The 144,179-nt window shown below is 34.0% G+C and overlaps 13 protein-coding genes, 1 long non-coding RNA gene and 2 other non-coding genes across 20 annotated transcripts in view; 8 read left to right on the top strand and 8 right to left on the bottom strand.

Moving 5' to 3' along the window:
- LOC108198283 (uncharacterized) overlaps positions 1-338 on the top strand; it is a 2,604-nt gene extending 2,266 nt beyond the window's left edge. Inside the window, exon 1 of the mRNA XM_017366044.1 lies at positions 1-338. This exon is cut by the window's left edge and continues 2,266 nt beyond it. Within this exon, the coding sequence (XP_017221533.1) occupies positions 1-338 (338 nt within the window).
- Positions 339-14,463: 14,125 nt separating this feature from the next.
- Positions 14,464-17,017, bottom strand: LOC108199348 (F-box protein At5g46170). 2 transcript variants are annotated; one of them, XR_001802393.2, is made up of 3 exons: positions 15,532-16,995; positions 14,805-14,856; positions 14,464-14,712 (listed from the first exon to the last, which is right to left on the bottom strand). XR_001802393.2 is itself a non-coding variant. In XM_017367128.2 (2 exons), the coding sequence occupies exon 1, from the start codon at positions 16,710-16,712 to the stop codon at positions 15,555-15,557; it is 1,158 nt and encodes a 385-aa protein (XP_017222617.2). In that variant the 5' UTR covers positions 16,713-17,017; the 3' UTR covers positions 14,464-14,856; positions 15,532-15,554. The 2 variants fall into 2 exon arrangements, 1 of the variants encoding a protein (XP_017222617.2); XM_017367128.2 differs by having other exon boundaries at positions 14,464-14,856; positions 15,532-17,017.
- On the bottom strand, positions 14,464-20,640 carry LOC108199349 (F-box protein At5g46170). 3 transcript variants are annotated; one of them, XR_001802394.2, is made up of 3 exons: positions 19,168-20,613; positions 14,805-14,856; positions 14,464-14,712 (listed from the first exon to the last, which is right to left on the bottom strand). XR_001802394.2 is itself a non-coding variant. In XM_017367129.2 (2 exons), the coding sequence occupies exon 1, from the start codon at positions 20,346-20,348 to the stop codon at positions 19,191-19,193; it is 1,158 nt and encodes a 385-aa protein (XP_017222618.1). In that variant the 5' UTR covers positions 20,349-20,613; the 3' UTR covers positions 14,464-14,856; positions 19,168-19,190. The 3 variants fall into 3 exon arrangements, 2 of the variants coding, with proteins under 2 accessions (XP_017222618.1, XP_017222619.1); XM_017367129.2 differs by having other exon boundaries at positions 14,464-14,856; XM_017367130.2 differs by lacking the exons at positions 14,464-14,712; positions 14,805-14,856 and adding an exon at positions 17,799-18,495 and having other exon boundaries at positions 19,168-20,640.
- A 32,620-nt stretch (positions 20,641-53,260) lies between these two features.
- On the top strand, positions 53,261-53,827 carry LOC108198282 (uncharacterized). The gene has a single exon (XM_017366043.1). It carries the CDS (start codon positions 53,261-53,263, stop codon positions 53,825-53,827), a length of 567 nt encoding a protein of 188 aa, XP_017221532.1.
- A 1,628-nt stretch (positions 53,828-55,455) lies between these two features.
- LOC108198281 (uncharacterized) lies at positions 55,456-58,639 on the bottom strand. Its single transcript, XM_017366042.2, has 5 exons — positions 58,292-58,639; positions 58,096-58,213; positions 56,374-56,466; positions 55,920-56,120; positions 55,456-55,839 (listed from the first exon to the last, which is right to left on the bottom strand). The coding sequence occupies exons 1-5, from the start codon at positions 58,591-58,593 to the stop codon at positions 55,633-55,635; spliced, it is 921 nt and encodes a 306-aa protein (XP_017221531.2). The 5' UTR covers positions 58,594-58,639; the 3' UTR covers positions 55,456-55,632.
- Positions 58,640-63,052: 4,413 nt separating this feature from the next.
- Positions 63,053-67,193, bottom strand: LOC108198907 (uncharacterized). The gene is made up of 5 exons (XM_017366677.2): positions 66,741-67,193; positions 66,533-66,647; positions 64,236-64,328; positions 63,876-64,076; positions 63,053-63,492 (listed from the first exon to the last, which is right to left on the bottom strand). Exons 1-5 carry the CDS (start codon positions 67,040-67,042, stop codon positions 63,295-63,297), a joined length of 909 nt encoding a protein of 302 aa, XP_017222166.2. The 5' UTR covers positions 67,043-67,193; the 3' UTR covers positions 63,053-63,294.
- Positions 67,194-68,938: 1,745 nt separating this feature from the next.
- Positions 68,939-71,429, bottom strand: LOC108198897 (uncharacterized). The gene is made up of 5 exons (XM_017366669.2): positions 71,040-71,429; positions 70,828-70,942; positions 70,036-70,128; positions 69,676-69,876; positions 68,939-69,519 (listed from the first exon to the last, which is right to left on the bottom strand). Exons 1-5 carry the CDS (start codon positions 71,351-71,353, stop codon positions 69,322-69,324), a joined length of 921 nt encoding a protein of 306 aa, XP_017222158.1. The 5' UTR covers positions 71,354-71,429; the 3' UTR covers positions 68,939-69,321.
- A 686-nt stretch (positions 71,430-72,115) lies between these two features.
- On the top strand, positions 72,116-73,898 carry LOC135148405 (uncharacterized). The gene is made up of 3 exons (XR_010286576.1): positions 72,116-72,495; positions 73,232-73,285; positions 73,797-73,898. It is a non-coding gene; the product is annotated as an uncharacterized LOC135148405 (long non-coding RNA).
- A 7,361-nt stretch (positions 73,899-81,259) lies between these two features.
- LOC108198628 (9-cis-epoxycarotenoid dioxygenase NCED2, chloroplastic) lies at positions 81,260-83,530 on the bottom strand. Its single transcript, XM_017366396.2, has one exon. It carries the CDS (start codon positions 83,433-83,435, stop codon positions 81,693-81,695), a length of 1,743 nt encoding a protein of 580 aa, XP_017221885.1. The 5' UTR covers positions 83,436-83,530; the 3' UTR covers positions 81,260-81,692.
- Positions 83,531-93,066: 9,536 nt separating this feature from the next.
- TRNAS-AGA (transfer RNA serine (anticodon AGA)) lies at positions 93,067-93,147 on the top strand. Its single transcript has one exon. It is a non-coding gene; the product is annotated as a tRNA-Ser (tRNA).
- A 3,230-nt stretch (positions 93,148-96,377) lies between these two features.
- On the top strand, positions 96,378-96,458 carry TRNAS-AGA (transfer RNA serine (anticodon AGA)). The gene has a single exon. It is a non-coding gene; the product is annotated as a tRNA-Ser (tRNA).
- A 3,295-nt stretch (positions 96,459-99,753) lies between these two features.
- On the top strand, positions 99,754-101,120 carry LOC108198706 (outer envelope membrane protein 7). 2 transcript variants are annotated; one of them, XM_017366482.2, is made up of 2 exons: positions 99,754-100,091; positions 100,978-101,120. In XM_017366482.2, exon 1 carries the CDS (start codon positions 99,823-99,825, stop codon positions 100,051-100,053), a length of 231 nt encoding a protein of 76 aa, XP_017221971.1. In that variant the 5' UTR covers positions 99,754-99,822; the 3' UTR covers positions 100,054-100,091; positions 100,978-101,120. The 2 variants fall into 2 exon arrangements, with proteins under 2 accessions (XP_017221971.1, XP_063939372.1); XM_064083302.1 differs by lacking the exon at positions 100,978-101,120 and adding an exon at positions 100,932-100,948.
- Positions 101,121-104,548: 3,428 nt separating this feature from the next.
- Positions 104,549-106,697, top strand: LOC108197525 (glucan endo-1,3-beta-glucosidase 14). Its single transcript, XM_064083301.1, has 4 exons — positions 104,549-104,868; positions 104,978-106,017; positions 106,237-106,334; positions 106,447-106,697. Exons 1-3 carry the CDS (start codon positions 104,796-104,798, stop codon positions 106,321-106,323), a joined length of 1,200 nt encoding a protein of 399 aa, XP_063939371.1. The 5' UTR covers positions 104,549-104,795; the 3' UTR covers positions 106,324-106,334; positions 106,447-106,697.
- A 2,027-nt stretch (positions 106,698-108,724) lies between these two features.
- LOC108197819 (gibberellin 2-beta-dioxygenase) lies at positions 108,725-110,752 on the bottom strand. Its single transcript, XM_017365526.2, has 3 exons — positions 110,275-110,752; positions 109,626-109,953; positions 108,725-109,038 (listed from the first exon to the last, which is right to left on the bottom strand). The coding sequence occupies exons 1-3, from the start codon at positions 110,655-110,657 to the stop codon at positions 108,793-108,795; spliced, it is 957 nt and encodes a 318-aa protein (XP_017221015.1). The 5' UTR covers positions 110,658-110,752; the 3' UTR covers positions 108,725-108,792.
- A 6,112-nt stretch (positions 110,753-116,864) lies between these two features.
- LOC108199016 (gibberellin 2-beta-dioxygenase) lies at positions 116,865-118,631 on the bottom strand. The gene is made up of 3 exons (XM_017366782.1): positions 118,202-118,631; positions 117,669-117,996; positions 116,865-117,329 (listed from the first exon to the last, which is right to left on the bottom strand). Exons 1-3 carry the CDS (start codon positions 118,579-118,581, stop codon positions 117,081-117,083), a joined length of 957 nt encoding a protein of 318 aa, XP_017222271.1. The 5' UTR covers positions 118,582-118,631; the 3' UTR covers positions 116,865-117,080.
- Positions 118,632-137,925: 19,294 nt separating this feature from the next.
- Positions 137,926-140,471, top strand: LOC108198842 (alkaline ceramidase TOD1). Its single transcript, XM_017366622.2, has 4 exons — positions 137,926-138,196; positions 138,309-138,512; positions 138,929-139,489; positions 140,119-140,471. The coding sequence occupies exons 1-4, from the start codon at positions 137,938-137,940 to the stop codon at positions 140,460-140,462; spliced, it is 1,368 nt and encodes a 455-aa protein (XP_017222111.1). The 5' UTR covers positions 137,926-137,937; the 3' UTR covers positions 140,463-140,471.
- Positions 140,472-144,179: the final 3,708 nt, after the last annotated feature.

Raw genomic sequence — 144,179 nt, 5'->3', positions numbered from 1 at the left:
GAAGAGACTACTTTGAAAAAGTAGACAACGACGCCAACCAGAGACTATACTTGGACATGATCGAGGAAATCAGAGCTACGTCACAGATTCGGCTAGCCGCTTATCAGCAAAGGACGGCAAAGTACTACAATAATAAAGTGAAGGCCCATCCGTTCCAGGTTGGAGATCTCGTTCTCAGGAAGGTTGTACTCAACAACAGAAACCCTCAACATGGAGTCTTCGGTGCCAACTGGGAAGGCCCTTACAGGGTAAAGGTCATACTATGGAAGGGAACATACAGGTTGGAAGATCTAGAGGGAAAGCCTGTTCCCCGCGACCTTGGAACGCGGAACATCTGAAGAAATACTACCAGTAGCCAAAGGCTGCATAGACTAGCAATGACATCAATGTCATCCCTAGTCTAGGGGAGTAGTAGGGTATATATGCTCTCTCCTAGCTAAAGGTTTTGCTAGTCTTTTTATGTCCTCTTGGGGTTGACAGCTCCTTGGGACGGGTGCGGTTTCGTACTCGAGAGCATTATTTCTAGAGTATTTAGGTATGGGCCAAAGGCCATGTTGTGTTTCAACCATCTGAATAAAGGCCTAGAGCCACTCTATTTTCCACAAAAGGATGTGTTGAATGTTTATTTTCAAGTAAGGCGATTAAAATAACTCCTGAGCCACGCCCTTACTGTTAACACAGGGACATAAGCCCTTAAAATATGCCAAGGCAGATGAAAGGCGCGCCCCCAATAAGACGGAGGCCGCGCCCTCACGAGAACTTACAAGTAGGAGTACAGATTCAAAGTAATAAATATAAAGCTATGGCTTAAAAAACATCTTATTTATGGTACAGCATAAGGGCGCGCCCTTTGTTCAAAGATCACATAATTTAGTGATAAAAGATCAAACGACCAATAAGCAGTTATAGCACAAATGAGCGTTATCACTAATTAAAGATACTAATGGCAAGAGGCCGCGCCCCGAAGGGCCCTTGTGTGTTGAGCATGACATTTATAAGAAATGAACGCCAGAAAGTATCTTCTTCCATGTGATTATAATTGGTTGTAATGATTCAATAACAGCGTAAGCAAAATAGAAACAAAAGGATGTAAATTAAAAGCCGGACGGCGCGCCCCCGGGCAAGTTAAGTAAGTTAAGCAGGATGATTAAAATAAATACAACTTGCGAGGCATCAAATGAGGGCCCGCTCCTCGAAGTATGTTTAGAACAAGTAAGAGAGTTAAGAAGCCTGATTAAGGGAAGCGTCTTCAGAAACATGGTCTTGAGGGCGCGCCTGTTCCTCAGCCGCCTGTCTAATGGAGGCCTCTTTGGCCAGGGTCTCCTCAATCTCAGCCTTCTTAGTGGCAATAAGTTCTGGCTGCTCAGCTTTAAACTCCTCCACCCACTGGGCCATTTCAGAACCGAAGTGAGAAGCCTAGTCGAAGGAGGGCGCGCCGGCCACGAATGTGGCAACATAACTATTGACCCCATCATCGAAGGCCGCGCCCTCGATCTTCGCCTTTTCCGCGGCTGTAAGTGAGGCTTGGTTCTCCTTCAGCTATTGGTTGGCAGAAGCTAAGTCTTCATTAGACTTCTTCAAGCTCTCGACTTCTCTCTGTAGGGGCTCAAGGCGCGCCTTTTCCTCTTTGAGAAGCTTCTGGCAGCTTCTCTAACCTTCTTGTGCCTTTTTCAAGTCCTCTCTCTGAGATCTGAAGTCCTCCTTCAGCTTGGATAGGCTCTCCTCATCTTTTTTCAGAGAAGCTGCGTCCTCCAAGCGACGCTCCTCTCTGTCGTGGCGATGGACCAAGAACTCGGTCGCGCCCTTCAAAAGGGAAGAGTCTTTCTCTTCCTGAGGCTTGGCCCTCCACTTATCAAGCTCCCCATCATCGACATAGGTATCACCCATGTCAGCAAAATGGCGCGCCGATTTGCTCATCTAGGGCGCTTCCTTCCTCAATTGCCTCTTTCTCTTGCCAGGTTGATGTTCAGCAAGGGGAGCCTCGGGAGCGTCAGCAACGGTCCGGGCAAGAACTGAGGACGCGGCTTTTTCCTGAGGCTGCTTAGAGCCCAAGGGCGCGGCCTTGTCTGGTTGCTGAGCAACTGGCCCTTTCTTGCCGAGGAAGCTGGGGCGAGGCATACCTACACAAACAAAACAGAAAACAAGTTAGAACCTATAAAAGCAATGAAAGTCGCGCCCTTGTGGGATAAGGCATACAACTTATGTAAAGTAGATGAGGAGTATGAGAGGAATATAAGTTAGAATGCAGCATGACAACATTACACTAATAAGCAATTTTGTGTTGAAGGCGCGCCCTCAAAATCAAAAGGCAAGGGCGCGACCTTGACTCACCATTCTCACTATCACTTTCAGAGTCACTGGACTCGGACCTCTTTCTCTTGGTCCCTTTCAGTTTCTCGCCAACAGGGCGCCCATCTATGAATTTCTTCCACCCAACTTTCGTCCCTACTTCCTCGGGGAGCAGCTTGACCTTTATGAGGTTACCTTCCGTTACCACAGAAGGAATGTTCCTTTCTGTGGCTGGGAGTTCAAATACTTTGGCAACCCGGGCAGCTTCCTTCGCGGAAAGAGAGATCTTGTCGTGATAAACTAAGGGAAAAAGAAGGTGTGTAAGAACCCAAGTACAATGAGTAAAGGGGGCGCGCCCTCCGTAATATCAAAAAGGCACGCCCATTTGTGATAAGGGATATACCTGGGTTAGGGTTAAATTGAGTGGTGACCCGAGTGGTGTTGTATACGTAAAAGAAGGTATATTTCCACTTCTTTATGTGAGTATTCCTTCCTTCAGAAAGACCTTTCTTATTGTGCTCATGCTGCACTACAAGATAAAAGTATCCAGGTTGACTTTGGGCAAGCCTAAAGAAATGGCTCACCTCTCGCATGGAGGGCGCGCCCAAGCCTACTTTGTCAAAAAGAATGTAGAGCCCCGCCGCTAGCATATAGGAGTTAGGGGAAAGTTGGATGGGCGCGACCTTGAACCAGTCGCACAAGTCAATGTAGTACTGGGGCAAGGGCGCGGTCACGCCCAAGGGCACATGCCTGAGAGTAGTGACCATCCTAGGGATCCTGATGTTTTCCCGGTCGAACCTATGAGGACGCATGCCCTCCTTGGGAACTACAGATTTCCCCTCCATATTGTAATAGCTTTGGATCCATTCGAGCTCGTCCCATGAGATATAAGATTCCTGATCTACACAAGACATCTTGCCAGCTCTCTTCTTGACGGCCTCCACAGCTCTGGGAGACAGAGTTTCATTGTCAGAAAGGGCATCCCAGTTAATATCTTCTTCCCACGATTCAATTTTGGGATGCTCATATGGCTCTGGAGAGCTATCAGGAGAGGTGATAATGAAGTCACTATGTCCCTTCTCGGGCGCGCCCTCGGATTGAGACGAGCATTCTTGACGAGGAGGGGAATTGGAAGGGGAGTAAGGAGAATCTTCAGTCATTATCTTCTTTCCTTTATCAGGCTTGGAAGGCGCGGCCTCTTGGTGGTCAGCCGTCGAGGGCGCGGCCTCGGTCGCCTTATTGGCATTATGAGGAGCGGCATCTCCATCCTCGAACCATGATTCTATCTCCGAATCATAGTCGGTTGGGCGCGTCCATTGGCTGGATGGCCGTGTGTGTTGCCTGCCATGAAGTCGAGGAGAGGTTGAATCCATATTTGAACAAAGGGTGCCCTCGGCCAATTGCTTGTTAATCTTATCTAAAAGCTCTTGAGGAACTCTCTGTGGGCTTCTTGGGGGAGAAGGGGAAAAAACCTCGGGATGAGAAACCGAAATCCCGATGCGGCTCAAAAACTCTCGAAATGGATGAAAAGGGGGAGACGCGCCCTTGTCTGCCTGCTGAAAATAAAAATGAAGAAAGCTGTAAGGGCGCCCCCCCTAAAAGGGAAAGAAACGCTTAAATGGAAAGAAGAAAGTAAGGGAAGGGTAAGCGATGATTGAGTAGACGAGGGCACGTTTTTAGGTCAAAGGCGCGCCCTCGGTTTAGGCACATATGAGTCCTGTAAGAGGTGCTATGTGAATTTAAAGAAGCATGTGAAAAGTATAGAGGAGTAGGAGGTCGCGCCCATTGCTGAGGGCGCGCCCTTAACCGGATAACGACTGCGGCCAGAAACAGTTTAACTAGGGCGTGGGGGGAGCGTTTTGGATCAAACGTGCATAAAATATATGTGTATATGCATGTATATATATATTATTCAAGAACACGAAGAACAATGGGGAAACTGAAGAGACATATTGATGGATCTAACTAATTGATCGATGAAATCTTGCATAAAAGTAACGAAAATGTACCTTAAGAGTTGGAGAGTTGATTCGCCGGAACGAAGTTGTCAAACGGGCTCGGAAAAAGCTGTGGTGGCCGGAAAAGCTCGGAGTCGCCGCTGGAAGAGAGAGAGTAACGGTAAATGGTGGAAACGAAGAAATGGGGGAGTATTTATAGTGGAGGTATTTTCGATGACAGCTGTCCCTTAATAACGGTTACAACTTTTCAAATTCTTCTGAAGGTTGATGTCGCGCCGTTCGAGGTGAGGGCGCGCCCTTGTGTGGAACTCAAGTTTGGAGACAGGAAAGCGAAGATTTGCACTGAGAAGATTTCACAGACATCTACAATATTTATAAAATCTGGGTAGTACTTGTTGTGGCCAAATTTGAGCGTATGATGATCAGGGAGGGCGCGCCCTTCACGGGGTCTGCCCGGAGGGCGCGGCCCTTGTCTGAAAGAAGGTATGGTCTTTGCTGATGAGGAGGCAAGATAATGAAGGCAAAGGGCGCGCCCTCCATGGTCGCGCCCACAGGTAAACTTGTTGTGTGAAAGGATGAGTGAGTCTCAATGATGACCCTTCCGAGGGATACGAAGACCTACCCTTCCGAGGGATATGAAGACTAGTGCCAGGCTCATTTGGAAGTTATCAGGCTCATCTGGTAGTTCCCGGGTTACGACTGGGCGTGATCTGTAATCCCCAATCCTGCTATCTGCCGGGTCGTCCTCGTGCGGGGGCTTGGGGTGATCATGATTGTAGAAGGCCCTCGGGGGTGACATGAAGGCCGATCATATGTCTGGGTCCTGTATTTTGGTGAGTTAGCCCTCATTGGGGGACTGAGACGATCGTGTAATTTGGCTCCTCAATGGTCTTACCTCTTAGTGAGAACCTTCACTAGGGGGTAAGGACACGTCCCTACACCTCAAGGAAGTGGTCACGGCTCTATCCGATGTCTCCTCCATGCTACGAAAAGTAGCGGTTAGTGTCATCTCTCGTAGTGGAGATGATGCCGTATCCGTGATGTACTTGGACTAGGAGTCTAGGGTAGTTGTCTCAATGCTTACTTCTAACTGGAGTAGAACTCTAAGTGATAAGTCATCGGCCCAAGGTTGGTCTTATCCCCAAGAGGCCTAGTTCTGATCAAACTAGGAGTCTTGGTTCAATGGAACTACGTACGGCTTGATCCCCTATATAAAGGTGTATGTAGGCACATCAAGGGGATATATCGAGAGTTGTGAGAACGAGTGCAGAAATATATTCCCTTGATCTCAGCCACCCTCAAACACCTAAAATCACCGCCCACGACGGATTTACGTCATATAACCACCGTGAAACACCTAAGTCCGACAACGAACCTCACGTTTGTTGATTCACCAAATTCCTCTATCAACATCGTGCTTATGGACGAATTGACATACATAACTGATGTTCAAGATATAATACATAGCTGGTGTTTAAAATATAAACTGAGGAAATACAAGTTTTCGATAATCGAGACACAAAATGTGTGTTGGTCAATATAACAAGTTAATCGTGGGTATTATGTTAATTCGATTGATCTTTGATTAATTTACATAACGATTCTCTCGTATTTTGAACTTGCACACTAAAATGTCATTCTTTCTCAGTTGCTTAACTTCTATTCTATGTCCCCTCCCTTCTTTTTGTTAGAAAGATTCGGCACATTTTATTATTTCAAAACACTTAACTATATAACTTATTTTGAGTTTTTTATTCTGAATACAAATCAAATGTTTATATTTTTACAAAAAAATTAACATAAGTTATAGATTACAATTTATATATATCTTAAAATATGTGTTAAACCCGGAACGAAAACAGTAAAAAAAAAATGAGAATCACGAAAATAGTATATCGCGCGTCTACGGGCCAATTGCCTACCTTGCTCCAAACACTAATTTTGTGTTTGGTTGGGCAAATTGAAATAAAATGGAATGTAATTAGTAAGATGACTTGAAATTGTTAAAAAGTATGTGGGGAGTTTTGAAAGAAAATTGAGCGAATGCAAATCCGATATGACAAGATTTGAGAAGAAACTTGGGATAGAAGAGAATGGAGAATTCCATCTCAAAGAAGTAAAAAAATTTCTTATCGATGATATAGTTATTTTTAATTTCATTCCTCCTGGTATCATTAGTCACCCAACTATGCATAAAATAACATCATAAACTTTGAGTGAGAGTACAATTTATAATGAGAGCATCATGGCCTGTCTGACTCAATTTTTGAACAAAATTGGAATCAGAGATTAGGTTTTAAAAATTGAAAAATTATAATCATAATTGAATTATCAATTTCTACAGTTAGATTTCTAACGATTCAATTTCATTTAAAAAATCAGATGAAATAAAAGTGAGAATGATAAATATGATTTACTTAAAAATGTAATATTAATGCATAATATTACCGTATGAACAAGTGACATATATATATATGTTTATATAGACACGTGTAAATAAGGATAAGTTTGACACACTTGTTTATGTATATAGTATATCGGTTGGATTTTAAATTCAACCTATAATCCTTTAAGACATGTCAGTTGGGATAAGTAGTTGCTCGCATTTTTTTGATGGAAAAAACTGACGTGACTGTTCAAATATTGAACTTGTATATAAACCAATTTTGGTCTCTACTAGAACACAATATATATTCTCATAAAGTATTTGTCCCATCAATATACAAGTACAGGAGAAACTAAGGATGGATCTAGGAGAAGATACAAAATGCATTCAAGCATTACCAAGATAGGTTAGTATATTACTTCATATTGATCTATAAATTATTGTCAATATGTATTAAGTGGACACTACATTCTTACAAAAAAGGCGTACTTAATTATGGGAAATGTTATATCCAGAGCAAAATTTTATATCCAGAGCTAAAGAAGTATGAAAAGACGAAATTACCCTCACATTGTTTTTTTCATTTGTTGTTATTGTGTATGCACGGGTCAGTTTTGTCTTTTTATCCTTATTTGCTCTAGAAATTAAAAGTTTGCTATGGATATAACATTTTCCATGATTAATTAGAAGTCATGTGTTTTATGTTTCAAATATACACAAACAAAGTTTAACCGTAATTTGTTCAATAGCACTTTTTTAATGACAGGAAACAAGAAATAGCACTTTTTTAATGACAGGAAACAAGAAAAAACACACAAAACTGAAGGCAATAAAAGATAGTGGTCCACTGTCCAGACTCCATATAAAAGATGGTCATCAGCAATTGCAAACAAGATAAAATATGGTCCAACAGAACCTATTAATCACAACTAATTGAGTCGGGCATACTGAAATGTAATAGAATTGTTGGAGGCCCGTCATAGGGTGCCCAAGTAGTTGGGCCGATCGAGTAAAGACCGTTTAAATAAACCCCAAACCATTGGGCATGCACACATTCAGCCTGTATAATAGTAATAGTCAATAACAAATTAACAATATTGGCAGCCATAACCGTCCTCGGGTGAGCAAAAAAAACCGGAAAACCGAAACCGAGCCGAAAAATTGAAAAACCAAACCGAAAAAAATCGTAACCGACAAAAACCGAAAAAAACCGTAACCGAACCGAACCGATATAACGGTTTGGTAACGGTTACGGTTTTACCCCTAAAACCGAACCGAAAAACCTAACCGTTTATATAATATATAATAAAAATATAACATTTATTATTATATTTAACATATTATATATATATGTGCTACAATATATTAATTATATATTTTAGCAAAAGAAATTGATATAATAAGTATATAAATATTTTTTTAAAATTAATAAAGTATTAAATTTGTATAGTAGTTTGAACTAAAAAACCAAACCGTTTATATAATATATAATAAAAATACAACATTTATTATATATTATTATATATAACATATTATATATATATATATGTGTGCAACAATATATTAATTATATATTTTAGTAAGAGAAATTGATATAATAAGAATATAAATATTTTTCTAAAGTTAATAAAAGTATTAAATTTGTATAGTAGTTTCTAATCATATAAAAACCGGAAAAAAACCGAAACCGACCAACGATTAACCGAACCGAAAAAACTGTTTGAAACGGTTCGGTTACGGTTTCTACCTAAAAACCGAACCGAACCGAAATACACGGTTCGACAACGGTTTTAGATAGAAACCGAGCCGAACCGACCCGTGCACACCCCTACCGTCCTCGACCTCTCGACCATCGAATGAAGAAGCGGAGAGGTTTAGAATATAGGCAATTGGGACAGGTTCATTTCAATGCATTCACAATTTTTAGTACACCTTCTGTACCGGTTACTCATCATCATTCCAATATAAAATACATTCATCAAGCATAATTTAAAAACATTTATAATAATATATATTTCCTACTATATAAATAAATATTAAAAAAATACAATCACATACACAAAACACTAGTTGATATTTTTCTAATTAATATTAAATTTCAAATTGTTTTTTTAATAATTCTAACTTACAAACAAAATATATTTTCATATTTTATTTTATTAAAAATTATAGTTTATTATTGATAAATAATTTTTAATCATATTAAATATATTAGATATAAAATTCTATAAAATAGTTGAAAAGGCCCCGTGCATTGCACAGCCTACATAAAAAAAAAAAAAGAAAAACCAAATATGTCATTGAAATTTCGTTAGATTATTAACTATTATTTTCACAATATAATTAATGATTATATACTTATTTTGTGGCATCACATCGGTCAGCTAAAATAATAGTGATTTTAGAATATAATGATTTTACTTTAAAATTTAACAAAATATTTGAATATAATTAATTAATTAAAATAATTTATTGATGATTAGTATAGGTAATTGAATAATTATTAGTTAATTAATTTTGAACTAATTTCTTGAAATTAGATCAAATTTTTAAATGATAATACGATTAACTTAATTAGTGGAGTAGTATCAAAATTAATAATTAATTTAAATAAGAATTAAGAAAATCGTTTATTTATGTTTCTTGTCTTTGTCGACCATCTGTGAAGCTCTAGAGTTTATGTTTGCAAATATATTCCTTTTGAGATTTCAATTAGTTGCGATTTTCTTTAATCTTCACGTATTGAACGATCTAAATCAATGAAGTTGCTTTTTTTCTTCCGGAATGAAGAAATAACAGCTTCTAACAGTATTTTTAAGTCATGATCCAATTCATTTGAATTTATTCAATGATAAATTGTCTAAAAAGGAGTTCCGTTTGAGGTTCGAGAATACTTGGTTGAAGGAACCAAACTTTAGAGGTGATGTCCAAATGCAATGGGACAGTTTTCCTCGTATGTAGCTGCTGCCTAAGCTGCTTTCTGTTTCTTCTTTCATAGCAAAGTGGGGTAGAAATTTTTTCCACAAATTCAGGGAGAAACTTGCTAAGCAAAAAAGTATCGTTAACACTTTGGCGGATAAATCTGATTCAGAGAGCATTCATAATTATTTTCTGGAGAGAGATAAGTTGCATGAGTTGCTCTATTTAGAGGAAAGCTATTGGAAACAACGTGCCAAAACGTTTTGGCTAGCCGATGGGAATGCAAATACCAAGTTCTTTCATGCATATGCTTCCTCAAGAAGAAAGTCGAATTTTATCTCTAAACTTCGAACCGATGAAGGGGATATAGCCACGAATGAGGAGGATATGCGCAGAGTAGCCATTGATTATTTCCAAAATGTTTTTGGTAATCATAGACCTAGTCAGCAAATGGTTGATGCCAATGCAATCAATGTTGTGACTGAAGATTAGAATGAGATGTTGGTGTCAGATTTAATTTTTGAAGAATTTACAAAAGCTGTGAAGCAAATGCATCCTGACAAAGCGTCAGGCCCCGATGGTCTAAACCTGGCTTCTTTTCAAAATTTCTGGCTTAATTTGGGTCGAGAAGTGTTTGAAAGCTGTAAGGAGTGGCTCACACATGGCATTTTTCCCGATGATTTAAATGACACAAATGTGGTTCTTATTCCCAAAAAAGATGATGCAGATCGTATGTCTGACTTGCGCCCTATTGTCCTATGTAACGTGCTTTATAAAATCCTCGCAAAGGTTCTAGCTAACAGACTCAAAGTGATATTGGATGGTATCATCTCCGAGAATCAGTCAGCCTTTGTGCCGGGGAGGAATATTTCTGACAACGTTCTTGTGCTTTCGAAATTATTCATCATATGAAAAGAAAACATGCTGGCAATGTAGGAGAGGTTGCGCTCAAGCTGGATATCAGCAAAGCGTATGATAGGGTTGATTGGAATTATCTGTTCACAACGATGCAGCAAATGGGTTTCTGCACTAAGTGGGTTCACTGGATTAAAATGTGTGTTTCTACGGTGAAGTACTCGATCTGCTTTAATGGTACTAATATTGGTCCTATTGTGCGTAAAAGGGGACTACGCCAAGGGGATCCCATTTCTCCGTACCTATTCTTATTATGTGTGGAGGGGTTATCTCGAGCTATTCAAAGTGCAGAATCACAGAATGCAATCCATGGTTGTAAAGTTAGTCGCTCTGCCCCTGCTATTACTCATCTTTTATTTGCGGACGATAGTTTCTTATTCTTTAGAGCTGAGCATGTTGAAACTGCTGTTGTTAAAGAGATCCTTAACAATTATGAGCTCTTGTCTGGCCAAGCTGTTAACTACCATAAGTCGGGGATTTTTTTTAGTTCTAACGTTCGTCGAGATAAACAACAGGAGCTATCAAACATTCTTGGTGTGACTAATGACCTTTCTACAAATAATTATCTGGGTTTACCATCCTTAGTGGGAAGTTCGAAATACTCGGTCTTCAAGTTTCTAAAAGATAGAATCTGGAAGCGCATTCATGGGTGGAATGCAAAGTTGTTGTCAAAGGCTGGTAAGGCTGTTCTTTTAAAAAACGTGGCTACAGCTATTCCTTCGTATTGTATGAGTTGTTTTCTGCTTCCAAAGAAGTTATGTCAGGAGATCGAGCGCATTCTCAATGATTTTTGGTGGAGTTCTTCATCCTCAAGTACTGGTGGGATACGATGGATGTCTTGGGATAAACTGAGTGATTCAAAAAACAAAGGGGGGCTGGGTTTTCGAAGTTTACATGGTTATAATTTAGCTATATATGTTGGGAAAACATGTGTGGAACTTTGTTCATAAACCGCTTTCACTAGTCTCTCGAGTTTTCAAAGCTAAGTATTATCCTAATTCACACATTCTTAATGCTAGTAGTAATGGAGGGGCCAGTTTCATTTGGTCTGGGATATTCAAAGCTAAAGAGGAACTGAAGAAAGGATTCAAGTGGATATTGGGGAATGGTCAAGATATTTCGGTAAGTTCAGATCCTCGGCTTCGAGGGAAAGAAGATTTTATGATTGACAATGGGGATGAGTTTGATGTGAACATGGAAGTTCATCAGTTGTTTTGGCACAATTCTGCAGAGTGGGACAGAGAGAAAATTTGTGACATGTTCAATGAGAGGGATGCCAATGCCATTCTTAATATGAGAATTCCTGGCTTAAACCCACCTGATAGGATAGCGTGGATGTATAGCACTGATGGTCTTTACACTGCTAAATCGGGGTACAACTGGTGGCAAGATAGAAATAGACAACAAGTTTCTACTGAGAACTCCTTAGGATGGAAGAGAATCTGGAAATTGCATGTGCCTTCCAAAGTTAAGTTCTTCCTGTGGCGTTTTTGTAAAAACAACATTCATGTCCGTTCAGTTTTAATGAGGAGATGTACAGGAATTCCACTGACGTGTCCCATGTGTAACACAAACGTTGAACACCTCCCCCATATTTTCTTTGACTGCTCTTTTGCCTCTCAATGCTGGCAACTCATGACGCTGAATTTTGATATGTGGGAAGTCGAGGACGCAACAGTTTGGCTGATAGATAAACTGGCTTTTGGGAGATATGAGCAGCTAATCAAGATTGCTATGACTTTGTGGACCATCTGGTTTTTCCGAAATAAAAAGGTGTGGGATAACAAGGCTGTGACTCCGAGATTTGCTGTCGACTGGAGCTTGAAACAACTTCAGGATTGGAGGTCTGCTGTAGCTAAGGTGAGTAACCCTCAGTCCTCAGATGTTAATCAGGGTGGTAGTGTGAGTTCGAAGTGGAAAAAACCAGCTGAGTGTAAGTTGAAGCTTAATGTTGACGCAGCCATCAACCAAGGGTCCTCCTGTTTCACTATCAGAATGCTGCTGCGGGATCATTCTGGTGCTTTTCTTGAGGGTCGAACAATGAAATTCAGCAGAATAGCTTCAGTAATGAAAGCTGAGGCAACTGGTATTGAAGAAGCTCTGCTTTGGTTAGTGTCGAAAGGTGCTACAGATGTGTGTATCGAGTCTGACTCTTTGCTAGCAGTCCAAGCTGTGGATGATAGTGCTCAATTTCAGTTAGAAGTTGGCCACATTATTGATCTGTTTAGGTCAATTTTAGCTAGTAGAGCTGATGTTAGTGTGCAACATGTTAAGAGATTAGCCAATAGGGTGGTCCATTGTATGGCTCGTATCCCTTGTCCGCTAAATTCTGTTGTTCCGATTATGAGTCCTCCACGTAATGTGTTGGATTCGGTGATGTATGATGCAAGTTCTGAGTAATAAAATTCCTACCTTTATTAAAAAAAAACAGTATTTTTAAGCCATTGGACGAAGACAGTCCAACAATTAAAATATGTTGAACATGTTTAAATAAATATTATAATATTATAATTATGGTTACTAGATATTCATCCACCAGTCCTAAAATAATAGGCATTTAGCTCCCCACCAATTCACAGTAATACAATTACAAAACCTTCAATGAACATAAAAACTTATTTTTGTCAGCGAAATTATTATTAAATTAATTACAAAATGGATATACAAAATAACCTCATCATTTAAACATTGATTAATCCCATCACCTGACTTATTTGTGTGAAGGAGAGAGCAAGTACTTGGAAGCAGCATGAAATGTAATTAAAAGAATAGGCGAACTCTTGTGGGAGAATCAGTAGCTCAATTCTACTAGTGCATCCATAAGTTGCCCATAAATTGAGAAGAAATGTTCTAGAAAATCATTTAAGCGGTCTTTAATGGAATGAGATATGCAACGAAAATAAGAGGCATATAAATAGAGGGAGAAAAGAAGGCTGTAAGCCAGCGGAGCTAACCACAGAGAGATGAAAAACACTTAAAATGGCTAGGGAAACATCTAGATACTTTTTCTATACTTAATAATTGTGTACACCAAAATAGAAAATAAGCACAAAACAATGTCCCCAAATTCTCCACGGTATCGATTTGTGAATGATGCATAAAACAAATTTTTCAAAAAAGATGAGCAGCTTGATATGTCAAATGGTACAGAGGCTTCCACTTAAACTCATGGAAAAAGAGATCTATCGAAAACACATAGATTGATAGGCTTTTCACACTATATTGTTGTGTTTTTTTACCAATAAATCTTCTCGTACCAGAAGGAATAGAGATTCAGCTTAAACTCATGAAAAGCAGAGATGGATTTATCGAACACAGATATATGAGAATAGCACTAGGATGTCCCTTATATTTACCAGAGACTTTGAACTAAAGAAGATGATTAATGGGGAATATTTAAAAGAAAAATTGGGCAGCTTTCATTATCAAAGGAAGATAAATGGACAGCAAGAAACAGCAGAAATGGAAGTTAAACAACAAAATGCTGCACTCCAAACTTGTTTAACATATTTATCAGGACAATCTTTGAACTAATTACAATGTGTAAGGTTTGGTAGCATAGCTTTCAATACCACTATATTTAAAGATTTCAATACACCACTATATTCAAAGATTTTTTTTAAGCACCTTAGTTGCAGAAATTATTAAAAAAGAATCAAATATTTCAATGCTCTACCTGCAGGTAGCTTACAATCATGGAAATTTGTCTAGCTCATGTATCATACTCTGTCCTACACTTTTAAGATTGGTATTACCTGAATACCAGATGCTGGTTTGCAGCAACTATTGAGCTGATGACAAAACAATCTCAGTATAAAAAACAAAGTGAAAACATTACAAAGATAAACAAGAGTAACCGACATAAAGATAGCACCGGCAGGAAATCCAACACTTCCAAGTTTCAATAAAAACATTGCAGAGTATCAGTAAATTAGCCCTAAACAGGAAAGCGTTTATCGTGAAGTATATCAGTAATTGAAGCTTATTGGTGCATCATAGAGGCAAACATATTCATAACTACTTATATACAGGGATACTAAGAAATGTAAACAACTGGCTACAAATTTAAAGTCAGGAAAGCTAGTACAATGTCAATCTAGATGCATTTTGTGCATTGCACATGCCTTAAATAAAAAAAGAAGCAGATGCATATCATCATCATTCAGACCTTCACCAGTTAAGGGGCAGATGTCAGCAGGCTAAGGAATGGCATTTAGATAAGAGAAAGATGATAGGTTTGGCTGGCTGCATCCAGATAGGAGAAGAAAGATAGCATTTGGCATTGACGAACACCCCCTCAAATAAAGCAAGATATAGAGCAAAATTGTGTATATTACCTGCCTGCCCACAAACATATATTGTTCGTATCATCTCAAGAATATACTTTCCCTGCCCAATGCATTACATAAGAGTATTAAGATCATGCAAGTTAATTAAACACATTAAAAACTTAGCAAACACTAATCACATGAACGGAAAACAAAGTCTAGACTTTGCAAAATAGGTCATCAAGCTTACATTTCTAACCATGACAACAGAAAAAAAAAACTAATTGCTCAATCTTTAGCATCGGGTGCGCATTCTTACTGGTGTATAGTTTATGACACTCAAAAGATTATCAGGTTCAAATCTGAGTGCTGCCTGCCAGACTAATATTCCTTCACGGTGCATTACATTTTGGTTACAAGTAATTTTTTACTACACCACTAAGAGCTCATTACAAAAAAGGAATGTGTCTGGCATACTGATTGATCATCATCAACGGTAAGTACATTTACAGACATACGTTAATCAGATTATAAAAAATAAAGACAACAAAAAAGTGAAATTTTAACACACAAGTACCAAGCATGAATGGGTCATCAGAAAAAACAGGGCAAAGGAAAATTCACAGACAGTGTCGGAGATCTAAAATCCACATTAATCTGCATACCTACGAGCCAAAGTTGACAAGAATTGACCTTGATGTCTATTGGATACAGATAATAAGCCTAAAATTCATTCATAAGTTCAAAAAATGATAACTTAATACGGTCAATCAAAGAATAATGTGAAAGGATTTACCTCATTGAAACTTCAGAGTGCTATCAAAAAGAATTCATCTCAAGGCAATAAGTCCTCCTTTTAATCAACATCTTTGCAGCTGTTCCATAAGGCTCCTCAAACGCAGAAGACACCCAAGACCCATCAGCCACCTCTTTCTTCACCACTGATTGTTCACTTGGTCTAATAGCAACCAAAGTTGCCCCCTTCAACACAGTCCCATCCGGCAACTCCAATTGTGGCGCATACCACAACCTCATATTCAGAGCCGGCACAAGGGTCCTCTTAGAAGCACTAGAAGCCGACAAAGGCTTCACTCGCAACTCCTCCAACTGCTCCCTATTCATACACAACACCCCTTGTCCATCACCATCCGTCAACACCAAACTATCTAAAGTCTTATGCTCGGATATAATTGGTTGAAGCAAATAATGCCTAGCAGAAGCAGCAATCAACGAACTGATCGTCCAAACAACTCTCAATTTCAATCCACCATTCGTATAAAACGATTCAGGTATACTTCCATTATCATCCTCATTAATCAAATTAACACCATTTCCATCCAAACCCTTACTAGGCATCACCGAAGACGCTCCAAGAATCACACAATTATCAAGAGTTGACCCGAAATCAGCCCTCCATTTCAACAATACCCCGTCATCAACTCCAAGCTCACCGCTCGGAAGCTCAATCCTTAATATCTTAATTTCATTAAAATTCTTCAAAACCTGAGTAGGTGAATGATGGGTAACACCCCCTTGATCCAATTCATCATAATCCTCCCCATTAACCGATAACGACGACGAAGAAGCAGCAAACCCAGTCCCATTAACCGATCTCTTAAACTGCAAAAACTGTGTAAGCGATTGCAAAGGCTTCACAATCCCACCAAACACGAATCGAAACAACGACGAAAAGGGTGTGTGAGATTTCGACACAGAGCTTGAAGACGAAGAACCCCCCGATGAATCATCATCAGAAATCACACAATCAACACGAACAAGAATATTATCAACCTGAGGAACCAGAAAATGAAACCTTTTCGAAACGAGACAACACCTACCCAGAGCTTTAACATCAGCGATCTGATTGAAAATGAGGAGCAAAATAGAGTCAGGCAATGAATCAAAATGGTCTATATCATCATTTAATATATTACAAGGCTCTGGGAAGATTTTGTGAGCGAGATCTGATCCGGACATGATTAAAAAAAATTGAGATCTGGGTTTTGTAGATCTGTGAATTTGGGGATCTGGGTAAAGAAGTAGATGAAGATATGGGGGATTGAGAATGGGGGAAGGAGATGAATACACGGATTGTGTTTGTGTGTGGGAAGAGTGTGAGAGAGAAAGTAAATGAAAGAAGAAAGGGAAATCGAGAGAAGAGTAATAGATTTGAATGGAGAGAAATGGAGTCGCTCTTTGTTATTTTCTATCTTCTTCTTACCAGAATAATATTGTGCTTTTTGTTACTGTTAGCTGATTGGTGCTAGATTCTAGTAGGCTCGGACTTAAAAAAAAACTTTTTCCCTGCTCGGTAAAAAATTTTAAATGCTAATAATGTTGTCTGTATGACTGATAGCTATACTGATCTCTGTTTGATGAATTGTGATATGACTGATAGCTATACTGATTTTTGTTACTGTTAGCTGATTGGTGCTAGATTCTAGTAGGCTCGGACAAGAAAATCCTGTTTCCCTGCTCAAAAATTCAATCGAGACTTGGCAAAATAATCAAATATTCAATTTTAATAAAATTTTAAACATCTTTTTGGAATGTGAACATGATAAGAACGTTTTTACCGAGTGTTTTAGTGAACTGGTGTCTAAATATAATACACTAGAAAATAGTTTATTTGATAATTATAAGAATAATTACGATCATGAAAGAAGTTTTATCTAAAAATGAGTTTAAATATCGGAAGAAAAAAAACTATTTTTTATTTTTATCTATAATTTTAACCGATGAATGACTATATTGGTCGAATTACTATATTTTTGTGCCAAATATCATGTGATCCATTATCATATTAAAACAAAATTTATAAATCCTTAAAATTATAATAACATGTTGTATTTAAAATATATTCAATCAATATAAGATATACCATCGAAACAAAATGTATTATATGTTCAACAAATTTTACATAATATCTTAAAAATCCAATTTAGTCAACTTCATTGGAGATTATCTAAGAGGTTAATTCCCCATTTTCTAAAAATAATAAATTAGTTTTCCAAGTTCTACACACTCATATTTAACCGTCAATTAAGCAATTAACCACCAAGATTAAAAAATTTGCACGCTTTATAATATAGCTTATAAAAGTATATAGAGGTATGTTCGATAATTTTGATATGAGAAGCATTGGTTGGACACCCTATAGACGTATCTATCGGAGGCATGATCATCATTTTCACCGAACTCGAATTGCAGGTATTGCCCATGTACCGCTTATCTTCTTTGAGAATATAGAGTATCGACTCCGGAGAGGGTTACAAGGCAATTCAATATGCCATTATGTATACCCCAACCTCCCTCTTAAAACATGGAAGAAATGAGGTTCAAGAATAAAAATTCATTCATGATATTGCATCCTCGCTAATATCTTGTGTATGTTAATAGTGGAATGCCTTCGTCGAGGATGGAGTTGGTATAATGGCACCATTAAAGAATTCTACTACGCTTGAAGAATATATGGATTACTGGATTAGTAGTAAAACATCACAAAACGGAAGCTTGTGCCACTATCAAGGGCTGCAAAAGATCCAGAATTGTACCAACCCCCCCAAGACGAGTGTGATGTTTTTAGGCGATGGATTTGGTACATTTTTGGCTGGCTGCATCCAGATAGGATAAGAAAGCTAGCATTTGCCATTGACGAACACCCCTCAAATATTTAGCAAGATATAGAACAAAAGTGTGTATATTACCAGCCTGCCCAAAAACACGTACTGTATCGTATCATCTCAAGAATATACTTTCCCTGTCCAATGCATTACATAAGAGTATTAAGATCATGCAAGTTAATTAAACACATTAAAAACTTAGCAAACATTAATTGCATGAATGGAAAACAAAGTCTAGACTTTGCAAAATTAGGTCATCAACCTTATCATATCTAAGGATGTCAATAGAATAAAAAACTAATTGCTCAATCTTTAGCATCGGTTGCACGTTCTTACTGGTGTATAGTTTGACACTCAAAAGAGTATCAGGTTCAAATCTTACGAGTGCTGCTTGCCAGATTAATATTCCTTCACGGTGCATTACATTTTTGGTTACAAGTAATTCTTGACCACACACCATCTAAGAGGTGTGTCTGGCATACTGATTGACCATCATCAACGGTAAGTACATTTACAGACATACGTTGATCAGATTATATAAAAAATAAAGACAACAAAAAAGTGAAATTTTAACACACTAGTACCAAGCATGAATGGGTCATCAGAAAAAACAGGGCAAAGGCAAATTCACAGACAGTGTCGGAGGTCTAAGATCCACATTAATCTGCAGATACCTAAGAGCCAAAGTTAACAAGAATTGACCTTGATGTCTATTGGATAAGATAATAAGCCTAAAATTCATTTATAAGTTCAAAAAAAAAAATGATAACTCAATATGGTCAATCAAAGAATAATGTCTAAAGATTTACCTCACTGAAACATCAGAGTGCTATCAAAAAGAATTCATCTCAAGGCAATAAGTCCTCCTTTTAATCAACATCTTTGCAGCTGTTCCATAAGGCTCCTCAAACGCAGAAGACACCCAAGACCCATCAGCCACCTCTTTCTTCACCACTGATTGTTCACTTGGTCTAATAGCAACCAAAGTTGCCCCCTTCAACACAGTCCCATCCGGCAACTCCAAATGTGGCGCATACCACAACCTCATATTCAGAGCCGGCACAAGGGTCCTCTTAGAAGCACTAGAAGCCGACAAAGGCTTCACCCGCAACTCCTCCAACTGCTCCCTATTCATACACAACACCCCTTGTCCATCACCATCGGTCAACACCAAACTATCTAATGTCTTATGCTCGGATATAATTGGTTGAAGCAAATAATGCCTAGCAGAAGCAGCAATCAACGAACTGATTGTCCAAACAACTCTAAGTTTCAATCCACCATTCGTATAAAACGATTCAGGTATACTTCCATTATCATCCTCATTAATTAAATTAACACCATTTCCATCCAAACCCTTACTAGGCATCACCGAAGACGCTCCAAGAATCACACAATTATCAAGAGTTGACCCAAAATCAGCCCTCCATTTCAACAATACCCCATCATCAACTCCAAGCTCACCGCTCGGAAGCTCAATCCTTAATATCTTAATTTCATTAAAATTCTTCAAAACCTGAGTAGGTGAATGATGGGTAACACCCCCTTGATCCAATTCATCATAATCCTCCCCATTAACCGATAACGACGACGAAGAAGCAGCAAACCCAGTCCCATTAACCGATCTCTTAAACTGCAAAAACTGTGTAAGCGATTGCAAGGGCTTCACAATCCCACCAAACACGAATCGAAACAACGACGAAAAGGGTGTGTGAGATTTCGACACAGAGCTCGAAGACGAAGAACCCCCAGATGAATCATCATCAGAAATCACACAATCAACACGAACAAGAATATTATCAACCTGAGGAACCAGAAAATGAAACCTTTTCGAAACGAGACAACACCTACCCAGAGCTTTAACATCAGCGATCTGATTGAAAATGAGGAGCAAAATAGAGTCAGGCAATGAATCAAAATGGTCTATATCATCACTTAATATATTACAAGGCTCTGGGAAGATTTTGTGAGCGAGATCTGATCTGGACATGATTAAAAAAATTGAGATCTGGGTTTTGTAGATCAGTGAATTTGGGGATCTGGGTAGGAAGTAGATGATGAAGATATGGGGGATTAAGAATGGGGGGAGGAGATGAATACACGGATTGTGTTTGTGTGTGAGGAGTGTGTGAGAGAGAAAGTAAAAGAAAGAAGAAATGGGGATGAAGGGAGAGAAGAGTAATAAATTTGTATGGAGAGAAATAGAGGCGCTCTGTGTAGAGTATTTTCTATCTTCTTCTTACCAGAATAATACTTGTGCTTTTGGTTACTGTTAAACTGATCGGTGCTAGATTCTAATGTTAACGTTTTTACGAGTGTTTTAGTGTACTAGTGTCTAAATGTAATATGTTAAAAGAGATTTTATATGATATGTCCAAGAGTACACAATATTTATTAATTTTTATGAAAATTATAAATTTTGATTGGGAGATTTAATTTACATTTATCATTTTTTTCCTAAAAAAAATTTAATTTTATGGGCCCCAGCATTCACACCAATTTCATCGGTATATAAATCATTTTCATTATAATTATAGTATCTCCAACCATGAAGAGATCTTAGCTAAAAACTTAATTTGCCTACCATAAATAAAAGTTATAGCCAATTTTTTCGAAAATTAACACTCCAACCACACTGATCCCTTATCTATAATTATAGCCAACCTCTTATGGAAGACTATATTTGTCAAACTCTACATATCTGTAAGAAAATTACAAATCATTTATTACTATATTAAACTTATATATTCTATTTATAACAAATTAAATATTAATAACATACTATTTTTAAATTATAGCCAACTAATATAGTGAATATCATCGAAGCACAATATCTTACAGGTTCAACAGATTTTACATAATGTCTTGCAGGTTCAATTTAGCCAACGATTATAGTCAACGCCATTGAAGATTCCATTAGTGCTTTTTGTGTGTCCTTAGGCACACTTTAGAGATACCGTACACTAATATATACTACCTCCGTCCCCGGGTTGTATACGCTAAAGGAGCGGCACTCACTTTAATGCTTGTCTAAAGTATAGAATACTCTCTTCGTCCCAGCAGGTTGTTTACGTTCACTCTTTGCATGTATTTTGAGACTTTTATAAAATATAGCTCCATAATGTTTTCTTGAATTTTCCGTTTTTGAATAAAAATTTAAAAGTCAAACTTTTATTCAAGAAAAAACGTTTTAAAAATATATTATGGAACTATACTTTATAGGAGTCCCAAAATGCATGATAAAAACTAACGTAAATAACCTGCTGGGACAAAGGGAATAACTTATTTTTAGAATTTTATTTTGAATGAAAATTTAACTATTAAATCTTTATTCAGAAAAAAAAATCTTAAGAATAGGTTACAAAATCATATTTATGGAAACATTAAAATGCGTACCAAATAGGGAAAGCATGGAATCTAGAGGGACGGGGGAGTAGTTAATTTGATAATTATAAGAGAAATTTCAATCATGAAATTTTTTTATCTAAAAAATGAGTTAATATATCAGGAAAAAGTATACATAAAATATATGTTTCAATTATAATTTATTTTTTTCCTATAACTTTAGCTGATGGTTGGTTATATTTGTTAAATTATTACACATCTCTAGCAAATACATGTCATTTGTTATCATATTAAAACAATATTTATAATAACTTAAAATTATAATACCATGTTAGTATTTACAATATAGTCAATCCGTCGAAACAAAATGTGTCCATCAACGGATGAAGTAAATTGTAAAAAGTTGTGCAATTTTTTATTCAGTTATTATGAATAAGTTGATCTGCTGATATAGTTGTGTTCTATCAATAACTATGTAATTAGTATGACAAATTTTAAATATTCTAAGTCATGTAAATTGCTTAAGTGAAATGAAAATCGATGGCTTTATCAAAGCTATCAACGGAGATGAAGAATGATAGTTCATCATCAATTGTTATCAAGCCTCTTCAACGACTGAAGAATGTACTATTAACTGATAAGTATGAAAGCTATCAACAGCTAGTCAAAGAGCTATCAACGATTACTCAAATAACTTATCAACAGCTGATTTGAAGCTTATCAGTTGATAGCCATATCACGGTGAATAAGAAAAAAATCACATGGGGTTTAATCTTGGATTCCAAGCTTATTTGGTTGACTTGGTTTTATGTTTAAGTACTTGAAGCTTTCAATTTTTAGGTAAACAAATGTTAATTATTTAAAAATACAAGAAGTCACAAGAAAATTATTTTAAAAAAATTTGAAGATAAAGGAATGAGCATGGGAGCAGTCATTACTAGTTATAGAAAACTAGAAACTGTTATTTTCTAGTATTGATTCCAAACTTGGAATGTATAAACAAGTAGAATTTTTATTGTAATTGTTTCGGAGTTGAAGAGAATTTACTTAGAACTTTTTGAAAAAATTCTTGTTAAGTAGATTCTCAACTTCTTTGTATGCAGCTATGTTTTTAATATAAAGAGTTTTTCACATATATAAAAATATCTCATGTGAAAAGACGAACCTACCTGAAATTTTTCATGGACTTGCCCTTATAAATTTCATTACTCTATTTTTTGGTAAATTTGAAGAAGGGGCGGAAAAGTTGTCTAGGTTTTATTCAACCCCCTTCTATAATCTAGATTGCTAGGTTGATTTTAATGAACACAAATGTTGCATGATAACCTTTATCACTTAGTTGACGGATAGTTAGTAGAGTCTACCTACATGATGCATCTTTCCATACAAATACTGTAATATTTTGCACGTCCTTCCCACTCCTGCTGCATTGTTATTATCATTTCAGGCAAGTAACGTAAATTCATATCGAAGGGGTAGTAGAAGGCATTGTCGCACCACCAAATTCTACCCACAACTCTAAATATATAGCCAGGTGTATAATTGATTATTTTTATATGCAGAATAACCGATACATTACCTTGCACCCATATATATATAGTTCAAAGTCTATGGAAAATATTGGAGTATTGGATCGGAGTCCAAAATTGGATAAAGTATAAACAAGTCATTTTAATTTAATTTTTTTTGTTTTTCAATATTTTCAGACATCCAACAACCTGTAGATTATGTTCAACAACATAATCCTTCTATTCATGAAATAGATAAATTATTTTTATAAATTGTCGGGCGTTATATTTTACAATATAACCCATAAGTAGAACAACGATTCTGATAATTGTTAAAATTGAAAGATGTTAATAATTAATTGATAATTATGTTGAAAACTACTTATAAAAGATATATTATATATTGTTAGGTCCTATAAACTCACTATATAATATGATATAGTGATCACAATCTGTAACACAGTAAGACAATATGAGAAATTTGAATCAATAAACTCTTATATTCACAAAGCTTTTATGGTTACAAAAACTCTCTCCGTGATTTATATTGTATCACTAAGAGCTGCTAGGGTTCTTCACAATGTACTCGATAACTCAACTCCTATAGAGTAACCCTAATCTGTGTTTATATAGACACAGTTACAAAATCAATCTCTGATTTGATATCCTATAAATCAGCTAATAAATCTATCAATCAAAGATTGCTCCAGTTTTCTGTTTAGTTTCCATAGTCAGCAAATCACTCCTCAGCTTCTATCCTTCCTTGAAGTATATCCGCTTCTGAGCTCTTTCCACGTGTAAACTCTGACGAGTCTTGACTATGTAAACTCTGATCAGACTTTATCAAACTCTGTCAGACTTTATCAAACTCTGTCAGACTTTATCAAACTCTGATCAGCTTCCAGCTTAAACTCTGATGATTCCTGTTCTAAAACAAACTTTAAGAACATTAGTAATCATCAATTATATCTAACAATCTCCCCCAACTTGTGCATAAATATGTTATGTGCAAGTTAACAGATAATTGATGATGTCAAAACAGTTAAGTCAAATGCAACAGAGTTTAACTATATAACAGAAAACTTTTAAAACTTACAGAAACTTTACTCCCTAACTTCATAGACACCATGAGCAGTCTTTAAGTATCCTCTGAGGAGTTCTTTTTCTGCTTCTTCAAGAGCTGCTATCATCTGTCTCTTTACATCTCTTAGTTCTGGATTTGAAACTCCAGTTTGATAAATTGCAGCTCTGAGATCATAGATTTTGTTCTTCTTCATTAAGTCCTTATTCAGCATAATGTGGCCTTTGTCAGATTCTTCATTGAAACTCAGAGCACTGACTCCAGCTAATGTCTCTATTTTGGCTGAATTTTTCTTCATCTCAACCAGCTGTCCTTGACTGTTGAAGTATTTTGGAATAAAAGGTCCAGCATTTTTGTTTCCTGTAATACCCATCTTTCTTTTGATTTGATCTTTAAGCAGGTTGGAGATGTGTTGGCATGACTTGTTTTTCACTTGAAATATGTGTGATACATATCTCAATTCCTCCCAGTGTTTAGCATAGAGATCTGCTTCAAGTACTCTAAACACTGTTCCATCAGACATGAAGTAGATAAGAATATTATCTCCTCTGTCATTCTTCACCAACTGGACTGAATCAAGTTTGTCCATTTTGTCTTGCAATACTCCAGTCTTGGGAGCACAGAGAGATGAGGGGTCATCTGGTCTTGATCCTATACTCTGATCAAATTTTTCATATTTGGATCCCAGCCCTCCTTTATCTCTTCCTGCCTTACGATGAGAGATTGGTTGAATTGAGCCCTTTTCAAAGCTTATCTCAGTCATCAGAGTAGGCTTTGCAAATCCAGCTAGTGGAGTAGTTGTTGGTTTGAACACAGCTTGAGCTTTGTCAGAGGTTGTGTCCTTCTTTGCATCCTTATTAACATGAGCTATGTCAGAGGTTAATCTTTCTTTTTGAGATTCTGCAACATGAGCTTTGTCAGAGATTGCAGCTTCTGTCTTCTTTTCCTTTACAACTTGATCCTTGTCAGAGGTTGTAGACTGCTTCTTATCCCAGCCTTTCTCCAGATGTTCATCTACTTTGCTTTTGCCCTTGGAAGTATATTCATCTTCAGAGTATACCTTTTTGACTGGTAAACTCTGATCAGCAACAGTAGCTTCCTTGATCAATATCCCTTTTTCTTTTGGCTTGGTAGATGACTTTGCAGGCTTTTGGATCTTTCCAGAGTTTATGGCTTCAATATGTTCCGTTTTCAGCTCAGCTTCCTCTGCAGCAATCAACTCCAAATCCAATTTGGCTTCTGGATTTTCTTGTTCAAAAACCAATCTAGCAAGCTCTTCATCAGTCAATGGTTTATCTGATCCAGCCACTGGTCTGTGCTTTGATCCAGATGTGACATTATGTGTTGGAGCAGACTTTGTGCTTTGCTTTGATTGTTTTTGACTGTCAGAGTTTAAAACTCTTCCACCAGTCCCTGCTTGAAATCTCTTGTGCTTTGTGAAATCATCAGCATCATCATCATCATCCTTCTTCTTTCTCTTCAGAGTTTGAGTAGTAGACTTGCATTTGACTTGAGCTACTCTCTCCCCCTTTTTGACATCATCCTCATCAGGAATCAGAATTGATGTGATCAGAGAAAGTGAAGATTGAATGGCTTCAAGCTGCTTGGACATCTTTTCTTGATTTGATTCAATCATGGTCATCCGCTTGTCCAGAGATTCATTGGCAGTCACCAGCTTCTGTACATTTTCTTTCAGAGGTAGCATGGTCCTTTTCTTTTCCAGTTCATTTGTCTCCTTGATATTTGCCACCTCTGTTCTTAGACTATCTATTGATTTAGATGTCTGAGCATGAGCAGGATGAAATGTCTTCAGATAGAGAATTGTGCCTTTGAGGCTTGACATAACATCAGAGTTTGAAATTTTATTCTCTGCCATAGAGAGAAAATCTTCAGCTTTTGCTGGCTCCAGAGAATGTTGGTGGCTCAACCAGAGTTTATCCCAGACTTCATTTGGTGGATCAACCTGAAGATCCCTGGGAAGTGGCTCAGAGTCTGTATTCAGAGTTTGTAGCCTTGCATTGTACTGGCTAGTAGACTCCCACTTTTGTTGTGTCAGAGGGACTCCATCATCTTCATCCTTGTCAGTATCTGAACTGTCATCATCATCAGTGTCAGCATCAGAGTTTGCTTTGTCAGTTTCAGGAACAGGATCAGCAACTTTCTCCACAGTATCTTGAGCAGATTTTTCTTGAGCTTCAGACTGTGATTTGATAGGCTCTTCACCAGTCTGAGCAAGAGACTGTAGAGCTTCCACAGCTACTTTGTCAGATTCATCAACTACATCAGACCTGTAGTTTTCTGGAGCTGTATCATGAACAATGGCATTCTCAGGAATTTTCATTGGAGAATGAGGAATTTGAGTAGAGGGGCCATGATCAGATAATGGAGTTTGAGGATCAGACATTGTTGCTCCAGCTTCAGCTGTAGCTTGCTCCTTGCAAACAATTTCTTCATCTACTTCAGATGAAGTAGAAGATGCTGTAGGAGATGTGAGAGGAACAGCTTGGATAGGAAGCACCATCAGAGCTTGAGAAATTTCAGCAACTGGAGTTGATGGTGTTTGCTCTTCCTCAATTGTGAAGTCTGTTATTTCAGTGATTGGTACTTTTGCCCTTGCAGGTTTTTGAGCCCTTCTTTTGAACCTGGCTTGCTTTTGAGGACTGGCTTGAACAGGTTCAGAGGCTGTTGTAGGAATAGATTCAGAGTTTACAGCATGTGCAGGGTCAAGATCATCATAATCATAGGCTGCAACCAGTCTTCTTCTTTTCTGCTTTTGAGGAGAAGCAGCTTCAGTGTTTACTGGAATATCAGAGTTTGCTTGAGGGTCAGAGTTTAAATGAGCCTCAGAGTTTACTGGCTCATCAGTGTTTGTCTGCTCATCAGTGTTTGGTTTCAGAACATGTGTAGCAACAGAGGTTCTTGTTCTTTTGGCAGTAGAAGGGGCTGCATCAGACTTTGCAGCCCTTTTGGACTTGGATGCAGAAGTTCTGGGTGCTTGAGAAGAGACTGGAGATTGTTGATTTGCTGGAGGCATGTTCAGTCTATCTCTAATTTGAGCTGGAACTTGTAACGGCCTGAGAACTGGCCTCTTTTCATCTTTAGAGATGAGATCTTTGAAAGCCCTTTTATGCAGCTTAAAAGATTTGATCTCATCATCAAAAGCTACCTCTCCAACAGATGCATTGAATAATAGTTGGCAAAAGCGAGAAAAATAGACAACTTTACGATTTTCATGCATTCTTTCACCAATATTTCTAATGACTAATCTACCATAATCGAAATTAGTAGAGTAGATCAGAGAATACCCAATTTGTAGCATGTCCATGGGTATTGCATCCCAGTTGGTAGATTTCTTCTGGAAAGCCCTGGTTATGCAATCAAAGAAGAAACTCCACTCCTTCCTTAGTCCAGGACGCTTCAGTTGGCCCAATTTGTCCAGAGAGTCATAGTAGCCCAAGTCAGTCATCATGACTCTTAGATTTGCATCGCCATTTGTGATGTAATTTGAATGTGCAGGTAGGTTAAGAGCTTGACGAACTGTGGCTGGAGTGACAGCATACTCCTCTCCTTCGTAAGAGAATACAATGGATGGAGATCCATTGGTACCACCATTATCATAATGACCCGTCCTCCAAAAATTTATAATCTGACTTCCAGAGAGTCTGGCAGGAGCTGTAAGGGCTGTGGCCAGAGCACTCTGTGCCAAGAAGCGCTGGAAGGGATGATAATCTCTTGGGGCTTCAGTAGTGTCAAGAATGGCTGCGTAGTTATTGGGGACAAAGTCCACACCTGCATGGGTAAATGTAGTAGTTGCCATTATATCAGAGATTGTGAGTAGAGAGATGTGTTTGAGAAAATGTGTGTGAGAAGATTTGAATTTCAGAGAGAAGAGAGTAAGAGTTTGTGTGTAAAGATTAAGTGTAGAAGTGAAGAAAAAGCAATAAAATCTGATGATAAACTCTTCAGATTTTGTTTAGCTGTACACGCTTGGGCTCTTTGTTCACTTGGACACCTGTCAGATTTTAACTGGTAGTTGAATGTTAGTGGGATGGAGAAAAGAGAGTAATAATCATGAGCGCAGTAAAACATGTGCAGTAATAAATGCTGATTACACGTTCTCCTATTAAAATGTTTTTCATGTAAACCCACTAACAATACATCCGTTTGAAATACTCCCTTCATATTCTCTGAATTTTTGTACTCCTGAAATGTACAAGATTTAAAAATCAAGATTAAATCTCTCGAATTTTAAACTCTGAGATTTACATTAAAGAAAATAAATTTCTAAGTACCTCAGAATAAAGACATAATTTTCAGAATATTTATCAATAAATCAGAGTTTGTCATAGAATCCATAGCTCAATAATGTGCTTGTGACATTATGTGTGTGATTTAACATATTAAATCAGAGACTAGAGAATTTCACAATTTCGTAATTATAAGGTAGACAAGAATAATTTATTTAAACTCTCAAGACATAGACAAAAGATATACTCTGATGGAGAAATATATAAAATAAACTAACCCTTTTTTTTTTTTTTGATGGAGGACGCTTTTCAGTGTAAATGAATCACGACCTTTAAATATTATTTTGCAACAGTATTTCTCCAGTAATCAGAGATTGTGACTGGTCACCATAGATTATAAAATCTTGGCAATTACTTAATACCAGTAAGTGTTTGGGTCTTTCCAGTCACTCTCATATAGACATCTAAGATCTCAAAGGAGTACTATGCTTGTTTGCAGGGGTATTTATATAGCATCAGAGTTTATAATCACTGTCTAATTTACTGAGAGAAAATGCAAATTAGTCAGTCTCACTTATAATTAGGATATGTGAAGTAATAGAGTCTCAATGATATCAACATGCATATAGTGTAAAGTAGTAGCACAAAATTGAGATCAAGATTTAAGGAACTGAACTGAGATTCATGATTACTAATTCATATCATGCTTCATAGTATCTTCACAGGTTTGTTTTCTCAGAGAAATAAAAATGAGATTATTAATCAAGATTCAGAGTTTACAAACATCAGAGAATATCGTCAGGGAATGACGATCAGAGAATATTATCAGAGTATAGCACATAGAGTATATCATCAGAGAATGTCATCAGAGTTTAACAATCAGAGTATATCATGGCAAATGTGTAATACATATGGTAATTTGACAATTTAAATTTGAAAGATCTGACCATTATGTTTACTCAGTTCCTGATATCATTCCTAGCTCATTCACCAGTCTTGTAAAGGTTGCTTCACTTAGTGGTTTGGTGAATATGTCTGCTAGCTGCTGTTCAGTAGGAACAAAGTGAAGTTCAATGGTTCCTTCCTCCACATGCTCCCTTATAAAATGGTATCTTATGCTGATGTGCTTTGTCAGAGAATGTTGAACTGGGTTTCCTGTCATAGCAATAGCACTTTGGTTATCACAATAAATAGGAATTTTAGAAAAGGATAACCCATAGTCCAACAGTTGATTCTTCATCCAAAGAATTTGAGCACAGCAGCTGCCTGCAGCTATATACTCTGATTCTGCTGTTGATGTTGAGATTGACTTTTGTTTCTTGCTATACCAAGAGACAAGTCTTCCACCCAGAAATTGACAACTCCCACTTGTGCTTTTCCTGTCAATTTTGCAACCTGCAAAATCTGCATCAGAGTATCCAATTAGACTAAAATCTGATTCTCTAGGATACCATAATCCCAATGCTGTGGTTCCTTTGAGATATCTGAATATCCTTTTTACTGCAATCAGATGAGGTTCTCTTGGATCTGCCTGAAATCTTGCGCATAGACATGTGGCATACATGATGTCTGGTCTACTTGCAGTCAGATAAAGCAAAGATCCAATCATTGCTCTATAGTTTGTGATATCCACTGATGCACCAGTATCTTTGTCTAGCTTGGTTGCTGTTGCCATAGGGGTAGTTGCAGCTGAACTGTCTTGCATACCAAATTTCTTCAAAAGATTTATAAAAATCCCATCTTCAGTCTGTTTAACTTGTAAACCCAGAAAGTAGCTGAGTTCCCCCATCATGCTCATTTGGTACCTAGACTGCATGAGCTTGGCAAATCTTTGACAGAGTGTAGCATTAGTGGAGCCAAAAATAATGTCATCAACATAAATTTGGACTAAAAGCAGATCATTACCATGATTCAAATAAAACAGGGTTTTATCTATGGTACCTCTAGTAAATCCACTTTCAAGAAGAAATTGAGCCAGAGTTTCATACCATGCCCTTGGAGCCTGCTTTAGTCCATAAAGTGCTTTGTCCAACCTGTAGACATAGTCTGGATGTTTTGGATCCACAAATCCTGGAGGTTGTTCAACATATACCTCTTCATCCAGTTTCCCATTTAGAAAGGCACTTTTGACATCCATCTGGAATACCTTGAATTTCTTGTGAGCAGCATAGGCCAGAAAGATTCTGATTGCCTCCAATCTTGCAACTGGAGCAAATGTCTCATCATAATCAATACCTTCCTGTTGTGAATACCCTTTTGCCACAAGCCTTGCTTTATTCCTTGTAATGACACCCTCACTGTCAGTTTTGTTTCTGAACACCCATTTTGCACCAACTATGGATCTATCTTTAGGTCTTGGTACTAGGGTCCATACTTTGTTTCTCTCAAACTCATTCAGCTCTTCTTGCATTGCTTGTATCCAGTCAGCATCTTGAAGAGCTTCCTCCACCTTTTTAGGTTCTGTTTGTGACAGAAAGCAATGATGTAAACACTCATTTGCTGTAGCTGTCCTTGTTTGCACACCTGCTTCTGGATTGCCAATTATTAAATCAGGTGTGTGAGATTTTGTCCACTTCCTAGCATGTGGAAGTTGACCATTTTCATCATTGGATCCTCCCCCTTGATCCATGCTCTCCTGATTCTGTTGATTATTCTCTGTAGCTCCCCCTAAGTTTGTGCTATCAGAGTTTGAATCAGTATTCTCTGATGAGTTTGAGTCAGCATTCTCTGATGAGTCTTGGGTAGAGTCTGGAACATTTTGATGCTCCCCCTCAGCAATTGCTTCATCATTATGAACTTGTAATGTTTCACCAGAGTTTGCTGTATTTTGGTCACAGTCAGAGTTTGACTGTTCATCAGAGTTTGTTGAATCAGAGAATATTTCTTCATTTTCAAAATGCAGTTCTTCATGATCATCCATATCTGCTAAGCCCATAATTCTTTTGTCATCAAATGACACATGTATGGATTCCATTATGACCTTGGTTCTCAGATTATAGACTCTGAAGGCCTTTGTTATCAGAGGATAACCTACAAAAATACCTTCATCAGCTTTTAAATCAAACTTGGTAAGCTGTTCTGGATGAGTCTTCAATACAAAGCATTTGCACCCAAATATATGAAAATACTTCAGATTTGGCTTCTTTTTCTTCACCATCTCATATGGGGTCTTGCCATGCTTATTAATCAAGGTTGCATTTTGAGTGAAACAGGCTGTTTGAACAGCTTCTGCCCAGAAATAAGTAGGCAATTTAGCCTCATCAAGCATAGTTCTGGCAGCTTCTATAAGAGTCCTGTTTTTCCTTTCAACTACACCATATTGATGTGGTGTACCAGGTGCAGAGAATTGTTGCACTACACCTCTTTCTTTGCAGAACTCTTCCATTGTTGAATTTCTGAACTCAGTTCCATTATCACTTCTAATGATCTTCACTTTGTCTTCAGATCCATGATCCAGTTGTTTCACATGATCCATCAGATGCAAGGCTGTTTCATCTTTAGAGTGAAGAAAATATACCCAAGTGTATCTGGTATACTCATCAACAATGACAAGAGCATATTTCTTCCTTGCAATGGATGGTACATTGACTGGTCCAAATAGATCAACATGTAGAAGATGATATGGTTTGTTTATTGAGAATTCAGTCTTACTCTTGAAAGATGTCTTTCTCTGCTTGGCTTTTTGACATGAATCACATAATCCATCAGATGTAAGTAGTGATTCAGGGAGTCCTCTCACAAGCTTTTTCTTTATAAGCTCATTTATGGAGTTGAAATTCAGGTGTGAGAGCTTCTTGTGCCATTTCCAACTTTCTTCTGCAGAGATCCTTGTAGACAAGCAAATTGCTTTTCCTTCAGAGTTTGTAGGCAAGTGGATTTCATAAATATTCCCATGTCTGTGAGCAGTTACTGCCACTTTGCCTGTTGACTTGCTTACTATCTCACTGTGTTCTTCATAGAAATCAACATTATATCCTCTGTCACAGATCTGACTGACAGATAGTAAATTGTGTTTCAGCCCTTGAACAAGAGCTACATTTGATATGATGACATTTCCAAGGTTGATGTTGCCATATCCCAGAGTCCTTCCTATGTTGCCATCTCCATAAGAAACACTTGGGCCAGCCTTCTCCACAAACTCTGATAGCAGGGCCTTATTTCCAGTCATGTGTCCTGAACATCCACTGTCCAAGACTAGAACGTTCTTCCTGTTGCCCTGCAATCACAAAGACCACTAATTGTTAGTTTTAAGGACCCAGACTTGCTTGGATCCCTTGGCCTTATTAAGTTTGTTAGCTTTTGCAGCGGTTTTATTATCAGAGTTTGAGCTAACAGACTTTGCAACAGAGTTTGTACTAGAAACAGAGTTTGTACTTGCAGAGTTTTTATTAACCTTTAAAGAAGGTTTCAATTGATAATAATCATAATACAAACTATGATATTCTTTGCAAGTATAAATAGAATGCCATAAACTACCACAATGAAAACATGGATCTTGTGGTTTATATCTAATACTACTTTTTCTAACTCCAGACTTTGTAGGTAAAGAGTTAATGTCCTTGTTTTTCCTGCAAAAATTAGCAAGATGATTAGTATTACCACAGTTATGGCATGTCTTCCTAGGTGCATTTGGAACAGGCATGTAGTTATTACTCTTGTCTATACCAATCTTGCCATTTCTATTTTTCCTAGGCTCCTTGTTTTTGTCATCAGACTTTACCTCTTTAAGCTTATGTTTAAGCTGTTTCTGAGTCATCAGTCCTATGTTAACCTGTTTGGGCTTATCAGATTTTAAATTTTTGTTAATCTCTGATTCTGGTCTACTCTGTTTAGACTTAGAGGATTCAACAACAAATTTGACAGGTTTAACCTTAGGTTTTTGAGTTTTAACAAACTCTGTTTTTGATGACTCAGCTTCAGAGTTATCAGTGTAACCTAGTCCCTTCTTCCAGTTTCCACTACCTAAGATATCCTGAGTAGTTTTGCCTGAATTAGTCCATGTCTTAATGATCTCCCTTTCCTTAGCAAGTTCTGATTGAAGAGATGCATACCTCTTTAATAATTCATCTTTGATAATGACAGCATCATCTCTTTCTTTCTGAACTTCCAACATTTGAACTAATTCTTTTTCTAGATAATCATTCCTTTTCTTCACACTTAGAGTTTCAGATTTTAATCTTTCATTTTCTAAAGTCTGATCTCTAAAGCTGATGTGCAAAGTTTTAAGAAACAATCTTAGCTCAGTTATATCTTCAGTATCAAAGGCAAGAGTAGAATGAGGTACCTTTGCAGCAGATTCAGAGTTGTTGTCAGTGTTTGCCATCAGAGCATAATTGACTTCTTCTTCTGAATCAGATGTATCTGTCCAGTTTCCTTTCTTGGTGATGAAGGCTTTTTCTTTTTTCTTCTTGGCTTTCTTGCATTCAGATGCAAAGTGTCCCTTTTCACCACAGTTGAAACAGGTATACTTGTCAGCTTTTCCAGCTTTCCCTTCTTTGCCCTCATTCTTCTTGAAGTTCTTCTTGTCATAAACTCTGTCAGAGTTTCTGTCTTTCCTTGAAAAACTTTTGCCTTTGTTGAACTTTTTGTAGGCCAACTTCTTGAAGCTCTTCACCATCAATGCTGCTAACTGCATCATCTCATCATCACTTTCTTCAGAGTCTGAGGGAACATCAGAGTTTGATGACTCAATGTCAGACTTTGTGACATGAGCTTTTCCCTTGCTCTTAGCAGCTTCCTCTTGAACTTTCAGAGCAACAGACTTTGATTTTCCTCCATGTCGTTTGCTCCTTTGCTCCATCTCAAGTTCATGAGTCTTCAGTCTTCCATAAACATCATCAAGAGACATTTCTCCAAGATCAAGATTGTCTCTTATTGTAGTGACTTTCAAATCCCATTTTTCAGGAAGAGCTAGAAGGAATTTGAGGTTTGAGTCTTCAAGATCATATTCCTTGTCCACCAGAGATAAGTCATTCAACAGTTTGACAAATCTGTCATACAGATCTGTCAGAGACTCACCAGATTTTGAGTCAAAGTGCTCATACTCCTGTGTAAGGATTGTTTTTCTGTTTTTCTTAATGGCCTGAGTTCCTTGACATCTGGTTTCCAGAGCATCCCAGATTTGTTTAGCAGTTTTGCACCCAATCACCCTATTAGACATTGCATTATCAAGGGCACTATGCAACAGATGCTTCACCTTTGCATCTTTACTGATAGATGAGATGTCCTCTGGAGTATAATCTTTCTTTTCTTTTGGAACCATCTTTTGAGGTTCATCTGCAATCCCAACAGAGAGCTTGGTGGGCATATGTGGTCCATCATAAATCCTGTCAAGGTATTCTGGATCAACAGAGTCTAAGAATATGATCATTCTTTCTTTCCAGACTGGATATTCAGATGCCTTAAGGATTGGAACTCTAAAGGATGAAGCTTGTGATTTTTCAGACATGATTGTGTTTAAGATCTCACTGTAGTAATCTTAACAGAGCTGGCTCTGATACCACTTGTTAGGTCCTATAAACTCACTATATAATATGATATAGTGATCACAATCTGTAACACAGTAAGACAATATGAGAAATTTGAATCAATAAACTCTTATATTCACAAAGCTTTTATGGTTACAAAAACTCTCTCCGTGATTTATATTGTATCACTAAGAGCTGCTAGGGTTCTTCACAATGTACTCGATAACTCAACTCCTATAGAGTAACCCTAATCTGTGTTTATATAGACACAGTTACAAAATCAATCTCTGATTTGATATCCTATAAATCAGCTAATAAATCTATCAATCAAAGATTGCTCCAGTTTTCTGTTTAGTTTCCATAGTCAGCAAATCACTCCTCAGCTTCTATCCTTCCTTGAAGTATATCCGCTTCTGAGCTCTTTCCACGTGTAAACTCTGACGAGTCTTGACTATGTAAACTCTGATCAGACTTTATCAAACTCTGTCAGACTTTATCAAACTCTGTTAGACTTTATCAAACTCTGATCAGCTTCCAGCTTAAACTCTGATGATTCCTGTTCTAAAACAAACTTTAAGAACATTAGTAATCATCAATTATATCTAACATATATAAATTTGGATAATAAAAAATATTTTTTGATTGAATTAAAAATTATAATTTGTACTGCAATAGTCCAGCTTAAATGTGAACCACATAGAACCTAACCCATATATATATATATATATATATATATATATATATATATATATATATATATATATATATATATATATATTAGTTAAGTTCTATGGAGTATACAAAAATATTGGAGCATTGAATTAAAAATGTTTTTGTCTACTCCATTGAACTTAACTGTATATAGTTTAGTGGTCATGTCTAATGCTTTTATAATGATAAAAATGTGAAATGTATTAATTGGTATCCTTTTTAAAGCAAGGGATGTCATTTCATCTATTTTTTCATAGATTCGAATGAAAGCCATAAAAATATAAGATGAGTGGTCACATCTATGTGAAATCTGAAAGAAAAAGTTATCAATAATAAAATGAACCTTACATACTTAAATATTAAAAAAAGATCATACACCATTTTTTAATGTGTAAAATTATTTTCTCAAATTCTAATGGATAAGAGAAAGTGACCAATCTATGAGACATCTCCCGTAGGGAATCAGAGAACTTAAGAGATTCAAATGGAGGAGGAACTGACTAGAAATAAAGCATGGGTATAAAATGTCTTCACTCGCAGGCTTCGTAAGATGAATGATAGAGAGGAGAAAAATGGAAGCATTGGGTACCCACAAAACTAGAATTTAATGAGTATGGTTTCATTCAAAACATATCATTGGATGATCTTGAAGCCACTATTCCAGATTATGCTGAAACAAAGGGTTATAATGCAAGTGCTAGTAAGGCACGACAACTTCAAATTGAAAGTCAACTAAAGGCTCAAGAAGAACTAGAACGTCAAGCTGCACGGGAATTTGAAGTTTAGAAAGATAATGAACGTGAAATTGCAATGGATGAGGAGTCAGAGGATGACTAATTAGACGTGGGCCTTAGCAATTTTTACACACTTAAATTTACATATGTTATAATTTGTATGACTTTTTCTTTAACATGTACTCATCTTCGAATTAACGTATAGGGAAATAATCTAAATCATTTATATCTACATCATTGTATTATGTTTAGGGGTGAGCAAACGGTTCGGTTACCCGTTAACCGAACCGAATAACCGAAAAAAATTCGGTTCGATTAACCAAAATACATATTTCAATTCGGTTTTCGGTAGGGAAAAAATCAAAAATTTGGTTTTCGGTTATTTAACCGCGGTTAACCAATAACCGTTCGGTTAACCGGATTTAAATATAAATATATTAATATTTTAGATTATAAACATTAATACATATATGATACCGACTCATACTGATACTTCATTTAAATTTACACAACATCTGACGCTTCCCGACCCAGAATCTTCGATACTCGCCACTCGCCAGCGGAGCCCTAAAGAACAACTGATTCGAGGTTGATCCAAGGCTGCTTTCTTCGCGAATCTAATCTTACTTCGCGAATCTGATCTTTCTTCGCGATCGCGCAGCCCAAATATGGTAAATCTTTCTCTTCTGATTCGAAGCCCTAGCTAGTGCCTAGTTGTTTTGATTAATTTTTCTCTTCTGTGTTTGCCTTATACATGGTTAATTGATTTGCTCGACTTTGTTTGAGGCTGTGTCGAATTTTTTTTAATGTTTTGCACTTGTGCTCACTGCTCACTGCTCGACATATGCTTAATGTTCACTGCTCGGCATATGCTCGATGTTATGTCTAACTTAACCGGATTCACTAAATTGAATTCTGACCTTGATGGGTTTATGTGTTTGTTTTCTGTAATTCAGAATTTTGCCAAATTTCGGTTTTCGATAATAACCGAAATTTCAAATTCGGTTCGGTTTGAAAACCGAATTAATTTCGGTTCGGTTTTCGGTAACATTTTTTCTGCTTTTTCGGTTTGGGTTAACCGAATTTAAATTCGGTTCGGTTCAGTTCTTACCGAATGCTCAGCCCTAATTATGTTCATTTCATTTGAGAAAAATTATACTATATATGTACTAAGAAACACTAACAAACCAAAGTGTACACCTATACATTGTCATATGACAATCAACACGGCTAACAGAATTACAAAGATATACACTAAAGCGAACATACATCATTTGTATTTCTTCTTTCTCGTAATTTTTTTTCTCTTTCTTGATAATAATTCTAGCTATAAGATTTTCATTAAATATTTTGTATATGTTCACTGTTCACTCCCACTCCAAGATATATCCTTTGATTATTCAAGCGAGTGATTACTTCGCTCTCGAAGCTCAAATCTCTTTATCACACCATTCAAAGTTATCCCGCCAAATTTCCAGCTAATTCAGTTACTTAAATTAAGCAAAAGTAAGAACAAACAAATTACACACACACATATACACACACATATATATAGGGATATGATCAAATAAAAACTTTTTAAGTTACAAACTTACAAACTTTTTTTTTATTCTCCCATTGTGTTAATCCTTAGTTATAGAAAGTATCCAGGTTGAAATTTCTTGAAAAAACTTAACAATTTTTAAAAATAACGCATAAATAAATCGTGCATTCAACACATATGTACCTGGGGTTCAACATCGGGTGTACAACACTAATTATCATTGTGTTGAATATATCTATAAAGATGCTTAAACTATACCTATGAGGTTTGGGTAGGATCTAGAAACATAAATATTAGTTACATAATAGGTTTAATTTAGTTTTTACATTGAAAAATTAGTTTATTTACTTCTTCAACACAATTTTAATCTATGTTCAACAAAAAATGTTAAAAAAATGTTGAACTCAAATTATATATGTGTTGAATGCATAAAGTTTGTAAGTTTGTACGAGAACCCAACCCTATATATTACTTATTCTATCATCTACACATGTCTAAAACCACTTTTCTGGATATAATGAGGATCAAAACGTCGCTAAACGAGATCTTTCACACAGTCGCAAATAAATTCCATATCATCAATAATCCATCCATCTTGAAGAACTTGTGGAAATACGTGAAGACCATTCGAAATATTTTAATATTATAAACAAATAAACCCACAAAATTGTGGAATGATTGTAGTGCATAGATGTTATGGTTTATATATAAAAATTTCAAGCCGTTAAAATTTTAACTTGTATATATTTTAACCATTTGCGATTCTCAAAAATATTTGTTATGGTCATTAACAAAGAAATTATAAGGGTGTTCCACCATGAAGACCACCCTCCTTTGATGGTTAGGGTTTTTGGCTACTATACTATTCGCCCTTGTCAAACGAGGAACAACATGACCTTCCCCATCAATTTCCCGGACTTGTGTCACTACAAGAAAAAAAGGGTAATTTCGACCTTTTTTTCGACCCGAACCTTTTTTCGACCGTTTTCGGTCGAAAATAAGTGGTCGAAATTAATTAATTCGACCGAATCTGGTCGAAAAAAAAGTTATTTTCGACCGCATGCGTTCGACCCGTCCCTCCATTTTATTCCCGCCATGGTTTTGGTCGAAAATAACTTCCGGTCAAAAATATTTCGTGGGCGGGAAAATTGCCGCACTTTTGAATTTGAAATTTTTTGTACGTGTCGCCCGTTTTCGGTCGAAATTATAATTTCGACTGAATTTGGTCGAAAATATGAATGCGGCCGTATCTGGTCGAAGGTATAAATTCGACCAAATCTGGTCGAAATTATAAATTCGACCGAAGTTGGTCGAAATTATAAATATCACTTATATATATTTTGTTGATAACAAGTAACATATAACTTGTATTTTGGATTATGGATTGCAATGGCCGTGTGCCTCTTAAGCCTTTATTCTATGTCGGGGGGTTTGGATGTAGAATTTGGTTTAAAATTATTGTTTGTTGGATATTTTAATTCTTGGATTTGTACAGGTAGGCAGAGGTATGCACAAACTGAATTATTTTTATAATTGCATAATAAATTCGATCAGAAAAAATGAAGGTCGAAAATAATTTTCAGCAAATTGCATAATAAATACGACCGGAAAAATTAAATGGTCCAATAATTTTGACTACAAAATTCTGGCAAGAAACTGGCGGGAGTTTTAAACAGCGGTCGAAATTATAAATTCGACCGCAATTTCAAAATTTGAGCGGGATTCCAAATATTCAAAATTTTCAAAGTCAAATTGTCGTCAGGAATTGTTCGACCGTATTTGGTCGAAATTACCCAGTCGAAACGCGGTCGAAAATAGTTATTTTCGACCGGGATCCGAATTTCGATTAGGTTTCTAGTGACCGGTTTTTTGCGGTCGAAAATAGTTATTTTCGACCGTTTATGATCAAAAATAACTATTTTCGACCGTATTCTGGCGGTCGAAATAAGCGTTTTTTTTTTTAAGTGTATCTTTGTTCGTGAAACACGAATAAGGCTACTCTTTACGAGGAAGCTACATATACGGAATTCACTCAACAGTGCGTGCGTGGGACTGCAAATCAGTGCACTTTGCTATATAAAATGAATGTAGGACGTGTAACTTAAGTATTTTACAAAATATCATAGTCAGGAACAGCTAGCTCTTCCAAATAATTGCGCACGATAATATTATACCCAGCTAAGTTCCGTATATGCTTAGGTCAAGTTCTGATTAAAAATTGATAGTTCAACTCTCATGGGTTAGAATGATACTCCCTCCGTCCCACCCATTTCTTATCAAATGGGTTGGGCACGGAGGTTAAGGAATATGTATAAAATAGTGGAAAAGAGGAAGAAAAGTGGGTAAAGTGGTGGAACCCATTGATTTTTAATATATAAAAAGAAGATAGTGGAGTAAAATAGTGTGAAAAGGAAAGAAAAGTGGAGAAGTGGTGGGACCCATTGACTATTTTTGGTAAGTTTTGAAATGTAAAGAATTGGGTGGGACATCCCAAAAAGGAAAGTGTAAAGAAATGGGTAGGACGGAGGGAGTATAATATAGACACACACACCTGATTAGATGCTTCGTCTTTAAAGATAATTATATGTTGAACCAGAAATGAATTACAGTAACTATTAGGGGGCCCATTTGTCTCATCTGTAGTCTCGCAAACAATCATATCCCGCCAGATTGTTTACATACGCCCTTTGAAAGTATTTTGAAACTCTCGTAAAGTATAATTCTATAACATATTTTTAAATTTTTTTTGAATAAAAGTTTAAATATCAAACTTTTTTTCAAGAATTTTTTTGAAAAAATATATATAATGCAAGTATATTTTATGGAAGCTTTAACATGCGTGCCAAAAAATAACATAAAGAGCATGGCGGGAAGGAGGGAGTATGTATTTAGCAAAACCTATGATTATTTGTAAGTGAAACACAAACGTAAGTTACTACTATAATTTTGTTCAATACTCTTTATCCCTCTCATTTCTTTACATTTTTTTGCATTGCTCGACATGCATTTTAAGGTGCATATAAAACATAGTTTCACAATCTTTTTTCAAAATTTTTTTTTTTTTAATAAAAGTATAGATGCTAAATTTTTATTCAGAAGAAAAAGAAAGTTCAAGATAATTTATCAAACTATATTTTATGAAAACATTAGAATGCGTGCCGAGTCTCCGTCCCCCGATGTAAACAATTGAGGGGACGGAGAGAGTATAAAACATGGGTTTTGGACGACTGGCTATACCTTACCGTCATGGTGAAGACTGTGAGAACGTTTGGCTAAACTTAAAAAGTGTTTCTTACTTAAAGTAAAGAAGTGAATTAGCAGTGAGAAATAAATTAAAATTTATAAATGATTAGATTGTTTGGAAAAAAAAGTAGAAGTTCTAAACAAAAATTGACATTCTTATCTTTTTATAAGTAAATAAAGGTAGAAGTCCGCCTTCTTATTGAAAAAAGCTAGAAATAACGTCTTCCAAACAGCCATCCATCTCCTTGGTCTACCCCTATCGTAGGATAAAGTTATTTAGAATTTATATTTGTTGTTATTTTTTATTTTTTATTATAATTATAGTAATATTTTTTAAATTTTAAGCGTCTCCATTATATGAAGTAATCCTTTCAAATTTAAAATCTATACTATATTAGGTTGACATATAACTTTTTAGCTAAATTTTTCATCTTTTTAATACTGTATCCTAAAATCAGTAGTCCCAGAGATGTATCAAAATACCTTTTCTACCACTTGACCGTGCTATTTTCTAGGTACATATATCTTGAAAACACTTTCGTATTAATACATAATAACAGATCGGTTGTGAGTTAAATAATTTAGCCAGCCAACTAAGCTTAATAATAATATGGATTAATATCATGTGTACCACTTTAATCTGTAGCTTTTCATATTTATTCATGAGTCTGCATATTTCTTTCATGACAAAATTATGCCAGCTTACACCTAGTTTATTTCAAACCCCGAGATAATATTTCAAATTATCTAAATCTAACATTTGAAACTCCTTGATCCTTATCATGTAGGATTTGAACACCCAACCACACCTTTGAAAGATTTCGGATATATACAAGTCATCTATGTAGATGCAGATAACTAAAAAAATCCCCATTGCTATATACTCCCTCCGTCCCCTCAATTGTTTACATTGGAGGGGGACACGGAGACCAAGACAATGTATGAAAAATGAGTAAAGTTAGGTGAAAAGTGAGTAAAGTGGTGGGACCCATCAATATTTAATAATAGATTTGAGATAGTGGAGGAAAGTAGTGAGTGTAATAGTAGTTTTTATTGTTAAATATGAGATAGTGGGAGAAGATAGTGGGTGTAATGATGAAAAAACTTACTATTTATGGTAACGTAAAGAAATGAGAGGGACATCCCAAAATAGTAACGGTAAAGAAATAAGAGGGACGGAGGGAGTATGCGTTTCCATTTATTTTTGTTGACTCACTCTCAGTTCTTTCAAAACCATTCTGCGGAAAATATGAGTTGACCCTCTTATACTAGGCATGTGATGTGACTATGTGACACCAGTTGTGAAATATAAACTTCCTCCGATCCGGTCAAATTTGGTTCCGTCAAAATAACAACATTACAGTTTCAAAATGAGTTATGAATAAGAAAGATTAATCGAAATCAATACCTTGATGTTGTGAATAACCCTTAGCCACTTTCATCATCGGTCATAAAGTTTAAATTTGTAGACCCACCTAAGAATAATGGGTTTCTAGCCTCCAGGAAGATTAACTAATTCTTAAGAGTCATCATATTCTATTGCCCACATATTCAATGATATCAATGATATAGAGTTTATCGCATTTTGTACTCCACTGATTTTGACTAAAATCACTTTATTACCTATATTTTTTATAATTGCACTATGCATCCTTTTACTATTTTTGTCGCATCAATTTGCACCCTTTCCATTAAAAGTACAGGGATAGTTTGGGCAATATTAAAAAATTATTTATAGATAGATCTTTATTTAATTTGTTTGACCCTCTAAACGATATTTTTTGAAAATTCTTAAAGAACGAAAGTTGTAGAGAACGAAAAGATCCTTTTAAAACAATAAAATTCAAAATTATTGAAATCTTCTTTGTAATTTTTTAAAAGATTACAAAAATCAGAGATCTTGTAAAAATTCGTAATAAATTCAATTAATTTCGGATTTCGATGATTTTTGATGATTCAGAGAACAGTTTCAATCGTCTATAACTTTCGTTCATGTTGTGTCCTCATATCATGTTTCAAAATATTTTTGAAAAATTGAATTTTAAACTAAAAAAATGAGTTGTAAATACATTTTATTATTTTGAAAATATTTCGGAACATGATATGAGGAATTAACATGAACAAAAGTTATAAGCAATTGAAAGTGTTTTCCGAATCATTCAAAATCATCGAAATCCGAAATTAATTGAATTGATTACGAATTTTTACAAGATCTCTATTTTTTGTAATCTATTAAAAAATGACAAAGAAGATTTCAATAATTTTGAATTTTATTGTTTTAAAAGGATCTTTTCGTTCTCTACAACTTTCGTTCTTTAAGAATTTTCAAAAAATATCGTTTAGATAGTCAAAAAAATTAAATAAACATCTGTCTATAAATAATTTTTTTATATTGCCCAAACTGCTCCTGAACTTTTAACGGAAAGGGTGCAAAGTGATGCGTCAAAAATAGTAAAGGGATGCATAGTACAATTATAAAAAGTATAATAAAATGATTTTGGCCAAAACCAGTGGGGTGCAAAATGCAATAAACTCGATTGATATATTTCATTCTTCAATTTCAATTGCTTGATTGAACAAAACTAGTTCTATGCATTTAAAGCAAATGAGCAAGACTTGTGTATATATACTTCGGTCAGAAATTTGAACTCTTCTTTTTGCGGAAAATTTTAGAAGTGCTCCCGATATAGACCGCCCTATACTAGACGCAATAACAAATAAATCGAGTACTTATCATCCCTAGGAAATGTATGGCGCTCAGGACGGAGCCCTAACCATAAATTTTTCAAGGAAGAGTTTGGCAAACTGTCTATACTACTGTCAGCTGGTTTTGTAGAACTAGAATCTACATGACATATCAACATGTCCCCATTATATACCCAAGCGAACTTCCCTTGAATATTTGTTACTCCCTCCGTCCCATTTTAACAGCTTTTTTAGAATTTGGTTGTTGTCCCAAAATAAGTGATTTTTTCTTGTTTTCGTGAACTATTTGGTAGGTGAATTTCAATTCTACCCCTCGTTAATGCACCTTATATTTTCTATGCAATACAAATAGTGGTTTAGTTTGACTTTACTAGGGGTAGCTAGGTAAAAGTATTCAAATAAACACCTCCATAAATGTAAAAATTGGTTTGTGTGCATCTCTCTAAAAGGCAGTTAAAATAGGACAGAGGGAGTATAATAGCATTGCTTCATCGGTAAGTGAATCTTCGAAATTCTCCGTAGAAGGCACAGGTTAAGCTATTTATATTTTACAAATGTAGATAATATAATAAATGATATTTTTTAAAATTATATCGTTTCAAATATAAAATATAAAGGTGATATGTTAAATTTTAAAAATAATTATGACAATATATTATATAATATTACATGTCGCCGTGTTTAACGTGAAAAGTCGAAAATATTACAATATATATTAATAGTTAAAAGTTAAAAATACTATAATATACTAATTAAAATAATAATATATTATTTTATTTATATCAATATTATAGAATATGAGAAATCATACTTGAATTTTACTTCATTTGGAAAATTTTAAAATAATTTAATAATTTATAAATAATTTTTTTGAAAATAATATGTAGAAAGAGTAAAGCCAAACAAATTTAGTGAATATTTTTGTTTATTGTACAAGTAATATCTATTAATAGTTTTATTGTTAAATTAAAATGTGTTAATATTGAAATTTTTTTAACTCATATATACAGTAGTTATGTGGCTAAACAAGAAAACACAGTAAAAAAGAAATTAATTATGAGACCTAGTTTGTCGTGAAAAGGAGAGAAGAGAAAGTAGATGCGCCAAAAAAACATGCTATCATAAATAGCTTAACCTGTACGTGAGGGCACATGATAAATATTTATGTGGGCGATGCCAATTTAAATCATTGGTACTTTTAGATTATCTTCTAAGACTTATATAGTACCGTCTTTTTAGACGTAATTTGACACCTATTTTTATTTTGAACAAATACGATTATTTTTGTTTATTTAGAGATAATAAATTTGGTCTATTTTTTAATTGCAACTAGTTTTTGATTGATGACTTTTATAAGTTGAATATTACTGCTTCATCTAATGAAACCTTGCAAAAAATATCAAAAATAAAATCATTAAAGGACTATGTTATAGCCAAAGCGGTTAGGACATATCTCAAAGTGAAAACTTGAGAGACGGGTAAAATGACGTTTTGGTCACTCAACTAACCGGAAACTTGCAATTGCGTCATCCAACTCAAAAGGCTGTCAGTTAAATCATTATACTCTTAAAAATTTTCATTCAGATCACTAGCCGTTACACACACATAAAATTAATAGTTTCACACAAAAACTTAATCTTTGTTTATCTCTTATCGTTTTATAAGAGATAAACAAAGAGTAAGTTTTTGTGGGTGATTTTATGTGTGTTTATTTGTTTCATTTGTTAATAAGTTTCAAAATTTTCAAGAGAGAAAAAAAGGTGCTGCATAATAACTTTTAATTCTTTCTTTTTTCAATTCTTAACGGATATAATGATAAGTGACCTAAATGAAAGATTTTTGAGTTTGATGACCCGATTGCAAGTTTGTAGTCATTTGAGTGACCAAAATGCTACTTCAGCTGACTGTACATGCCACGGTGGATTTATTTAAGCCAAGTCACGACGTTGAGTCAGCTTTCCGTCAAATTTTTAACAGAGTGTAACGGCCAGTGACCTAAATGAAAATTTTTAAGAGTATAATGATGTGACTGACAGCGTTTTGAGTTGGATGACCCAATTGCAAGTTTCCGATCAGTTGAGTGACCAAAACGCCATTTAACCCCCTGAGAGACTTGTGTCACATAGAATACTTGAGCCTCTCGATCATTCAAACCTTAATTTCTGTATTGAATGTATCAGGATAAAACAGACAAACATAAGGAAATTTAGTGCCAATAGCGGTACTAATGTGTTACTATTGATATATAATGATATATGGTGTCCATTTTCCGCAACTTCTTGGAATGGTTAGCAATGTTTTATAACTTTCATACACGACTATTCTCATTTTGGATACTTTTATTTGACTCATGAAAAGTCAAAAACTAGACGTGTTTAAGTCATCAAAGCTAAAGTTGAGAAACAGCTTGGTAAGATGATAAAGCTGTCAAATCTGGCTGTGGAGGTGAATATTATGATCGGTATGACAGATCTAGTGAACGTCACAAACCTTCTGTAATTGTCCTAGAAAAATGCGAAATTGTTCGATAATACATAATGTTTGGGCAACCACACATCAATGATGTTGTTGAAAGACTATATATGTCCAAGAAGAAAAAACACATAAATCAAGAAGAGGAAGTGTCACTTTAGAGATCCATTCGAAAGAGGAGTAGTTCAATTTTTTGATGATTATATTGTATTTCTTCAAGAGCATGAGTTTGCCACATGGGAAGTAAAAACTGTATTAGAGTCAATTTTATACAAGTCAAACAAAGTGCAAATAGTTATAAGCGTATTGAAGGTATGAATGATGTCATGAAATTCATGAAGGACAAGACATTTGAGATCTTGTCAAGTTGCCGGAATGTGTAAAATCAATTAGTTATAAATGGCTATTTAAAATTAAAAGTGATTATAAGGACATCATTGAGAAATATAAAGTGTGTCTAGTCTTAAAGAGATACTCTCAAATAGAAGACACTAACTATAAAGAAACTTTTACTAGTATCATTGAAAGATTCTTTTAGGACAAAAATATGACTTGTAGCTAATTTTGATTAAGAACTACAACAAATGGATGTTAAAATATCTTTTCTTAAGGGGTAATATTGTTAAAACTATATACTTGACACAACGAGAAAACTTTGACATTTGTGATCCAAAGTCCATAATTTGTAAAGTGAAATGATCCATCTATGGTACAAAGCAAGCTGCTTCTATGTGGAATGACAAATTTCATCGAACCATTTTTTATACAGTTTTGAGATATCGTTGAAAAATTTCATATATGACAATTTTAGTGGGAGTAAATTTTATTTATGGTGCTATACGTCAATTACATACTCTTGGCATGTAGTGATATACGCTTATTGCAAGAAACTAAGAGATTATTGAAAAATCATTTTGAGATGAAAGATCATGTCGAGGCTTTTTTGTATTAGGAATTAAGATATATCGAGATTGCATGAAAGACGGTGCACTATATCAAGAAGGTACTTGCGAGGTACCTCATGAAGGATTGTGCACTAATAAATCCTCTTCTTACTAAAAGTAAAAATTTAGTCTCAAACAGAGTCCCCCAAGAATAATCTTGAAGGAAATGATATGTAGAATATTCCCTATACTTCAGCTATCAGGAGTCTTATGTACGCTCAAGCTTGTACTAGACTAGATTCGGCATTGATTGTGGATATGCAAAGCAGATATTTGAGTAAACTCGTAATTGATCATTGGGTTCCGATCAAACATGTTAAGAGATACTTGCAAGGAACAGAAGATCACATGCTTGTTTATCGGAAATTAGAAAATTTGAGGATCATTGGTTAATTGAATTTTATTTTGTTGGTTCCGTAAATATTTTGTTAGCTCGTTGAGCTATATCTAGATGGGTGTTAAGCAAACACTTATAACTCATTCTACCATTGAAGAAGAGTTGTTAGCTTGCTATGAGGCAACAAATCATGCAATATGGTTGTAAATGTCAAAAGATTGCGGCTTCTCGATGAAATTGAAAGACCGGTAAAAGTTTATTATCATAATCAAGCAACGACCGAATTTTTGAATAATAATGGGAGTTCCACAACTTCTAAACATATAGATATTAAATACCTAATTGTTACAGGGAGAGTGGAAAATCATAAAGTGTCAATTGAGCATAGAGGAACAAACTTTATGCTAGTGGAATCATTTACTAAACCTCGACAACTAATGTCTTTCATGGGCATATTGCTCAAATGTATGTAATATTTTTGGAGGATATTCAGTTCTGGTGGGAGTTTGTTTTACTTTTATTATCTCGTACTTAGTTCATATATATGTTGACGCTATTGTAATACACATTATGTATTTTGAGTTTTCCGCAAAAAAAATTTAATATTTTGTTCTCCTTGTTTGCTCTTTGTGAGTAATCTTTCAATTATTAACACAAGACTGAAAGAATAAAGATTGATCTCACTAAGATATTAAGGATCAATTGAAAATAGGCATGATTGAGATCACATTGTGTGTAGTTTCTAGTTACACGTTCACATTTGATGTATCTGATTAAATATATTAATATGGTGATTATCGAGGATCGAGTTATGATAATGTGATATAGGTCAATTTATTTTCATATTTTTATATAAGACGAATAAGATTGACTAAGAAATATGTATTTAAGAATAAACGATTATACGTCCTTTTGGTTGTTGAATGTAATTGTTGTTTGGAATAACTTTTGACCCAGATGAGAGATTCTAAGACTATATTTAATAATCTAATAATATATGGGCATACATATTATATAAAATTATATTTATTCTATTTATTTTGATAATTAAGTGGTCTAAGATATATAACTTAGAAATCATAATATTTGATGTGAGTTTTATAATCTGTAAAAGACCTTTTTAGACACATGCCTTCCTTAATTCACCAGTACGTATCTCAGATATATTTGGTTCATACTCGCTCCGTCCACCAGGATGCTTACGTGCACAGTTTGCACGCATTTCAAGACTACATTTTTTTAATTTAGTTTTTTTGAATAAAAGTTTAAATGTCAAACTTTTTTTTTCAGAATTTATTTTATTAAAAAAATCATTATGAAACTATATTTTATAAGAGTCTCAAAATGCGTGTCGAAAAGTAGCGTAAAGAATCTGGTGGTACAGAGGATATATTGTATTTATCTTCTCATTGTCTCATCAACTTTATTTCATTCCCTTTTATTATGATATTTTAGATATTTGGCGTGTTATTTTGCTTAAGACATAATCCACTTAGTTATGATAATTCTTGCATTCTTCTAAATTATATTATTTGACTCATTGGATTTTATTTTTTTTTGTGCGGGGTCTTGAGAGGAGTGCTTCTTAGTAATTCATTACATATTTTAATAAATCTAGGTCTTAACTTAGTTGAATTAGACTTTTTAGTAGTTTTATTCGGAGATGTCAAAATTTTCATCTGTTCATTTAGATTTTCTAGTTATCGGTTTTGCTTTGATTTAAAATTAATCAGATTAATTTTGATATTTAGTCACTATATAGTAGATCCAAAGGCTATTTACAACGATACCTGTCATGGAGATTAACCATATCCATATGAGGAGCTTTACCACTAGGATCGATGGCGGGGAATGAGTACGTAACCCTTATAGAAATTGAACCTGTGTCTTCATCAAAAAACGACAACGTACTGTATAAATGACTAGAATTTGTTTTTCAATTAGGAGTGCCGAGTGGTGTACATAAATTTTTCGGTATTTCTGTAAGCCTTTCAAGCCTTGCACCTCGGTTGAGTAATGTCTGAAGTCATGATATCGAGGTCATGACTTTCAACAGAGTAACACCCCCAAAACTGAAAGATTAGCCCAAGTCGTTCTTGGATATGCATGTTCATTGTAAATTAAAACCCCTTAATTGGATGCATGTTCATTGGAAATTGAAACCATGATTCCTCAGTTCAATAAGAATTTTGTCATATTGTTGTCGAATGGGTAGAGCTAGTTTCGTAATATATGTAACGATAAGAAGGTGATAAATTAGATATCAAACACAAAGTTCCTAGAAAACAACACAAAGAGACCAAAGGGTGTAACATGACAATAACAGTTGCAGGCCACCCTTTGTTTCTGTATGACCCATAATTGAGGGCAACCGTGCTTATCTAAAAGTTAGGAAAACTAAAATCACATAGTAATAACTTGTAGATATTTATACAATATAAGCTCTTCAACTTGCTAATCGGGGTTTATGTCTCTATCTTTGATCCTCAAACGCTGCTTTCTATGCGGATATTTAAAATATTTCGTTATGGCTGTAAGTTTGTAAAGATTTAGTGTTTGTCCCCACTTTCTTGAGATATTTCTTCATTATTCCCCCATTCTTGAACTATCTTAAATAATGCTAGAGACCGTTTCTTGTTAAAAGATAGTTTTCAACAATCTGGTATTTTATTTATATACTAGACTTGGCTGTTCATTTAAATGAAATGAGACGAGGGAAGAACGGAACAAAAAATTATATAGAAGTTTATGATTGAGTTTAAATTGCTTGTAAAAAATCGTAAAGAAACATGATATAGAAATAGAATGAGCATTAATTCTTTCAAAAATATTGTGTGTTATAATTCTAACCAAAATAGTAGTAATGGAATGATTGAAGAAATGAAAATTGTAGACATTTTATCTAACCAACACTAGATTGGAGTATTAAATTCATTCCATTCTCTCTTCATTTCATTCCATCAAAGTGAACACAACCTTAAATTAAAAGCGGTTGTGTTCACTTGGATTGAATGAAATGAGAGGAGAATGTAATGAAAAATTATATAAAAGTTTTAAGGAGGATGAAGAAAGTATGTGATAATATTGACAAAATATGAACGCATTTAAATTTCTTGTGATAAAGATTGTAAGGAAACATGATGTAGAAATGGGATAAGCATTCCTTCCAAAACATGTGGGTACGTTAAAATTATAGTTAAAATAATAGGAATGGAATGACTGAAGAATGAAAATTACATACATTTTCTTTGATCAACACCATTTTAGAGGACAATTTTCATTCCATGCCCTCCATTCCATTTACTCCAAGTAAACACAACTTAAGGATAAATTTCGATTCTTCTGTGGTCCTTAAAATGCAGATGACAAACACAAGAATCCAAACCCTAAGGGACCTGGTAATAATTCACATATTTATACACTTTTCAAGTTGATTGTTATTAAAATCTATGATGTCTTCGATCGTGATATTAAAAAATCCAATGACAGCGATAAACTACATGCACTTCATGCGAAGTTCGATTATATATTTTCAGCTAAGGCGGCAATGTGTATAGGTAATATACATATAATTGGAATCCACTATAGTCTAACATATATATAGGTAATGAGTAAGTTTTTAACAGAGAGATATGGTAACTGAGTTAGAGGTATTTTAACTAGGGTTTTTTTTTTGATATATACCCAAATCTAAATTTTTTTCCGCAAAAATACTATCATTTCCTAAAACAAAATGCAAAAAAATTATATTTCAAAATATATTTGTAAAAATATGATGGTTGCATTTGCAACTATATCTTCAACTACTAACAATCATATATGCGACCACAAATTACAATCAGTTAAAAATTACATTTAATTGCATTATAAGTTGCAAGTGGTTGCACAAAAAAATAAGTATCCTACAGGGCTAATACTAATACAATAAAAACAACCATAAAAGCAATATCAGCCAGCATTGCAACCCAAAACAACCGAAAAAGCAACTAAAACAAAAAACTAAAAATCAACCAACTAAAACAAAAAACAAAACAACTCAAGGTAACCAGCACCAACCAAGACTTGCTGTCCATCTCTCTCTTTCTTTCTCGATTTCCCTTCTCTGCCTTCTCTGCTTAAGCAACTACAAAATATAAAACAAACACTGCAACCAACAATAAATCTCATCAATTTTTAATATTCCCAAAATCTGAAATTTTAATCAACAACTCATCTCATCAATTGAAAGTCTGAGAGAGGGAGTGGGGGCGACAAGAGAGAACACGAAACAAAGAGAAAGAAGGAGAAGAGAGCTAAGAGAGAGATAGGGAGGGAAAAGAGGGAGACACAGAGTAAGAGGGAGAGAGAGACGAGGAGTGAGAGGGAGAGGAGAAAACCTAAATCTGCAAATAAATTGTTATTTTTTGAAAATGAAAATAAATATGCAATATATGGGAGAAAATTGTGTTATTGCAATTTAAATATTAAAAAGATGTATATTTGATAATAACCCTTTTAATTAATATTTTTTATGTGAATACAGGGTCATTTCAATAAAAATCTTTTCTTGTCAAAATGGTTTAGTTCTAATTAGTATCCAGAAATTCTAGCCAAAACTTAACACATAGCATTTTGCCACATATTTTGTACGCACATCTGTGTATTAAGTATGATAATAATAATTTATAATTCGATTTTTCTATGGTGTGCAATGGGCAACAGCTAAACACAAAATTTTATAAATTTGACTTATTTTTATTTGCTCATGCTTAATGATGATGGACGCCCGTCATGTACAAGACCACGACAATGAAATTGAACCAAATACATAAATTGAATTAGCATGTGATTGACAAACACTACACAAACTCTTTATAATTTTACTACACCTCCGTATGTTCGACAAAAATAACAAACTTTACTCGATTATCTAAATCTTTATACAAGTACAATATTGCACGGTTGAAGGTGTTTTTTATAATTTTTATTTATAATATAATTTATCATTATCCAATTAAAATTAAGCTTAAATACAATAAAAATCATTAAATTCCAAAAAGAAGATGGTCATTGCATTAAATTTTATATAAGAGTTTTAGATAATCATCACAATAAATACTAAAATACATTAAAAGAAGCCGCTTGACATCTTTTATATATGTGTGTGTATGAAAATTTCTCCTTTTACTCGCTTATTTCACTTCTTCCATCATCTACGAGTTAGTTTTGTTATTCTTATATAAGTATATGTTGTTAATTCTAAGGTTTGAAGAACGAAGTTCATTTTCATTTAAGAAGAAAAAAGTCTAATATAATAACCACAATTGATTTTAATGATTTTAATACCCCACGCTTTTGATTATACTTATAATTATACTATGCATGGGCAGACCGAATCCTGAACTATCAGATCTTGCAATACCAAAAAATGATATATAGATAAATGCTAAATTAATATTTGCCAAGGAGCATACGCAAACGAATGCCCTATATATACAACTCCATTCCTCGCCTCCAATGCACACAACCGCTTTGTCTCCGTCTCAAAAATACCACCTTATACAATAGTAATATTATTACAAAAGATGGAGCTAGAACGAAGCTCAAGTGAAGTGGGGAAGAAACTCTGGAAAATACTAAAAATAGCATTCTACATGTTAATGGAAGCACTATCAAAGAGCAAGTCACTAGTTGATCTTCAAAAAACCAAACTTGCGGGGAAAGCCTTTGGTAACCTCATCCTCTACCACTACTACTCGGTCTTTACTTGTCGATCCATCAACGACGTTTCATTTATTTCCCCTCAAGACCACGAGTTTAGTTGTAGCAACACTCCTTTCTACGCCTCTTATTTCGCCAAGCGCAAATCTCATCACCAGCAAAAGAGCTGTGATGACATTAACATTGCTCGAAAAGTTTTTGAATTGTTCAAAGATCATGAAAAGCCCGAGGGTTCTCCTTTCATTGCATTGCCAGGATTCGGACAAAGTCCGGTGGTCAGGCAGCTGAGGATCTCTGATTCGCCGTTTCCTTTGAAAGTAGAAAAAGATCCGCAAGGAGACAAGGCAGCCGAAGATTTTATAAGAAAATTTTATAAAGAGTTGAAGCAGCAAAAACGGTCACTATCTCCGTATAGTATCTGGGCAAGATAATATCATAATATATTGGCGAGCTGTTTATGATAGTCTTTAGGATTCTGTTTCGGACGTCATGTAAGATCTTGAATGGTAAAAGGGTTTTATCAAGTATGTTTATAACGTATATATGTTTCGAATATGTAATTAGCACCTTAATCTGTTTTCAAGGAGAATACTGCATGTCTTCATGATTTTGATTTTATTTTGATTAGTTTTGTTTTTCTATTTGGCACTCAGTGATAATTCTAAGTGAATAAAGACGAGAAGGTCACCGGGAGAAGTTAATATGTTATGTGCAATGAGCTTAACTCAAAATATTTTTAAGCCAAAGCCAATCGCTTATGCTTGTTATTTGTTTTAACTATGAGGCTTAACAACAAAACTTTCCACCTTGAAAATCACACGTTAATTAATATTATAGTACTTTCACAGAGTTCATCAGCTGCTTCAATAAAATATTGCATAGAAAAACCCCTCGGAATAAATATTTTGACCAAAGGGAAAAGAGTAAAATTTCATCCAAATCAAAATATTTCCCATTTTGACATCTGGTTTGTAAATTCTTCAATTGGCGCATGTCTATATTATTTGACAGCTTCAGACATATGTTAATGTAGGTAGTAACTTATATATATGAATCCACCACATTATCATATGAGGAGTTGGGTTCAAAATTTTTGGAGTCTTTATAGATCATATTCAAAATCGTTGGATGATAATCTTATTGGACGACTCATATTAAAAGTTGATGTACATTTGTAGTTTTTTCTAACTGATTTGTATACATAAACTCTAGATGCGTAACTTCACGTTAACGCACAAATTAATTATTATCCTTTAGTTTTTCTCCTAACAATATCTTGAATAGAGAAAGTGCAGAACAAGAATCAGGTGCATAACAAATTGTCAAATTCAATTCATTGCTATGCAATGACGATGAGTTCAGTTCAAATTATACACACATGGAGAGAGAGTCTTATTCTACCACAAATTGTCTTGTTTTAAAAACAAAAACTCAACTATAATATTACTAATTTCTAAAAAGAATATCACTAATTTCTCCACCTCCTCGTGCACCTGTGCCACCACCTTCATCTCTAACTCAGCCACCACCAACTCTACCTTCATGCGCCATCTCAATCCCAACTTCTGCCATACCTCCACAATCCCAACCCCACCACTACATTACTGCCACCTCCGCCATCTCAACCCCCACCACTGCAATCTCAGCCCCCAACTGTGCCGCCCCACCTCTTCCTTGCCCCTCCCCTCCATGCCCACCTCCTCCACTATCTTTAACACCACCATCACTACGAGAAGCGATAACAAGAAAAGGTATGGAGGTTTTCGTTAATTTATGAAGGTTTTCATCAATTTTTGCAAGAGAAATCGCTATTGTACTTGTTTTTAGTTTTTATTTTAGAGTTAGTTTGTGTTTGATCCCTAGTCTATATGTGTGTGACAATTCCATTTTGTATATTTTGGATTTGATTATTTGATTCCATTTTGTATGTGTTGAGTTAATTTGATTAATATTTGACTATTGTGGATTGCTATTGAAAATTGTATTTTAGTTTTTTAAATCCAAGTCATTTGTGCAATGCTAACAATAGATCTTGAGAATATATACATGATATCCTTACTTCATGAAATAAATTACCCCTCAAGATGCTGGGCACAATAAAATGGCACCGAGTATAATTACAAGAATAATATAGTATCTGTTTGATCTTAATTTGTTGTTTGCCCATTTTAGCACAGCTCATACCGCCATAACCTCTGGGATGTAAATATGACTAAAATGTTGCTTTCATAAAACTTTAAGCCCATGGCCACTTCACTTTCTTCCAAGAATACCAACGCTCACATCCATTCGGTGGAGTACTGTTCTGTAAATCCCCGGTCCCAGGAAATGCCATGCAGCATCCACGTCCTTCGGCATTCTTCAAGGATTCTTCAATATACAATGGCTTCTTATACTTTGGATGTTCGTAAAATTGAACATTATTCAACAGCAGCTTGAAGGACTGAAATATTTTTCGATATCATCGACATATGTGAAAGCAATTGAAGGCAGGTACCAGATAAATGCATCAAAGCTACTTACTTGCCAGTATGTATAAATTGCAGCCTTCTGAGGCATGAGCCAGAAGAATAGTGCATAATCAACTTTGGATGAGGATTTGACTTTTTGGGCAGTCAAGCTAGCAGTAAAATAATTACCCAGCACAGGGTGCTTGACTGAAACCGTTACTGACAAATTATTCCCGGGTGATCTTGTTTTCATTTTCCAGTCCCCAAGCATGTCCTAAAATGATATTCAAGCTTTTATTTTCTATACTAGACGGTGGAAATAAGAATGAATTAAGTTGTGATAATTATGATAAACATGGTAAGAAAAAAGTGAAACATTTGCATGTGTGATATATATTCTCTAGAAGTTGGTGCTATCTGTCTGGAAAGGAAACTTATAAGGAATATTTCAATTAGGTCATATGATCTTATTGCACTAACAGTCAATATACGTGTGTTGATGTAATGAATATATATTCAGTGATTACCATGAAGGGGCTGACATGGAGGGATTTCGCAGCTAAATCAGAATATGGATTGAATACAAACCGAACTTGTTCTCCCCATGGTGTGTTTGATACCTGAAAAATCATCAATGACCGGACAAGTAAGTAATTTACTGTTATGGTTCCTAATGCCAAATATATATATAGGGTCCGTCCGGCCGAACAAATATTTAGGCCTTCTTTACTCTTCGAATGAAATTGGGAATGAATCTAGGTAGTGAAGAAACCATCATTGCAGTCGTAACTAACACTGAATTTAGGTCATTGTTAAATTTGATTGTGACATTTCCAGCACAACGCCTTAAAGCAATCCCCATTCCCCGAAATCAGTCTGTATTTTTAAATATATCACTTATATAATTAAAAACTATTAGTTTGTTATATATAATTCATAAGATTATAATATAATCAATTATTCTAGTCAAATTGTAAACAAAATAATTTACTTAAACAAAACAAAAAGGCAAATGAAATAATTTCCGAGTTAGCATTTCATTCCCTCTTCTATTTGAATTTTTATTCATGAGAAATGATGAACAGTAACTGAGATAGAGGTTGAAGAGAGAGAATTTGCATGTCACATAAAATCATTATAACAAATTTTCTGATCTCTCTGAGCTTTCTCAGTAGACTCTTATCGGGTCGTTAAATCAATATATAGAAAGTATGATCATAGATAGAATTTAAAGAGAGTACTCTTAGGTGGAGTTTGGATTAAGTTTGTGAATGAGAATGGGGATGAGATTATAGGAATGGAGGTTAATGAAAATGCGAATGGAATGGAATCCAAGAGGTGAAATTGGTATGATTTAAAGAGATACTTACTTCGGTACTCGGAGACGAAGACTCGGGACGCATTTTAATACTTCTGTAAAATATATTTCTCTTACTTATTTTTAAGACTTTTTGTTTAGGATAAAATTTGATATTTAAATTTTTATACAAAAAAAAATAAAAATTTTAAAAATAAATTATAAAACTATATTTATACTTTTTTAGGTACATTAAAATTCGAGTAGTGAAAAAAAAGTATAAAAATGAGTGGGACTGAGGGAGCAATGTTTATATTATATTTAGAAGGGACTTTGGAGATACTGTCATGTGTTGTGATCTATGCGGATGTTGGGATCCGAGTCAGAATGAGAATCTGAGATGGAAATGAAAGGTATGAAAATGAGGAGTATGAGAATGGGTACCCAAGATGAGTGTAAAGAATGATTTACTCTACAAGTGAGATTGAAGTTCCCATTTCATGTCACAAAATTGCTAATCCTAACACCAATATATTGGTTTGAGTTTCTAATTCCCGTTAACCGGACTTATTAATTAACCAAACACCTCCTATATAGATTGGTTTTATGAGCCTGCATTTAAGAAAATATTGAACAGTGCAATTTCTAGAATTCTCGACATATTTTTAGTTATTTATCAACTGAAACACCAATACATGATTTTAATTTATCCTTCTTAGTATCAACTAAATATATGTAATTACTTCTGTCAGCAGAATTTGGTTGAATCAAATGAATGTAATATTATATACAGAGAGAAACAAAACCCTTGCGGCCATATCTCATTATCTAAAATTGTACAAAGAACTCCCAGCCTAACCATCTACCTAAAACATATTTTGGCTGCTTCTATAATTTGGTATCACGGTAGTTGCGGATAAAAGATTCTACCTCAGCAATTAATATTTCATACCTCAGCAATGCAATACTTCAAAATATCCGAGGAGGATTCCTTATGAGGCTCATAACAATAATATAAGGTCACTGGACTTCGTTGGTATCCTACACTTGGTGGTATTGTCAGGAGCAAACTACATCAAAAGCATGCATGCCATTAGCAGAGTACGTTTAATTAAATGGAATTCAATATATGTTAGGAAAGCACGTACACTGGTCCTTTGGTTCCAGCAATAGATCGAGCTTCTTTAGCTGATAAATGGTTCGGTGGTATGTAGGATGAGCGGTCTAGGTCGATCAGAGCGTACCGGACTGACATTTTGAAAGAGTGGCTCAGAGGGTGCCTACGTTCATGACAAACAGTGCCTTCATACAGAGAAATCGAATCGTCGGCCCGAGTCCGAAAGAAGCCAAATAATAGGCTTATGGTGCAGCGGATCAGAAGGACAACGGAGAGAATGAAAGAAGTTAGGAAGGTGTAAAAGACGCTGCATAGTACAAAGAACGGAAGCATTTTGTGGTATTGGTGATAGGTTTTTAACAAAGTTTCTTTCCATATATATAGGAGATAGGTATATAAACATACTGTCAGGTTACAGGGTTGAGGATTTATAAAGTATTGCTCGACTCGTTTTAAGTCGATATAAAGTTCGTATGAACACGGTGTTATGACCAGTTCTGTGAAAAAACGATCAGGACAAAACAACATTAGGTATACCGTTTCCTATGTGTAACATATACACAGTTCTCTTTTAAAACCAACATCTGTTCTCTTTTAAAGCCAACATCTTAAACAACTACATGTTAATATATTCTTGTCAACTTGGACGGTTGGGTCTCCTTTGTATATTGACGCTTGAGGTATTACCGAATTGGATGTATAAAATATTGCGTTCTTTACTATATTTTAGTTTTTTAATATAAAGGCTCATGATCAAATAGAAACCACTGTCAAAATAAAAACTAGAAACCAATATAAGTTAGTGATATTCTCAGTACAATTTAGTAATATTCTCTTTAAGATTTAGTGATCTGTGTTGCAGGAATTAGTGAAAACTTGCAGAAACTATCCAGAATCTCCAAATATGTTCCAGATCCCGCTCAGAATCTCCAGATCTGTTCACGTTTTCGATTCAGATGATGGTGATGGTGGTGGAGAAGGTGGTGGTGAAGGAAAAGATGGAGGAAGGACGATTGCAGCGGAAGTCTGGGCGGCTTGAAGTAGGGGGTTGAAGCGTTGCCGGAATAGTGGCGGCTCCGCCGCGTTTTAAAGTTAAGCCGAAGTGGAGAAAGCTGTATGAACGGGGCTGAAAGAGGTTGAAGCAGCGACCAAGATGGGGCTGGTGAAGGTGGAGGTGGAGATTGTGTTGTTAGAGAAATAATGGAGGTGGAGATGGCGGTGGTGGTTATGAAGGGGTCGGGCGGCATAGAGGTGGTGGTGGTTATGGAGGAGGCAACGACGGAGGTGGTGGCAGTGGCGAATGTGGAGGTGGGGTTGGTAAAGATGGAGGTGGAGATGGGGTTGTTTAAGAATTTAGTGGTATTTGCTTTAGGATTTAGTGATATTCCCAATTTGATTTTTAGTTTTCAGAATAAGAAGGTTTCTATTGGAGTAAGACTCAATATATATATATACATTGTTAGGAGAGTATTACAGTACCAATAAATATTTTTTACTTTAATCATAAATAATATCTTTGATTATCCAAATTTATATATAATTTATCATTTATAAATTGATTTAATTAAACATAATTATCAACTAGTCATTAACATCTTCCAACTTTAATAATAATTGTTATTTTTCTATTTATGGATTATATCGTACAAATAATGCACTACGCTTTATAAAAAGAATTGTTCTGAAAGATATAAGGTTTATGTTGCAGGAACATAACATGCAAGTTTCACAAATATTTTAGAAATATAAAAATTAAAATTATAAAGATTAGATTATATTTCTTCGTTTTTGTATTTCAATACTTTAATATTTTGTAAAGTACTGCATAAACACTTAAGTACACACACACACACACACACATATAGGCTCATGATCAAATAGAAACTACTCTTAAAATAAAAACTAGAAACCAATACAAGTTAGTAATATTCTCAGTACAATTTAGTGACATTCTCTTTAGGATTTAATGATCTGTGTTGCAGGAATTAGTGAAAACTTGTAGAAACTCCCAAGAATCTCCAGATATGTTCCAGGAACTGCTCTGAATCTCCAGATCTGTTCACGTTTTCGATTCAGATGGTGGTGACGGTGGTGGAGATGGTGAAGGTGGAGATGGTGGTGGTGGAAGGGTGATTGTAGCGAAGGTCTGGGCGGCTTGAAGTAGAGGGTTGGAGCGTTGCCGGAATAGTGGCGGCTCCGCCGCGTTTTGAAGTTGAGCCGAAACGTGGAGAAAGAAATGTGAACGGGGCTGAAGGAGGTTGAAGCAACGACCAAGATGGGGCTGGTGAAGATGGAGATGGAGATTGAGTTGTTAGAGAAATAATGGAGGGGGAGATGGATGTGGTGGTTATGAAGGGGTCGGGCGGCATAGAGGTGGTGGTGGTTATGGAGGAGGCGACGATGGAGGTGGTGGAAGTGGCAGATGTGGAGGTGGGGTTGGTGAAGATGGAGGTGGAGATGGGGTTGTTTAAGAATTTAGTGGTATTTAGGGTTAAAAATGGGGTGGGGAAAATGGGGAACTCGCCTCGAATGGGGCAAATCCGCCCCGCTAATATAGAGAATGGGTTAGTGACGGGGAATAATTTTCTGCCCCGCCAAAATATGGGGTAAGTATGGTATTTGTTGAATCCCCGCGGGGATTCCCCGCCCCGCCCCACATATATTTAATATAAATAAATAATTATATTTAATATAATATATTTATTATATTTAATACTATTATTTAATAATACACAAAACTATAATTTTACAATGTATAACATGTCTCTTTGATTTCTATTATATTTAGTTTTTTGCTTTTAATATACATGTTTCGTATATTTTTATTAAATTCTGAAGAAAAAATTACTGAATTTTAAAGTAATTATTTAAAGTGTAATATTATAGCAGCGGGGCGGGACGGGGCGGGGCGAAATTATATTAAATCCCTGGTGGGGCGGGGATGGGGATTAAAAATAAATCCCCGCAGGGAATGAGGCGGGGACGGGGCAGGAAATATATATATGGGGCGGGGCTGGGAAATGAAGTCCCCGCCCCGAACCCGCCTCATTTTTAACCCTACTGGTATTTGCTTCAAGATTTAGTGATATTCCAGTTTGGTTTTTAGTTTCTAAAATAAAGAAGTTTTTATTGGAGTTAGACTTTATATCTGTGTGTCTATATGTATATATATCGTAAACTTCATAGAATCATAAACACACACAATTTTAATATATTCATTACATCTTTCAAACCTTAGACTTTGGAAATTTTCAAATATAAATCGGCTGTTATAACGCACTAGTCGCGGTACATAAATCAATCTAAGTATATGATCAAAACTTTTTCAATGCTTTGCGCAAGAAATTTGCCGCTCAAACTTAAATTAACTTAAATTTGATTGAAATACCAAGCAAGAAGTTTCTCTCAAAACCCTAATGAGAGTCGGCCGCCATTCATAATTATCATCCATCTTTCACCGCCTCCTTCTTCCATCAAAACCACATCCATCCCATCCATCCTCTCATCCCGTTTCCTCCATTTCTATATTTTTAATTTCTATTATAATAGTTTTCAATAAAATTGAGATCTAAATCCTTTTGGGTGTGATCTTGTTACCGTACCCATTTTTTTGGGTTGTTGATGATTGTCCCCAATTTTTGGGTGTATGTCTTATTGCGTTTTTGATTCGTTGTCATGTTGCGTGAAGAATGATTTTTACGGTGTATTGGGAGATCTGGGCAACCCGCTTCAAATCTGGAATTGTGGTACTTATCACGAGAGCTCACCTCGCATAACAAAGGATTGTTCAATATATGGGGCATCTGTACCCCCAACCTCAGTTGGTGCGGATGGATATGAACAATGTTCTATCACCGGTTTTTTATGTGCGCAGGTCAATTGTGATTCCACTATTTTCAGTGATGTTGATGTCGACTAGATTGCTCGAGAAACTTTTGTAATCATTTTTATTATCAAGAATATTTATATTCTATCTGTTAAGCAATCTGAAAACAAAGCGGCTATTTGTTTAACTCGATTTTTATTTCACAATCAGATTGTAGTTGTCAGTTTGGGGGTTTGTCCCGACTGTGTTCTTATGTTTTATGTTCAATAAAATCTTATTGTTCGTCAAAAAAAAAAAACTTAAATTTGATTGAGGAAAGGTCATATATGATGACGTCATCATTTAATTTTTTGGAGGCCCTATTTTTGCAAGTAACTTTTATAAAATTTGACCATTATTAAGTTGACTGCTAAAATTTAAAATCGGTCAAAAATTTACACAGTCATATTTAATCTTTACCGGTTATTATACGAGTTTGACATTAAATTTGACTGCTAGCAATCAAATCTAGATGTCATGAATTTTAGTCGGTCAAATTTATCCTTTTTTTTAATGATGGTACTTTTCTTGTCTCGATTTGTACAATATTTTATTAATGATTAATGAATTTTTTTGGTTGCACACAATAAACATTAATTTGATGAGTTTGGTGTATTTTAATTGGTGAAATTAGTTTAAATGGAAGGGGCATCCAAATTTATGATTAGAAAACCAATGAAAATGCACCAAATTTATAGAAGTTTATGCTGATTGATTGTATGCGAGCATTTCCACTGATCTTGAACCCCAAACAATATTTCTCCGAAATTCTAACAATACTGTCCAATATCTCAGATTTTTCCCGAGGTAATAAATCAATTGCTAGGATCATATGATTAGGATATATACAAACATGTATTTTCTCGAATGAACGAGATTAAATCAAGACAAGTCGTGACATCGAACGTTACATGTGCTACTAGTGCCTAAAACAAAACAAATATGAAATACCTTTTTATCCTTATCCAAATATCATCTACATAGATTCTGTCAAAAAAAAAAAAAAATCGTCTACATAGACTATTGTCTTGTTTCACAGAGTACAAACTTTTATTGTCCTAGACAGTTGGAAAACTCTTTCTGTATTCACAAGAAATTAAAGACTCATCCTTTTATTAGTGTAAAGAAAACATGTAAAAACAGTAATGAAATTATTTTTCCACACGTTTTCAGTTCCATGGCCACTTTGCTTGCTTAAAAGAACACCAGCGCTCATGTCCATCAATTTGAGGATTATTATTTGAATTCCCAGAAAAAGCCATGCAGCATCCACGACCTCTGGCAGCCTTCAAATTTTCTTCGGTAAATTCTGGGTTTTTATATTTTGGATGTTCGAAAAATTGAACAGTTGACAGCAGCTGAAAAGACTGAGATATAACTTCTCACGTGAGACTCTTGTTCGCTCAAAAATTATCATGCAATGTCATAACTCCCAAAATACACAATAAATTTATACTGCCTTCATCCCCGCATGTTGTTTACGTTATTTTTTGACACGTATTTTGAGACTTCTATGAAATATAATTTCATAATATCATTTGTTTTTCCTGAATAAAAATTTGACGTTTAAACTTTTATTCACAGAATTAAAAAATTAAAAAAAAATTATGAAATTATATTTTATAGAAACCTCAAAATACTTGCAAACCGTGAACGTTAGCAATGTGCTCGTAGAGAGGTATATAAGATATATAAGGGTTTGATAAACTGAAAACAGAGAAATGTAGGTAAAAATATAGGAACGACTTACTTGCAAATACGTTTGAATTGCACCCTTATGCGGCATAAGCCAGAAGAAGAATTCATAATCAACATTAGATGTGGTTAAGAGTTTTTTAGCAGTCAAGGATGTTGTAAAGTAATTACCCAAAACGGGGTGTTTAACTGAAATTGTGAGTGACAAACTATTCCCCGGGGCCCTTGTTTTCAAATGCCAGTCCCCGAGCATGTCCTGTAATATTTTAAGCTTTTATTGTTAGATAATTAAGCATGTTCTACATATTTTTTTTCACTTGGGATGACAAAAGCTAAAACAAACTGCTGACAGTGTAGTGATCATTTGGCAGTGTGATAACATTGTGGATTTAAAATATATTTATGTATCACTTACCATGAAGGGGCTGACGTGAAGTGATTTGGAAATATGATCAGAATGAGGGTTGAAAACAAATCGTAACTGTTCGCCCCATGGGCTGTTTGTTGCCTGAAACAAAATTTGAGCACCATATTACTTAGAACATATATAACATATACATGTGTGCACGCGCACTTGGTTCGCGGTGGTGGAGGAACTGGATGGGAAAAAAGAGGGATTCTAGCCAATTGAAAGATATCTTTTTTAAAGGAAAATGTTTGGTGCACATAATTGTGTACCAAATTTTGTACATAATGACATGTAGGAGGTTTTAATTGGAATGGGCCCCCTGTATTTAAATCAACCACTCCAATTAAAACACTCCACCTCAATTGCCACATCATTATGTACAAATTTTATGTACACAATTATGTGCACCTAACACTACCCTTTTTTAAAATTCGGAGAGAGAAGAGAGTGAGAGAGCGTAATTAAAGTGAAGTGTTGATGGATCTTAATCTTGCAACACCGATCAACTCCACGTTGATGTGATATTGTTTGTTTTCGCGATCCATTGCTATTTTGCGTGCTCCATTCTACATCCTCTCCCTCAACCTCCGTTAAATATCGACGTTTAAATTAATTAAATAGGGGTAATATGAGAATAACATATTTTAAGGGGTTTTTTCCTATTTAACAATATATGTCCTAAATGTGTACTAATCCTAATGTTTTCTTAATTTTGGTTCTCTATTATAGAAATGATGCGGGAGCAGTGTGTCGTGAAAAGTCTGTATAATTTGGTGATCGGAGACCTGTCCGGATACTATTGTTACAGTTTCGCAGAGGTACAACCTAAATTATCTGGTCACTCAAATTTTGATTAGGCAAGATAGTTGGTCTCACCTGACGTGGATTACTACTCTGTAGTTTAAGTTTGGCATACTGATCCTATTTTGCTTCTCCACTAGGCTTGCGTATGCATATATATAGCTTGAAGTTACATTACAAATGTAAAAGTCGAAAGAAGAGTTCGGTAGAGAGACTAAACTGTTGACTGAACTGCAAGATCACTTCTTCTTGATTGAAAGAAGTTTGAGTCGCTCAGATAAAGATGGATTTTATGACGCCGTTGGAAGTGTCATCAACTTACTGTCTAATTAACTCACGATCAGTGGGTTTATATTTTAAGTATTTTAATACCTTAATTCCCCTCAATTTTTTAACAGGGTTAACTTGACGGAAAAAATGCAAAATGCAGCACACAAAATAATAATAAGTTGCGAAATACAATTTTCAAAAATTTGTATGTTAAACTGATTTTAGCCTTAAGTGTAAGGCTACGAGCAATTAACTGTTTATTAGATTATGTTTTTTTTTAATTTTATAGAGAGTAATTTACATTTTGTCCCTCATGAGTTTAACCGTCTTTTTAGTTTGGTATCGAATAAAATTTCTTGTCAATACGCACCATAATGTTTAAAAAGCGTTTCGATATGCACCCCTTTGAGTACTATATTCCGTCAAGTTGATTGTTAAAATTAACGGCTGCAGGGGTAAAATAGTAATTTTGTAGATTCCCTTCTACTGATTCTTTTCATACAGAGTTACTGTTTTATCCCTGCAGCTGTTAATTTTACAGTCAACTTGACGGAATAAGGTCATAGAGGTGCATATATATCGAAGTGTTTTTAAACATTCGGATGCGTATCGACAATAAATTTTATTTGAGATCAAAATCATAAAGGACTTATGGATGCAAAGTGCCAATTACTATTTTAGATCTATTTTGTTTTGTTAAAGTTTATACAGTTATTTTTAAATTGATGATCAGTAATCATGATAAGTAAGCATAGTGCACTATTCTAACTAAGAGCAAATTCAACAGATTACCTATCTCATCACTTATTAATAATATAAAATAAAGAATACTAGTGAGTCGTAGTGATCTAGGTAATCTACTTTGAGTGTCAAACTCCAATAGCAAACCCTATATTTATTCCTCTATTATTATTTTAATAAAAAATTTGAGAGAGATAAAGAAGAAAAGGAGGGAATAGGTAATGGTTGGAGGTTACCTAAAAATAGATAATGACGAGAAGATTTTGAGGATGTGCTAGTGACTTAGGTAATCAGGAGAATAGTGTTGAAGTACCTCTTTTTTGATACATTGCCTAAATATGAGTTTAGGAGCTCATTTACCTAACTTACTGGACTTGCTCTAAAGAAATTAAAAAAGAAGCAGAGACCTATGAATTATGTTTACTTCTTTGAAATACTTTGCTAGCTACTCTACTGCATGCACATGCAAAATCTAGTTCCAAAATACATACCTCAGCGATGCAATTTTTCAATATATTAGCCGAAGATTCATTACGATCATAGCAATAATACAATGTCACTGGACTTCGTTGATATCCAACGCTCGGAGGGACTGTCAATAGAAGCCTGAACCGCATGCAAGAAATCTCATTAGCCGAATTCGACTCCAAGCGGTAACAAATTAAAAAGTATCATGCATAAACATAAATTTATACTTACACTGGTCCGTTCGTTTCCGCAATAGACCGAGCTTCTTTAGCAGATAAGTGGTTGGGTGGTATGGAGGATGAGCGGTCTAGGTCAATAAGAGCGTAGCGAACCGAAGATTGGAAAGAATGGCCAACAGGCCGGCGACGTTGATGAATGAGAGTGCCTGTGTAGAGAGAAACGGTGTCGTCGACACGAGAGGAAAACAAGCCACAGAACTGGCTTAGGGTATATCGGACCAGAAGAACGAGAGAAAGAATAGATGATTTGAGTAAGATGCAAAGTAAGTAGCAAAATACGAAAAATGGAAGCATGATGCCGTTGATGTCTTAAGCTTGTATGTTTCCTGGTGGGAAGTATTACATTTCAGAACATGGGGATATGTGATTTTATAACGTTGAGAAATTTTGTCATGATAAGGAACATAATAACTCTGTAAAACATATTTTGCCGCGTAGTGAATACAGGCCGCATAATAAATCTGTTAGGTTGATATAAGTTTCAAGTATCGTATATCATATCATACGTTTGATTTAGTGGTCGAAATCAAACTACCTTAAAGATGTTCGTTGTGCAGGGACGGTCGCCAAACATGAGGGGACTAGACATAAATATTAGAGTAGTCCCATCATATCTTATTTATGTGTGGTTAGCAGCGTTGTTTTTTTTATTAAACTATTTTATAACCATAGTATCTATTCGATACCTGAATTTTTGATATAGGTAAGAGTCGAACCAAGATCCTGGAGACGACTAAAGTATGGCTTTACCACTAGGCACTCCCAACCCATACATCGAATCTTAATTTTTAAATAAAAATAATTTTATCAATATATATATGAATTAAAATATTAATTATGAAGACTTCATTTATGTAATTTTATTACAAAAATAAAGGTACAATTTTTAATGAAATAACATTACTTGAGTGCTATAAATTTGATCAATTTTAAATGTCCCTTTATTATATTTAATGAAATATATAGTAAATTATATATTTTCTTTTTAATCATTTCTAACATACAGATTGTCTATCAGTTGGAGAATCATGGAATGCAATCCCACTTCCTAATTTTGAAATTCAACAATACGGGTTCAATTTCATTCTGATTCCTAAATTTGCACCTATATCGATCTAGTATTATGTTGCTTTCGATGCTCGCTTGAACAGGAAATAAAGATTTTTCGCAAAACTAAAATCCTAAGTATTTTAAAATTAATCAATTAATTACTCGAATATAAATCAATATTTAATTTTGGTATAACTAAAAAATGAATATAAAGATATTACTAATAAATCATATTACAATAGGAAATAATTAAAACCAAAGAGAGAATAATAAAAATACATGTAAACTTACATTTATTTTTTATTATGCAAAAAAATAATTATAGTACATACGAGAATTGGGAGACGCATGGAGAATGGGCAGGAGAGTCGGGCAACAAATTTTTGAGCCATAAAGTTTACCTCATTATAATTTATATATTTACATTTATAAAAGTGATGTTTGAATTAGATGAGAGTTGGGTTAATCTTGTAAAGTGGAAATATATTTAAAATTTTAATGTGTCCTATTTGAAAATATATTTATTATTTGAATTTTTAGTTTTAACCAAATAATATATTTGAATAATCGAAAAAATTAGAATCAGAATTTTAGTCAAAATTTAATATATTTAAATTTATAATAAATATATTAAAATATTAATATTATGGATAAAGTTATTCTGCATGTCAAAGTTTCACCGTCCATAGGCCTTAAATATCATATTTTTAAGCATTTAGTATATGAGTTTGACATTAAATTTGATTGCTAGCAATTAAATTTAGATATCGTTAAATTTATTACGTCAAATTTACCCGTTCTTTTTGTAATGATGATATTTTTTTTTTCTTAGTCTGGTTTTATACAGTCTTTTATTAATTTATTTTCTATCATTAATTAATTGCTTTGTTAACTAGGGGCTTCACCTTCTTTTGTTAATCGTGTTATGTAACTGACTTATTATTAACGCTAATTATTGCTGTGCATTTCCAACGATTTTGAAGCCCAAACAATAATTGTAATTTAAGAAAGGATTTGTGTATATGCTAAGCGCGGAAATTATTAAAGAGATGTAAGCCAATCAAAACATGAAAAACTATCAAATTTTATGTTTATTGTGTGCATATAAACACACCACAGAAAAATGAGTTAACAAAACTGTCCAATATCTCAGATTTATCTGGAGGTAATAATTCAATTGTTAGGATCATATGATCAGGATATACAGACACACAAGTATTTTCTCGAATGAACGATATTAAATCAAGACAAGCCGTGACTTGCATGTGCTAGTGGTGCGTAAAACAAAACAAATATGAAATACCTTTTTATCTTTATCCAAGGATCGTCTACATAAACAATTGTATTGTTTCACTGAGAACAAACTTTTATTGAAAACACAGTTGGAAAACTCTGTCTGTAGTTTTATCTTCAAAAGAAAAGACTCGTCCTTTTATTTTTTTTTTCTTTGCCGGAGACTCATCCTTTTATTAGTGTAAAGAAAACATGTAAAAACAGTAATGAAATTATTTTTCCACACGTTTTCAGTTCCATGGCCACTTTGCTTGCTTAAAAGAACACCAGCGCTCATGTCTATCAATTTGAGGATTATTATGTGAATTCCCAGAAAAAGCCATGCAGCATCCAAGACCTTTGGCAGCCTTCAAATTTTCTTCAGTAAATCCTGGGTTTTTATATTTTGGATGTTGGAAAAATTGAACACTTGACAGGAGCTGAAAAGACTGAGATATAACTCCTTACGTGAGACTTCTTGTTCGCTCAAAAATTATCATGCAATGTCATAACTCCCAAAATACACAATAAACTTATATGAGATATATAAGGGTTTGATAAACTGAAAACAGAGACGTGTATGTAAAAATATAGGAACGACTTACTTGCAAATACGTTTGAATTGCACCCTTATGCGGCATAAGCCAGAAGAAGAATTCATAATCAACATTTGATGTGATTAAGAGCTTTTTAGCAGTCAAGGATGTTGTAAAGTAATTACCCAAAACAGGGTGTTTAACTGCAATTGTGAGTGACAAACTATTCCCCGGGGCCTTTGTTTTCAAATGCCAGTCCCCAAGCATGTCCTGTAATTTGTAATTAGCTTTTCTTGTAAGATTAAGCATGTTCTACATATTTTTTTCACTTGGTATGACAAAAGCGGACAAACGAACTGCTGATAGTTTAGTGATAATTTGGCAGTGTGATAACATTGTGGATTGAAAATATAATTATGTATTACTTACCATAAAGGGGCTGACGTGAAGTGATTTGGCAATATGATCAGAATGAGGGTTGAAAACAAATCGTAACTGTTCACCCCATGGGCTGTTTGTTACCTGAAACAAGATTGCAGCACCATATTATTAGTTACCACTTATCTAATATATATGCAGTTGATATCTGCCATTTATACCAATAAAATTTTTATTTCTCTCTGCCACCACTCGCAGGCATGCAACATCCGTTAATTTCATATTAAAATGATATTTTCCGTTTTGAGCACTGACCAACCTCAAACGTAATTATTTTTGGATTCTTTTTCGAAGGCCTCATCCTGATGTAAATGTTTGACTTGTTATATTGAAGATAAACTTCTTTTAATGGAATTTGACCGGAATTGGCGGTCAAATTTAACTGTTTTATTGTAGTGATGACTATAGAATATGGAACTTGGATTGACACCACTCTAATGTATTATGATAATTTATGATATCAATTTTTTGCAATTTTATAGATCTATTTTGTTTAGCTAATTTGATTAGTTTATATTTGACCATCTCTGTCCTCGGTGAAAATATTCAATCATTAACGGTCAGAAATAGTCATTTTTGATCCGAATATGGCGGTGGAAAATAAATGTTTTTCTTGCGGTGTTTTGAATTTGATGATCAGTACTAATCAGGTTAAGCAAGCAGTGCATTATTGTGACTAAAGGAATAAAAAGGAAGCAAAGACTTGAATTTATGTCTACTTTTGGTGGAATATGTTGCTAGTTATTCTACTACACATGCAAAATCTAGTTCCAAACTACATACCTCAGCGATGCAATTTTTCAATATATTAGCTGAAGATTCATTAAGATCATAGCAATAATACAATGTCACTGGACTTCGTTGATATCCAACGCTCGGAGGGACCGTCAGTAGAAGCCTGAACCGCATGCAAGAAATCACATTAGCCGAATTCAACTCCAACCATAGCGGTAACAAATTAAAAGTATCAAGCACAAACATGAATTTATACTTACACTGGTCCGTTTGTTTGGGCAATAGACCGAGCTTCTTTAGCAGACAAGTGGTTGGGTGGTATGCACGATGAGCGGTCTAGGTCAATAAGAGCGTAGCGGACCGAAGATTTGAAAGAACGGCCAACAGGCCGGCGACGTTCATGAATGAGAGTGCCTTTGTAGAGAGAAACGGCATCGTCGACACGAGACGAAAACAAGCCACAGAACTGGCTTAGTGTATAACGAACGAGTAGGAAGAGAGAAAGAATAGATGATCTGAGGAAGATGTAAAGTAAGTAGCAATATACGAGAAATGGAAGCATGATGCCGTTCATGGCTTAAGCTTGTATGTGTTTCCTGGTGGCAAGTTTTACATTTGGAACATGTGCGTGTGTGATATTTGTAACGTTGAGAAATATTTGTTATGATTAGGAACACACTGAGCTAGAATTTTTAACAAAACAAATTATGAGGGAGATAGGTCAACAAATAACACCCAAAACTACCATTTTATTGAAATTTCATGAATTGGGTCCGATCGATTTTCTTACTAATTATCAAATGAAATGTTAATGTTTTTTGAAAAATATAAAAAAATGCTAATGCAAAGAAAATTAATCTTTGTCCAAAAGGGATTACTATGAGAAGTTAGCATCTGTGTCGTTATAAAAACTTTAATTCTAACAAGGACTAAGAGCCGGTTTGGGTAGACTTATGACAAGACTGTCATAACATCATTTAAAACCTAATATGACTTATTTGGTAAATTTTTAAAATCTGTTTGGATAATTTTGATTTATTAGTGAGTTATGGGTTATTAAAAGTATGATAATAAAAGTGATTCATGGGATAATTTATGATTTATAGTTAATTTTATCAAAAAAAAAACAAAATTCTAAAAAAATAAAACACTGAAAAAAGTATTGATCTTCTTTGCATCAACATTTTTCTACTAAATCAAACAGCCACTAATCCTCCATTTTTCGGCTTAAGCTTTTACACTCTGTTTGGTTGGCATGAATGAAATCAGTTTAGCCCAGAATGGAATGGGCCATTCCATTCCAAAAATAAAAATTCTGTTTGGTTGGTCCAAAGGAATGGAATAGTCCATCCTTTTGCTCATTCCAATCCATCAACTAACCAGACAATCGATTCATTTTTGAAAGTGCGGGTTAGGCCCATTCCATTCACTCACGCTTTCCGCCTCTCTCACGCATCTCTCTCCGCCTCTCTCTATCGCCTCTCTCTCCGCCTCTCCCTCTCTCTCGCCTCTCTCTCCGCCTCTCTCTCTCTCTCTCGCATCTCTCTCTCCTCTCTCTCTTCCTCGCATCTCTCTCTTCCTTTTCTGCCTCTCCCCCTCTCTACACTCAGCTAATCCTTAATCTGGAAAGCAGCTAGAATCTTCAAACCACGCATCTCAACGATTCCTTTTATCATTTGCAATGATATTCAAACCTAAATCAATCTAAGCATACAGGTTCGAGCTTGATCCATTTGAATTTGTTTCATTAATCTTGCTAAATTGTGTAATCTGTAGATTGATTTAGATGAATTATTTGTTAATCTAGCTGATTTATGTGTTAATGTATCTGTTTATCAGGCAGTTGCGTTTTCGAAAGTATGTTTTCGCTATTGATTTCGTGTCATATGTTTGTGTTCGAATAATGTGTATTAGGTGTTCGATAAAAAGTCTCTAAAAAAGTTGTGTTGTGTTGTCGTGTAAACGAGTAGGAGTAGTAGCACCTGCTTGTAGAAATTGATGATGGATCATGGTATCGTAAAATTTTTTGTTGTGATGCGTGAGTGGCTACTGTTGTTTGGTAAGATGCTTCTACGAAGCATCCCTTTCTTGTAAGTTTCTTCTTTGCTAATATAAATATAGTTAAGACCTGGGTTGCAAGACCCCTGTTCCTAAAAGAGGAGAGAAAGAAAAGATATTGGTGCGGATGAGCACTGCAGGGATGCTCGGATTCTGTTGTGAAAATACAGGATGGGGATTTAGCATATTTCATATATCTATTTCATATTCTGTTTATCAATATGAATTTTTATGTCAACTAAACTCATGCCACGCGTAAATAGTAAGAATGCAAGTCTTACTTTAAACAATTACCAAATTGTATGTGTACTACTGTTCTTCTTCTTCATCTCTTCTGTCTCTGTCTACTAAATTCTAACACTCTTTCAATATGTCGTCTGTCTTTAATAAGCAGAGCTGCTTAGCTAGAGCCTAGAAGCTGGTTCATCAAGGTGTAAAGCTCTTTTAAGTAAGTAACCACACATTGAAAGAACTCTGTTATTATGTTATGTTATTAGCTAGAGCCTAGATTCCAGTGTCGCCTGAACCAAGGCTGTAATGGAGTTAACCCTCGAAAATCAGGCTTGTGGCCTGCAATTGTTGTCTCGTACTATGGTTTTGCTCTGTAGCTACTTGCCCATTTGAGAATTTCTCAGTATAATAATGATATAAAATGATGCTATAAATTTGTCATTAGTGAGAAGTTCACTACATTAATTAGGATGTGTTGTTTTTGTGAAAGTCGGTTCTGATTTACTAAATGACTCAAACTCAAAAGGACTCTCAACTTATTCTGTCTAATTAGCGGTTATATTTTTTCTTTGGAGTATATCAATCTTTTGTATTTCGCTATTTGAGACATATATTTTAGGACCATGATTATTGTATATTGTAACTGGTGCTTCTATTGCAGTGCTATATGGGATTTGGTTTTCACTGTCTTAACTCTCTTTTCTTCATTCTTGCTAATTTGTTTTCAGATTACATTTCTACTCATTTTTTCAAAGCCCATATATCTTCCTAGTTTCTACTCCAGTCTCTTCGTCCAAGCTAGGCAGCCCCTGTCTTTGTATTTCATGATGTAAGAACCTAAACTTTTTGGTTTTGTACTAATTGTTTGTCTTTGTTTGAACTGCCTGAACAAATTGTTTAATTGTTTTGTGATCCTTATGGTTAGAATATAATGAACATATAGCTTAGTAATAGGAGGTAGCAGTCATACTTGTAAATATTCCCTCAAATTGCGACTCTATAACTTGTGTGGTATTCTATACTATGTACAGTTGATAATGCATCACTAAAGGGTGGAATTTATAGTTACAGAAGCGTCATGTCATTTTTATGGCTAATCGAGTAGTTATGCGTTTGTTATAACCACCAAAGCTGACTAGCAAAGGTTCCTTATGCTAATCGAGTAGTTATGCGTTTTTTATATTGTTCTTAGATTTTACGTAATTCTGATTAATTTGAGTAATTTAATTTAGTTCCTATCCCCATGTGAGCATGGGCACTACAGTTTTGTCCTAGTCGCAACTTAAAAGTTTCGTCCGTATAAAAACCCTGTTCACTATATTGCAGCACAACACCGAAAAGGGTAAACACCGGTAATTTACCTTTGTATTATATGCTAGTTCACAGCACTCTTTTTGTCAAAATTTCTATTAGACTGAACCTGCATCTTAGACTGAATGTGGCTTCATCTTAAATTTCTGATATTGTGCAGACTGCTTTATTCCCTGATGCTGGCTTGGAAAGTGGACTTGGTCATGCTGGAGAAGTGGGAGGGCTAGTAATAGTTCGAAATCTTCACCTCTTCTTGGAGAAATTTTGTATTTTATTTGTAAATTATGAAGGAGAATTAGTAGTGGCCAAAGTTTGGATTTTTTTGTAAATTTTTAATATTTATTATAGTTGATTTAGGTACTACTAATTTGTGTAATGAAATGTGAAGTATGCTATTGACATGAAATTAATTCATTTGTCTATTTGATTTATAAATTCTTGAAGTTAAAATTTTATATGAAAAAATTTGCTAAAAAATAATTAATTACTATTCCATTCCTTTGAGTAACCAAACAACTCAAATGAATGGAATGGTTCATTCCATTCCAATCATAAAAAAAAATGAACCAAACAAGAGTTTTGAATTGATCATTCCATTCAACCTTCTTTCCATTCTCTCATCATTCCATTCTTAACAAATTTCATTCCTCCCAACCAAACACAACATTAGTTGAAACAAACCGCCACTAAATCCGCACATCCCTGAAATTACACACCTAGAGGGGGGGGTGAATAGGTGTTATGGCTAATATACCCGATTTTTATAAGTTACCAAATAATTAATCTGTCAATGACAGCCTGCTGTTAATTTTCAGAGTAAACAGTTAGCCTGCTAATAAGATGAATGCAATGCAGATAATGTAAAGCAGTATGCTAGCAACACCAAGAATTTTAGCCAGGTTCGACCCCTAACCCTAATGGTCTACGTCCTGGTCCCCTACCAACTGGTAAGAGATTATATTATTAATCAAGAAATGTCAACGATTACAAGATTCAATAATATAACTCCCTTTCTCCCTTGTTCCTGTTATCAGCCTGCTGAAACCCCTGAACCACGAACCAAAAGCCTACCAAGACCTATACTTCCCAAGTATATTCTTCTAGCTAACTAGTTCCCTTGTTCCCTTGTTTCACAAGCTAGATACACAGCAACAAAACATTACACCTTGAACAATACAATGAATAAGTGTAATACAACCGAAACTATGAACTCTCAATATAGATATATATATACGAATATAAGTACTAGAGCTCAACAAAAGATTTAGCAATGTAAAGAGTTGTATTTCAGAAAGCTTGGTGTGTTCTCCTTGTTCTTAAAACCGAAACCACACTCAAGTATAAATACATCACACTAACGGTCATAATCCAACAAATTTCCAACGATCTTGGTAACCACCTCACGTTTAAATTTGATTTGAATAATGAACGTTTGGATGACATAAGTTTACTGAGTAAAAGATAAATCACGTTTGAAATCATCTCAGTAAAGTATTTAAAATAAAACCCGTTTGAAACAAAATAGGAGTTTGTTAAAGATAAGATTCTTTGAGATAAAATCTCCTATTTGTCAGGAAAACGTTTTTGAATGAAAACTCTTTATAAAACCGAGCTCTAATATTTATATAAGATATATACAAATATTAGAATCCTTACAAAGTCGTTTCCTATTAAATCTCCAAGAAAATAGACTTTGATCTTTATCCGATTGTTTCTCTGTTCACGCTGTTAGCCTGCTGATAGCTTGAAAATATCCCTGTAAGCTTGCTGACAGCTATAATCATGCTAACATCCTGAAACACTGTTAGTCCGCATAAATAACCTTTGATAGCATGCTTACACATATCAGTTTCATGTTATTAGCTTGCTGTTAGTGTCATCATCAAAACCTTGAGAGTATCAATCCCAGTTTGCATCACGTGTTTTATATACTTATTATACAATATTATATAAAAATTGAAGAAAAATTCTCAATGATACACTTGTGGTTTTGCCTTTTCCAGATGGAACACAAAATACTTTTGACTTCCGGTTGGTACACTTATACTATTCTAACGTTCTATACTATACTCCTACCGTCAAATTCTGTTAAAAAAAACATTAGTTAATATTTATACTAGCTTTTTCTGATTAAAAATCCATTATTTTCCTTCCCTCATCCTATCCTCTACTCCCTTAATTGCAAATCCCCGACGAAGAAACCGAGAATATACACAACCCATTGCTACCGAACACTCCTCCCCTGCCGCTACCGTCGGCGGCAACACCCTCCCATCCGCAAACAAAACTCTCCCATTACCATTAACCTCTGATCATAGCCCCCCACCTCCATCCCCATCCCATCCATCGAAAAAATTGCGCTGTCACTGAACCGCTGCTCGATCTTGAGAAACTTGTCGAGCTTGGAAGATCCGAGCTATTGGTCACTACACGGGCGACCTCACCCACTACTCCGGTGCCTGAGAAGGCTCTCCACAACAGCTTTTATATTTATCCTTTTCGATTTGCGGGGGTTGTATTCCGGAAGCGTGGCGTTCCGGCAGTGACACGGGGAATAGAAGATGATGGGACGGATGGCAGAGACGCCCATCAGAGTGTAGAGAGAGGTGTTGCAGTCGGGGAAGAAGGAGGCGGCGGATTCAGTGTCGAGATCGAAGAAAGAGTGGTTGGAGATGCTGGGGATATTGGTGGTGGGAGGAAATCGTTGCTTGGGAGATTGGTTCTTGTATATATTTCTTTTGTTTTTAGATTCTTTTTGTTTTTAACTTTTTTTAGATTAATTTAGGATTAGTTAACGTTTGTTTAATGAAACTTGACGAAAAGACTATTGTATAGAATGGTACAATAGTATAAGTATACCAAAACGTCATTTAACCCATAAAATAATATGCTTTTGTAAAATATACGAAATGGCATTTGGTTGTATATATTAAAACGAACAATATTTATAAATACTTTTAGAAGACACTAAAATTGTAAGCATAATTAATAAAAAAAATCATATTTTGCATAAATACCCAAAAATTTATTATATTTCATTGTTTGATTTGTATCCTTTGGAATCCGATGCCGAGTTGCATGTACTATCTTTGCCTCCACGACAGGATATGTGGTCGGTTTGTTCGTTACTTCGTTTTATCGGATCAAACAATTTCAATTTACTTCTCATGTCCTCTACAAAGGAAAAAGTGGCCACTTCAATTTGATTTATATGTAATATATTATTATATAAAATTAATAAACTCTATATTAAAAGAAAACTTGATTTCATGATATAACTAGTTAAATGATATGTAGGACAAACTTTATTTTATAGTTAATTAAATAATCTTTCGTCTTTTTTTCATATTTCGGTTTTTCTTACAAAACTTAAGTATTTTGATTGTATACTAAATATTAATAAATTTTTATGAATTAAAATTTCTATTACATAATTTATTCATAAACTTACAAGTGAATAATAATTATTGATTATATGACTAAAATATTTAAATATATATATTAAAAAATCAAATGTATAAAAAAGATTGAGTATTTTAAATATGTTGTTAAGTAACTGTGTCGATGATTGGGATTCGGTAACACAATGATTTACAATAAATTAAGTCCCTCGAAACTCAAGTTTATGTTTCATATTAAATATTACTACCGTTTTTATTAGTACTTATAAATTGTTTGAAAAATGGTTTCGCTGAGGAGTTGGTGATCGTTTACATTACTTCTCCCATGTATATATCATGGCAAACATGCATTCCTTACTTTTTGACCATATATCCACCTAACTAAAAAAAGGTTTTCGTTGCATTTTAATAAAAGTAATTCATGTCACATTTTTTGGATTTATAAAAGATCTTTCTCTATTCTCGTGAGACCCGTTACGATGGGTGGCAATACTACATGGTTCTCATTTTTTGTAATAATATTTATATTTTCAAAGTAATGTGTGCTTATTAGTTAAAACTATTACACAATATATATAACTTTAATATATTAGATATTGATGATATTGAAAATCAATAATATATTAGTAATGTTAAAACATAATATCAGAAACTCCTGGTTATCTCCCTCCCTCAAAAACTCTAACATCTATTAAAGATTTTTGAGAGGGTTTTCATCATTAAAGTCTCAATTTCTTTATTTTTCATTTTCTTGCGATTTATTTGAGTTTTGTTAGTCTCTCCTTTGTGAGAGTTGATTTTTGTTTTGGTGTGTTTTGATATTCAATATGACCGAGATTATAAATCGACATGATTTTCATGGGTTTGATTTAGATTTGAAGGTTATTACTGGATGGCATTTATAGTAGATTGTTTAGAGCAGTCTGAAAACCAATCTTGTGAAAACAAGTACATATATTTAAACTATTTTCAAATCACTTAGTTGCATCTCCCAGAAAAAATGATTTAACAGCGATATTTTTTCGCGTCTCTCCAATTTTGATTGTATTTATAGATGCTGTATGACTTTTATTAATGATTCAAATCTTGTTTATCAAAAAATAATAATAATAAATATAGTCCATCAAAAAGTTAAATAAAATATTAGATTACAAAATATTATATATATTAGAGCGCAATATTTTTTATATAATTTTTAAAATGAGCACGTCCCCTCGATATTTAACTGAAAGATCCTTGTAATAAATATGCTCGCTGTTATGTGTAGATACAATGTTCAGTGCATCTGGTATTTTGGTTGCGTAATTTGTTTATGGTCATCCATATGACTGTTTAAATTTCGTAATATATTTCTTCTTCTCCAAGTCCATTAGTTGAACGACATAAGTGAGACGACCAAACTCTCTTAACAGAGACATACGTGACATATGCCACCAATCCATCCACATCCGGAATTAATTTAAATTAGATTTTAATGCATTTGTGATGCAATATTAACACACATAAATTTAAATCCTATTTTGCCGCACAATGAATACAGGCCGTATAATAACTCTGTAAAGGTGTTTGTTGTGCATGGACGATTGCCAAACATGAGGGGACTAGACATAGTAGTCCCATCATACCTTATTCATGTATGGTTAGCAGTGTGTGTTCCTCTTTCTTTTAATATATTTAATCACAATTTTGATACATATTTTATTTTTTTTGCCGACATAATTAAATTATATATATCGAAACATGCAACTCATATTGCAATCCAGCAAGAGAGAATATTACAAAATAAAATTTTAGTAATATATTTAAAGAAATTAAAATTATGTATGAACTTTCAAAAGTAAAAAGGAAAAATAAGTAATATAATTAAAGTTAAGTTCACTTTACTCCTGTAGCCCGAAAACAATGTAAACATGGAATCACAATATCACATGCAATCAAATTAATAACGCATATAATTTTTGTAATATTAAATCAAAATCCCAATCCAAACATGCACCGTGATCAAATAAAAAACTAATATTAAACACAAATCACATATTCCCTCCGTCCCTCTTAATTATTTATATTCGATCGACACGCATTTTAATGTTATAAAATATAATTTGATTAGTAATATGTATTTTAAAATGCGCGTCGAGTAATTGAAGATAATTATAAAAGAAACAAGAGAGACGGAGGTAGTATATATATGAGATTAAGAAATGAACACAAAATATTTAAGGGGGCGTTTGGAAACATACATTATATTTCAAATGATGAATTTCAAATGATAGGATTTGAATTTTTATTTCAAATTCTCAGAATTATATTAACATTTGAATGTGTGGATATCATATGAAATTCAAATCCAAATTTTCAAACAAGTTATTTGATCAAATCCAAAATTTCAAATGAAATCCTAGTTCTCAAACAGGCCATAAACAAATTTGAAACACGTAAAAGTCATGTTATTTTTCAAATAAGTAAGCCTCTTTATTATGATGCTTCAACATGATACAAACAAATAGAGATGGTCTTTGATCACTTGAACATCCCACCTCCTGCAGAACAATAATACGACTTCTACCTCCCTAAAACTAATAATCGTTGAGAGCTCTGATAGAAATACAACAAAATATGAAAAGGTTGAATATATTTTGTACGTCCAACAATGATGCAAAAGCCTCTACGAGTAAAAAACATTACTATAACATACATAGCAATTAATTGGATAACCTCCATAAAATAAAATATTACGTGCATTCAATTTTACTTTCGCTTTCTTTGTTCTTTCCTTACAAGTTATTATTAGTATTAGATCCACGTGCTTATTGGCTAATTATGCATATAGGAAGAATTGTCCTCTTTTTCGTTTTCTTTACTCCTTCGTTCTATATTTTCAAAAGAATTGATGTATGCATTCTACAACCTTAAACAGTTATGCTCCACTCATTTTCTTATATGTAATTTAATATTCATCGAATTACTTCGCCAGACGACAGTGTAGTGCACCACTTGTCCTCTTTTTCCTAATATAAATACGATTAAATATATGTACTTAGATTTCATGCAGTGTAATCTGAGGACAGGCGTAAATTTATCTAGCGAAAGATAATCCACACTGCTATGTACGTAATACGTAAAATATATTGTTTAATAGACCTGCTTATTAAAGATCCGAACTATAGAGTACTTAATACCGGTGCCATTGATAGATATGTTTTTCTTGCTAATGTTGTTACTCGAAAGATTGTACCAATCCTGTCCCCAGTAAACCAAGTGTTACATGCGAAGCCGACGTAAGATCGCTTCGATAAAGGAATAGTTTTGGATTTTATTTTTGAGGAGAGAGTAACGAAGAATTCTTATGAATTATATAGGCAATGAGATGATCATCCTCCAGAATTAGTGGAGCCGTATAACAACAAAATGTTACTCCTTATTTTAGGGATTCAAAATCTAACTACACAGAAAGATCGTCACTTTAATATATGTGAGCACAAGTGTTTACAAGCAAAGCGGATAAGCCTATCATACCGGATGTCCAGATGGTTGGATAGTGACGCTTAACGCTTAAGGCTTACTATCTTGAGGTCACGAGTTTCATTTCCTGGACAATTCTGGAAATAAGTGGACTATAATATTTATCAACCGGATTAGTCGAGATGTGCGCAAAATGACCGGACATTGGTTTGGAAAAAAAAAGGATAAGCTTGATATACACAAGAAACCAGCTGAGCTCTAACAATATTACAATCGAGCTACAAGCTTGGCTCCCTTTAATTCTCTTTTAACGACGTAGGTCAGCATTACTTCAAGATTAACTACATACATGTCTTCTAGCTAATATATGTTAAGGAGAGTCCGGGGAAACACCAGCATGGTACTGACATCAATTAATTACCACTCTTTCATTTTACCAAATTTTTGTACTTATTGTACCAATTCCTCGGAGCTGATGAATGTTCCGTGGAATCCATAAGGCACCCTCGACGGAAGCTTAACTGTGGCTTCTAATTCCATGTTCGCAGAGTTGATGATTTGAAGCTCTGATTGCCATGTCTTTTCGTCGTGAACGAATGCCATAATGTGTCCCTCGTCTTCTCTGTCGGAGTTTGAAGGCAAAAAGAATGGCTCCCCGCCATACCTTTCGTCGCCATAATAATATTTTTGTGCCTCTCCAGTAAATAAGTTCACTTTGGCCAGACCAGATACTTTAGGCCACGGTTCGGCAATGGCCAAGTAGGCAAACTCCGTTTTTCGGCCTAGTTTCTTCCGATTCACCATTCCAACCTCAATATTCACTTGCTCTGATGGACTCATTATGGCGTGACATGTAGATTTTCTCGTCCTTAAATTTAGCCGAATTTCAGAAAGAACACTTTCGAGACCCTCATCGGATTCATTGAATATGGAGTCGGGTGGTGTCATGCATGAGCCGATAATGACAATTTCATCCGAATCCGGTTCTTCCCATGCATTCCATAAATGGAAACAAAAATTCTCGGGTGAATCAATCCAAATAATATCAGACGAATCTTCGGCATATTTGGATAAAATTCCAAACCTAGACATCTTGTTTTTGTCATACGTAACCGGGGAACCTCCCTTCAACATTTCTTGTAGCTTGAACACCACTTGTTGATCAGGAATCACAACAAAATTCTCTGTTATCACGAAATCATGCGTCATTGCAGGGATATCCAAGGGGATCTCAACATCACGAGATTTCTCACCATCTTTAGAAAATCGAAAATACTTCAAGTAGGGTTTCTTAATAACATCATAACTCAAAGCAAATAGCTCACCCGACACGGGGTCAACTTTCGGATGAGCTATCATCGAAGACTTCAATTGCGACTCGAAGTCATATCGACCAATAGTCTCTAAATCACCACTCTCGCTGACTTGAATTTGATAGGGAAGATCATCTTCCGACATGGCCAAAAGTCGGCCATTAAAATAAACAAGGCCAGCATTAGCTACACCAATTCCATGGCTCGGATCAACCAAGCCGAATAGCCCTCGGGCATAAAAGAGTGCCAATCGAGCTATACCCGAGTGTCCATGAAGCTCACCGATAGCCTTAGGGAAAATCGGTCTACCCAAATCTCGTTCTTGAACAAGCCTTTCAGTTTTCGTAAACCTACATGCATAACTCACCGAATTGCCGTTTATCATAACCGCATGAACCATTCCGTCACCATCAAATAAGTGGTGTCCGGAAACAGGCTCGAAATATGGATTTGCACCGTTTCTCACGTAGACGCCGGATATATCTTCAGGAATGGTCCCTATAACTTGTAAATTTTGTCGGACAGATGATTCGGGCACCGGAGCAAAGTTGCCGGCCATTTGTACTGCTGGATCAGCTGTCTTGGAGAGTGTTTGTTTGGCTTCAAGCGAGAGCAAGGCCTTCTCCGCCATGTCTAAAGCCGTGGCTGCCGCCTTTTGTAGTAAATTCCATCTTCGTGGTGTGGAAGGACTCGAACCCGAGTCATCTTTCGTGATATTATGTGAGCAATGAGGTTGTTCGGGTAATTGAAGAGGAGACTGTAGGGAAGATTTAATCCAGCAAGCTTTATTAAAACAAGGCTTGATTGTACTAGATGAGGAAGGAACGCTCATGATTTGAAGTTTATAAAAATTCGAAGTTGCAGCTAATGATAAAGACATGTTGATTTGTTTTGAATGATATCGAAGAGCAGAGAGAGCTTTATCATTAACTTAAAAGAAACAGAAAAGTGGTGAGGAGTAATTCAGGAGATGAAATACAGTTGAAAAAAAAGTTGATTAAGAGAGTTTCAGAGGAAGAATTATATACACGGTTGAGGGAGAAGGCAGTACCACGTGGTTGTTTTCTTGAAAGCCACTTGGAATCGACAAATTATTTGAGTTGAGTCAAAGATATTACACAAGTGTCTGGAAAATAGATGGGAATGAGAATCGGCAGTTAGAACGAAGAGTAATAGAATTAGAGAATGAGAGAGGGTGTTTCAAGAGAAAGATAAGAAAGGTAAAAAATAATTTATTTTACAAGTGGGACAGGGATCCTATTTCAAGTCAACGAAATTGTTAATTCAAATGCCAATACATTGACTTAAGGTTTGGTTTCTTATTCACGGGTCTCATTAATCATGAACCAAACTCTTTCTATATCTTTAACAGATATACGAATGTAATAATTTATAAGGGGTGAAAAAACATTTTGCAGCCGAAATTTACATAATATCAACCAATTCCCCATACGAAGGTTAGTTTATATGTAAGAATCAAATTAATGACAAATTTAGGAATGATCTTTGTGGATCTCATGCAAGTTACCCTAATTTGACAGGATGCGCATGAGTGAACGTTAACTCAACTCAACGCGCACCACTAATTTGGTGCCTAATCTTCTATAACTAACTCATCATCTTAAGGAAGCAAATAAGTTGGCAACTCGGTGAGTGAAGTCGCTGGCCACTCGTTCACTTGCTCCAGATTAAACGAGTGTATAATTAAATAAATAATAAAATCCCCGTATTTCCCTCTCAATGAAGTAATGGAGGCACCCCACACCACGTGGCTGTTTTTCTATTCTCTTTCAACACAAAATATCTTGGTCACATCAATTTCCCGGGCACATACGTATACACAGCCACCTCTTTCTTTATCCATGATTTCATCTTAATATTTCATCCTTAAAACACATTTATTTTGTAGGAATCTACACGTAAATACCTCTTCCATCCTAATCTAGATAAATATTACTAAAAAAAAGAATGTCTCTATCTCCTTTTAATATATATTTATGAAATATTTTTCCAAGATGAGCCCTCTTATTTATTATTAGGACTTTCGTATATGATATATGAGTATAGATGGGGAAGAGACGATCATTTGCAACTCTTTAATATATATGAAATTAGTAAATGGATAGAGAATAGTGATGAGAGAGACTTATGACCACTATATAACAAAATTAAATAAATATATTAATTATCAATATATTTGTATAAAAAACAAAAATATTTTAATTATTTAACAAAATGTTATGGGCAGAATTTTGCAATTAATAAGGTTTTCCATATAACTTAACTAACAACATATAAGAGTTGGAAAACACTGTAATAATGAGATGATATTGGATATATTGGTTGATGATATTTAAAAATATTATATGTTTAATATTTATGTTGTTATAAATAAAATATATCAAATATGATAATATATGATCCAAAATCTTACTATAAAAATTTTATGAAGAGAAGAGGGACCAATATAGTCAACATCAATTAGCTGAACACATTTATAAATAAATAGAATCTACCATTAGAATTGATTTTGATATTTTTTAACTAAATATCCTGCATAGTTACATATGCTTTATACAAACGACTAATATTTTAACTTCAAATATCTTAAGTTTCATATATACGACAGGAAGAAAGAACTGTGGTTGACATAGTACCAATTATCTTACTAGTGAGAGAGTCTGAATTACAATTTGGGTCACCGTCAAATTGATAACAACCATCACCCTACATATGTAGCAATAATTTAAAGTGAATATATAAGATATATCTTATAAACGAACATCATTTATATGTGCACATGAACTGATTTATCTTATCCAATGCAGCTGCCACATTTCAGCTTCTAGCTGCGGTCCATGCACAAATTGAGTGGCTACACTGACGAGCAGCCTTAGAACTAAAAAAAATTGAAAATGATAGCTCATAGGTGTTTAAACATGCATACATATTCGGTCTCTGTCTGTATGCATGACTCGCTTTGAAAGTAAAAAGTTAAAAAGAGTTGCAAATATTTGAATCTGCATCGGCCAATACTCCACCGGAGAATTAAAAGAAATGATTTAGGAAAAATGCTATTTCGAGAGCAAGATTTTTGTTTTCAGGGCAACTTCAATTCTCTCATAAATCATACAACTTAGTACAAATTTCTACAAATTACTCTTGAAATTAAAAAACTGCTCTGGATATACCATTTCCCATGATTTCCCATGAAATTAAAATTTGTTTGTTAAGTTTAAAAAAGTTATTTTCAGAACGGTAATTTTTGAGTCGAAATCACTTTAAGAAAAAGCAAGTATTCACATTCTTTTTCAAAATATACTATTTTTTCAATTTTTGCAGAAAATTATCATATACTGTATTTAATTATCAAAACTCACCAAAATTATTATATTTTTATTCTAAATCAAAATATGTAAATATCAAAAACATTATCAAACCGTTATATGATTTTTACAAGACTTTTTTTATCAACATGTTTTCTTGAAGTACAACAATTTTCAAGGACACTCTCAAACCAAAATTGCTTTTAATTGGATGAAGTGAAATAGGAATAAAATAGAAGGAGAATGTAATGAAATTTGTGTTATAACCATAGGAGAAAATGTGGCGATATTCATTTCTAAATTAGAAAACAAGCTTTGAACTTTGTCATAATACTTGTTTACAGAGTCTCAAGATTATATCCCACTTCTCAAACCCTTGCAGCAGGTAATCAATTTTATATGGACTGCACAACACATCAATGTATACAGTTTGGCATGTCTCTTACACACACGCAGACACACATGTTAGTTTGTTTCCTAAGAAACACACTTTTTCTCACGTCGAAGGGTAACCAAGACCACTCGACCTTGTTAGGTCGGCAAAATAATTAAGCCACCAAACTGTCTTAGCATTCACCTCACAGCTCGGTTTAAGTTGAACGCATACACAAAAATATTAGTAAACAGGTGCATTAGTTGATGCAGCTCGCTGTTCATGGTGGATCATGAAGGACAACAAAAAGAGAACTTTATGCTAATTGATAAGTTCCCGCTTGACAGTACTGCCACAAGGTTCACGGCAACTTGCACAGATCAAATCAATACAATAGAAGTTTCAAGAAAAAAGATACTCATAATTGTAATTAGTACAAACAGATGAAAGGACGAATGACAGCTTTTATGTTTTCAACCTTTAGTCAGTGTCTTGCATGTGTTTCTCATAGGTTTGTTGCTTTTTATTAACAGGTTCGATTTGTCATTGGTGGAAACCTCAGGACAAGGATCCTATTGGCCGGAGAATAGAACCGTATGTCTAGTTCAAATAATCCACTTGCGGAGACAGGAGTAGTAACCATCCATCTAAATTAAGTAGGGTTTCTCACATCTCATCATCTTAGAGCATCTCCAATGGAGGTGTCAAGAGGGGTGCCAATGTCATGTGGCATGACATGAACCAGTACTCTCGTTGGCACCCTATTGGAGATGTTGGAGTGCTATTGGGGTGCCAAGTGAGTTGGCTTTGGGGTGCCAAAAGTTGGCAACCCATAAAGTAGGGTGCCAACATGGGCGGACCCATAGCTTGAGCTATGGGTGCCCAGGAACCCACTTGATTTTCTGCTGAAACAAAATTATAAGTTAATTTGTAAGAAAAATTCATTAAAACTGACGGAAGGAACCCACTAGTTCAGGAGCCGAATAGAAAGCAGCTGTAGAAAAACTCCATGACTCATCCTTTGTTAGTTTGGTTTGTAGTGGGTTAGCGAGTTTTTAAATTAGTACATGTGTTCTTCTCCAAGAGTGTGTGCGCTTCTGTAGGATACAATATACTACTTTTTACGTATATCTGTTTAATAATAATGTTATTTATTTAATTAACTGATTAAGTTCAAATTACATGCCTTTTTTCCAATTATATAATGGATTTTTTTTTTTTTTAAGAAATTAACTTCAATTTTGGAACCATGAAAACGTGTTGGGAACAATCCTAAACCTAAAGCATTTATCATATAAACTTTTTTAAAAATGATTGTCTTGTTTATATATTTAAAGTATTTATAAGGAACCCACTAGACATAATTTCTGGGTCCGCCACTGGGTGCCAACTTCTTTTGTGGTCCCAATAATACATAAAATATAAATTTGTGGCCCCAATACTACATAAAATATCATTTCTCTAATAATAAAGTTGGCATCTTGGTGTGCTAACCATTGGAGTGTATTTTAATAGAAGAGTATTAAAAATGATTTGGAAGAGTGAGAATATAAAAAAAATAATATTTTGAGTTATGTGTCAAAATTGACAACCCTTGAAGGGTGCCAACCATTGGAGATGCTCTTAGAAGCTCGAAAGCTAAAGGCCAAGCACCAAGTGTCACTATTTTATGGAGACAATTGGGCTCCTTGACGTATATAACCACCTATCGGCTTCTTCACATCTCTACTTGAGAACTTAGAACACAAAAACACACATATTTAAGATGGAAAGATAAGAAACGTGATATGTAGAACACAAAAACACACATATTTAAGATGGAAAGATAAGAAACGTGATATGTTAGATAGAAAATGTGAGTAACCGAGGAGGAGTGGGTAAGTTACTTCCTAGATATGCAATTTATTATTAACTTGGATTTCACGTGTTTTTAGTAAACCAAACAACTGGATAAATTGTTACTTAAGTATTTCAAATCCCTAAGTAACTTGTCAATCAAACGACCTGTAAAAAACGACCTCTTATAGTAGTAAAACATATTGAACCGGAATTGAATATGTCGACAAGATTTGAATGTCATAAAATGATGGGAATACAACAAATTATGTAATATTATAACTTGAACTTACGACGTAAATAAAAATGTCCTATGTTTCAGCTTTCTCTCTTATGACCAAATTTCATAATAGATTCTGTCGTAATAAGATGACTATCACCAGAAAGTTCCGTCCCAAGATCAAAATTAGTCATTATGAAATTGGGGCCCACAATATACATATGATGGAGGGTTCCGTCATAAAAATGTCTATCATACTACGAAATATTCGTCGTAATATTAATTTTTAATATTGAAATGAAATTGTAGGTCCACCAGGTCAAACTTACCACGCTTCACCGTACTTACGAAGCATGTGTAAAATTGTGACATTTTTTCGAACTTATTATTTGAGAAAAAAGATAGAAATATTTTATCATAAATAAAGAATTTACAACAGATCTCAAGCTTAATTTTCATCGCAAATAGACTAATTTGTTGCAATGGTAAAAGATGTTGACTATATTTTTACCGCTGCAATTAACCAAGATACACAATGAGAATTATATTCCTGCTATAACAGTTTTTATGGGTCGGAGAAGTATAAAACTGGGATGTTGGCAATAATTTGTACTGTTGAGTTGCCAGCTCGAGGGTTTAAACAAGGGCCTCTCCCGGTTCGGTGGAGTTGCTCTTACCGTGCTCTCCCCTGCAGGTATATATACATATTTTTTCCTCGGTGTAATACAGAAAATAAATATTTAAACTTTGTTTGGCTTCGTGAACTACATATATAACTTGTTTGGCTCGGCCGATTCCACACACGTAACTACGTACGTACATGAACATGAAATCTAAGGACAGAAAAGCGCATTACTATCCACAAACATATGCAGGCAAACAAGCTTTGCCAATAATTTTTGCTTTTTTCTGCATACGCAAACAACCTCGGACCCATGTACGAAGCGACTATGCAGCAGCAACTTGGTACTATAGAATCCATTGGTTTTCACGATTGTATGCATTATATATGCAAGTGTATTATGACCTCAACCTTTTCCAGCAAAGTAGTTACTCCCTCCGTCCCTTTGAATTCTATACACTTTCCTTTTTTGGATGTCCCACTCAATTCTATACATTTCAAAACTTTTCTAAAATAGTAACTTTTTATAATATAAAAGTCTCAACCATCCACTACTTTCATCTACTTTTCCAAATCTATCAATTAAATATTGATGGGTCCCGCCACTTTACACACTTTTTTTCTCTTTCCCACTACTTTATCTTATTTTATACACTTTTCTTAATCTCCGTGTCCAATCCAAACGTATATAATTCGGAGGGACGGAGGGAGTACATATTAGTATCAATCATCACCGGATGACTGTCATATGAGCCACAGAATCCTACTTCAACTTCATGCATCCACTAAACACGAAAACTAATATTTAAACCCTAACTAGGGGGATCATTAGTGAGTACAATGTACACCGTACAATTTAGAAATGTCGTCAATGAAACATAAGTATTTAGGGAATTTTTTTTTGTCAAAATGATACTCCTTCCGTCCCATTTTGTTTGAGCTTGTTTGAACGTGGTTTTTGAAAAATGAATGCTTGATTCATTTTCAATCACATAAAAAGAGTTTGTGAGTTTGTGAATATTAAATGAGTATAATTTATATATTGACCTATTCGCCATAGATATGAACTCTTGTAGTCCGCAATTGCACCTTCACCTCATCACCGGTTTCTTAAATTTCATATTTGAATTTTTGTTAGCAGTTTCTTAATTTTCAAAACCATTATGGTGACAACATTAATAAGGATTCCCCAAGCCATGATGACATCCTGGCATATACATGTTGCTTCAATCATGGCCACCTAAATGAATGCATACAGGAATCGATATCTTGGCCACGAGATTTTCTGGCTAGCTTGTAGTCTTGTACGAGTACTACCCGGGATTCCCACACATTTTTGTTTGGTGTTGTTTGGCGTCACACCTATAAAATCTAACTAGTAACTACCTATTTGCACTTTTTACTTCTCTCCACAACCTATGGATCGATTAATTAACGAAGCTGACTACTCGACCAACTTGGTACTTGATTTAATATATGATCAATATACATAATTCACAACTTGATCGTATATATATACTCACACATTCAAGAAATGGGGGTGATGAAAGTGGCACCACTCGTACAAATATATTCATAAGCACCGGCAGATTGTCATGAGCCACATAATGCCACTTAGACTGTCCATGTCCTCCACCTAATATAATAACAACTACAGCCAAAAACCTCTACTCAAAGCAGAATTTAATTTGTTATAAATTTGCTCTTTCTGTTTTGGCTCGATAAAATTTTTAAGACGCTTTGAGTTAGGTAAAATACATATCTAAGTGTGTTTTACTTTTGTACAAGTGGAAAAAATTAGTCAAATATAACATTGTCAAGACAAAGCTTGAGCAATTAAAACAAAAAAGTTGTTTTGCAACGATTTTTGGAGATTAAAGTTGTTGAAACGACCACGTACGCTTCCGGTGCTATATAATTTATCGAATTATCGTCTCCAGAAAACATGTTATACTTTTTTTTTTGATCTCTTGTTTTGGAAGTTTGATTTTGCCGTGTGTCATAGTTGCTGGGCTAATTGGATGATCCAAAAAATATTTGATCAAAAGAGAAATGCCATCTAAATCTACAATTTGTTGTTAGAATATTTAATTATTAAAAATTAATTAAACTTGTATCTGAAAAAACAGAAATTTAAAAGCAAACTGATTCACAATGAAGTGAAGCAAGACCTAGTGTGGCCCATTACCAATCAAGCCCACCATGTCAAATTCATTATAGAGTCCAGAAAACTATACCTAGTCTGGCTCATGCATTCCCGATCCCGACTCCCACAAGCACAGAACTCTATATACAAGTCCAAAAAACATAATCAATTACTACAAAGCATAGAGTATTCTGTTTTCCCTCACAAATTCGTATGGTCATTTTTCTTTTTATACAATTTAGACTTGTATGCCCAACAAATGAATATTAGTTCCAATACTTTTTAGAACAAGCAGAGTCGACCGGTGTCCTGAGACAACAAAGAATAAACCCATCATTTATATATTTTGTGTGCCGCATGGCATGAAGGGTACTTAAAAGGAGAGAATTCATTGGAAATTAATTTGGTATTAGATGTTTGAAGCGTAAAATTTTGGATTAAGAGATTATGGTAGTTCACTAGTGCTTTTAAGTCAGAACCATGCTGGGCTAGTTCTGGAGTTGTGATCCATGATCACTTTTTTGTACTCTCAGAACATGACAGGATAAAACATAGGACATGTTTCTTTGGAGAGATTATATTACTCCCCTATTATTGTCTTATTTATCTCAATGACAAGAGATTATAATCTCATGAATTCATATGCTAATCATTGTTTTATTTCATTAATATGAGATTATAATACTTGTGTTGTTTTTGGTTGGGTGAATGATTCCGGAAGGATTGAAATAAAAAATGAACTATATTATGGGCAATCGTTAACAAATTTCATTCCTTACTTCATTCCATTCTTTATATCATGTGCTAAAGATCATACCTTCAATTTGAGATGGAATGCTTCATTCTTTCCTACCTCTAATTCCTTCTCAAATCTCATCATAACAATTGTGCACTCACTTAAATTTATTTTCAAAACTTCTCACCTATCTCTATTAGTTTCAAGTAATTTTACTCATTTCATTCTATTCTCCCCAATCAAACACAACATTGGTGATAGAAGGTATTATAATATTGTGGCCCGGAAGTTTGCTTTTGCTTCAAAAAGCCCAATGACTTATTTACTTTGAATAAAAGTATTGTAATTTTTAAGTAAAGTCAAATAGGCCCGTAACACTACGGCAGTGGTGTTATGGTAGCTATGTTGGTCTTTGTAATGTTGTACTGTCCCGGGCCGTTCAGTAATTCACATACGTACTTTATATTGCTAATCTGCTGGTTAAAGAGCAAGGTTCGTGACAATAGCAAGCTATTTTTTGCTAGCATGCCTAGCATTAACAAATGTTCCATGTTCTTGATGTATATTCGCTGACAATATTCTTTGTTTTAATATTCGGATTTTCTAGTGTGTGCTCATTGACACACATTAAGTCATTAACAACCATTTTTTAGTTAAGTGTTAGGCTTTCAATTGTTTCGCAAGTCTCTCTGCATGCATAAAAATTTTCACTAATCAAAATATTCCATCTAATTAAAAAGTAGTTGTTAGTGTGTGCCGATGGACACACACTAGAAAGACCCTTTCATATTAATTACCATTGTATAACATAGACGGAAATGCTAACTACAAATGGACACTTTATTCTGTTTCTTACTAAATGTAGGTTGAGTAAACCAATAAAGATGCCCTCTGCAAGAGTCTTTCTCATTTTATAGTAACTTTTTAATACAATATCTTGGTATAAACTTAAAACAGTAAGATGTGTACAAGCTGTGCAGTGAAGGGCTTGCAGGTGCTTGTTTGGTATGCAGTAGGAAGTTATTCCTATGGAAGTTGTGATTTCTGGAAGTATACAATTGTTTTTGGTTACTTTGCTAGCCATCTCGCAAAATGACCTCCCGTGACTGTAACTTACTATGTTTCGTGGATATTATGAAATTATCTTTACAGATTTATCTGAGGTGTTTTGAAAGTGAACTTGAGATAATAGAGCAAAATTGTTTTACTGAATGTTGGCCAGAGAGGTAATAGAGCAAAATTTCCTCATCCCGTGGTCGTGCCGGAGTGGTTATCGGGCATGACTAGAAATCATGTGGGTTCGCCCGCGCAGGTTCGAATCCTGCCGACCACGTTTGTTTTGCAATCCTCTGGTATGGAACTCCTCTGGCCTTTGACATTCATGCCAGACTGCCAGTAAAAAGGAAGAAAAAGAAAGATTGTAGATTTTCTTCTTAACTTTTCATCTGCATACAGAAAGGAAGAGTCTCTTCTATATATAATATATGCATTCCTAAGAGACAATGGAGAGGTCACTGTAAGCTGACCTCAACTCCATTACATGGAAGTGGTTGCAACTCATTTCAACATTCTCACTTCTGTGTAGTTCTGTAGGTTATAATGCTTATCATTACCTCAATTTATCACTGTTCTTTAACTTGACGGAGATGCCAACTAAAATGTTTTTGCTCAATTTGACTTCAACTTTTTCATTCCATATAGTATTGCAAACATTTCATTGTATTTGTTTAATTATGCATTTTGAGGGAGTATACATCAAGCCCATTTAAATAATTCCAAGGAAAACATTCCAGCTGGGAGACAAGATATTCACAGTAGACACTGCTTTTATCACTGTAAAATGTATGTGTTATTTATGTTTTGTTCAAAATGTTTTCAAGAAGGTTTTTTTCCTTCCCAGTATGGTTACTGGCTAGAGTCTTTTTTCTCCTTAAAATCCAAACTATCCGGTTCCATGGCGACCAAATGTTTACTGTATGCTTTTGCAGAATGGTATGTGTTTCCAATTTGATCAGACCTTAGAAAGCAGACCAACTCTTCATGCCGTGTCTTTCGGGGTACTGTACCATTAACGTACCGGTATGTGGAAGTCTTTCTCTGTCTAACCTTATTTTGTGTTTACTTTTTCCAAACTAATCTACTTTGTTCAATTTTTTTTCAATTCTTCCCAAACTAACCTAGTTTTTATATTTTCTAATATCTAGTTATAATTATAAATTATACAATATTATTAATATATATATACTGAATTAATATTATAATATTATATTTTCAATAATAAATTAAAATATTAAAATACAATAATTCATTAGTACTAATACACATGTGAAATGATGCAAACACCCATTCTTTCCCGGCATACATATCTTCGAAGATGACACAAGAACCAAGATCAATTGGAGGTTGTTTCTTTATCGACTAAACCGAACGCAAGCGGATATTGTTGGTTATTTGAATCGAACCCCATTGCAATTAATAAAACTCCAGTATACCTTCCTTTTAAAAATGTACCATCAATGTTGATAACTGGTCGAGCATGTTGCCACCTCTTTATCATCGGTTTGAATGTCCACCACACACGTTTACAGATGTATCGACTCTTGTAACATCAGCTTTAGCTTCAATTAAAGTAATAGTTCCTAGATTATAGTACATCAGTGCATTTAACAATTTTGAAAGTTTGGAGTACGAAGTCGTCTAATTATCATAAACATCTGATATTGTCTTTTGTTTTCCTAGCCACGCCTTCTTATAACCCACATGATACTTGTCATTTGAGTCATAATATTATTCCCGTTTATTGATGGACTCTCCAAGACCTAATCACATGTAATAAATTATCAAAAATATACTCTTACATATCAAAAATATCAAGTGAAAAAATAAACAAAATTAGAACCTTACTTGTTTTATAGTACTTGCAATTATACTCGAACTAAGCTTCTGATGATCTCGTTCAATTGTCATTAAAAGAAAAGTATGCTCAGCAGGTAGTTTGGTGATTTCAAAGAAGCCATATTTCTTTCTTAAAGTAACATGACCATGAACAGTCATCTACTACACATTTTCCTTCATATACCGTTGGAGTACTTTTTACCACATGGTAATTTCTAGACTCCCTTATGTGATCAGACTTAATTGAATCGATGGCAGATTGTTTATCTTCAAAACACTGACCTTGAAAAATACTACTACCAAGAGGATTAAAATTAGAGGCATTAGAAAAATCACTTGAGACATTTTTGTAGGTAAAAGCATGGGACACTAGGTACATGTGTGCTGACTGCTGTGCTTGGATTGTCTCCTTCTTCACTATCAGAACTTGCTGAATCCGAATTGGGATTGTCTCCATCATCACCATCGGTTTCATCACTCTCGGACTCGTGTGGAGAAATTAAATGACCACTTTCACTTAAATTAAACACTACATTTGTTCTCTCCATCAAATCTAGAAAACTTTCATTATCCATTTACAAATTAATTTGTTTTGTTTTAATAATGATTTGTTTGTGCAGATTGGTTTGTATATATAGGCACTTTAGAGATAGGATAAGAGTAATTTTTTTCAATGTTTTGATGAGTTGTCAAGATTACATGCATATTAACCACTGCTTTTAGATATTTCAATAAATTTTAAAGATAAAACATTATCTCAATATCTTCGTATCTATTGGTTGTCTAGATTTCATATTTGATCATTCCTGATATCAATAATGTAGTGGGGTCTGTTTCAAAAAATATAAGGCGGTGGGGTCTATTTTGTAGTCACTTTCGGACCTTAAAATACTATAACAACGCATTATATTTTTTTCTAGATTTTTAGTTTGTTCCAAAGTCAAAGTTAATGTTTGAATACCGAAGAAAAAAATGAAAAAAGATATATGTCAAACCATGTTTTTTAAAGCCCTCAATATGCCTTCAAAAATAACATTTTTTAATTGCTCAAACAAGAAATATGTGAAACAAAATAGAAAAAAATATAATATATATTATATTCAAGCAAGTATAATTGAATTATTGTATTTTTATATTTTCATTTATTATTGAAAATATAATATTAAAATATTAATTCAGTATATATGTATATTTGTTAATAATATTGTATAATTTATAATTAAAACTAAAGATTAGAAAATATAAAAACTAGGTTAGTTTTGATAAGGGTTGAAAAAAGGTAATTTTAGAAATAATTGAACAAAATAGGTTAATTTGGGAAGTGAACACAAAACTAGGTTAAACCGGGAAAGGCTTCCCGGTGTATTCAAGACATTTTGGTTGCTACTAATACTCTCTGACATGAAAGCCCTGGCAAACAATTGATTTTTTAAACGCTTCACTCTCTTTGATCACGAAATTTTACAGTTGACAGAGATGACAATCAGCTATACTACCAGCTTAGCCGTTTGCTTGTGCGCGTGCAGGCTTACGTACATACCTTGCTGCTAATTTTCATAAATTTGTACGAAGTGCTTGGTTAACGAGAAGTTGAGATTAGTAAGAAACATGTACTGAATATTTGTGTTTGTTAGCCACAGAGCTACCAGAGCTAAATTTTTCCATCCTGTGGTCGTGCCGGAGTGGTTATCGGGCATGACTAGAAATCATGTGGGTTCGCCCGCGCAGGTTCGAATCCTGCCGACCACGTTATTTTCTCATTTTATTTAACATCTAAAATCTGAACAAGAGACATCAGAGGACGCTGAGAATACACTGCACTGCCACTGAGTTCTGAAGCTGCTTATATTAACTATTTTAATTTATATGATATTATATTACTTATATGTGTGTCACAAATAAGTAACTAAAATTTTAGTAATTTTATAAAGAAACAAAGATCAATACTTTTATGCTGTTAGTTTTATCCTATCTCAACAATGTTGTGATTTTCTATTGAAACTATTTCAATATTTTGGAGATACCGGACATATAAGGTTAATATTTTCTATTAACCTTTTATAGTTGTACAAGTGTTTGTGTGTTTAAGACAAAAGCTTGGACATCATATATAATTATATATAGCATGCCCACATAAACGTCAATATTAATTCCAAATTTTAAGATTCTTGATTTTTCGCAAATCTCACGTTTAATTTGTTCGGATATTCAATCATGATAAGTAGTTAATTTTGCTAAAGAGAGAAACAACCGTTGTTGAAAGATCTCTCTAATAACTTTTGAAAAACGTGTTAAGGAGTTTGTCTTCTCTTAAAAATAAAATTATATGTAAAGACACGAAAATCACATTTATATGTAGTTGTGGAGCTAATATAAGTAACTTTTTATATGAGTCAGTTTGACTGACACGCTTTTTAAGAGTTGAATATCATATTTTAATTTGGACTACATAAAATGAGATAGTGAATGTTAAGAAAATATACTATATATATGAATAAACGTGTTGTTATAATAATTTTAAATAAATGTTATAAAGAGAAGGTTCATTATTTTAGAACATTCAAAAAAAGAAATTAATACATGTATTGTAATGAATGTGTAGTTATCCTAACAAAAAAACAAATGTGTAGTGGTTATAATCTTAAATAATATCTCCATAAGTAATGATCCCTAACAGGGTCTTCTCTCTGCCTCTTCTGTATTGAGAGTCTCCCGTAATTAGGGTTTTAGCCGCCATTTCTCTATCTTTTAATTCGATTAAGCCATTTGCGCTCTTTCATCATCTCTTTCATATTTTAGTTTTTCAATGACACCAAGATCTGTGAGGTCTTGTTGGGGACCTTGTCATCAGAGTTTGTTAGTCGTGCACATATTTTTGAGATGTTAGTATGTTGTATTTTGAGATTTGTGTGTATTTTCGTACGATTGTCGAAAGTGCTTCTGGAAAAGATTCCTATGTTATCTTGGGTGATTTGTAAGTCTCACATTGATTCTGGGTCGGTGAATGAATATCGCAAGAGCTCGCATTTCGCAACAAAAATTTCTTCATATTTTGAGGTCATTTGTTACTCCAATAGCAATTGATGTAACTAATAGTTCTGAATGTTGGGCATGTTGGACTATAGATGATGCTTAGATGGATTGCTTGATATGTTATTGTAATATTTTTTAGACTAAAAAATTTGAATATTCAATGTGTTAAACGATCTAAAAATAAAACGACTATTTGTTTGGGTCGTTATTTGTTTCACAATTAGCTAATTGTAGTTGACAGTTTGAGGGTTTGTCCTGACTGGATCTGATCAATAATTTCTCTTAATAAAGCCATTTGTTTGTCAAAAAACATAATCATTCATAAATTTAATTTTAGCATTTCATATAAATGAATAAAAAGGAAATTCTCAATGATATCCTTTTGTTTTTGACTTTTTCAAATAATATTATTTCGTATTTTCAACTTATGAGTGATAAGTTATATTTCTTACACATAATATATTCTATTCCCAAATGTTGGTAAAATGTTAAATTACAAGGGTACCACAAAACATAAATAAAAAAATAATATCTTTTGAAAAAATTAACCGTACAAGAATATAATAAATTAGTATATTTCTTAAAATACTTTCATAATATTTAAATTAGGGTTTATTCTATGTCTTTATATACTATAACTCATAAGTTTGATTTTAGCATTTCATATAAATAAATTAAAAGGAGATTCTCAATGATATCTTTGTGTTTTTGACTTTTTCAAGTAATATTATTTCCTATTTTCAACTTATGAATGTATCTTTTATTTTTTTACACATAATATATTCTATTCTCCAAATGTTAGTAAAATGTTAAATTACAAGAGAACCACAAATTAGACAAAAAAAATGATATTTTTTTGAAAAAATTAATAGTACAAGAATATAATAAAATATATTTCATATACTTTCCGATTGAAAAAATTAATAGTACAAAAATATAATAAAGTATATTTCTTAGAATACTTTCTGAAATTTTAAATTACGGGTTATTCTTTATCCTTATAAATAATATTTGTAAGCACAGTGGATTGCTGAAAGTGAAAATTATTGAGGTGTAAATGACCAATTAAGTTGTTTACTTAAATTTTAACATCTATTTAAAAAAGCATGAGATTAAAATAGGGTGAAAACCTTAATTAACCAATTTTTATAAGAGCAGGTCTAAAATACCCACATTCGGTATGAGTATCCAAAATAACCACAAAATTACGCATACTCAGGATGCGTATAGGAAGACGCATTTTGAATCTCCGTGTTTAAATTTATTTATTTTTTATAAAACTGATTTTAAAGTATACGCATGTGATACATGCGCATTTTTTCGGAACACGCGCGCAAGTCAGCCAGATCTTGACTCTCCACCAACCTCCACCAACTAGACTAGACAGACACACATGAATTGTGTTTGGTATATTAAATCTATACCTAACATCTCTGGATAATCAAGAATAGATTGTCTTCAACCATCTCATCAACTCTCACTGGAGAATGGAGATGCAGACTACCCAGACTTTTTTTCCAAATCTCACCAACGTCAACAGAGCATGTAACATTTGTCTGTGTGTATGTACCTGTGAAATTATTTGAATTTTGAGTTAACCTCAGGAGCTCTATATAAAGAAAAAACAATCTCTATGCAATCATTAATTTTATATGATATACGCATTTGTGGATAGCGTGGCTGTGTGGTTAAAAATGACGCTTTTGCCGAGAGTATGTATTTTGGATATATGGTCACTGAAGATTGGTTATTTTGGGCATTTTCTCATTAAAATACTAGACATTGCTTATAGGATATTTATCAAAAATTTCTTTAGATAAATAGAAGATTTTTATTTGGATCAGAGTGGAATCAACATATCAGTGAATTTTTTTTTATTTTTTTTTGAACACTAGCTATAAGTTACAAAAAAATAACACCATTTAAAAAAGTTAAAAGGAGAATGACACCGGAAATTTCCCTAAATCAAAATAGTAGGAAATATTAATAATCGTTTTATATATGAAACCGGAATATTACCGGCAAACGAGTTGAGACAGCTTTGAGATAAAAATAGATACAGAGAGTGTGTGTAAACACGATGGGAGGGGTGACAGCAGCGATAATAGCAATCGCAGGAATAGTATTGGGCTGGATTACAATCGAGATTGCTTGTAAGCCATGTCTCGAACAGGGCCGTGAAGCCATTGATCGAAGTCTTAACCCTGATTATGATCCTGATGATGATGATAGAATTCGTGCTCCTCTTAACCCACCTGCCAAGATCGTTGTTGATGATGATGTTGGTGTTGCCACTTCTCATCCGGCATGATTTTTCGATTTGTTAGCCCCCATGTTCTTCGATTTTTGGTATTTTTACCCTTTTTATGTTTTTGCGTTTTGTTCAATTTTTTGTGTTTGTGAATTGAATGTAACAGAGGGGTTCTATGTTTTTTTTGATGTGTTTCTTGTGAATGAGATCATATATATTTTTGTACTGGTGTTGTGTTGAGATACTGTCAAGAAATTGATTTAACAATATATATGTTTGGAAATGTTTTATTTGATGACAGCCATTGTTTATAAATTGTCAATTCTCGGATTGCCACGGCCTTATATCTTTGATTAATTTTGGTTGTTTAAGGCTGTTAGTGATTGGGGTAGACCTTATTGTAGTGTTTGGAGTTGTTTTGCTAATCTAGTGAAGAAGTGGTATGAGTTTGGAATGTGGATCTTCGAGGATCAGCGAGAGGAGAAGTAGAAGTTGTTAGAAATATTTAAAATTTTGATTGTGCTAGATACATATGATATTAGGGTGTTGGTAGAAGCTGCGAATTTGTTGATTGTGCTAGATACTTATAATATCATTGGCAGTTCAAAAATAACATCAGTATTTGCAAACATTATAATTAAGATACTGGGAAGTGTTGGTTCTCAGCAGGATGTAATTGGTTTATGAGGATCATGGAATGCATATTGGCTAGTAATTACTTCCAAATAGGCAGGTACAGCGTTTATGGTGGTATCTGTAAGTTCTTGAAATAGAACATGAATCTTCTGCGAGATGAGTAATAGTGTTGTTTTAGCTCCTCCTTAATAGTTTTTAATTAGTCGCTCCTTTAAACTTTAAATTACTTCTAAAATTTGTGTGATCTAGCAACATATTTTTGTATTTTGTACAATGTTCGTGCCTTTTGTATTTTGTACAAGGTTCGTGCCCCATATGATAGTTGTTTCATGCTCTTTCTATTTGAAGGCTTCAAGTTGCTGGCAGTTTCTGGTTGTTGGTTTCAAATTTTGAAGTCATTCCGTAATCCTCAACCTTCATGTACTTGGCTCTGATAGTAACGGTACACCCTATGTACCGTAAATTGTGATAGTATACTTTTCGTCTGGCTAAGTAATCTTGTTAAATTTCTCCTATTAACTATTTGTGGGAGCTTTGCAGTAGTAGTTACAAATAGTACTATTTACATTTCCTAGTGCATATTAAACGTTCCTTTTGTTCGGAGTTGCTCTACTCTTTTTTACCTTATTTTTCTCAAAAAATTTCTAATATGTCTGGACTTGAATTTTAGTTGGTATGGTTAGGAGTCCAGGGTTTAAATTCATCAAGTGAAATTTATTTAGCTTTCTCTGATGTCCCTTTAAAGAATATAAATAAGAAATGGTAAATTTCCCCAAATTGGAAAGCTTACGAGACAAATTTTGTTTGTTTTAAATCGTATTAGATGTAAAGACCCTTATTGTATTCATATAGGCATAGCTAATTACAATTCTTTATGTAAGCAGTAGCTAGGTAGAATTTGGAATCCATTTTGGGAACCCTGGTATTGTTTTACATGGATTATATAATGTCAATTTGTTACCCTTTTCTGCAATTTGATACTCTCCCGACCATAAGTCTCTCTGTCCCCTACTAAAAGAGTTCAATAGTAAGTATTGTCTTCTTCGTTATTTGAACAATAACATCTTCAACCTACACTGAGCTTCAAATCGGGAATTTCTTTAGTGATACGAAAAAAGTATGCCCAATCTGGACAGTTCTGTAATACTTTTTCAGCTTGTATTTTCTAAGTTGTTTTCGTCATTTGAACAGCTTTTACTCAAATCAATCATATCAGAAGCCAAAGCATGTCTTTATACAATGCATGTTTACTGGGCATGCTGTTAATTGGTTCAACAGGAAGATGTGTTCAGGTAGTGGTAACAAATAGTACTGACCATCAACATCAGTTACAATCCTTGTTCTACTTCGTTTTAACAGAACTGAGCCACCATAGTCTACATCTCTCGCTTTTGGAAGCTGTAGATGCCGCGATCAATCATATAATCAGATACTAGAAAAACCACCATTAAGCATCTAACTACGAATCTGTTAACTATGTCATGACATTGCCTATTGGGCATCACAAACCATCAGAACCAGAGTCTCCTTGGACAACCCAGATTTTTATAAAATGCCCAACTCGTCCATTCATGACTATATACAGACATCTACAGACTACACATATGTATTTTTATTAAATAAATCAAATAAATTTTTTACTTATGGATAATATTACACTACATTTCTCCTTTGACTTTGGTCCTATGTCTAAAGTCCTGCAGCACTATGTTAAAGTAAAATTCAGCTGAGACGTACATTATACGGTGGGTGTTTGGGTGGAGTTTTTAAACCCGGCTTCTAGAGTTATAAGTTAAAAGCACTTATTTGTACCGTTTGCGTAAAAAATCGAGAAGCACTTATAAAAAGCGAACAATTCTGAATTTTGTTTCACGACTTCTACTTTTTTCCCAAAAACTTTAATCACTTATAAATATTAACTAACTTCTAATTTCTACTACACTTTTTTTACTTTAAACAAGAAGCACTTATTTTAAACTAATCCAAACAGTCTCATAGTTATATACAAGAGGAACTAGTTGTTCAGTGCAAAGCTAACTCATCGCCAGCGTCATTTAGAACTTGTGATCAGATTACAGATAAGATTAGAGGTTAATTAAGGTCTACTTGCAAGAGCTAGAGCATTGGAGAAATATTCAAACGTGCATAGAGCTTGTCCAATACGAGATTGCATTGTACACAACCTGATCTTGTTGTTACCATGTCATATATGCAATCTGGATTAAGTTACTTGTGGAGAGTGACCTCATCACAATTTTCCTCATTGTTTCTTTGAAAATATCTTAATCTCTTTTCATCATCCTTTTTCATATCACTTTATCTTTAGTCTTTTTTATATTATGTCACTTCAATTTGCAATAGAAGAAACTAAACTTAGTCTTTCATATATGCATATAGTACTCCAACAACCATTAGCAACATAAACATTGTTTTAGAAGTCGGATAATTAATCGTGATTAATCACCCATTAATCCTTGTTTTATAATTCGCTAAACTAATAATTAAGCTTGATTCTCGTTTTTTCATATAATACTAATAAATAACTCTGATAAGGAATATAATTAGGAAAACCCCGTCAAAATCTTGGATTAATAGAGGATAACCCCTTACCATCGGACTATCAAATCGTCCTCGTATTCTCCGTATTTCGAATGCAATAAGACCTTGTATTCTCTGTATTTCGAACGCAATAGGAGGTGCAAGGATGGGTGAGCTCCTGATATACATCTACAACATCTTCCAATATTCCTTGAATACATTAGTCTTAAGTGACACCTATAGTTTTGTCTACTTGCTAAAAGTGTTGTCTTGTTGATTATATAATTAGCACACAATCATCCCACTACCTATGTTTCTCTTGTTAATTCCTACGCATCTAAAGTTGTCTAATATGGAGCAGTACAATTAACATTCTTTAATAGAAATGACGGTGAATGTAATCCTCAACACTAATACTGTGATTATGTTATTAATCGCTTTTCACCACTATCATCATCTCATCTCTTTTCCTTAATTGATGTTGTAATACATGCATACTTTTTTGACCTTTTCTATTTGCAAATGTTATCCTTCAACATATTCTATGAACTACTTGGTAAACATTTTTGCTTTCAGTGTTTCATACATCAGTTAAAGTTTCAGGAGAAAGAACCACATTCTGTACCTAAGTCCCACGTTCAAAAAATAAAATTAAATTGTCTGAGCGAAAACACTCCATAGTATGAGTCTTTTGGGAGAAACCCGAAAACAAATTTGTGAGGGTTTGGTCACGGCCAGAACAAACAATATCATAATAATGCAGCTCTCCAGAATTGTGATCAGAGGTTTTGGAAGGCTTGTGTTGAAATTCCTCTTGACAAAGGGGGTTCGGGATTGTTGAGTGGTTGTCGACCAAAGTTCCACATCAGAAATATAAATATTGGCCACAGCCTAGAGCGAACAATATCATGCTAACACGGAGTTAACGGGTGTTGCGTGGCCAGCATGTCCAAAATATAATTCTTGAAATATCAAAAAATAGAAATTTGCATGATATATGGACTATTGGAATTTGAAAATCGAACTCATATGTTCTGCATCTTTGCAGTAAGAAAATGCAGAGTGATACATGTAGGTTTGTACTGTAGGGTCTTGCTCTAGAGCTAGCTAAGTTAAAATGAGAATCACGAATGCCAGAATGGATCGAACCAATCACTAAAATTTTTGAACAATACATCAAATTTTGGCAATCTGGTTGTATGCTAGTGAGTTTCTTTTAGTCTCCAGACTGATTTTAAGTTTGATTTCTGTTTAAGCTTTTGGCTCGGTGTATACTGTGAGGTGAGAAACGACTAGTTGCTTTGAAATGAAGAAATTAGTGCGTGTTGGGGTATGCCATGTTAGTATAGATAAGATATAAAGCTCTAGCCTCGTTGGAAAGGCTCCTGGCCAGCTGGTAAGAAAGACCATCCAGTACTGATGAGAAAGAAACCAAAGGGAGAACATGAAAAGATGACAAGAAAAGCCAAATGATGTTGATCTAGGAGGACCTTATTATACTATTATGTTGCATTACATTTCTATGCTGAACATGCAATGCACAAACATATATACTCTCTGCATTTTCTGTCTTTGTTTTCCCTACGCTCTTCTTCTCGCCCTCTCTGTATCACAGGCACGCATAAATCATGGCAGTTTTTTCTAGCGGAATAATTGCCATGTTTCACTTTAGTTTCGCAATCATCATTATGTCTTTTACAGGTATGTTGTTTTACTGTAATCAACTTCAATACCTGAGTCTCTAGCGATATCTGGAGGTTTTGTTTTAATGTACTGTTTGACAAATTCATGATTTCTATTTTTTGGGCAGGCTTCCACTTTGTGCGACAAGTAGAATCCCTAGGCATAAATTATGGCCAAATTGGCAACAATTTACCACAGCCACAGATAGTTCTGCAACTTTTGAGATCTCTCAAGATCACAAAAGCAAGAATCTACGACACAGATCCACAAGTTTTGACAGCATTTGCCAATTCAGGGGTTTCTCTTATTGTGACAATCGAAAATGACATGCTCGCTACTATAATGGATCAGCAGCAAGCCCTTCAGTGGGTAACACACCGCATTAAGCCGTATGTTCCAGACACTAAGATCACTGGAATTGCAGTCGGGAATGAGGTCTTCACAGGAGACGATGTAACCCTAATTGACAAGCTGGTGCCGGCAATAATAAGCATTCATAAAGCTTTAGTAGACCTTGGGCTAGATCAGTTTATACAAGTGTCCACCCCTTCTTCTCTAGCTGTTCTTGCTAATTCATTCCCGCCATCAGCTGGATGTTTCCAGCCTGAGCTCAACGAGATCATGACACAATTTCTACACTTCTTGTCAAATACTAAATCCCCCTTTTGGATTAATGCATACCCTTATTTTGCATATAAGGACGATCCTAGTGGTATACCTTTGAACTATGTGCTTTTTAACCCAAACGACGGAATGGTTGATCCTCACACAAAGCTGAAGTATGACAATATGTTATATGCTCAAGTTGATTCAGTTGTTTATGCTATGGCCAGACTCGGATTTGGAGGGATTGAAGTTAAAGTTTCAGAGACAGGTTGGCCATCGCAAGGCGATCCTAATGAGGTTGGAGCAACCGCAACAAATGCAGCAATCTACAATCGAAATTTGTTGAGAAGACAGATGAAAAATGAAGGGACTCCTTTAAAGCCTAAACTGAAACTCGATGTCTATCTGTTTGCTCTGTTTAATGAGGACATGAAGCCTGGACCAGCGTCTGAGAGAAACTATGGTCTCTACGAACCTGATCTAACTATGGCGTATAATGTTGGATTATCATCAGCCACATCAACAGCAACCATTTCGCTCAGTTCATCTGCTGATCATCTGGTAAATTCATAGTCATTTCTTTTTCATCTATCAATAGTTAATATAAATATAACAGAGTCTATTCATGTAGAGACCATCAATGACATTGCTTCTATACGAAAATAGTTGTGCACGTCATGTAGTATGAAAGATATTTAATGTAAGAAGGGTACATAAAAGCTTATTGTTTCAATTTCTGTGTATTTCAACTTTTCCCTCTGTTTACATACAATGTAACAGGTGCCGAAGATGGACTATCGTAGCTTGATATACTCAATGTTTGTACAAATGCTGGCATTACAAATTTTCATGAGGAGATACATTTAGAAGTAAATAAAGGTATGCTAGTTAGCTTGATATTGTTTGCTCTAGGGAGGTTCCAGCAGTTTATGTTTTAGCGACAAGAGTTGATGTGGGATTATGATCGATGAGCCAGTTCTCTTATTTCTCAGAAGCTCCAAGTTCTGTTTCACTTTCGCCACAATCTGCTGCTCGATTTCATGATTCTCAGCAAGCAAAACTCAGAGGCTCGACAAGCCACCAATCAGGAACATCTTAGTCATGGCTTCATCTTTTTGCAGGCTAGAGATTTAGCAAACTAGTAGTTGTTACATGGTCCTATTGTTCAAAAATTAGAATACATACCTGAAGAATATATATTTTGTATCTTTAAATAATATGATCTTTTTCTTTTATGAAAATTTAGGCTTATATGCCTTCTAAAACCCACCACTTGGGCTATCCAATCGTGCTCAACGTGATCTTTTTCTGAATTTACTGGTTGAGAAGAAAAGTAACTACTTTTTAACGTGGAATCCATAACTAACTAACATCTCTTTGGTCTGCCTGGTTCTTTCTACACACACTTACGTATGCATATATATTTTACAAGTAGTGCACAAATAAATAAATGTACTAATAAGATTTAATTGTGGAGAAAGAACAAAAGTTTACGTTTTGTTTGGTTCTCTATGTCGATTAGAATGCGCAACAAACAAATCTTTTTTCCAGGATAGAATCGTAGGCACCAGGTCAGTCCCATCCTTTTCCAGAGATACTTTAAAATCATCATTCCACTAATTTTTTCATCTTTGATTAAATACTGCAGAAATTAATACAGTAGTAGCTATAACCAATTTTATATTCTCAATAACAGAACTAATTAGTCGATTCTAGTTAAATTTACTTTTCTATGATCAGTTGTTAACTTGCAAACTTTTATTTCTGTCAATATGATAGATTATTACATTTTTCTTGGTCATAATGTATAATCTCACTAGTCACTACTGGAACAAAGAAGGGCAAGTAGCTCCATTGTGAATGAAATTACCTCAGCTGAACACACACTTGAAACTGGAATCTAAACAAGCTGTCTAAATGATCATTGAGCTGAATGATATCAAAATTCAACCTTGTCTAATATGGGTTCCCTTCCTAGATGACAACAAAGTTTCCATATCTAATGTCCACTTTGCTTTGGACAAGCATTCTCACGTGGAGACAACAGAATCCTTTGACCTGTTAGCCTGAGCATGATCATGTCGTGGGCCTAGCATGTTATACTTTACGGACCGAGGAAGGTTGGGCCTAGCATGTCATATTTTATGGGCCGAAGAAGGTTGCACGCAAGGTTGACAATTTTAGAGATCAACCTTAACAGCAAGTAATCAGCAGGATATATATATGAGTCGATGAGCCTTGGTAAACTAGCCTATTAAGTTAGAGGTCCATCGAGCCTTAACAAAAATATTCAAACTTAAGATAAGAGTGGAATATAAATGTGTGCTGATAAATGTTATCATTTTCACAACGAGATTCCCCAATAACTACTGAATATGGCATATCCCGATTAAAAGCAACTGATAAAGACATGCATAATCAAAGTGTTCGTTTGAGTACGTGGACCAGGTAACCAGAGATTCATAGATTGTTCAAACTACAAGAATAGTCAATTGCTTGCATGACGAAACTTGGATGTGCGTATTGATGTGTGAATCTCGCAAACAGACGGGAGCACACACGTAACACCTCTGTGATATGCCCATACACACGAGCTCTCCACGTATTGTTTAAAAACTGATGTAGACGAAGAGTAAATCAGGCTTTTTGAAAACATGGATTTCATTTGAAATGATGGATTTCAAATGACAGGATTTGAGTTGTCATTTCAAATTCTCAAATTTATATTAATATGCGAAAGCGTGGATTTCAAATTAAATCCAAATTCCTAAACAGTTATTTGATCAAATTCAGAATTTAAATAAAATCCAAGTTCTCAAACAGGTCATAAGATATGATATTTTTTATTATTTGTTTGTAAATTCAAGTCTTTACCATTAGATACAGAAATATATGCAAATCTTCAAATTAACGTAAAAGAGTAATCGTTTTGATTTTATTTTCAACAAGCAATCATCTTGAAATTGATGTGATCTTAATCATGAAATATATACAGCTTGTAAACTTCAGATTAGCAATAACTATGAAAAAGACTTCAAGTTAGCTAAGACCGTATCAACATTTTGAAAATGGCTTTACAGCGAACATCGTATTCGACACAAAAGCGGATAAATAGATAAAAGACACTACACTAGCTAGTTCAAGAATAAAGAGTAATCTTGAAATTTTTGACCTGATTAAACTTTCCTTTTTAATCTTTTTTCCCAACATGAACGGTACCAAGCATAAAATTCTAATGCAAAAAAGATCAGTCAATAAAAACAGCAAATAGAAAAAACACAATAATTTTATATAGCTACCAAGTGTAGTGTTAGTTGGTGGGTTGACTTGATGGAATCAAGAAGGAGATTTTTCAAAAAAGCTAATCCTGTTAAAAGCTAACTTGGTATTGAACGCGGCTTTTTTATATTCACCCCATGTGAACTCTTTATACAAACTTTCTTCTCCTTGCATGAGTGAAGTTGATGGTGCAATCTTTTCACTTAATGGTGGCCCTCCAAAGTATATCATCGACAGTCTTTCTTTCAGACTCTCTGTTATGACTCTATGCTTCACACTTCTGAACCTCCCATTAGTCATTACCTGCAACATTTTTATACACAAATGTATTCAGCTTTGACACCGACTTTACATCTCAAATCGTTGACTTTTTAACACTGTAGACATAGAAAGAAATGGTACCTCCTCCATCTCATAGAGTTGTATATGCATGAGATGTGTCACGGAGGTTAACAAAATTTATAATTTAATGAGAAAAAGTGGGTGAAGGGATGAAATTGATTAATATTTAATGAATAAAATGGTATAGTACTGTAGGTGAAATGACGGATATCTGGCCACAAAAATTGGTGCAGTGGTTGAGCTATTGTCTCTCTCGCGGGAGATCATATATAAAAATGAATGAGAACGAGGGAATAAATATCACTCCTCAAAAGAAAATTTTACGTGCAGCAATTATATGCACAGGGGAGAATAATCTTTCACCAAAAGGGAATATGACTATATGTCAATAATATGTACATGGAATAATAAGAGCCATTTCTTAGAAATTGACAGGTGACACAGAATATATCTATTTTTTATATTTACTCATAAATTATTGCGTTTTCTAAAAAGTCAAAACTTCTATTCCAGCATAACAGAGCGGTGGTTTATAAATTTTTAAGTACCTGTAGGCAGTCATCAACAGTGATAAAGAAAGAGCTGGGATCAGCCGGAACTTGAGTCCAAGTGCCATCTTTCAGAGCAATTTCCAGGCCTGAAGCGTTGTTGGATCTTATGACTGATATTATTTGCGGGTCCGTGTGTTCTCCGAAACCGAGCTCATTTCGGTCACTGGCCGGGTAGTGATTTATCCGGAAAAATGAATCACTTTTTTTGTCGCTGAGCAACCTGCTCAGCACATTTTTTGGCTGGAGGTTCAGTTCCTCAGCCATTAGTTTCAATATTTCACAAGCCAGATTTTTTACCGCTGACAGGTATTTGTTCACCATAGCCCTGTCGAACATAAATAAACGACATTTCAAAAATATTAAATTAAGACTGTTTGGGCAAATCTCAAAAAAGTGACTTCTTGCCTAAAATAAAAAAAGTGAATTAGAAATGCAAATTAAAATAAGTTAAAAAAGTTTTTTTCAAAAAAAGTAGAAATTCGGACAAAAAAGCTTAATTCTCAACTTTTTAAAAGAGTTTCTGTTTATTTATACAAACGAGCCAAGAAAAACAGAAGTTAGAAGACTGCTTCATTTAAACAAACAGGCGCTAAGTTCACAGAAGAAATTATATGAGAGCATAGTAAAAGATGGAATTGTGTGGTACCAGAAATCATTGGGGAGAATGGTGAGGGAGTTCTGTGAAATGAGTTGAGTATCAGTGCCGAAAAGAAGGTATTCAACCCAACCAGTATCGCCTTTGCGGCCAATGTTCTTGTTTCCATAACCGAACGGAGCTGCTTTGTTTTTGTGGTTCTGAGGCTGCTTGAAGAAACTGAGGGCTTGAGCTTCTAATTTGGTGACTATTTCCATCGGAACCCCATGGTTTATGACTTTGAAGAAGCCGAACTCTTGACATGCGTTGACTATTTGAGTTTTAGCATCAGGATTGGAGAGATCAACATTAACTGGAATATGGGTAGAGTTGCCATTGCATGACTTGATGGCAGGGAAGTTGACATGTTCTACTGGCTGTGATAAGACAACCATGGCTCTTAGATTTGTATGTATGGAGAAGGTTTTATAAAGATAATTTTTTTTGCTAAGGGTGTGAGGTGGTGTTAGTTTAGTATGCTTTGATGTCAATTTATACTACTTGGGGCCAGGTTCTTTGGGAGGAATTTTCTAGTGTTTCTCTGTGATTTCAATTTTTTGGCTCAAAAACTATATGATATCTATATAAGTTATATTTGTATTTCTGGTCAGAGATAAAGTGGGTGTTTGGGAGCCACTTTTAAGCTGGACTTCTCGGTTTTATAAGTTAGAAGCGCTTATTCATACCGTTTGTGTAAAAAATCAACAAGCACTTGTAAAAAAACTAGGAATGCTAGCTTTTGTTTCAGAGCTTCTACCTATTTCTCAAACACTTTAATCATTTATAAATTTTATCTTGTTTCAAATTTCTACTCCACTTATTTATTTTAAGCAATAAACACTTATTTTAAGCTCATCCACGTCCCCAAAGTATTTAATCTTGTTTGAGAGAGTGATCAGATTTTTGTGCTCTCATACTTGTTTATTTATTTTAATTATTTATTTCTTTGTCTAATAAGAACAGGTACAACTTAATTGCCCGACAAATAAACTTCCGGTTTCGTTTTTCTTTTTTTCCTCCCTGTATTACTAAAAGGTCGAATCTATACTGTTTTTCCTCCCATTCGCCTGGCTAGCACCGAAATTGAGAACAAGCTTACCTAACACCGTGGAGATGGGGTACAAAAATGTCAACCCTCATGGGTTTCCATTGACGGCTTGCAAGTCTCATTTTATTTTATAAACACTATATCGACATTATTCAGATTTTTATCCACAAAATTTTCGTTGGAATCTTGCTTTTCTTCGCCAGAGTCCAGAGGGGCACTAGACGCAACAATAATTAAACACTCGTTAAACATCCTATTTCATGCAGTTAAAAGTTAAAACAGACGGTTGCTACACTCCAGAAGTTAGGAGCGTGTGTTTAGCGAAAAAAATGGGAGAAATTCTAGAACAGGTAATTTTCAAAAATACTTTAATCCTTTGCATGCACATAAAATTCAGGATTCAGATAATTTAAGGAAAAAATGTTGATAATATGCTTTTAATATTTTGATATATTTTTATGATATTTGTATATAAAATAATATAGTGTAATATTCGTACGTACCAGAATTAGACTCTTCTATGTGATGTACTTAAAATCCACATGAGACTAAGACCCTTCTATATGATGTACTCGAAATTCAGATAAGCATAAACATTAATGGGTAACTATAATTTAAATAGTTGAAATGGACTGAGTGAAAAAATAAAAAATTGTAAATATTTTTCTATCATCCAATTTAGAATTCAATTCTAAGATCGACTCCAAAATAATGTCATATCGCTGCCATTGATGAACTATATTAAATTAGAGCCCATTGGTGATCTACTATATCAACATTATTAAAAAAAATTATCTATAAAACTTTCAATGGAATCTTACTCTAACGTCGCGTAGGGGTGCTCAACGCAACAATAAACACCCGTTCGTAAAAATAAACACCCGCTGAGCATCCTATTCCATGTAATGTATTACTCAAGATCCATATATATAAGCAGGAATCAATGTAATCTGTAATATTGCTGCCCACTGGTGAACTATAATAAATGAGAGTAGGATTGCTGCCTATTGGTGAACTATAACATTAAACTAGAGTAGTGCTGGACATATAATTGGATACAAAATTATGTTTCCAAGTAATTCAATGTTAGTGTGCAGCAGTATGAATTTTTTTCCATTGAAGTTAATTAATTAGTACTAATAATTTGTGATCTATAGTGTTATATAATAGTTGTTCACAATCAACTTTAATATATCTACTAGTAGAATTTTACCAACCTTTAGCTGGAATTCATCTTAAACATTCTAGAACAACATACTCATCTCTTCTCATGCTTTTCCATAAACGTAACAAACCAATGGTTGAGAAGTGGACCACAGAGAGAATGAATCTTAAGTTTGAACAGCAAAATCTATGTCGACATCAAGGCACATATAATTGGTGCACCATCTCTCTGAGCTCCACTGAGGTTCTCACTGTTCTTTGCTTTTTCAACACCCAACACAAGGATTTTAGAGGAAAGGGACCAACTGTGAGGAATAGAAGAAGAAGAATATTAGAGATGATGGCGCGATATCTTGTGAGCCTGCAAGCTGAGTTGGTCCCAATTTAAATGCCATATCTGGTCTGGTTTGCCACCAATAATAAGCTGACCAATTATTGTTCTCTCTATTTTCTTTTTATATTTTCTCTACCCCTGCTATTTTTGAAATATTTTTATTTATTTTCGGATCATGCAATTTTCTTAAGTTTAATGCATGTAAACTTATTTCTCGTGTTTGATTTTTGGAAAAACTAAATTAAAATCAATAATATAAAACCTGAAATTAACAAGCTTCTGATATTTGGGAAGTCATAGATACGAGTAATCGAACTTATTTTTATAATTTATATCATTCCTTATAGATGACTCAAATTATATGAAAGTAATTATTATACTAATATTTTTAAATAATTAAAATTAACGGCTCAAACATACTAGTTTTATAGCAATATTCACCTAAAATGACATAGAAAATGATATCCAGATTTCGTACCCTCTGGTCAGGTTCAATATAACCTCCCGCACATCTCGAGCATGCTGTGCCTTAACAAAAACACTGTTAACAAAATAAGATTATACCCATTTGAGTTTTGAGGACAAAAGTCCACAACTGCCATCAGAGAATTATAAAATTATAAATTTCTATCTATTAAAAGTATCTGATAACGACACCCATAATCAAAGTGTACATTGAACCGGACCAGCAAAGGTTGTTCAAATACGAATATTAATCCAATTAATTGCTTGCATGATGTAAGCGGAGAACGTCTCCGATCCGACCGTTTTTGCTAATATCGTTAGTTAAAATAATATAAAATACTGATTATATATAATTTGCAAAATCAGTATTTACTATATTTTAAAATTTTCATATTATTGTTATTTTAAATTACTAGAGATAAAATATAATATTTTATTATGACAATAGATGATGACAAAATTTTTAAGATCTCTAGGACTCGAAAATATAATGGGTTGGCATAATTTCTGGAAAAGAAGAGCGCGTAATTGGATATATGTAATTTTTATTTACAATATTCTTTATTTAATTTTAATTAAAGCAGTTAGAACAATTTCAATTATGAAAAACACTTAGTTGAAAAATGAGTTTAAAAATGAGTTGACATATTAAAAATAAAATATATAGATAATTTCTTGAAAATATACACTCTAACCGTACTCTGTACTTCTATAATTATATTCAACCTCCTATTGATGGCTATATTTCTCGAACATTTACATTTGTGTAACAAACCTGTCAGGAAGATTATACGTTATTTATTATTATATTGAAACATATATTTAATTTTGTAATAATTTAAAATATTAATGTGATACTATTTTTTAAATTATAGTCAACCTATATATCAAATCTCACGCAAACAATATTTACACATTTAATAAGTGGGTGTTTGGTTAGAACTTATAAGCTCAGCTTCTGGATTATAAGTTAAGAGCACTTATTCGTACCGTTTGTGTAATAAGTCAAGAAGCACTTATAAAAAGTTAGGAATGCCAGCTTTTGTTTCAGGACTTCTACTTATTTCCCAAACACTTTAATCACTTATAAGTCTTATCTTGCTTCTAATATTTACTCCACTTATTTATTTTAAGCAAGAAACACTTATTTTAAGCTCACCCAAACATCCCCTAAATTTTACACTAAGTTCTGAAAATTTTAATTTAGCTAATCAATTTAGCCGCCGAAAATGCAGGGTAGCAGATATCGGGAGCTAATTAACTAGTTTGTGAATCTAAAACATAGGCGCCCCGGCACTAGTGTCAATTATCAAAGCATCGTATAGAAGATTTAATGTTAGGTAACTTTTAGACTACTTTTAGCCAAAGCTGTCCACCTGGTGTCTCGATACAATGAGTATCTGTTGAGTGTCAAAACTGCCTACAGTATCCATCGGTGTTGAGTTCATCTATACAGTGTAATTGTGGGCGAGTGACCATTATATGCTGATTGATACAGTAGCTAGCTGAGTTTCTCAAGTTGGATGGTCAATACAATTACATGTAACTACTAAGCTGGTGACATGGCCATGTGTATTTACGTGTGTCGATATCTATATATCTCAGTGCATTGGTCTAACGAAATGGATCCATTGAAGTATTAATGGCGTCATGGTGTGTCATACACTGTCCACGTCCCCGATACTATATCGGATTTAGTTACTCCTATGTTTGACTTGTCAAAACATGAAATTCACCAAATTCTCTTGATATTTATACATGAAAAATGTTTGGGTACAAAAAATGACATAAGTTTTAATTGGAATGAGTTTTTTATTTACATCGACAATCTTAATTAAACCCACCTCATCAATTGTCATGTCATTATGTAGCATACACAATTTTGTGCACCTAGCACGGCTCTTTATACATATGGAGTAGCTTATGTTACAGGATGCGTGGATATTTTTTGAAAATATATATATATATATATTTATTTTGATAATTATTTAAATATATGTATCTTACTGGGTCGAGTTTAATAACAATTCAGTTCGACTTGAAAAATATTAAAATACTTTTGTTATTTAAACTCGAACTCATTAAGAAATCGAAGAAACAACCGGAATCTAACCCATTTTTTTACCTAATCAATTAGAGCTTCCTAACAATTGTCACATTTAATTTTCGACCTATTTGAAATAAGCAATCAAAGCACTTTTAAATATGTGCTAAAAAAATCGGATATTCAAGGACGGAAAATGAAAATACCTTAAACCAGATTAAAAGAAAGAAAAAGAAAATGAAAGTATTACACATGTATTATACCGTATGGGCAAAAGTGTAAACATAGAGACGTAAGATTGGCGAGTTAAAGGCGGGCCCACTTGAAAGTTTGGCACATGAAAATCCACGCGATCTCCGGTGAGGCATTGTCTTTTGTGTAGGATTCATGTAATAAATAGGAGTTAACAACATAATAACCGCTTGGCAGCAGAATTCAGACGGGGTTGCATGTGACAACGCTTAAAAGTTTCGAACAAACTATCTATATAAACATGATAACATTGCAATGGGTCGAGTAATATGTGATCATGAGGTCTAAGGTTGTTACAACAAAACACAGGAAAAAGGTTGATTTTGGCTGTGATGATCCGACAAATATTTTGCTGTTGGGGACCTGTCGAATTGTGTGAAATTTATTGTTGATATTACTAATGTTAAGTATCCAGTTTTACAGCGAAAATAAAAGACATGTACCCAACATTATATATTGTACTGTATCATACATAAGAATAAGAAATCAATATAGATTTTCCGAGATTGCATAATTATACGTATATTCCGATTATTTTGCAGCAGAACTATAATTAAGAAATAACATAAAATGCATGCACATACAGGTCATACATGTTACAAAAATATTTACCAGGAACATTATATTTTAGCAAAATTGTGAGACATTGTCGAATCTAGGACCTGAGACGAAAAAGATAAATTCTTAACTCTTGAGTTATCCGACAGATTTGTGAACGGGACAGATTTGTGAACGGATGTGAAGACTTTAATTCGTACCTGTTATAAGCGTCTTTAGTTATACTGTAATTTCATGTTTTGCGATAAATTTATGAACGGATGTGAAAACTTCAATTCGTACCTGTTATAAGCCTTCTGTTGTGCTGTTATTTCATGTGTTGAATGTCACACTGGGCATAATAAATCTTCTTTTACCTTGGTTCAAAAATTGAGGCTGACAACAAATATCGGTAAAATTCGGAATTTAGAACTGTAAAACTAAAACATATGTTCTTTTCGAGTCAATTTCTTGAATTTACCAATACATTATTAGCTTGTAGGTCACTCGGTAAAAGATGGGTGTGAAGACTTCAAATTTGTTCCTTTTCTTATATGCCTTCCGTTATGCTGTTATTTCATGTTTTTGAATGTCTCACTGGACACGAATTTTTTTTATCTTAATTAAAATTCGAGGTTGACAATAAATATTGGTAAAAAGTTGATCGATATTTAAAATCGTAAATTATATGTAAGCTCTACTCCAACCGGATCAGTGTGAAACGGAAAAATTATCACTAAACATTGCAACAAGAACAATAAAGCGCGAAACCGAAACATTATCACTAAACATTGCAACAACAGATTAAAGAAAAACACAAGGTACGATCCATTATCTGAAAGCACAACTCGAAACAAAGGTAGAGCTGCAACCTATATTACAAACTTCCAAAAGCAAGAAACAGAAAGACTCTCGAAGAAAAACAGACATGCACCTTTCCTTAAAAAGGAATTGTGGGGTTGACTTGAGGCTAACTAAGCAGGACATTTCTCAAAGAAGCTGATCCTGTTGCAAGCTAACTTAGTATTGAAGGCAGCCTTCTTATAATCATCCCATGTGAACTCTCTGTACAGGCTCTCCTCCCCTTCTTCCATAAGTGAAGCTATTGGTGCAATCTTTTCATTGGGAGGTGGCCCTCCAAAGTGGATCATTGATATCCTCTCTTTCAGACTCTCTGTGATCACTCTATGCTTCACACTTTTGAACCTCCCATTAGTCAGCACCTGCAACATACATATATTTCGATTCTTTAACTTTTTACCACAGCAAGAGAGTTACTGCGCGGTTTTTAAGAAATGAATGCTTGACTCATTTTCAATCATATAAAGAGATTTAGTGGATATTAAATGAGCGTGGTTTATGAATGTGTGATTGTAATAATCTTGAAAAGATGCTACAAATAGATGCTATAAATAGAAAGTTCGTTCTTTTTGGGATGCTATAAATAGTAAGTTCATTCTTTTTGGGACATCCAAAAATGGAAAGTGGTTCAAATAAAATGCAAGGGACGGAGGGAGTAATAAAAATTTGTTAAGAATTTAATATTGTGTATCTTACACTACCTGTAGACAGTCATCAACAGTGATGAAGAAAGAGGTGGGATCAGGTGGAACTTGCACCCAAGTCCCATCTTTCAGTGCAATTTCCAGGCCTGAAACGTTGTTTGATCTTATGACTGATATGATTTGTGGGTCGGTGTGTTCTCCGAACCCGAGCTTAGTTTGATCACTGGCCGGGTAGTGGTTTATCCTGAAGTAAGAGTCACTCTTTTCAGCACTCACCAACCTGCTCAACACAGTTCTCGGCTCAATGTTCAAACCATCAGCCATCTTCTCCAGTACTTCACAGGTCAACTTTTCTAAGGCCGCCAAATATTTCCTTATCATAAGCCTGTTAAACACAAAAGATGCATATTTAAAGATAGATATTTATATTTTCTTATTTTTTTGCTGATTGAGTAACACTCGGGAGTTGAACTCCTGACTTCCTGCAAGGAGTACCAGAGCTCAACCACCGCACCAACACCTTGTTTGGTGATATTTATTTATTTGATATTACAAACTGGTAAACAAAAAGAAGAGGAAGTTGATGATACCAGAAGTCATGAGGGAAAATGGCAGGGGAGTCTTGTGCAATGAGTCCGGTATTAGTACCGAGAAGAAGGTACTCAACCCAGCCAGTATCGCCTCGTTGGCCAATGCACTTGTTTCCGTACCCGAAAGGAGCCGCTTTGTCTTTGTGCTGCTGAGGCAGCTTGAAGAAACTCATAGCTTGAGTTTCAAGGCTAGTGACCATTTCCATTGGAACTCCATGGTTCACCACCTTAAAGAACCCAACCTCTCGACAGGCATTGACAATGTGAATTTGTGCATCGGGGTTCGAAAGATCAACCACCGGAATCTGAGTGAAGTTGCTATCGAATGAGTTGATGGTAGGGAGGTTAATGTGTGCGACGGATTGAGATAAGACAACCATGGTTACTTGCAGAATGATAAAAGATATCTTGTGAGGAAGAACGAGAGAGATTTTCGAAGAAATCTTGCTGTGATGTTTGCAATGTGTTTGTTGCCTATTTATAGTACTTGCAGCAGGGGCTTCTCTGATGGGACTTCTATTTAATTATATGTGTGTGTCTTAAGGGTTGATAATCATATGTTCATTCTAATTAACATCTGCAATGCAATTTTGATAAGTAATGTCAGCTCGCAACTTGCGATTATTAAATGAAACATTTAAAACAATCAACTTCTCCTCCTGGCATTTTAAGATTGTTTGCGAGTATTGTTTACTGCTGCTTAATATGTTCTCCACCCAGGGAGTTATCAATATTGAATAATGATTATTGTAGCAAAAGTTCATGTTGAGCCATTTCTATATCACCTTAAAATTTAAGCATTATTATCATATATTTGATAAGGTAGACAGCTCGGTTTAAATTCCTACATGCTCATTTATCAAGTTTAAAATTATTTGACAAGGTACACAGCTCAGCTTTCTTAGAATCGAATCTCACGTTCACTTTTCGTTTTTGCATTTCTTCCATCAAGTTTACATCACAGATGATTTCTCTTCACCGGAATTCCTATATTATTCTACTTATATGATATATCGAACAATAATTGATATTCCGATATTATTCCCTTTATTCATAACATATATATATATATTATATATTTTGTCGATATATATTAGTTACAACACAAATACTATGGTGTAATTAATTAGTTATGGCTCCTCGATCGATTAGGTTTATATCGTGTCTCATGCTAGACTTATCTCAAAACGTAGTTGTGAGATAAGGGGTAAAGTGTATTTATGGTGCTATCTAGAGGCAATTTTTTATTATGTTTAGGTTTTTTTTGGAGACCAAATTTTATCTTCCCATATAAGAGTTAGTTTTATTATGAGGTAATGATTTTTGAAAACCACCCATTCTATACAATCTTATTAGGTTTATAATTAGCCATTTTATCATCTGCTCCTCAATTTCAGAAAACTTTTAGAATTTCAGAAAACTTTTAGAATTCTGGTAGAAGTTTTCTTGTCTTTCAAATACTTTTATTTATTTTCCTTGAGTTCCCAAAGAAGAATATATTGATTCGTTCTTTGCGTATTTTTCTCAATTTTTCTCTTTGCTCGAGTTTTCTCCTGCTCAGCATGAAAGCTGAATAGGAGAAGGGTCCCTTGGTCGATTTTCCAGGTCCCCTCTTTTCTTCGTTATGCTCAGCACCAAACCTGCCCTAGAGTGATGCCATGGTCGGTTTTTCCTTAATGTCAAAACCTCCTCTATTCGGCCTAAATACCGACCAGGAGAGGTATATGTTGTAATATATATGTGTGTATGTGTGTGTATATATATGTGTGTGTTGGGTAGTATATTTTTAATAGGGTCGTTTACTTTGTAGTAGGTGTGTGAACTTGTCCTAGTTTTGAAATGTGACTTTTACAATAGTATATTGTTGCTAAAATTTTAAGGAATTATGTCATGCACTAGAAGAGATTACAAGACAGTGTTATCTCTTAAGACTAGATTTAATATAATATTCATCAAATTTGATTTTAAAATTTCTACATGCATATAATTCGATTGCACCTTTACTAATTATATTGAGTTTGTTTCATTTATTGTTCATACTAGAAATACTAGATTTGAGACGTAGAACACATTAAAAAAAATTGGTGAGTTGAAAATATTTAATTTACAACAATTATGAGGACAAATCATAGCTTCCTTGTTAATGATAGTTTCTTATTATTATGCAATGATAGTTTCTTATTATTATGCAACTTCGAAAGAGCCTAAAGCATCCCTTTCTTTTTATATTAAAATGGTACAAATTTATTTATAGCTATGGAGGTACTAACTAGAGAATTCATATACAATTTCTGGTGTGATATGAGAATATACACGTACTGTATCGGTTCTTAACTTTGTTTGTTGTGATAGCAAAACAATTTTATTATCTAATTTTTAACAAGAGTAATTGGTTAATAGTGTTTTAAAGATTTTATAAAATTATATAATTTATTGTTAAAGAGCATCGAATGGATATTGATGGATGGTGTAGTTGATAAGATATTAGATTTACAAAGGTGTTAGAACAAAATATTATCTTATATTAGATTCATTTAGATGTTAGTTATCTTTTGTTGCAATCTTGGAATCGATGTAATTCTTAAATGGCGAGTCATCAAGATGGACTAAAATTATGTGTAGTCCATTAAACTCAATCATATTTGACTATAAGAGAATCACGGTCATAAAAGGTCATAACTCACATGTCAAATGTCTCAAGTCTATGATATTGCTAGCAATGCAAGAGCCCCCTAATTGACACAAGTAAGCCTTAAAGGTTTCGTCATGTACCTTTTATACTTTGATGTGACAGGGTTGTCCGTTTGTCTTTAAGATAAGTTCTATGTTGTCTTGATAATAATGTAATAGGATGTGACTTCTAGAGGATCACCCTAACATGTATTCTTAAAAGTAAATCCTCATGTGAGATGAGTACCGTTCTAAATATTTAATATATGAAATGATGCATAACATGTTTTCCTAAAAGTAAATCCTCATGTGAGATGAGTCTTGCTCTATATATGTAATATATAAAATGATGCATAGAGGGTAGAGCTCTTGTACATAACATGAGCCCAATATGCTGGTGGACATATGTGACTTATAATTATTATACATGCAAACTAAAATATTATATACATTGTAATTAAAATGGTGAATCATCACCTAGAACAAACTATTATTCATCATCCCAAATTATTCTATAGTGACCAATATGTATATTTAATCCAACTTAATATTTTATACATAATTTATGTAATCCTAAACCTAAGTATATATTATTTTGAAAATGTAATTTTTTTTAATTTCACATCTAGAATATATATTATTATTAAATAGGTTAATTGTGTTTCTTTTACCTTTGTAGTATATTGTAAAAATGACAAGTGAACTAGAATTATATATAATATATTTTTCAAATTAAGAGACATTAGTTCTCACTAGCTAATTTGATTCAAATGTATTGTTTGTTGACCAACACATATGTATATTATGTGTGATACATATTCCTAAAACATTAAAACAATAATTCATTTTAGGAAGTTATATATGTTTGTATATATATATTATTTAGCTAAATGTAACTCGATTTTTCACTCGTTATGATCATATTGCTTATATGTATGTGTGTGTATATGTGTATGTATACACATATATGTATGTATATATATACACATACATACATACATATATATATTATATAATTTCATATAAAAATTATGAAAAATTTATTACTAATTCATTTTAGTGTTCATTTCATATTTACAAGGATTTCTGAATTTACACATCATTGGAATAGAATAAAATCACTCATCATCACATCTAACTAAAAATAAGACATGACTTGTAATAATTTTTAATCACTTCTTGTCAGGAGCTAACACTAATGACACTTAACTGACACTTCTTGTAAGAGCTGGCACTAAACTGACATAATATTACTGACAAATAGAATGTATACATATGAACAAACACACTATGCACACAGTACTGTCACAGTATGCACGCAGTACTGTCACAGTATGCACGCAGTACTGTCAGAAGGATGGCGGAGAATATTTATATGTGACACTGACAATTAATGTAGTTTATTCTTCTTTTGAATATATTTCTTTGTATTCAGGAATCACTGTTTCAGGGTTTCAGGGTTGACAGTGAACTGAACCGCAGAAATTTCAGAAACTTCAGACTCAGAACTATTACAGACAAACATTATGCACAGTTAGAAGAGATCTGACAAGAAAATGTTTATTTAGTTTGTCAAACTAATAAATATTATATCTCATTTATCTTCTGAACATATTTTGATCATGTTTCACTGGTAAAAGTTATTTAGAAAGTTAAATTGTAGTCATCTAGATATTATACGTTATTAATATATATTTGCATGTGAAAATTTTATCAAATATAAACAAATTTTAATTGAAACTTATATGATCAATTGATAGTCGGTTAAGACCATCAATATCAATATCTGATTAAAGTATTTTTATTTTTTATATTGTAATAGATTGAAATTAAATTAGGAATTTAACTTGTTTATAATTCTAACTATTCTAAATATGTTTTGGCACATAAAATTAAGTTGTTTGGTTTTAATAAGTTTCTTGTGAGAACTTCTATAATCTTAGCTGGTGTGTCATTTTATTAAAATCCTAGATTCACAAATATGATAAGAACTCAATTCAATATTAATTTCATTGTGATATATAATTTTGAAATGTACTTTTAGAATTTAAATATTTTTGGACATTTAAAAATTAAATTTATTTATATCCAATTATTTTTATATTTAGTTTATAATTATATATATGTTTAAAAGACAATTTAAAATCACTTACCATGTAATTATGTATTCAGATATTCTTATACAACTAACATTTTAAGATGGTTTGAGCTCATTATTTAATTCATTCACTCGGGAAAATGTATCACCATCGTATCACTATCATACAATTAATTGAAAAAATAAATTTTAAAAATGTTCAATAATATTGTGTAGATTATAAGTTATTAAATTTAGCCAAATTAATCTTAGATCTAAAATCAATAATTATTATTGACGTATAACACTTCACTTCTACATGCCTATAATTTAGTTGAGCACACAAACCTTTTATCATATCAATAAATACAAGTAATCAAATTCAATAACAACTTTTAAAAATAGTTAATTTTTGTTGGATGAATCAATTAACTTTTAATTATGAAAACTAGTAAACAAAAAATATTATTGACTTATAATTTAGTAACCATCTCAAGATATTTGACAAGTACTGTCACATGATTTATATCAATAAAAAAATAAGTGACTGTCATGTTAAAGAAATAATATAATTTTATATTTAAAAAGCCAATAAAAAAGCCAAGTCAAAAAAAAATTATATTATATTTAAAAAAAGTCACTTATTTGCCCTCCTTCGAAAAAACTTTAGGCACAGACAAGCCAAGTCGTGTCAATTTTCTAGTGTTTTTTGAAAATTAAATGAAGTCTCAAATTTCGAATCCTAAATAAATCATGATATACTTGGTACATAAGCCTATTATTGGTCCAATTAGTAGTAAAGGGATTTGAACCCTCACGATTTTTAAAGTCAATGGATTTTCCTCTTTTTATAAATTTCATTGTTGCCAGTAAATAGAATGGATTCAGACTTATACATACGCGAGGGAAGGTAATCAAAAAAGAAAGAAGATGAGTTCTTCTCTCTTTTTTGATCACTTAGGAGTCGTGTGAGATGAAAATCTCATAGACGATTTTGAATGAGAAAAAGAAGTGAGGAATCTTCTTTTCGACTCTGACTCTCCCACTCCGGTCGTTGCTTTTCTTTCTGTTACTTCGAAAGTAGCTGCTTCAGCTTCAGCCACTCGAATTTTCGATATTCCTTTTTATTTCTCATCAAATGAATGGCATCTTCTTCTGGAAACCCTAGCTATTCTTAGCATGATAAAGCATGAAAAATTTCCACCCAAGATTTAAGAGTTGGTCCATTCTTAGCCTTGGTAAAGAATAGTTATACTTATAAACTGAATTATAGTCATAACACTCCTCAATATGAACTAGTTGTTACAAACTCCCAATTTAAATTTCTTACTTACCTATTAGCCATTATCGTATCTCTATAGTCATTATGGGATAATACCGTCTCATTTTGTATCCCCGCCTCGAGACTCTTATCATTGTGGGATAATATCATTAATTTTCGTGTCCTCAACTCCGACAACTTGCCTAATTAACTTTTAAAAAATTTTCTATGATATCATATGCAACAACCTGGATCAAAAATCCCAAATTTTTGTCAAAAATCGTGTCAATATGTGTCATTGTGATGTAATATCGACTCATTTTGTGTCCACACCTCGAGGCTTTTGTCGATATGCAATAATATCACCAATTTTCGTGTCCCCGATTCTAACTTGAAAAATATTGTTTTCAATAGATGATTATGATATTTTTTATGACAACACAGGTTAAATCCCGAATTTTTGTCAAAGATCGGATAAAGTCCTGAATTCGTCATTGTGAGATAATATTATCTCACTTTGTGTCCCCATCTCGAGAAATTTATCATTGTTGTATAATAACACCAGTTTCTGTCTACCTAACTCTAACAACTTGATTAATTAGAATTTGCAAAATTGATTTTGATATCATATTTGACAACCCGTTTGGAATCCCAAATTTTTGACAAAAATGAAATTAATTCTAAATTATGAATCTGAAACAAATTTGATATACAATGATTCAAATACAATGATTTACATAATTTACCAACACACCACAAACTTTGAAAGATAACGATTTATTGATAAAAGTGGTAATCAAATTTTTTATCTGGAAAGTTAGTCACATATGGTTGCCTGCTAATTTTATTATTTATCATAGATGTATCACCCTTCTGAATGTTTGCGATGTAACCGTGAAGCTAATGACTAATGAGGATATCATGCATGCTTTATGGTCATGCCCCGCTACTTCTAAAATCTGGAAGATTGTTGGATGGTGACAGGTGATTAAGAGTTATAACGCTTTAGATGTAAGTAGCTTTCTAATTAAAATGAAGCAAAGGTTGACAAAGGAAGAATTTGAATTATTTTCTGTCTTAGTTGGCAAGTGTACACGAGGAATAATGTTGTTCATTGTGGAATTTGTCTTGAATTTAGTGTCTGGTTAGTTGGTGTTGTGAATATGTCAAAAATTTTAAACTTTAAAATGGTTATCATATGAAGGTGGCTGATAGAGCAAAATGCAAATGGAAAGTGCCTTCTCCAGGTATGCTTAAGCTTAATGTAGATGGAAGTATGAATATGAAGAATCTAGGATGTGGTTTAGGTATTATGGTGCGCAATGACAAAGGAGGTTGTATCGAAGCAAGGTGTGTTTATTTGAACAAATGTAGTTCTTGTTTAGCTGCTGAATTTTAGCTATTAAGGAAGGGCTGAAGACTGCCAAAAATATGAGATGTTCCAATTCATTCTAGAATCAGATTGCTGTCAAGCTTTGGCATTAGTAGAAATTTTGATCGAGGTTGCAGTGAATATGATAGTTATCTATTAGATGTTAAATCTTTATGTTCTAATCTTAAAGGTAGTAATCTATTTTTTACTGTTAGAGAAGGTAATATGGTGGCGCATGTTTTAGTTAGATTAGCTATGAGATGTAGAATTAGTGCAAGGTGGTGTGAGGATTTTCCTTCTTGTGTATTATCAGCTTGCACGGCTATCTTGTAAGATTTCAGAATCTTACCTAAAATTATAAAAGATGTTCCTAGTACTAATTTTCTCCAAAAGCATTTGAGGCCTGCTTGGAGAGGATCGTCAATAGCAAATAATAAAGCCAATAGTTACAAAAGAAAATCATCTTACAATTTAGAAAAGAGAAAAATTTAGGACACCCTCGAAATATTATATTTCCTGTGAAGTTTAGATTCTTGATTTCATAATTCATTCACTCTTTTGAGAACATATACCTCTCGGCCTTATTTTACACCAAAGAGCCCCCGAAAACTTGCTTTCACATCTCTAAAAAATAACATAAGGTAACTGGACTACCCAAAGATATCGGGGTTGTTTGTTTAAAAAAAGCAGAAGCTGCTTCTTACTTCTGCTTTTCTTGACCCATTTGTGTAAAGAAATAGTAGCACTTTTAAGAAACTGAGAATGTTAGCTTATCTCTTAGAGTTTCTACTTCTTCTCCAAACACTTCTTGAACTTATTTATTTCTCACTTCTATTCCACTTCTTTACTTTAAAGAAAGAAATCACTTCTTTTAACATTGCCCAAACAACCCATTAAATTGTAAATGCACAGAAAATATATATTGTAGTTTGGAGACGGGACGCAACTTTAACATGCAACCACAAAAAGTGACACGTATATCTGTTGGTAAAACGTGTCAAGTGGATACGCAATAAGAGCTGCATGCAAAGAATGGTCAAAGAAGAGTGAGAGTCCAGCCTCTAAGTCACGTGAATGCATGGCTGTTCACAAGAGGTTTTACATTCCCGAGTAGGCAGGGCCATGCACTGACGAGCCATTGCACCACTATTAGTGCAATGGGGTCCGGCTCTGTGCTCACAAGCTCTATGGGCTGCTCTTCTTTTAGTGTAGGTTTTATGAGCAAAGAGAGTGTCACGTGATTTCACGAGCTCCTCTACGGCAAGAGCTGAGGCCTTACGGTGTCGCGTAGTAAGCCCATGCACTGAGCCTCTGCAGAGGCCACATAAATCAGGGTGCAGTTCTGCTGCAGTGCTCAAAACTAGATGGTATTTATTGTGTAAATATATATGTTTAACATAAAGTACTTAGATTCCAGACTCGTAGTAGTAAATTTTGAGTCAGTGATGTTTTCATTTTCGTTATGGCAAGCAGCTTACGGGGTCGACAGTAAATTTTGTGCACAGAAAACACATCAATCAGGGTGCAGGGCAGACTAAATTAGGATCTTGAAAGAATCAATCAACGGAGCACTTAAGATAGATTCTCTAAAGATTTTTATCGAAATAAAAGAACTATTTAAATGAAAAAAAAATCTCGAACAAATTTTTAAGGTTGTAGTTTTACGACAGTACATTAATTAGTTGTAATATTGATATACATACTTTGATCATGCATCTATAAACTCTGGAAATATAGTAGCAAGAAAAGTTGATTTATCTGGCGATCTCTATCATGAAATATCTTGTATATATTCTTGGTACTTAAATCATTCGGTACGTATACACGTCCAACATTTTTTACACTACTTTTTGGCATGAACACACTGTTGATTGGCTTTAACCAAAAGTCCTGGTGGAGATAAGAGGTGATCTATTCGGATATTTCGATGAAATTATATAATCGTGTTTCTATATAATTTACAGTTGTAATCTATTTGCAAGTAAAAACATATTGCAGAACACTTACGATTTCGTTTTTGTTATTATGTAACACTAATACAATTTTGTTATGTATTTTCGCACGACCTAATGGTTAGAAATGATGCTGATATTGTTTGGTATTAAGAGCATATACGAGGCTCTAATGAGTTTGCAGCACAATAAGACCCAGTTTCTTGTTCAGACTACTCAGTGATGAATAATAAGTATACATAAGGCCAGCATCGTTTTGATGAATCTACATTTCCCTCTAATATTCTGTTTTGATTTTCATGATTGTTGTTTCGTATTGCTGTTTCCTTGAAAAGAGTTGTGCTGGTGTTCTAGTATAATGTGTAATTTTTTTCAGTTAAGTCATACATAAAGATGCTCATTATTTGATGGTATAGCTATAGCATGTATTTAAAAGTTGAGCGAAGCTTGATTCTGTACTTCAAGAACTGATAGCATGACATTATGATTGCTGGGGTTGCGCTGCACTTTGTTATTGCTCATATTATACAAAAAAGGGTTTATGAGATGTACGTACGTATAGGTACACATATGCTATATAATACATGTGCAACATATCAAATGATATTAGCTCTTGCATGAATTTCGAATGTGTGTTGGATAACCTTTAGACGAACTTTAGTTTAAATACGGTAGAATATCTCCGAGAGTCTCTTCTTAATGAGTTTCTATATATAATTTAAAATATTAATTTCTAGTGTTGATTCTTGTATATAATTTAAAATATTAAACTTCTAGTGTTTTAGTATTAAGAGTGCCAACTCTTCTATTTGTATTTGCTCTTAACTTATACTACTTACATTTTTCTCATTTTAATTGTTTTTAACTTTTTTACACGCATTTTAAGATACTAAAAAAATCACATCTAAATATAATTATTCTTTATAAAATTTATATCTCCTAAAAGTTTGGAATCTAAACTTTTATTTGATATAAGAATTGATTTTTTTTTTATTGAGTGTAGATATAGTTTTTTGACACCTCAAGTGTTAAAAAGTCAAACATCAGTTAAAATGGGACAGAGGCAGTATTTTATTCATATTTTGAATTCAAATATTTTTCATGTAGCGGGAATCTAAGGTAAGAATTAGAGAAAATGATTATTTTATTAATTTAAGAGCCAACTAGTAGCTCTTAAATTAGAGTAGAGAGAAAATGTTCTTAAACATAAAAGGTTCTTAATTTAAGAACCACTAAAAGGCTCTTGGAACTTTATTTTTTCTAATCCTCCTTATATTTTGATTTAAGAGCTTAGTTTAGGAGTCTATTGCAGTTGCTCTTAACACTACACCAAATACAGGTATTTCCCACAGCCATTTTAGCCTGCATTCTGTCAGAAGAATGCTTTCTTCCGACGGGATACGTTTGTCGGAAAACTTGTAGTCAAAAAATCTGAAACTCGTTGAAAATTTCAATTTTGTCGGAAGATAAATGTGGGGCCTACTTCATGCATATTATAGTATTAAACTTAACATCTGACGGACATCATTGTCAGAAATATAATTTATTTATATTTAAATGAATTTCTATTAAATAATAATAGAAATCAAAAAACAAAATTCTTACAACCTATCTGTCGGAGGTTCACAATTAAATAAAAAAGAAAATTAGATAAAAATAATTTTACATTAAAAAATAACACCAAACTTTTGACAGATAAAACTTGTCATAAGTTGTGAACTTCCTACTGATTGTAATTGTTTGTCAGAAATGTTATCTTCTTACAAAATTGGTATGTAAGAAGAATTAATTTCCAACAAATGTTGTGTAACCTCCCTGCGGTGAAAAGTATGTTATTCCGACGATTATGGCTGTCACATGCATAAACTTTTGACAGATTCTTTTGGGAATTTTTGACAGGCATGTTGTTGGAAGTTTGCCCTGCCAAAGAGATCTTTACCCTGTTTTTTCATTTTCCAGCCAAATTGGCTCTAATCAGCAACAAACAACAGAAATACCAAATAGACTTTCAAACATTAAAACATATCCTCTTTATAATAAACTAGCCACTATAGCATTAAACCATCAATACAACCGAAATTGAAAGAAAAGCTACTAATTTACAATACCATAAAGTCACGAGTTTAAGTTAAACTTAGATACAAAGCAAAACCAACAGTAGCAAAGTTTCGTGGATATGACATACAATATAAAGAGCTAGCTACTTATCCACTACATTTGAAGAGTACAAAAGCTTGTAGAGAATACCAAAATATCTCTTACTTAGAATGAAAACCAAGTAAGCTACCATGTGATTCTAATTGCACCATCAGATCTCTTACAGGAACCAACATCGCCATCGCCATCATTGTCATCACTATCGCCACCACCCTCGTCATGATCATCACCGTCATCTTCAGCATGTGCCTTCCCCTACAAAATAAAAAGAAACAATTAATTATTTGAAATAATTATATGGTGTAAACAACTGTTAAATTATACTCCATAATATGTTCACCTTTACTTTGCCTGGACCCTGCGTCTTGTACAAATGATTGAGTACGTCAACCATCACCTGGATGATCTGGTTCTGAAGTTGTTGCGTAATAGGATGATCTGCAGGAAGATGAGACTCTCCATCCACAAAATATTGTGCAAGAAGCTGAATTTGATCTGCAGTTAGTTGGTAATCTTGAAGATGTGACCGAGCATGGGCAAGGGTTTCATCAACTACACGCATAAGCAGATCATCGCGTAGGCGAGTGAGAGTAGATCTTCCCGACCCTCCCTCACCTTTTCTGGTCGCCCTACGTCCCTTATAACCTGTTCAAGTATGCAAAAATACATGAGATTACAAATAATATATGAATGCAACTATCATTTTTAATACAAGAAATGTAAATCACTAAATATTTTATTATACCGATAATATTAGAAGCTCGAAGCTTAGGAAATCCCAGAATTTTATTCTTCTTTAGACCAACAGCGTCTATCCAACTTCGAATCTGAGTTTTTTTAGGATCGATGCCCTTCTCTGCGCATATCTCCAAGTAGCGCTTCTGTAAACAAATTATTTAGTATCTAATTATTTAAGAAGTTGATCACTAACATATAAAAGTTGTGGGGTTAGGTTTAAAGAGTGAAGAGTGAATGTGGCTTGGAATGAAAAAAGTTAGATGAGAAGTGATAAGAAAGTGTGTGGACAGTAGGTACAGAGGTACTTCTGACGGGATATCAGTCAGAAGTATCTATTTGATAAAAATTAGGGGTGGCAATTTCGGGTAACGGGTCGTGTTCGTGTCAGCAATCCAGTCGATTTCGAGTCAAACTAAAATCACTTAAAACTGAATAAAACTGAAAATTGAAGTTATTAGAAATGAAATTCTAATTTCGGGTCCATTTCGGGTCAATCGGGTGATTTTCGGGTCACTTTCGGGTTTCTGTCTCAGTAAATCGGGTTTCGGGTTGGGTCGGGTTCGTGTCAGGTTTCGAGTCGTGTCTGATATTGCCACCCCTAATAATAATAATTGTTTCGAATACTTCTGACTGGTTGTCCGTCAGAAGTAGCTAGCTATATGTTAAAAATGTTTCTTTCGCCCAAGTACTTCTGACTAGTTTTCGGTCAGAAGTATCTAATGGCAAGCATATATTTCAGATGCTAATTTTCTTTTAAAAAAAAAAAATGTTTTTTATTTTTTTATAAGGAAAATTGATATATTTTCTGACATCTTCAGACAGAACTGGGTTTGGCTGTCAGAAGGTCCATTTAGCGGGAATTTTTTTTTTTGCCACCAAATTATATAAATAAAATATTCAATTTCCGACGACCAAACAGAACTTTGTCAGATGTTAGCTCACTTGTCCGTCAAATGCTAGCCCCCTTAAACACCAAAGAGCGCTCTGTCAGAAAATGGCTGTCAGACGAAACTATTTTTTCTGGTTTTACAAATTACTGTTGCTCTTAAGACGAAACTATTTTTTCTGGTTTTACAAATTACTGTTACAATATAACAATGTTTTGCGGTCTATTGTGAATTTTGAAAGTCATTGGCAATGTGGATTTTAGCAGCTCAGGCCTTAGCAGGAGGGTTTTTACAGTACAGGAAAAGTTGATTTCGTTACCATGCATATTTGTGAAATTTCTTCCTAGATGCCTGAGAAATGTTATTAAAGTTATTAATCTTTTTAATATTTTTTTCCACTCTCATTTTTCTTTACACCACTAGATCCTATTTAAATTTCTATCTCAATTGAGATTTTAAGCTTTGTTCTTTTTATTCCTTTTATCTAATTCATTTTTTGTTTTATCTATATTAGACACATGTTCATTTCAACTAGATTCTTTATTAACTTATATAGTTCGATCTCTACTTTTTCATTTTCGTCATCTTTATTAGACACGTGTTCATTTAAACTAGCTTCTTTGTTAACTTATATAATTTGGTCTCTACTTTTTCATTTTCGTCAGAAATCTTCAGAGTTGTCCACTGCAAGTCCAACCATTAAACATAAACATATATATATATATATATACGCTCTTATTATTAATGATTTCATGAACTTTCTTCTTTCTCCCCATCACTACAAGAAAATCCGTTATTCCCAACGGAATTTTCCGTTGGTAAACATGAAATTCCGTTGCTAAAACGAAGTGCCAACAGAATTACCAACGGAAAAAACTGTTACTAAAATCCTCGTTGGTAAATTTTTACCAACGGAATATGTATTCGGATGGTAATGTTCCAACCGATTTCTTGTAGTGCAAGTTTTAAATTTATTATTTTCTTCTTTTAACTTAATTTTAACAAAGTCCTAGGTTTCAAAGGACTTAGAGCAAGTCCAATAGGTTACCTATCTCATTACTTATTAATAATATATAATAATGAATCCTAGTGAGTCTTAGTGATTTAGGTAATCTACTTTTAGTGTCAACTCCAATAGCAATCCTTATATGTGTTCTTTTAAGATTATTTTAATAATAAATTTGAGAGAGAGAATGGAAAAAGGAGGGAAAAAACAAAGAAAGAAGGAGAGAGATGATTATTTTATTCATAAATATTAAATAGAGGTAATGGCTAGGGATTACTTATAAATAGGTAATGGCTAGGAGAATTAAGGTTGTGCTAGTGATTTAGGATAACACTGGGATAGTGTTGGAGTGCATTTTTTTGACACATTACCTAAATGTGAGTTTAGGACATCATATAGGTAACCTATTGGACTTGCTCTTAAAGGTAATTATGCTTTGATTTTTCTAAATAATCTTGTACTCATTTATATGAACTAATTCAAATTCTAGAAAATCATTCTTTTTAATTAATTTGGAGATCCTAGCTCTTCATTTTCACCCGAAAGACATTTAAATTTTATTTTATTTTTGAAACGCAGACATTTAAAGTTTGCTAATATATTTCCTAACTTCAACCTGAATCTTCTTAACACCTTCAACATCAAAACTCTTAATAGATTTTGCAGAGAAGATTTATATCGGACTAGTAAAGTTTAATAAAAGTTTGGGAGATCCACTTTTCCCTATGGAGAAAGCCATCAGTATATTATATTCTTATAGTCAATCTCATCTTCAAAACTACTTGTCCAATCGTATGAGTTTCTAGTCTGCTTACACTCACTAGCAAAATGACCCGATTTACCATGGTTGAAGCATTTGATTTTTACCTTGTCCAACTTAATGATGGTGTTTTTACCATTATCATTCATCTTCTCTTCTGGCTTGGTAAAAGACTTCTTCGTACTACGAGAAAAAATGAATCAGACAACGGTGTTCGCCATTGTTTGAGATCATATTTTTCCGTTGTTTATTGCTGACGTCTCTTATGCATATCAGAAAACGGTACGCAAACCGTTGTCCAACAGATTGAAAGACAGTGCCCTATGTTATGGAAATCGTTGTATAACACCTAGAAACAACACACGAAGAGTGAAAACCCTTGTCTGAATTCAGTTCGGTTAAGTGATTAATAAATAAGACATGTTGTTGATCATGGTGGAAGACGATAGTTTTTCAAATCAAAAGAGTTGTTTTACCTAGTTTTACACAACTATTTTGTTAATCAATATTATTGTTACATGGTTGAGTACACAAGTGTTTTTAGAAACAAATGCAACACATAAAGCCTTTTAACACAATTGTTTCTTTTTCCAAGTAGTGTTGTTGTAATTCTATATTGACATTAGTTTTTTTTTTCTTTTAATGCGTTATTTGTTCTATTTACACAATAACAACAAAATGAAATATTTTATTGTGTGTTGTGTTTCTTCATATTAGACAATGGTTTATGTACACAAAAAATTATTTTAAATAATACACCCAACCAAATAATGAATAAATACATATATCAGTACAAAATTTTCTAATTGATCTATAATGTCTATCTAAAGTTGCATATATGGCAATCTCATGTCGTTGCTAGTCCTACAAATTTTTAATGTAAAAATTGCCGGCATAACCATCTTTATTATAATTTTCATGTCTTCGGCATTTGTTGCATGTAACTCCAACAACAATTCTTCTTTGGCATGCCACTCCATATATACTTCTCCAATGTTGAAAAGTTGAACAACATTACAATTAATACACGCTTAGATTTTCTAACTAACAAATATATCAATTGAGTGCGTGCACTAGAAAATTGTCATGTAGCATTCTTAAGAGGCCAAAGTTAATTGAATAAAATTTTGAGGCAAGTAACATACATTAATTTTGAAATATACCATTAAATCAGTGCCCAAGGGTGAGGGAGGATCAATAAACAATGACATATGAAACTTAAAACTATTCAATGACTATTTGTACCAATCTATTACTTTTTCAACACTGGTAAAAAATAGAAAATTCACACTCGGATATCAAGAAACAACTAGAGTACACTCAGATTTCATATCAGTCCCTCGATTTACAATAAATCAGACAACTCCACAACATGAACAGCTAAATCAGACAACCCCCCAAGAAAAAACCCGTCTCATATTAAACTTTGACTCACCTGTGAATTGATACGAAAAATAATTATCATTTATCGCTCTTGGACCAATAATTGTTACAGATGTATTCCTACCTGTCCTACCACATATCCTGAATTTACTATCGCCCGGAAAATACCACATAACACATCAACCTGAATTTGAGTATAATTATGCATATATCAACCTAAATTTAACACACACAACACGCAACGCAGATTTTGAGTCATCATAAGTATCGCATGTACACATGGATGGAATCCATGATATAACGTGTTCAAGGCCTGATAATCAACGATCAAGATTTCAGTATACATCTAACCAAGAATCTAACTATTACCCTTTCATATGATGATGAATAAGATAAGACATTTTGAGTTATCCTGTTTTTACTTTTTAACTTGAAAAATAGCCCACACACTCTTTAGCATAATTTCATTGAGTTCATACACATATTATCTTCCTATTCAAACTATCTCTTTTATTCTCACACGTGTAGTGGGGCAAAAATCGTTCCAGTATTCTTTTACATGACCTACCTTGCCGTTACACCGCATATCCAACCATTTCAATTCTAGCCAATTGAAAGGGAAGATTTGGAATTCTCAAAGCATGCTCCACATTATAATTATTTTGTTGAAAACTTAAAAGAGGTGTACTCGATCCAGATTCTTAAAAATACTTTTATTATAAAATTCAAGTGTATTCATGTTAAGAATTACATGAAATGTGGGATTATTCAATTCATAATAAAAATTACGTTAAAATCTTGAAATATTCAATTGAAATTAAATAATTCTAAAAAATCTAGTGTGTGTGTGTAATTAGCATTTCAATTTCTACTTAAAATTCTAGTTTTATTAAATTAGATTATTTTAAATTCATCATAAGATGATGTTATTAAAAAATTATATTTTTTTATTTTATATAATAAAGATTTAATCAGATTTAGTATTATTTATCTAATTCTCTCTCCAATCCTCCAGATTTTGAAGTATTATTCTTGGATACAAAAAACTTTCACCTCTAGAATATTTTATCTCCAACTCCCCTCGACTACCCTTAAAATCATCAAATATAATTCATAAAATTCATAAAATGTTATAAAGTAGCTTATAAATTGTGCCATGCACGGGTAACTATGCCAAGAGTAACTTATAAAATTTGTTAGTTTATAGTATATATTTTAATATTTAATTTTATTATGAAGATAAAATTATTTTAGAATAACATGTGTTTTGGTTAAAATAGATTTTTGAATATTAAGTGTGTGGCTGGGTTAATTTATTTTTGTTAGATGTGTTAAATTAGTTTTTCATTTAATATGTTGAATAAGTTCTTAATGATTAAACTCAAATTAATTAAAAACCGGATCAAAGTGATATGTTTCAATAAAAACGTGTAAATGTAATTTAATTATAATAAAAAATTTCAATTAGAACATGCTCTAAACTAAAAAGGCCGGTAGATTCATCGGAACATGTTGTAAATTCATTAGATATGTTTTGTTACGAGCATGGTCAGACCTCCGGCTGGGCTAAAGTTGATACCAGTCCGGGTCAAAGTCCGTCCATAAGAATTTAAGTCGGTTGTGAAGTCCAGCCCGAATGAAATTTAAAAGCAGCCTTGTTAGTTATATACAAATCTAGCCCAGGCCACATGTATATGTGTGTTTCAGTCCATTTTTTTCTTTTTGCTAATCATAAAGCCCATTTTTACTTTTTCCTAATCATAAATCAGCCCAGTACACTCAATTCATAGCCAACCCAATTGACAGCAGGTTCAAAATCTCGTTAATGAAAACTGTAAAAGAAAGACAAAAAGTAAATGTAAAAGAATAATTAAAAAAATAAAAACAACGTCGTGATTGTTCCTCAGTCCTCGTCCCAGTAAAACAAATAATTCGGTTTCCAAGTAATCTAGATCAGCAGCAAGCCTCCGTCACATTTCAAAAATCATAAAGATGTAACTTTACTCAATATTGTATAATTTAAAATTTTATTGTTTTTCTGAGTATTGAATTGTTTATAATTTTGTATATATTTAATTACTTTAATTATTATAATTGTGAAAATGAAATCTGGAGCTGATGGTTAGAGTTTGATGACGGAACTGAAATCTTTACAGATATATTCTCTATATGTTTTTGGAATGAATGATAATTTATATATAATAAGCTAAATTGAAGGTTAGCGGACAGATCCAATGACCTTAAAAAAAATTTTAAAAATAAGTTATAGAAATATATTTTATAAAAATATTAAATGTATCGAGAAGTTGAAAAGAATATAGAGACATAAACGAGACATAAATATAGAGTATCAAACTGCTCATTTAAGTCGATAACGGTTACATGTCATTAGTCAACCTCAAGATTTTTTAAAGGGAACGGCTAATTTGTTAAATTTTATATGATGTGGCATTTATCTGGATAGAGTAATGTCTCTTTTCGCGAAATCATCAATATATTGCCTATCTTTACAAGAAAATTCAATAATTGCCTCTATTTATTAGTAAAATTTATAATTGCCTCTATTTTTATGCGTTATTCGTACATCTATTTTAGAGACAGAGACACTTATTTGACTAAAAAGAGACTTTACTCTATCAATAAATGTCATATCGGATAAATTTTAACAAAACAGCTCTTCTCGTTATAAAATTGTGATGTGGACTAACGAAAACTTAAGTGACTAGTTTGATATATTCTGAGTTTAGCGACCAATTTGATATATTAAGCCCATTTCATTGACTCACTTAATTATTAACCCATAAATTGAATATCAGATACAATTCTTTATTCTGTTATTTTGCCAACTTCATTATTGTTGTATTGGCAATTTTTTTAGAAAAAAGGTCCTAAATATCATAAATTGAAGTTAAAATACTCGGAATATAATTTTTTGAAAATGTGACCCTGAATACCACTCTAAAACATAAGATGATGTAGTATTAGGTTTCAAGAATAAAACAGTACACGATGTAGCGTTTTGGGAGATATATTATATGGGTTTGGACTTCAAACGTCGATAAAGTAACACGATGTAGCGGTTTGAGGAATATATTACATGGGCTTTCAAATATTAGATAAAATAACGTTAAGAGATAACGTCTTGCATCACCTAGTGTTAGGTTTTTATGATTTTCAGATATTTTTCTTATTGACTTGGCAAAAAAAAGGAGCAAAAAACATTATATTGTGTAACGTTTTAATAAAAATTACAAACACTATACGATATAACATTATAAGTAATATTTTGAGTCAATTTTTTCTAATATGACATTTGAGATTATTGTATAGTTTGAAATTATGATAACGAAGACCAACATTTAATTCTTTATTCTGTTATTTTGCCAACTTTATTTTTGTTGCATTTAGGAGCGCCGGATATTTATAAATGCGTATAAATACATGGCAAGGAGCTCAGAAGTGGCTCAGTTTTTATGGTTGGAATGGCTTCCGCGAAGTTCTCAAAACCACTTCTCTTCCAATCAAAACTCTTATGTTTCTCTGTTTTCTATCTCTTCACCTCTCTGTTTTTAGCTCTTTATTCAACACTCTCTTCAACAAAATGCACTTTTCGATCATCTCCTTATGATCCAATTCAATCCCCTCTCTTCACTTATCCTCCTTCTTATGGACACCACAAGCATGCTCTCCCCACTCTTCACTCTTCCTGCAATTCCCCTGTTTTCTTCTCGGGTACAATACGAAAAAACATGCACAGTGATCTTCATTTTATTTATACATTGATATACGAGAATTTTGTGTCTGCATTGTGGTTTTGCTGATCATGGGGTTTTCATTTTGGCAGATTATTGGATGGTTTGGAAAGAAATTCAAGAATTTTCGAGGAACTCGACCACACTGGGATCAAGGGTTATTAGGTATTTGAAGGATAGTGCTGATAGTTTTGGTGGGAATTTTACGACAAAGAAGAGATTTTCTTATTATGATCATGAAGATGATGATGAGATTCCATGTGGATTCCTTACGAGATTTCCAGTCAGTAATTCTGGTTAGTTCTGCAATGTTTGTTATGTTCTAATCTTAAAGATAGATTAGTAATAATTGTTTGTGATCGGTGAAACAGATAAGAGTTGCCACATTGGCGGCATTCCCTAGAAATTGAGGTTTGAGTATTGAGGAATTTTATAGGAAATGTCAAAATCTGACGTTTTTAGAGATAATTAATATATCCAATCATTTAAAGCCACTCAAGTCCTCCAAAGTTTAGCGGATAACTCTGTTACAAGATGTCGAGGGTTCAAAATTTAGTGAATATATAGCGGGTAAAGATCAGTTTCAACTGATAATGGAACTACAGGGTACCTATGATCTTAAAGGAATTCAAGGCTTGAAAATTTTTGAGGTTAATTCTCTTTAAAGTACCAATTTTTTTTCTTTATATAATGTTTTCCTTATCTTTTTTAGATTGGAATGCCATGCAAAGGTGTGATGGAGTGGTGGTCGTTTCTGCTATTTTCAATGATCATGACAAAATCCGGCAGCCTAGAGGACTCGGATCAAAAACACTTGACAGTGTTTGTTTCGTCATGTTTATAGACGACGTAACGTTTGATGGACTACATTATCACAAAATGGTGTCAAGAGATTCAAAGCAACATAAGATTGGGGCATGGAGAATAGTTAAAGTCTCCAGTGAACTTCTCTACCAAAATGCAGCTATGAATGGGGTGATACCTAAGTACTTAGTTCACAGACTTTTCCCAAACTCAAAATATAGCATTTGGGTGGATGCAAAAATGCAGCTTGTAGTTGATCCATTATTGTTGATTCATTCACTGATAATAAAAGCAGACGCGGACATTGCTATGTCGAAGCATCCGTTTTTTGTTCATACAATGGAGGAAGCTATGGCGACGGCTAGGTGGAAGAAATGGGGGAATGTAGAGGCCTTGAGATCGCAAATAGAGACGTATTGTGAGCATGGATTGGAACCATGGTCTTCAAACAAATTACCTTACCCTTCAGGTAATTTAAGTACTTTTTATAATTCAAATCAAATTTTCAGATCATCAGTTCAGATTTTGACAGAGGAGGCAAAAGTTTTTCAGAGAAGAAAAATTTTTATTCAATCAGATTCTTCTATTAGGGGAAACTAGAAAGTGTCCGAATCACATGCCATTTGTGAGAATGCTATTGTTATTAGGATCAACATGCACCAACTGCTCTTCTAGAGGTGGCATATTAAAGGCATGAATATTATTTTACAAGTTAACTAAAACATTAAATATGCAGCCGGAAATTTTGTCTCTTCTAATTCTACCTTCTTTTTGAAGTTTATTGCTTGGTGGACCAAATCAAAGATTGTGCTTTAGAAGCCATTTTACTTTGAGTGTTCCTAAAGTATGGTTTTACTAGATTTCTAAATTGCTAATGCGTGAAGATACTTTGATTACCTAAGAGAACCTAAGAAACTGATCATTAGTTATTATGATGTGAATTGCAATATATCCACACTGATCATGAGATCGTCGCGTTGATCATTTTATAAAACCGTCACCTAAGTACAAACTTGACTACCACGACAAACACGACAGGTACTATTTTCATCATTTTATATGAAATGTTCTGTTTAGTGATTATCTTTTCTTGTGCAGATGTACCGGATAGTGCATTGATCTTAAGGAGACATGGAGTTTCTAGCAACCTATTTTCATGCCTAATATTTAATGAGTTAGAGGCATTTAATCCCAGAGATCAACTTCCTTTTGCTTATGTGAGGGATTTTATGAAGCCAAAGTTGAAGCTGAATATGTTTGATGTTGAAGTCTTTGAACAGGTGGCATCTGAGTACAGGCACAACCTTAATAATGGTAAAGTTGGTGGTAGGTCCATTGTTCAAATGAACAAAGATACAACTATTTCTAACTTGTTCAGTAATGGTAGCTATAACCAGTGCCAGAGATATCTTTTAAGGATGTGGGGTGAATCCCATGATTAATTTTTCTTTGGTTTTATTTCTGGTTATACTTTTAGTGGAAGATAGAATAAGCATACTTCATCTATATGTATACCTAACTGCTAGAATATATAGTTAGATATTGCTCAGGAGTTTGTCTGATTCTTAATTTAGTATTAATCCATTATCAAGTTTAACCACCACTTAGGTCGAGTTGGTCTGAGTTGGTCAAGCATAGCTGGAAGCTAACTAGTACTCGCTCAGTCCCACCCAATTTTTTATATTTGAGTCCGAATGGGTCGGGTGTAGAGTTTAAGAAAATTATATAAAATTACGAAAAAGGTAAAAAAAAGTGGATAAAGTGAGTTCAAATGTGAGACGAACTCATTTATGGAAAACAAGTGCACTTAACATATATTGAAGCACGAGGCTTACAAGTGAACGTGATTTAAACTTTTCGGAAGACTAAAATTTTTGTTACCCGGGTGATTTAAGCCATTTGGAAAACTGGAATTCTTGTTACCCGGCTATTTAACGTTTTAGCTAACAAAATTAAAAAATTTACATTGATATTTGTTTTCAGCAAAATATTGTGACACCTTTGTAAACAAAAGCTAAATGTATGGATTTATGGTGCCATGGAATGATCTCATACAACTTGCACCTAGCTTATATCTATATATTCACATGCTTTGGCAGCTAAACTAACCAACTGAAGTCACATATATGTTGCTTGCATCCTTACTAGCATGCTTGCTGATAGGGCAGTGGTTGAACCAGCTGAATCAGCATTTGGTTGAATAAGTAACTGATCTCTAACAACTACAAACTACAAACTTAAATTGCATTAATCTTTAGTGCCAACTGAATGGCCAATTTTCCAAATCATATTTTCTTGTTATAAAATCATATACGGGTAACATAATTGATAAGTTTTGGTTGTTTGGTTTAAGAAGTTCTCCCTCCGCCCAGAGTTATATACTTGTATATATTGAGGGACACTGAGGCTCAGTACATATTTTAATGATCATGTACATAGTTTACAAATATTTTTTTAAATTTTTTTTATGAATAAAAATTTAATATTTAAATTTTTGTTCGAAAACAAAAATTAAAGATAAGATGAAACTCTACTTTATGAGAACACTAAAGTGTGTGTCGAGCACCGACAATAACGTATATAACTGAATGAATGTGATATGGGTAGTTTATTCTTGGGAATTTATCAAATATACTAGTTTTTAGGATCTTATTTGCAAAAATACCATCTTCCCAAATTAATTGCATATTTACTAAACTAAGTTTCTAAATTGCAAAAATACTACCCCTCCCCCTGCAACTAAATGCAACCTCATATGCAACTGAATGCCTGATTTCAAGTTCCACTTTTCAAATGTCATTTTCGACCTCATCCTTAGAATCCATATATATATATATATATATATATATATTCTGAAAATCTGGTCGAAAATGACATTTGGAGACTGGAACTTGAAATCAGGCATTTGGTTGCATTCAGTTGCATTTGGTTGCATTCAGTTGATTCTATTTTGATCTAATGGTCCCGCCAGGGGCACCCATACATCAGTTGTAATTTACAGTTTTCAGTTGCATTTAGTTGCTTATGAGATTGCATATTCAGTTGAATATTGCCCCTGCGGGGCCTGCAACCCAAATCCACCACAATATCACCCCACCCTAAAAAATTCAGTTGCTTATGAGGTTGCATTCAGTTGATTCTATTTTGATCTAATGGCCCCGCAGGGGCACTCATACATTAATTGTAACTTACAGTTTTCAGTTGCATATGAGATTGCATTCGACCATATGCAACTGAATGCAACCTCATATGCAACTGAATGCCTGATTTCAAGTTCTAGTTCTCAAATGTCATTTTCGACCTCATCCTTGGTTACCATATATATATATATATATGGAATCCATATATATATATATATATATATATATATATATATATATATATATATGGATTCCAAAGATGTGGTCGAAAATGACATTTGAGAACTGGAACCTGAAATCAGGAGTTGCAGTTGCATGTGTTTGCATTCAGTTGCAGAAGGGTGGGGTAGTATTTTTGCAATTTAGAAACTTAGTGTAGTAAAACTGCAAATAGCTATTCTTGAGAAAAGTAAATTTGCAAAAATTTACTTTTTCTTATATATTTATGAAAAAACCCCTTTATTCTTTTTAATTCTTTTTTGACTAATACGATTTATAGTCTTATAATAAAGTATTTGTTCTCAGATATTCTCGAGATGAATTAGAATCGAACCGGTAGTTTACGGTGAATGTGTCACGGCCTCACTGGTAGTTTATAAGTGAATAGTAGTTTTAGTTTGTTCTTCTGGATAATCTTTTTGATATCTATAATATTATGTATAAAAAATTTATTCATATAATAATAAAATTTTATAAATTTATATTTTAAATGTTCTTATATAGTTAAATTTCACAAAACCCTAAATTTCTCTCAAAACCCTAAATTTCTCTCACCTTGAAGTAGCCGCCGTCTCTTTTATCCGAGGGGCTTCCATCGGATTTCACCGGTGGAAAGCCCCAATATTGTCTTCTTTTCTTACTATTAGTTAATCTTTTTTTTCTTCAATAAGGTCCCAATTTATTTGGTTTTTGTTTGGTCTCTCCTTCTGTGAGAGTTTGATTTTTGTTTGGGTTTTGTGTGTTCATCATGTCCGGGATTACAGATTTACGGGATTTTCATGATGCTGATTCAATGATAAAGGTTTGTATGGTGATGCATTTATGGTCGATTGCTCAAAACAACATTGAGAGTATTACAGCATGTATATATCTCTTCAAAAAATCGCTTGGTTGCCTACCGAAGAAGGAAGGATTCAACGGCGATATGATTCTGCGTTTGTTCAATTTCGATTATATCTGTAGATGCCGTATGGCTTTTCATTACTGAATTATTTTCCTTTTTCAAAAAAAAAAAAAAAATGTTCTTATATAGTTATATATCTTTGTGAAGTAAATTTCAAAAGAATTTAATCAGTAGAAGATTAATTATTCCAATTTGTCATATTCTGATTATTTATATATCGTACATTAGTTTATACTCTCTCTGTCCGCTCAATTTTTTACGTTACTTTTTGACACACTTTCCAACACTCATTTAAAGTATAATTTCATAATATTTTTTTAAAAAAATTTTGTTCTTAATAAAAGTTTGATATTTAAACTTTTATTAAAAAAAACTTTGAAAAAAATTATAAAACTATATTTTATAAGAGTCTCAAACAGTGAACATAAACAACCTCTCATGACCAAACACGCCTAAAATGAAGTCTGTCAAAAAAAAAAAAAGAGTCTGTCAAATAAAAGCGCAGAACAGGCCCCATTGAATATTTGAATCCCTTGAAGCTTCTATTTCCTCTAAACTCTCGAGTGGAATGGGTTTCTTGTTAGTTGGGCCTTCGTTGATTATCCAAGCACATATTGGGCCCATCATTATTATATTATATTTTTTTGCCAGAATTATTATATTATATAATTAGAAGAAAGTTATTTGGAGTACTATAATTTGTTGGAGTCTTGGAGTCCCCATCCAGACCCTTCATTTTGATTTAGATCCAATGGCTGATAGTTTTTTGATTTAATTTTTAAGAAGTATTTTTTGTTTTATGTTTGACACAAATAGGCGCGTTAGTCTATGCTTGTTGCTTGAACCACGTGGCCGTTACAACTGCTCGAGCGTATTCTGCACTTTGGGAAGGAAGA

Source organism: Daucus carota, chromosome 8 (assembly GCF_001625215.2).
Source record: "Daucus carota subsp. sativus chromosome 8, DH1 v3.0, whole genome shotgun sequence".
Classification (NCBI taxonomy): domain Eukaryota; kingdom Viridiplantae; phylum Streptophyta; class Magnoliopsida; order Apiales; family Apiaceae; genus Daucus; species Daucus carota.
The sequence above is the reverse complement of the archived record's forward strand: the minus strand, read 5'-3'. Positions and strand labels throughout refer to the sequence as shown.

Bases quoted from the DNA above. Each gene is read 5' to 3' on its own strand.
- LOC108199348 (XM_017367128.2), bottom strand. From the start codon at position 16,712: ATGTCCGGATCAGATCTCGCTCACAAAATCTTCCCAGAGCCTTGTAAT.
- LOC108199349 (XM_017367130.2), bottom strand. From the start codon at position 20,348: ATGTCCAGATCAGATCTCGCTCACAAAATCTTCCCAGAGCCTTGTAAT.
- LOC108198282 (XM_017366043.1), top strand. From the start codon at position 53,261: ATGGAGCTAGAACGAAGCTCAAGTGAAGTGGGGAAGAAACTCTGGAAA.
- LOC108198281 (XM_017366042.2), bottom strand. From the start codon at position 58,593: ATGCTTCCGTTCTTTGTACTATGCAGCGTCTTTTACACCTTCCTAACT. The intron at 58,214-58,291 runs GTACGTGCTTTC...CTTTTGATGTAG, and splicing joins GCTGGAACCAAAGGACCAGT to TTTGCTCCTGACAATACCAC. The intron at 56,121-56,373 runs GTAATCACTGAA...ATATCATTTTAG, and splicing joins TCCATGTCAGCCCCTTCATG to GACATGCTTGGGGACTGGAA.
- LOC108198907 (XM_017366677.2), bottom strand. From the start codon at position 67,042: ATGCTTCCATTTTTCGTATTTTGCTACTTACTTTGCATCTTACTCAAA. The intron at 66,648-66,740 runs GTAAGTATAAAT...CATGCGGTTCAG, and splicing joins GCGGAAACGAACGGACCAGT to GCTTCTATTGACAGTCCCTC. The intron at 63,493-63,875 runs GTAAGTCGTTCC...GTTATATCTCAG, and splicing joins CAATTCAAACGTATTTGCAA to TCTTTTCAGCTGCTGTCAAC.
- LOC108198897 (XM_017366669.2), bottom strand. From the start codon at position 71,353: ATGAACGGCATCATGCTTCCATTTCTCGTATATTGCTACTTACTTTAC. The intron at 70,129-70,827 runs GTATGTAGTTTG...ATCTTGTTTCAG, and splicing joins TGAAAAATTGCATCGCTGAG to GTAACAAACAGCCCATGGGG. The intron at 69,520-69,675 runs GTAAGTCGTTCC...GTTATATCTCAG, and splicing joins CAATTCAAACGTATTTGCAA to TCTTTTCAGCTCCTGTCAAG.
- LOC108198628 (XM_017366396.2), bottom strand. From the start codon at position 83,435: ATGTCTTTATCATTAGCTGCAACTTCGAATTTTTATAAACTTCAAATC.
- LOC108198706 (XM_017366482.2), top strand. From the start codon at position 99,823: ATGGGAGGGGTGACAGCAGCGATAATAGCAATCGCAGGAATAGTATTG.
- LOC108197525 (XM_064083301.1), top strand. From the start codon at position 104,796: ATGGCAGTTTTTTCTAGCGGAATAATTGCCATGTTTCACTTTAGTTTC. The intron at 104,869-104,977 runs GTATGTTGTTTT...TTTTTTGGGCAG, and splicing joins CATCATTATGTCTTTTACAG to GCTTCCACTTTGTGCGACAA. The intron at 106,018-106,236 runs GTAAATTCATAG...ACAATGTAACAG, and splicing joins GTTCATCTGCTGATCATCTG to GTGCCGAAGATGGACTATCG.
- LOC108197819 (XM_017365526.2), bottom strand. From the start codon at position 110,657: ATGGTTGTCTTATCACAGCCAGTAGAACATGTCAACTTCCCTGCCATC. The intron at 109,954-110,274 runs GTACCACACAAT...TATGTTCGACAG, and splicing joins ATTCTCCCCAATGATTTCTG to GGCTATGGTGAACAAATACC. The intron at 109,039-109,625 runs GTACTTAAAAAT...AAAATGTTGCAG, and splicing joins CTGTTGATGACTGCCTACAG to GTAATGACTAATGGGAGGTT.
- LOC108199016 (XM_017366782.1), bottom strand. From the start codon at position 118,581: ATGGTTGTCTTATCTCAATCCGTCGCACACATTAACCTCCCTACCATC. The intron at 117,997-118,201 runs GTATCATCAACT...TGTGTTTAACAG, and splicing joins ATTTTCCCTCATGACTTCTG to GCTTATGATAAGGAAATATT. The intron at 117,330-117,668 runs GTAGTGTAAGAT...TGTATGTTGCAG, and splicing joins CTGTTGATGACTGTCTACAG to GTGCTGACTAATGGGAGGTT.
- LOC108198842 (XM_017366622.2), top strand. From the start codon at position 137,938: ATGGTTGGAATGGCTTCCGCGAAGTTCTCAAAACCACTTCTCTTCCAA. The intron at 138,197-138,308 runs GTACAATACGAA...TCATTTTGGCAG, and splicing joins TTCCCCTGTTTTCTTCTCGG to ATTATTGGATGGTTTGGAAA. The intron at 138,513-138,928 runs GTTAGTTCTGCA...TATCTTTTTTAG, and splicing joins ATTTCCAGTCAGTAATTCTG to ATTGGAATGCCATGCAAAGG.